Raw genomic sequence first — 144,179 nt, 5'->3', positions numbered from 1 at the left:
AAAAAGCACTGAAGGCCATGACTAGAATATGGTACATTTAGTTATTATTATTTTTATTTGGCTTGCTGTTGCAAAGTGTTAATTTGTAGGTAGAATCCAATCTTCAGGCTATTTTAATTACAATAACTCTACATTTTATTTTTAAAGCAATGGTTTATTGCCAACATTTAAAATGTAATAGGTTACACACAAACAATCCAGAGTTCCAGCTTCTCTTTGAAAACCAAAAAATTTTAACTCTGAGTACCTGTTGCTATCTGGCTATAGTTCATCAGTTCTGAGATCTACCCTGCCCCATTTGAATAGGGCATGACCCAAAATTCCCCGTTGCTTTGCGTCCTGCACTTCCCTCATACGTGGTCCATGCTCTTGAACTGGTGATTCCTTTGTTAAAATATCCTTAGAATATTTTGGACTGTTTTCTAATCCACTATGTGGTTCAGTACATTTAGTTATCAAATTTTTCAGTCCATAAACAATCTTAAGCAGCAAACTAGTTGAGCATTCACGTTAGCCAGCTGATAGATAGGTGTTGGAATAGACATAGCTGATAATCAGAGGAAAGAAAGAAAAACCCAAAAGCAGACATAACACTCCATCACAATGAAATTTCACACTCAAAATCACACTCAAAACGTAGCATTACCATGCACTATGGTGTTACATACTTGCTTGTTTATAAAGATGATCCTACTTTGGCCTGTTCTACCCTTGCTTCCTTTTTTAATATCTCACTCAAATATCATATCTCCAGAACAGCTCTATTCATAACTCTCAATCATACTCACGCTATACCAAATCAGAAGGAATGTCTTATTTTGTTATTTCATAGAGCACTGTTTAAGAAATTCTATTCTAGCCCTTGTCACAGACTTCTCTCCCAGATTGTGAATTCCTGGAGGTCAGGATCACTGTAGAATTTGCTTTTGCTTTACTTGATAATTGTGAATCTGAGTGAATTTTATTAAGAAAATTAAAACCATCCATTTTTCAGTTATTTAAGTGGAAGGTATAAAATACAATTTTTCAGAAGTATTTTAATCAAAAATTATTTTTTAAAGATTTGGGAAGGTAAGAGGGGCAGTTCCAATTGGAAAAATTCATTTTTGCTACTTTGCACTTAAAACAAGGCATGAGGTAGGTTGCTTAAATTCTGTAAGTTGTTTTTCTCTTTTTTTAAATTAGAATTTCTACATCGATCAAGCCTTATCTTGGACCTCACCTCCAGAAGGAAGCCTTCCATACACCTAACACTGGATTTAAGTGCTCTTCTGTGAGCTCCCACAGTCTCCAGTGCATTTACCACATGACCTGGAAATTGCCTGGACTATGAAAGCAGAGATTATTTCTCATTTACTGTAAGAGTCCTGGAACAGGGCAAGTACTCAGAAAATATCTGTTGTCTGAAAAAAGTGTATGAATCAATAAACAACCGAGTAGGTATTCTTTCACGGTGGTTGTAAAAATACAAAATGATAGGTAAACAGTCACATAAATCTAAGTTGTCATTATTATTATCAGCAACATTGACTATGTGGTGTCTGACTCGAGAAAGCTGCTATGCTCAAAATTGCTGCCTGCTGCTCCCATCTGTTGCCGCCCTGGGCCTCAGCCCTTCTCTGCTTACACTCCCACTGAGCTTTCCTGAAGCTGACCCCATGCAGGCAGGGCTGGTGGGGTGTTTTCCAGCCTCACCAACCTAATTGTTCCTCATTTCCTGCCCATAAATGGTACAAGGTGTGGAGTTGCACCTCCCAATGTCCCAATTTCAATCATTTGTCTGTATTAATCGACACTAATGGCTTTTACAAATGTAAGTCTTTAAGCTCCAGTAACTTACATTTGTTTGAGAAGGCCATTGAAGGAGGGTGAATTCACTGTTCCTTTAGCTTCCAAGGATACATACTCTGAATATCCTGAAAACAGGGGCAGAGTCCAGCATTCCAAAGCCCTGTGCCTTTGCATGGAGACCCCTCAAGAGATTGTGTTGTTATTATTAATAGAGTATGACTTTCTGCAAATGAAGGAACAAAACTCTGCATGTTACCAAGTGCGTGGAAAAGATAGAATGAGATTTGAGTCACGTCAGTTTGTTCAACACCAAAAAATTGTGTTTAATTTTTATTTATTATTAAAATTACATTGAGGAATATAACAGCATTATAAGATTTAAAATGTATTTTTGTCCTTCGACTCATGAATAGAATACTGTAATTGTTACCATCTTAAAAGAATCACTCTCAGTCCTTTTTTGTAGTTACTATACTCGGTATAATACAATTTTGTGCCCTCTTTTTTTATTTAATGTTACACCACAAATATATTTTTCTGGTCATAAATATGGTTTTAAGAGCTAGTATTATTTCTTTTAGTGGATATAGTTTAATTTCCTTAACCATACCCCATTATTAAACATTTAAATATAGACCAAGTATTGTTTTAAAACCCACAAATTTAGAAAGCAAGCAGCAGACTAGAAAAAAAATCCATAGCTAATGTGAAATATTATTCCCCCATCTTGGCATTAAGAACTCATTGACAATATTACAATGAGTATTGATGATCTCCCTCCTCCAACATCTCCTTTGGCTTTCCTTTACTCCCAGCTAGGATTTCACTTGGTACAACTTGCTTTCCTGATAGTCTGCCTCAGGACCTCATTCCCCAGGGGTCTGAGCCTAGGACATGTAGAGCACATGGGACATGATTGCGTCAATTGTCTATTTACCATCATCACCAAGTGTGGAATTATCAAGAGTAACCTTAGTGAATCCCCTGAAATTCTCACATACTCTCTCCTGCCTCCACTCGGTGGTTTTTACCTAGCTCTTCTTAGTAATCAGAATCCATGACCCCACTAGGCCAGCAACTCCCATTTTTGCCTTCTGGTCCAGTGATAGAGAAGCCCAACATGACCAAGTGGAATCAAAGGCTGAAGTTTAGTGGAAACCTTACTGTGTCTCCTGGTAAAATTTCCCTCCCAGCAGGGGTTCTGGGGCCTTTAATCCAACAGAGCCCCCAAATCTCCTCCTGAAGGTCTGCATTTTAGGACCTCTCCTGTTACCAACTGTCTAAGCCCAGACCCTTCCAAAAGCAGAACATGAGATAAAGGCTTATATGCAGATAGTTTATTTAGAAAGTGATTCTAGGAGGAGGGATGAGGAACAGAAAGTGAAACAGAGGGAGAAAACGCCAATTCATGGATGGCCTGTTGATTTGGCCACTGCTGTGGGAGGCAGGTGCTTAATAAATGCATCTTGAAACTGTCTACCCAGGAGTTGAAGGGAAAAGAATCTTTACCAGTGTGTGGTTAAATTTTTCCCCTGCATAAAGCACTAAGCATTGCCAAAATCCCTTTTCTTTAAAACACTGCATTCCCAAATTCAGTGCAGACTAATTTTATTTTATTGTCCAGTCAGAGACATTTTCCTGGATCAAATGTCATTTTCTATTTTTTCTTGCCCTGAACTTCTAAATTATTCCACCTTGAAGCTCCAGTATTGGATTTCTCTCAAGTTCCAGGACTTCAACAATCCTCCTTTCTGTTTAATGTAACTTCCAATGGTTCACATCATGTCTGTGTTTCCACAAGGGTTTTGCTTGCCCCTTCCCTCACTCCCCACCCCCATGCATTACAGATGGATGTCACGTGTCACCGTCTTCTTCAATCCAATACACCAGAACATACTGTGACAAACAAATCTTTGCCAAAAATTCCTGGTTAGGATCACATTGAGCCTTGAAGAAACCTATTTTATTTTTCAGATAAAAGTTCAAACAAGTGGTAACTCCAACAAGTGGATTCTGACTTCTTCCCAGAGAAAACGCATACTTGGTGAAAGAAAGCATGGAGCGAGTCAGAAGATATGGGTTTGAGTACAGTCTCTGCCACTTAGCCAGTCTGGACCCTTTAGGAAACTAAAATTTTAAATGTCTAAGATTATTTGTCCATCTGTACAATGAGTGTGATAGTCATAGCCTCATCTCCTGAGTTACTGTGAGGAGTAAATGCACAAATGACTAACGTTTGCATAACTCATTGCTAGTCATAAACTTCTATCACATATATTATTATTAACATGGCTCTTGTTACCTTATCATTAGCTTAGTGTAAACTGGTTAAATTGTTTACCTTTTGGTTTTTCTCTATTTGAGGCAAATTCTAATTAAACCCCATCCTTCCCAAGCTTGTTATATAAGCAATCAAGTAAGGGAAAAAGTTGCCCTCTCCTTTCTTCCAGTCCAATCTTCGGAAATAATCCCTCCAATCCATTGTTAAAAAGGAAAATCCCCCAGGCCTAACTCCACCTTCACTCAAAACCCTTCAACTAGGGAAGCCATTTAGCCACCGCTTTTCTAGGATTTTCTATTCTGGCTCCACTGCCTTCTTCATTTCTGACAGCCCATTGCAGAACTGAAAGTATATGCCTCAATCCATGCATTTAAGTAAGCCTTTCCTTGTCTAAATTTCTGAATTAGCCTCTCTATATTTTATCTCTAGTTTGTGACCTTCCTCTGCCTTTTTCCCCCTCCCCTCCTTTATCCTACCCCCATTTCTTCCCTCTCTCCAGTATGCCAGTATTCTATAAAAGTCTGGAAGCACAATAAAAAATAGTGTGCTTATTATGTATTTTATTTTGTATTATATATTTATATAGTATAAACATATATTTTATATATATTAAATATTATTATATATATTATATATTTTAGTTTAATAACTGGACCCAATGCTTTAAATATAAAGGTACTTCACCTGAAGGGGTACCTAGAAGTTGAAAAAATGTATATTAAACATATTATTTGAAAAAAGAAAAACAATGTAGTGTTTGAAAATAAGCTCATTCTAGGTTTTCTGACTTTGGACACCTTGTATGCATCTCTGACCTCACCTTCTCTTTTGTCTTCCTTGTCTCCTATCATTTTGTTCCCTATCTCTGTTTACCTTCCCATTTCACTTTCTCACCCCACTCCTACATCTAATCTCTCATTGTTTCTTTCATTTTCTCTGTCTTTCTTATTTTTTCATCATTATGTCTATCCTCTTTTCCCAGCCTCCCCTCTTATTTTTTTGTCCTCCATCAGGAGCTCTACTGGTTTTATAATTAGAGCACAACATTTTTGGAGTTGAAAATGTTTCCCATTTCCGGCTGTAATAACAAGGAGGCTTCACTGAGAAGAATATAGTGAAGGGCTTCCTGTGAACGGAGCTGTGAAATGGGCTCTCTCACTGATATGGTTTAAGGAGGTGAGTCTTCTCATGATGCTCTTTTACAGAGTGGTGTGTCTGAGATGATCATGTGGATACAATCTCCAGATTGGAGACACATTTAATGAAGGCATTCTTGGATCCTGCAGAGGACTCTAAACTGAAAGTCAAGAGCTCTGCATGCAAAGCACAGTTCTGGCATTCACAGACAGTCTGATTTCCAAAAAGTCACTTGACTTCTTTGGGCTTTCGTTTGTAAACAATGGAGTTGGACCAATAGTTTCTAGGAACTTTCTGGCTTTGGCTTGATGACAAACTATTTGATGGCTTTGGCAATATGATTCTGCTTCATATATTGTTATCCTTCAAATACATGCATTTATGTGTGTATTTGAGTGAATGCATATGTCAGCATGTATGTATATAGATCACTGTATTTGAAATCATTATGTACTCCAGAAAAGCCATGTTCTTTTAATCCAGTCTGGTGAGTGTAGACCTGTTGTGAGTGGTACCACCTTGTACCCAAAGGCACCAAGTCTCAGGGCCTAATTACCACAGGTGAAAAGAGTATCTTCTCTGTACCTAAGAAAGCCTATTATCTAAGATGTTCAGATATGGTTCTCAATATGATAAAAGAAGTTAGAAAATCCACTCTGTGGAAGGCACTGGTGGTTACTAATCCAATATACATTCCCCCCTTATTCCTTAATTGACAGTGCCCCTCACCTTTTTTTTATCACAATGCACCAAACCCTAGCCAGTGAGCTGTGAGTAGAAGTTGCAGAGTGGGGCTTCCCTTTCTAAAAATGAAAAGATTGGGTTAGTGTTTGTTTTTTGGCGCATGCCCTTTGTCTTTCCCTTTCTCTCTTTGGGAATGCAGACATAATGATTAGCAGTGCAGTAGCCAGCTTGTAAGCACTAAGGTTGGTGACAGAGAAAGGTAGAAGGAATAAGATACTGCCATACTCATCTATACTACAGACTACATACATTTGGATTTCTTATTAGATAAAAAAAATTTCTTCTGGTTGTCTTTTTTTTTTCTTTTTCAAAATAATAAGTTTGATTTATATAGAAGTTTTATTTTTTTTTACAGAAAAATTGCCAAAAAGTACAGCATTCCCATATACCTACTCTCAGACACATAGGTTTCTCTATTATTAACATCTTGAATTATTGTGGTACACTTGTTACAACTTATGAACTGATATTGGTACATATTGTTAACTGAAGTCCATATGTTTTGGTTTGTTAAAGCTGATGAAATGCAATATACCAGAAATGGGTTGGCTTTTACAATGGGGATTTATTAATTTACAATTCACAGTTCTTAGGCCAGGAAAATGTCCAACTCAAGGCATCAACATAATGATACCTGGACTCTGAAGACAGGCTGCCAGAATCCAGGACAACTCTGTCCCATGGGAAGGCAGATGGCTGGTGTCTGTTGGTTCTTCTCTGCTGGTTTTTGTTGCTTTGAGTTTCTGGCTTCAGTGGTTTCCTCTCTTTTCTGTGGATCCTCTATTAGCTTCTCTGGGGCTTTTCTCTTTGAGCCTTTCTTAATTTCCTCTATTTTAGCTTCTTTTTCTCTTTTAAATGACACCAGTGAGAGGATTAAGACTCACCCTGATTGAGGTGGATTACATCTCAATTGAAATAATCTAATCTAAAGGCTCTACCTACATTGGGTCTATACCCACAGGAATGGATTAAAAGAACGTGTCCTTTTCCTGGGGTACATAACAACTTCAAACTACCACACCACAGTTGACATTCAAATTCACTCTTTGTGGTGTACAGTTCTATGGGTTTTGAGAAATGCATAATGCCATGTGTCTACCATTATAGTATCATGCAGAATAGTTTCACTGACTTATTCTTGCATTCTACCGATTCATCCCTTCCCCTCTCCCACCAAACCTGGGGCAAACACCTATCTTTTTACTATCTTTGGAGTTTTACCTTTTCCACTCCTACGGTTGGAGTTATGTGGTGTGTAGACTTTACAGACTGACATCTTTCACTTAGCAATGTGCATTTAAGGTTCCTCCCACGTTTTTTTTCATGGCTTGATGGCTCATTTCCTTTCATCTCAAATAATATTCCATTGTATGGGTGTACTACATTTTATTTATCTATTCATCTGTGGAAGGACATCTTGGTTGCTTCCTGTATTTTTAACTAAAATCTATGACAGGATGTTTTTTAGATTCAAGAAAAAATTTTTGAGGCTAGTGTGGGAAATTAACACATTATGTTTAAGTGTATGACAGTCCTTTCAAATGACTTCTAGGGACTGCTAGAATTATTGTAGTTGCAGAATTTTTAAAAATCTGAATACAGTGCAAGACTAGAGTCAGGCTCATATTGGAAGGCTTTTATTATTCATTAGTGAAGGTATTCTGTCAGAATTTATTCAACAAGTGCTTACTGAGAACCCATGTTCCAGCACTATGTAATGTCCACATCACATGCATGAACTTGCTTATAGAATTGAGCACAAATGTATCCAGAAAAAAACATGACTAGGATTACAAGAAAGCTAGAGATAAAATGAGATGAGAGTTCAGAGAGGGAACAGATTAATTCCAGCTTTTAGGAACAGAAAAAATGGGGCAGAAGGGATCTAACTAGGAATTAAAGGATGAATAAGGTTTGAACATAAAACTATTCTACATGTCACAAATTTGGATATTTTTTCTAAGGAATTATTCTTTGGAAAATAAATTATAAGCAGCTAAGAAGTGCTATGAAAATTCCCCCATCTGGACATATTTTGAAATGTTAGGATTAAAAACATTTCAGATACTACTCTTTTTTTAAAATATTTTTATTGAGAAATTCACATATGTACAGTCCATCTGTAGTATACAATCAATGCCTCACAATATCATCATATAGTTGTATATTCATCACCATGATCATTTCTAGAACATTTTTACCATCCCAGAAAAAGAAATACAAAGAAAAAATCATACATTCCATCACCTTACTCCTCCCTGTCATTGACATTAATCTTACAATCTACCCAATGTTTTACCCTTTATCTCTCTTATTATTTATATTTATCCTTATGTTTTTTATTAATCTGTCTATACCCTGGATAAAAAAGAGTATTAGTCATAAGAGTTTCACAATCACATTGTCACATTGTAAAAGTCATATAGTTATACAACCAACTTCAAGAATCAAGGCTTTGTAATACAGTCCAACAGTTTTAGATACTTCCCTCTAGTCACTCCAATACACCATAAACTAAGAAGGGATATATATATATAATGCATGAAAATAACCTTCAGGATAGCTTCTCGACTCTGTTTGAAATCTCACAGCCACTGAAACTTTATTTTGTCTCATTCTCTCTTTCCCCTTTTTGTCAAGAAGACTTTCTTAATACCTTGATGCTGGGCCCTGGCTCATCCCAGGATTTCTGTCCCACATTCCCAGAAAGATTTACACCCCTGGGACCCAAGTCCCATGTAGGGGGGAATGGCAGTGAGTACACCCGCTGAGTTGGCTTAGAGAAAGAGGCCACATCTCAGTGACAAAAGAGGTTCTCTAAGGGTGACTCTTAAGCGTAATTATAAATAGGCTTAGCTTATCCTTTGCAGGAATAAGTTTCATAGGGGTGAACCCCAAGATCCAGGGCTAAGCCTATTGAATTGGTTGTACTTTTTGCTTGCAAGAATATCAGGAATTCCCCGGATGGGGAAGTTTACTGTTTCTTCCTTTCTCCCCAATCCCCCAAGGGGACTTTAAAAGTACTTTCTTATTCTCTGGCTGTTCTAGTTTGCTAGCTGCCAGAATGCAGCATACCAGAAACAGAATGGCTTTTAAAAAGGGGGAGTTAATAAGTTACTAGTGAACAGTTCTAAGGCTGAGAAAATGTCCCAAATAAAACAAGTCTATAGAAACGTCCAATCTAAGGCATCCAGGGAAAGATACCTTGGTTTAAGAAGGTCAATGAAGTTCAGAGTTCTCTCTCATCTGGAAAGGCATGTGGTGAACAAGGTCAGGGTTCCTCTCTCATCTGGAAGGGCACATGATGAACACAGCATCATCTGCTAGCTTCTTCTCCTGGCTTCTTGTTTCATAAAGCTCCCCGGGAGGCATTTTCCTTCTTCATCTCCAAAGTTCGCTGGCTGGTGGACTCTGCTTCTCGTAACTATGTCATTCTGCTCTGCTCTCCCTGAATCTCCTTCATTCTCCGAAATGTTTCCTCTTTTATAGGACTTCAGAAATTTATCAAGACCCACCCAAATGGGTGAAGACATGTTGTCACCTAATCCAGTTTAACAACCACTCTTGATTGGATTGCATCTCCAGGGAGATGATCTAATTACAAATTCAAACATACAGTATTGAATAGGGATTATTCTGCCTTTACAAAATGGGATTTTGATTAAAACATGGCTTTTCTAGAGGACATATATCCTTTCAAACCAGCACACTGGCCAAATTACTTTGGGATATATCAGGGAATCACACTAACCTGTACAAACCAACAAGATCTCACTCCCTATTCAAGACTCCATGTAATTATGGTGTTCAAATAAATTGACCACACAAGTTAAGTTAGATAATGTGTTACCAAAAATATAAATTTTGCACCAAGTAAACATCTCTCCCTCTGGTCTCACAGAGAAGTTACAGTTTTAAAATATGGAGCATATCATCCTTTACCCTGTATTCTGATTTACCTTAGTCCTATCCAGATCAGCTTCATATGTCTAGTCAATGTCTGATATGACAGTTTAACTCTTTAACAGTTTAACTCTTTAAACTGTTGCTGTATGGGGTACTGCTGACTTTCATAGCTTCAGTGCTCTAACTCAGAGTCTCAGGTGTCACATAAATACTCAAAGTTTCAGGGAGTAGACCTGGTTAAATACCAATAGCTCAGCATCTCAGAATTTGGAAATAACAGTTACAACTCCTGAATATATGTGACTACTATAAAAGCTTACAATCTAGGACCCTTTACAATAGGCATCAACCTGATAACCCATGCTCTCAACTTCAAATCTCCAAGTTTGTGTATTATAGTTAGTCCATGTGAGTGAGGCATGCTAACATTTGTTTTTTTGTTTCTGCCATTTCATTCACAGACAGTGATTAAGATTCATTCACCTAGTTGCAGGCATCATAACTTCATTCATCTTGCAGCTCAGTAGTCTGTTGTATGTATACATCTAGTTTCTCCTTCCATTCCACAGTCATACCCTTAAGCGACCTCCATCCACCACAAATCATGAACACTACTGCCATAAACATCATTGTTCAAATGTCCATTCATATCCCCACTCTCATTTCCTCCATGTATATACCTAACAGCAGGGTTGCAGGATCTTAGGGCAACCCCACCCCCAGCCTCCTGTGGAACCATCACATTGCCCTCTGGAGGGGCTGCACCTCTCAGCATCCCTACCAACATTGAAGAGCATCTCCTTCTCCACATTTTCTCCAGCACTTGTTTCTCTCTGTTCGTTTTTAAACAGTTTTATTTGCACATCATACAATCCGACCTGAGTAAATAGTCATGCCTTCACCACCATAATCTATATGAAGGCATTTCTTTTTCTTCCATAAAGAATCCATGCCCTTCTTCCATATCCCTCACCTGTTGACATTTGGTTTTGACATAATGCCTGTTACATTCAGTAGAAGCATATTACAATGTTACTGTTGACTATAGACACTAGCTTGCAGTGATTGTGCTTTTACCTGTATACCATCCCATCTCTAACACTTTTCAATATTGACTTTCATTCATTCTCCCTCATGAAAAAATGTTTTTATATTTGTACATTTTATCACCATCATTGTCCACTCTAGGTATACCTAAGTTATAATGTCTCAGTCCTTATCTCCATCTTTCCTTCTGGTTTCATATGTGCCCCCAGCCCTTCTCCCTCAATCATACTCACATTCAGCTTCATTTAGTGTATTTCTATTATTGTGCCACCATCAGTATGTGCTGTTCATTTCTGAGTTTTTATAATCTGTCGTGTTGCACATTTTGTATTCCTTCAGCACCAAACCCAATTCCTACCTTCTTTGTATCTCCTGATATCCTATGTTCTTAACTTTAACTCTCAAAGTTCATTCCTTAATGTTAGTTTATTTTATTGATACCATAACAATATTTGTCCTTTCATTTCTGGCTAATTTCACTCAGCATTGTATCCTCAAGGATCATCCATGTTGTTAGATGCTTCATGACTTTATTTGTCTTACAGCTGCATAAAATTTTATTGTATGTATTTACCACAGCTTGTTTAGTCACTCATCCTTTGATGAATATATGTGCGATTTCCATCTTCTGGCAATTTTAAATAATGCTTCTATAAACATTGGTGTACAAATGTCTGTTTCTGGCCTTGCCCTCAGTTCCTTTGAATATGTGCCTAGCAATGGGATAGCTGAATCATATGGAAATTCTTATACTAGCTTCCTGAGGAATCACCAAACTTCCTTTCTACATTCCAACTGACAGTGAATATGTTTACCTATTTCTCCACATGCTCTATAACAATTTTAGTTTTCTGAGTTTTGTTTCTGTTTCTCTTTCTTTCTTTTCTTTTCTTTTTTTTTGATAATTCCCATTTAATAGGTGTGAGATGGTATCTCATTGTGGTTTTAATTTGCATTTCCCTAATGGCTAGTGAAGCTGAGCATCTTTTCATATGCTTTTGAGCTATTTGCATTTCTTTTTTGGAAAAGCTTCTATCCATGTCTTTTGCCCATCTTTTAATCAGGTTGTTTGTCTTTTTGTTATTGAGTTGTAGGATCTCTTTATATATTGTGGGTATTAAACTCTTGTCTAATATTTGGTTTCTAAATATTGTCTCCAGTTTAATAGGATGCTTTTTTTATTTCCTTGACAAACTCCTTTGATGTACAAAAGCATTCAATTTTGAGGAATGTCATTTACCTTTTCTTCTTTCATTGCTTCTACTTTGTGTGTAAAATCTAGAAAACCACCTCCTACCACAACATCTTTCAGATATTACTCTGTATATTTTCTTCAAAGAATTTTATGATCTTTTCTACTGTTTAGGTCTTTGATTCATTTTGAGTTAATTTATGTATAGGGTGTAAGATATGGATCTGCTTTCATTCATTTGCATATAGATATCCAGTTATCCAAACATCATTTGTTGAAGAGACTATTCTGTCCCAAGGGAGTTGGCTTGTCTGCCTTATCAAACATCAATTGTCCAGAGATAAGAGGGTCTATTTCTGAACACTCAATTCTATTCCATTGGTCAGTATATCTATTTTTATGCCAGTAACATGCAGTTTTGACCACTGTAGCTTTGTGATAAGCTTTAAAGTCCGGTAGTATGAGACCTCCCACTTCAATTTTCTTTCTCAAGGTATTTTTAGCTATTCAGTGCAGCTTGCCCTTTCAAATAAATTTTGTTATTGGTTTTTATATTTCTTCAAAATAACTTTTTGGGATTTTAATTGGTACTGCATTGAATCTGTAAATCAATTTGGGTAGAACTGACATCTTAACTACATTTAGTCTTCCAATTCATGAACACATTTATTTAGGCCTTCTATGATTTCTTTGAGCAATTTCTTGTAGTTTTCTGTATGTAGGTCTCTTATATCCTTAGTTAAATTCATTCCTATATGTTTGAGTCTTTTGGTTGCTATTGTAAATGGATTTTTTTTTATTTCCTCCTCAGATTGCTCATACTAGCACATAGAAACATCACAGATGTTTTGGGTGTGCATCCAGTACCCTGCCACTTTGCTGTACTCATTTATTAGCTCTAGGAGCTTTGCTGTAGTTTTGGGGGGGATTTTTGAAATAGAATATCATGTCATCTGCAAACAGTGAAAGTTTTACTTCTTCCTTTCCAATTTGGATGCCTTTTATTTCTTTTTCTTGCCCAATTTCTCTAGCTAGAACTTCCAGCACAATTTGAGTAATAATGGTGTCAGTGTGTGTCTTTGTCATTTTCTGGATCCAAATTGAGTATGGTTAGGTGTGGGCTTTTCATATATTCCTTTTATCATGTTGAGGAAGTTCCCTTCTATTTCTATCCTTCGAAGTGTTTTCAACCAGAAAGGGATTGAGTTTTGTCAAATGCCTTTTCTGTATCAATCGAGATGATCATGTGTTTTTTTTTGCTTTGACTTATTGATATGGTATATTACACTTATTGACTTTTTTGAGTTGAACCAACCTTGCATACCTGGAATAAATCCCACTTGATCATAGTGTATAGTTCTTTTAATGTGCTGCAAGTATTTTGTTGAGGAAATGTGCATCTATTTTCATTAAAGAGATTCATCTATAATTTTCTTTTCTGGTAGTATATCTTTGTCTGGCTTTGGTATTAAGGTCATATTGGCTACACAGAATCAGTTAGGTAACTTTCCCTCTATTCTACTTTACTAGCTGCTGGAATGCAATATAACAGAAATGGGATGGCTTTTAAAAAGGGGAATTTAATAAGTTGCTATTTTACAGTTCTAAGGCTGAGAAAATGTCCCAATTAAAGCAAGTCTATAGAAATGTCCCATCAAAGGCATCCAAGGAAACATACCTTTTTTCAAGAAGGCCGATGATGTTCAGGGTTTCTTTTTATCTGGAAGGGCTCCTGGTGAACATGGCATCATCTGCTAGCTTTCTCTACTGGCTTCCAGGAGAGAAGGAAACATGCCCTGGGAGGTGTTTTCTTTCTTCATCTCCAAAGGTCGTGGCTTGTGGACTCTGCTTCTCATGGCTATGTCATTCTTCTCTGCTCTCTCTGAATCTCTCTCATTCTCCAAAATGTTTCCTCTTTTATAGGACTCCAGAAACTTATCAAGATCCACCCAAATGGGTGGAGAAATCCAGCTTAAAAATCACTCGATTAAATCACATCTCCAGGGAGATGATCTTATTACAGTTTCAAACACGGTATTGAAGAGGGATTATTCTGCCATTATGAAATGGGATTTCGATTAAACATGGCTTTTCTAGAGGACATACATCCTTTCAAACCAGCACATTCCATGCTCTGTACCCAAAAACAGACTAATTTCCCCATATGCAAAATACATTAATTTCATAACAATATCAGAAAACTTTGAAGCATTTCAGTAACGATCAAATGCAATACAGAATAAAACCAGTACAAAGGCTCATGAAAGTTAGGTACAAGCATGTTCTGGGCTCAGCCAAATTCTCCTCTGTCTCTGGACCTTTGAAAATTCATAACAAGTTATTTGCTGCCAACATATAAAGGAGAAACAGTCATGAGATACATATACCCATTCCCATAGGGAGGAAGGAACACAGGGGTCACAGGACTCAAGCAGTTTTGAAAACCTGCAGGGCAAAGTCCCTTAGATATCAAAGTCTGAGAGTCATTCATCTTTGGGGTTTTAGAAAGTAGTAGTTCTACCCTTTCCAAAGGCCTACACAGAGGCCTACCTCTTTCCGAATGCAGCCTTGGGGAACATTGGGGAGACCACTTTTTCTCAGCTCCACTCTCTCCAAGCATTGGAGCTACACCCAGACTCTCTGCCATCTCTGGGGCACACATTCAACTCCTCCATCGGGGTGGTAGCCAGGCTCTCCCCAACCCCCAAGGAATGTGCTTCACCCTCTCCAAGGCCTTAGGTGGCATGACTCTTCCACTGCAATGAGGTGGAAGGCCCATCCTCTGCCTTTGGGGCAAACTCACCCTCACGGGCTTGGGTGGGTCCACTCTCCTGGCCCAAGGCTTCTTAACTTCAGACCTCAGCCTCCATGGTTTTGCCTCTGAAGTTATTTTTCCTCCAATGTGTCCCTTCTCTGAGCCCCCCAGTCCAGAATGGCAGCGGCTCTGTTTATAGAGGTCCCAAAGAACTCTTGTTGGCTTTCTATGCAGTAGCCTTGGATCATGCCCATCAGACATAAGGAATTTCCACAAATCCTTCCTGAATAACTCCTTGTCCAATACTGGCTTTCTCTGAAATGGTTGACTAGTTTCACATTTGGCCAAATCCTCACATGGGGCATGATTCTCTGGGGTCTCCCTTCCTGGGAAGCACAGAATTTTCCAGGATATCAATTTCTGGTTTCTTTGTACTCAAGAGTTCAGTTTTCAGCTTATCTCTCTCCTGTCACATTTCACTATAAACTGTGAGGAGAAACCAGGATGCCCTTTCAACATTTAATTTGGAAATCTCTTCTGCTAAATATCCAAGTTCATGACTTTTAAAACCTACCTTCCAGCCAAAGCCACTAGTCAATTTTGCCAGATTATCTGCTATTTTAAAACAAGGTTCATCTTCCTTCCAGTCTATAATCACACACGCCTCATTTCTGTCTAAGGTTTTATCAGAAGTATCTTTAGAGTCCACATTTCTACCAACAGTCTCTTCAAAGCATTCCAGGCCTTCTCTATCAGGCTTCTCACAACTCTTCCAGCTTCTTCCCCTTATCCATTTCAAAAGCTGTTTCAACAGGTTTGGTATTTGCAAACTGCAGCAGCAGCACCCCACTCTCTGATACCAAAATCTGTTCTAGTTTGCTAGCTGCCAGAATGCAATATACCAGAAATGAAATGGCTTTTAAAAGGGGGAATTTAATAAGTTGCTAGTTTACAGTTCTAAGCAAGGCTATAGAAATGTCCAATCCAAGGCATCAAGGGAAACATATTTGGATCAAGAAGGCCGATGATGTTCAGGGTTACTTTCTTATCTGGAAGGGCTCATGGTGAACATGGCATCATCTGCCAGCTTTCTCTCCTGGCTTCTGGGTTCAAGAAGCTCCCCAGGAGGCATTTTCCTTCTTCATCTCTGAAGGTCACTGGCTTGTGGACTCTCTGCTCCCCATGGTTATGTCATTCTTCTCTGCTCTCTCTGAATCTCATTCTCCGAAATGTTTCCTCTTTTATAGAATTCCAGAAACTTATCAAGACCCACCCAAATGGATGAAGACATGTTGTCACCTAATCAAGCTTAAAAACTATTCTTGATTAAATCACATTTTCCAGGAAGATGCTCTGATTACAGTTTCAAATGTACAGTATTGAATAGGGATTATTCTGCCATTACAAAATAGGATTTTGATTAAAACATGGCTTTTCTAGGGGACATACATCCTTTCAAAGCAGCACACTCTCCTCTTCAATTGTTTTGAAGAGTTTGAGCAGGATTGGTACTAATTCTTTCTTGAATGCTTGGTAGAATTCATATGTGAATCCATCTGCTCCTGGTCTTTTTTCGGGGGGAGCTTCTTGATGACTGATTCATCTTTTTATTTGTGATTGATTTGTTGAGGTCATCTATTTCTTCTCAAGTCAGTGTTGGTTGTTTAAGGCTTTCTGAGAAATTATCCATTTCATCTGCATTGCCTAGTTTATTAGCATATACTTGCTCATAGCATCCTCTCATTACCTCCTTTATTTCTGCAGGGTCAGTCTCTCTTCTATTTCTGATTTTATTTATTTGTATCTTCTGTTTTTTTTTGGTAAGCCTAGCTAAGGGTCCATCGATTTTACTGCATTTCTCAAAGAACCAACTTCTGGTTTTGTTGAGCTTTTCTATCGTTCTCATATTTTCAATTTCATTTATTTCTGCTCTTACCTTCGTTATTTCTTTCCTTTTGTTCACTTTGGGATTGGTTTGCTGTTCTTTCTCTAGTTTTTCCAAGTTAACCATTAATTCCTTGATTTTTGCTCTTTCTTCATTTTTAATATAGGCATTTAAGGCAATAAATTTCCCTCTTGCACTGCCTTTGCTACATCCTATAAATTTTGATATGTTGTCATTTTTATTTTCATTTGCCTCAAGATATTTACTGATTTCTCTTGTAATTTCTTCCTTGACCCACTGGTTACTTAAGAGTATGTTATTTAGCCTCCATATATTTGTGAATTATCTGGTCCTCTGCCTGTTATTGATTTTCAACTTCATTCCATTATGAATGAAGAAAATGTTTTGTAAAATTTTAGTCTTTTTAAATTTATTGAGACTTGCTTTGTGACCTTGCATATCCTTATAGAGAAGGATATTCTCTATTCTTGAGAATGCTCCATGAGCACTTGAGAAAGATGTGTATCCCCTGTGGGGTGTAACTTTCTGTAAATGTCTGCTAAATTAGTTCACTTATCATTTATTCAAAATCTCTGTAGCCTTATTGATCCTCTGTTTAGATGTTTTATCCATTGATGAGAGCAGGGAATTGAAGTCTCTAACTATTGTGGTAGAAGTGTCTACTTCTCCCTTCAGTGTTGTCAGTGTTTGCCTCATGTATTTTGGAGTACTCTGACTCAGTGCATAAATGTTTATGATTGCTATGTCTTCTTGCTGAATTTTTTCTTTTATTAATACATAGTGTCCTTCTTTGTCTCTTTTAATTGTTTTATATTTGAAGTCTAATTTGTTAGATATTCGTATAGCTAATCCTGCTCATTTCTGGTTGCTGTTTGCATAAAGTATCTTTTCCTAACCTTTCACTTTAAACCTATCTTTGTCCTTGGCTTGAAAGTGAGTTTCCTGTACATAGCATCTAGATGGGTCCTGTTTTTTAATTCATTCTGTGAGTCTGTGTCTTTTGATGGGGAGTTTAATCCATTAATATTTAATGTTATTACTCTAAAGGCAGTACTCTCTTCTACCATTTTGCTTTTGAATTTTATATGTCATATCTATTTTTTTCTCTTTTTACCTTTACTGATAGTATTCATTTCTACCCTCTTCTCCAGCTCTCTTTCTTGTGTTTTCCTATCTGACTGTAGCGTTACCTTTAGTATTTGTTGTAGAGGCTGTCTTTTAGTCACAAATATTCTCAGTTACTTTATTAAAATATTTTTAATCTCCCCCTCATTTTTGAAAGACAGTTTTGCTGGGTGTAGAATTCTTTTTTGGCAGTTTTTCTCTTTTAGGGTTTTAAATATATCATACCACTTCTTTTTTGCCTCCATGGTTTCCACTGAGAAAGCCACACATAAACTCATCGAGCTTCCCTTGTATGCGATGTAATGCTTTTCTCTAGTTGCTTTTAAAGTTCTGTCTGACATTTGACAATCTGAAAAGCAGATGTCTTGGAGTAGGCCTATTTGGATGTATTCTCTTTGGGGTATGCTGCACTTCTTGGATCTGTAATTCTATGCCCATCATAAGAGATGGGAAATTTTCAATGATTATTTCCTCCATTAATCCTCTGCTGCTTTTCCCTTCTCTTCTCCTTCTGGGACAGTCATAACATGTATATTCATGTGCTTCATGTTGTCATTCAACTCCCTGAGACCCTGATCATATTTTTCCATTCTTTTCCTTATATGTTCTTTTGTGTGTCAGATTTCAGATATCCTGTCCTTTAGTTCACTAATCCTTTCTTCTGCCTCTTCAAATCTATTGTTGTAGGTCTCCATTGTTTTTATATCTCTTCTATTGTGACTTTCATTTTCATAAGTTCTTCAATTTCTTTTTTCAATCTTTTGAGTTCTTCTATATGTTCACCCAATGTTTTCTTTATATCCTCCCCAAACTTGTTGATTTGACTTTTGTTGAGATTTTGCGTATCTGTTCAACCATTCTGAATTAGGGTTTCAACTCATATATCTCATTTGAAGTGTTGGTTTCTTCCTTTGAAGGGCCATATCTTCAATTTTACTAGCATGACTTGTTTTTTTTGCTGGCATCTAGGCATTTGATTCCCTTAATTAATTTATTTTGGAGGCTGTTTTCACTCTTTCACCTTGGTTTTTCTTTTTGGATGGCTTTATTCTGTTCTTTGGTCTGCACTTCAACTTATTCTAGGCCTCTAACATAGGTTCTGTTTACCTGATGAGAATTTTTCAGTTCTTGTTGTCCTGTTCCTTGCTTTGCCTATATGGAGACTTTTTTTTTTTTGAGGAGGGTCTCCTCAGATATTATTGACCATTTATGAAGGGTCAGATTTTCCCAGCCCCATGTCTCAGAAAGAGAGATTTGCCCTAAGGTTGAGACCCAGCAAATTGTCAGACTTTCCAATGAGGTCTCTAGAGTCTGTGCTTTTCTTATCTTGTCCAGCATGTGACACTTGTCAGTCAGCATAAAATGATGTGATAACCTTAATTTCAGCAGCCTCTTCCTTCCAGTGGCGTGGTTGAAACAGAGGCTGTAGGTGGGCTTTGTTTGCTTCTATTTTCTAGCCACTGGGGCCTGGATTCTCTGAAGGAGGGCCTCCACTTGAGCTGGGCCCCACACTCCTTTTCTTGGAGAAGATATGCCCATTAGGAAATTAACCCCTTTCACCTGACTAGTTATTTTGTCTCTCAGACATGCCTTAATTCCACTCTTGCCTAGGGCAGTGCTGGAGCCTGAAAGTACTTGCCATTTTATCTAATGAGCTGCTAAGAAGTTAAAAAAAAAAAAAAAGGCCTTTCACAGCTGGACCCCAGCTCCCCAGGTTTGCCAATCAAGAGCTTGAGTTGGTATGTGGCTCTAGGGTTCCCCAGGCTCTATATGGACTCCTTTCCTTGGGATCCAGCCCTTTTCCAATATTTTGTACTATCCAACTCAAAAAGCCTCTGTGTTTTTGCTTTTGTTTTGTTCTGTTTTTCCATCAGCCCTATCGCCTCTCTGTTGGTGCAAATCTCCTGGTTCCTTCGGTGCTTACTACAGATTTATCTGTACTTGGGGCCTGTTTTCAGGAGTTGGAATTTGTTTATTAATACCACAATTGGAACTTGGTTAAGTTAAACCTTTGCTACTAGTAAAGTCTGTTTCCTTTCTCCTCAGGGAACCAGCCTGCTGTGCCCATGGGGGAGGAGCACCAGCCTCCACAGCTTGGGAAACTTACAGTTCTATATGGGATCTCAGCCATTCCATCCATTCCAGACTGGTGTATATGGTGTATCTGGCCACTGATTTCTCTCCTGCAGTTGTTCTGTATGGTTTCTGGCTATTTACTAGCTGCTCTGGATGACAAACTAAATTCCACACCTCACTATGCTGCTATCTTGCTTTGCCTCAATCTTGGTTAAGTCTTAGTAGCCAGGTTTGGGCTATGTGTGACCAGATGCAAATTCAATTTTTTTATTCTGTTTGCACACCATTCAGTTTAAGCCTTTTATCTTTCTGGGGACCCAAACAAGTATCTAATCTTAGAGTCTAAAATGAGCAATAATTCTGTCATTCTAGGAGAAGTCATTCTTCTCTCAAAAACACTAAAACCCAGAACTTCAAAGGACGAGAATGTCTGCAGGCAATAAGATTTATAACAAAATGCAACTGAAAAATGTTTCACAGAAAAGTATCTCTGTTATAATACATACATAGAAAATAAGCAATTTGATCAAGAGTGAACTCTAGATCTGCCTGAAGCTAAAATCTATCCACTTTCCACTATGCCAAGACATGAGTAAAAGGCTCTGCTTGGCTGCCTATGGAAAAGAAAATCATTAACAGAGCTATTAGATGAATTTGTTTGAAACTTATATTCACAAGAATTATCATCACATAAGCTGCCAATAAAATGTCACCAAATCAGATTTATTTAATATTCATTTGTTCTCCCCAGCTCTATTGAAATAAAAATGTCAGCCTATATATTCTTCAGAATGACAACCATATTCTAACTTGTGAAAAACAAGCCGAAGAAGATTAAAGCCGATTGTTTCTCCAGGTGATCTGCTCAAAATCACAAAGCTGCACTATGAATACAGGGTGAGGCCAAGGGCAAGTGGGTCAGCCAGTGCTTTGGTATCCATATTTGTTTCTGTCCAATGAGGTGTCAAGATGGGGCTGCTGGTGTGTGTGTCAATTTGATTTTGAGTACATCTGTGCTGTTCTGCTAAATCAGCATGCATTCTTCCCTTTAAAGTCCTCTGATAATAAAGATTGCTTGTATTTTGATGAAATTTTCTCATTCAGTGCCACAAACAACTTTAAGGGGGAAACAGGGTAAAGATTTGATCCCCATTTTATAAATGAAGAAACAGCCTCAGAGACATGAAGTGACTCACTGGAGTTCACATGCCAAACAAACCATACCACCCCCCACAGTCCCTGAGAAAGAGTGTAAAGACAGTATCTTAATACATTTGGGAAAATCTCTTGAAAATTAAATAAAATTGGATAAGTATGCCCTGCTTATGACAAGAGAACAAGGAATGTGGAAAAGCATGAAGCTCTACTTTGAAGTAAGGTTTACAAAATCGACACAGACAAATGCATTTCCCACCACTTCAAATACTGATTTCTAGGGTATCCTTAAGGGGTAGTTTTGGAGAGGCTGGGCTTGTCTGTCTGGTTGACATCCATTATATGCCATTAATTTCATGTCTGAATTGTTCTAAATCTATGTGTATTTTCAGAACCCATCGCTTCTTGGGTCAAGTTTAGGGTGTGGATGTACCAGCTTAGTCACTAATGAGGTCCCCTGGGGCTAGCCATGAATGGTGGGAAGACTCAAATTCACTCTTTTCCACAGGCTAAAATAAGAGAGGACACAAACCATAGAGTTAAAGGCAAAAGCATGTCTGACTGTTCATTCCTTCTGATTAAGGAAGTACTAGAAATAACAAAGATGATAATTATTAACATTTACATGGCATTTTACAGCTTACAGAGTGCTTTCAGAGCCACAGTCTCAATCAGTCTACTTTTTATGTAATAGAGAAGCCAACCTTGTGTCCAGGGTCTATGAAGACTGCTTTGAAGTAGTAATTTTTTACCTTGGACCTGAAGCTAAAACTCACTCCCTTCCTAACATATTAGCAAAAGTTCTGCTTGGCTGCCTATGGGAAGGGAAATCACCAATAGCACTTTTAGGTGGATTTGTTTAGACTCTGTATTAGTAGAATAATTATCATCAAAACTGCCACTAATTTTATTTAAATTTGATTGATTCATTATTTATTCACTTTCCCTATCCCTATTGAAATTGATATCTCAGCCTATATATCTTAGTCAGAATGACAGGTGTAGGCTAATCTATGGTTATATGAAGAACCAGAAAAAGGTAGTAAATGCTAAAATAAGAGAACAAAAAACTATGTGTGCATGGGGGAGGGAGAGGAGGTATTCTGGATGATGAAGGAGATCCAAAGGGAGGCCATCACAATTTTGAGGATGTAGTAGATGCTTTGCAAATATATATTCATAAATACATATGTGTGTGTTTATAAGTTACATTTATGTGTGATATATAAGTTTAAATATCAAAGATAGTATCTATTTCATTTTATCTACTTCTTTGATGCAACTTTTTACTCAATGCCTAACACAGTGCTTGGTGCCATTATACAACTTAGATGTTTGCTAAGATGAATTAAAATGGTTCTCTACTATTTTCTGTTTCACATGATCTATTTCTATTGCCCCCTGCATAACAAGCACAGATGTCAGCACACAGCAGTTCGATAAGAACTTGATCAACTGAACTGAATGACCCCTTTAAATTTCATTTCCTGAGTTCAAAGGACTTCATTGTCAACACCACTTAGACAACCCAGGAGCTCACCTTCCCATTGCCAAAAAGGAGAACGTAACATGAAGCAGAAAGGTCCTCACTCTGACAAGTCTGTGGGAGGGTCTGATTTCACAGTCAGAGACCTAGCAGTCAATTAGAGAAAGGGAAATAGTTGCCATTGGAAACCCTGAGGCCCTGTAGCTGTCAGAGGGAGTGAAAGGCTGGAAGTTAATCAGGCATAATGAGCTTACAGTACCATAGATCATGTCAGCTAGCATTCTTATTAATTTCCTGCCCAACGGCCATGCACAGAGGACCAATTCATCCATCAGTCTTTCTCCAGCCAGGGACACTAAATCACTTGTCAAACCAGGAATGCAGTGATGAAAATTCAGGAGTGACAGAGTAAGAGGAATATCCTCCATCATCTCCATGCACCCCACCCTTGGAAAGCATCTTGCCCATACTCCCTTCAGAATAGGAGACTCTACAGGAGTCTAAGAATGTGAAATTGTCAAGGACCAGCAATAACAGCTAACCCAAGAATGCCCATACATTCACTGGTAATAGGTGCATGCTAGGCTAGGCCATGATAGAAGGATTTTGTAGTTGCACTCAGCAAAGAGTGAGATAAATGATTTGTAATATCTGTCAAGGACACAGCTAAGGGAAGCAGCAGCACATGTTCCATATTTGTGACATCATTGGTCTAATCCAAACTTTTCTATTAGACTGAAAAATCTATCAGATTGAAAAATCTATTAGATTGAAAAATTTAGGCCTAGACAGGGTAAGAGATTTTATTCTTTCATTTTTTTTTTTTACTAACACAGTAAATATTTAGAATGTGTTTGGAATGGAATCAAGTACTCCACAAAAGACATGTTCAAGTCTTAATTCTTGTTCCTGTGGGTATGAACCCATTCATAAATAGGACCGTTGAAGATGTTATTATCAGTTAAGATATGGACTCATTTGTGAATAAGATCTTCAAAGAGCCTATTTAGATGAGGTCAAATTAAGTCAGAATGGGCCTTAAGCAATAGGACTGGAGTTCTTATAAGATAGAGGAAATTTAGACACAATCAGTACAAGTCAGAATTCAGAAAAATCCCAAGAATGAAGGGCATAACCATATGACAGAAACAGTGATATAAGCTGAAGAACCTCAAGTATTGCAACAAATGAACACCAGAACACTGCAGGCTCTGGGAGAAAGCATGGCCTGCCAAGACACTGATTTTGGACCTCCCAAACTGTGAAATGGTACATTCCCATGTTTAAGCCAACCTGTTCTGTGGTATTTGTCATAGCAGCCCTGGAAAACCAAGATATTGGGTATCTACTGTGTGCTAGCTCCTGGGCTAGGTTCAAAGAAGGCAAAGATAAATAAAACATTATCCTAGCTCTTAAGGAAAAAAACATCTAGTTGGGAAGATTGCCAAGTAAGGAGAGAATTATTTGAGATTATATCAATGATACGCTGAGTTCATTACAGGAAGCAGAGGAAAAACATTTTACCCTGACTCGGGGCTCAGAAAACATGTTTTAAAGGAGGCAAAATATTCAAAGTTGTATGGATAATAAATGTAAAACCAGAATGAAAACCTTTGTGTCCTGACATCTAGCCCAGTGAAAAAGAAAATTAAATCGCAAAATTTAACATTTACATTCTGTTCACGACATACTTTCTAAATACAGGAATGATAATATGTATGCTGACAAGTGCATGGTTTTGTGTATACTCTTCTCTTCTTTCTGGATGCATAAACATCAACAAGTTGTTCACCTCTCTGACCCTTAGTGTCCTTAGTTTAAAAGTAAGGATAAGATTTACTACAAATGGTTGCTGTGAAAATTAAGATATATAATAGGCTCAAAGATACTAATCCTATGCTGGGACTATATAAGCATGCACTATTCTACTTTCATTCCTTTAGAAATATTACAGAAATAAAAAAAAAGATAAAAAAACAAAAAGAAAAAAATAAAAACAAAAACAAAAAGAAATATTACAGAGTTACCTATACTGCATTAAGCAATGTTTATATTCCTAGGGACCCAGAGCAGAAAGAAGTACAACTTCTTGACCTGGGCTATTATAGGAGAATGTACAAAGAAGTGAATAACTGCCCTAGGGAAGGATTTAGGGATAGTTTCTCAGAAAAGATAACTCATGAGTAAGGCAAGAATTTTCCAGATAGCTTTAAGGGGTAAGACAGAACATTCTGACAGAGGAAATATCGCAAGATAAGACGTGGTAGTGAGGTAAAAGAGTATCTGGAGAACAGTGAATTGCACCTCAAGTTGCCCATGGAGGAGAGAGAGATGAGACAAGAAACTAGATGAGTCAGTTGTGAAAAAGCTTGTGGCCTGGTGAAGGGGTGTGTGTCCATTTCTATTTAGGTGTGGGCAACCAAAGGAAAGTTTAAATGTACCCTATATGAATCCTTTTATAAATTCCTGATGAAAATATGTTTTATCCTTTTATTTTATTTATTTATTTTTTTAAATGGGCAGGCACCGGGAATTGTACCCGGGTCTCTGGCATGGAGGCAAGAACCCTGCCTGCTAAGCCATGGTAGCCCACCCTTTCCTTTTATTTTAATACACATTTTCTTGCCTATGTAGTCCACCTTTTCTGGTGTAGCAGTTTTCTTCTTCCTAAATATGGGGAAAATTTATCAGGTTAGGGTGAACAGGCATGGATAACTTTAAGAGGGGCAATTCCCAAATATGAGGATTTGGGGTATGGCTTCTCCTGAGCAGGGGAACCTGAGTGAACCTAAGAACAATTTCATAGTAAGTGAGGTGAAATTTTAACTGAAGAATCATTATTATTCAAAGAAATAAATCCACATCCATAGGTAGGTCCTTGAAGAAAAACAAGGTGAGCATCCAGGTGAAGTTAAGGGGGAGCCGCTCAGTTCTTAGCTTGTGAACAGAAGTCTATATCCCAGTACTCCTTTCTGGTTCAGTCCAGACAAAACAGAGATCTGGGGAACACAATATGTCACAAAGGGAGGCCACTTCCAAGGATGCAATACATAAGCAGAATTCTCAGAGATAAGGAAGAATTTGTCAATATAGCAGAGACATGAATGGACAACTCAAATCAATGGAGCACCAGTGTACCAAGTTGTACAGTTTCACAGTGATTTCACCTAGTTTACCTCATTAGAAGTCCATGAGTTCTTTGTCTTACAGGTGCAATAATCTCCATTTCACAGTGAAGGAAATAGAAGCCCAATAGGGATAAATAATTCAAAGTAACATATCTAGAAGCATGAGATAGGAAACTAAACCCAGGTCTCCTGATCAAGAGACTGAGTCCTTTCCAGATTTACCTCCTTTGATGGAAAGATTGAATGGATTGAATCCATTTATTTCATCTTTGAGCAGAAAGGCTCTTAAAATGAAGAGCCAATAGAGAAAACACCATCATATCAAGCTGATAGTAAGGAAATAGTAAGGATGAGATCAGAGTTGGCAGGCAGCATCTGAAATGGGGGGAAATATTTATGTTAAGACCAGACATGTCAACAATTTAATCTGCATTGATTTGGCCTTGCTGTTGCAAAACATTAGGCTGCTATGAATGTTTATGGATAATTTCCTTTTACTAGTGCCTGAGAAATGGATTGTGGGAGATTGGTAGAAACGTAGGCAGTTCCATTCATTCATGTTTTCAATAAGATTGATTAGGATTCCCCCTTGCATCAGTAACTATACTAAGCATTAAGGATAGAGAGGTGAATGAGACATTGTACTTATACATCACAATCTAATATGAATATAGAAACCAACAAGTACAACCCAACTTGAAACATCTAAGGAGAGGAAAGTACATACATCTAGAGGAGCACAAAGGAAGGAACTATGAACTGGGCCTGAGTGGACTGGGCCAGGCTTCTGAAAGAAGTGGTTTTTCAACTGAACTTGAAAAATGACCAGAATTTCCCAGTATTGCTATTTGAGTATCTAATTAAATAAATAAATATTACATTTAGTGAATAAAATAAGAGTGCATAGGCCACACTGATCTAAGGAAATAAATGGTGGAGAAGGGAAAGCTCTACCTTATAGTAGAAAGTCAACTAATAAATGTAGAAAACTCTATCACATGACAATGCACATGGCAGCATATCCTGGCCTCTCTCTTCTCTTCCCACTGAAGAACAAGAGTTCATTTGCCATGTTTGCCCTTTTCCTTCTTTGCCTATTGCACATCTTGCTGTCAATTGGACTGTGACTATAAAGAGTTACCTGTGTGTGGTTAAATTATTATTATAATTCAGATTTATGTCCCAGCGATTCTGGATTTCCACTCAACACCTCCAGAAATTAGATTTGTCAATAACAAGTTAAAATATTACTTAATTTGAGATTTAACAGAAACAATAAAAGTATTTTCTATGAGCTACACACTGTTCTAAGCACTTTATATTAGTTCATTTAACTGTAAGATCAATGCTGTGCAGTAAGTATTATTATAATCATCCTGTTTTTATAGATGAGAAAACTGGAGCACAAAGGAGTGAAGGAATTACTCAAGTTGCATGGCTAGTAAGTGGCAGAGCTAGGATTGGAACCCCAGCAGTCTGGATGTTGGAATCTGTGCTCATAATCATGATGTTGTCATTAACTATAAGATTTGCACAGAGAATTATGGAAGGGAATAGACAAATTCTCCTTAGCTGTTTCCTACCCCTCTTCTTACAATAAAATGAGCCAAAAACAAAACAAAATGAAATAAAGAGCCTAAAATAAAGAATTTTAAAAAGGATCCAAAGGGCTAAACAATATACTACTTGAGGGAAAAGACTATCCAAGCATTTGTGGACCTGGTACCTAACAAAATAACAATGTTCATTGCTAGAATTAAGAGATAGGTTGATCATGTCAGCAGAGGGGAAGCAACATTATCTAAGTGCTGTCTTCTGATCACTCACTGTGTCCCACATATACTCTAGGCACTCCACGTGCTTGAACCCTTTCAATTCCCTCAGCAACTCTAGGAGGTATTATCCGCGTATTATAGACGTGAAATACCTCACACATAGCAAACCTGGAACTTGAATCCAGTAACTTCATCCCAGGACTGAGGCATACAATTATTAGGTTAGAGAAAAATGTAAGGAATGCAACAGGATGAAGAGGGTTGGGGGAGAATATAAAAGCCAGAACTGAGAAAAACCACCTTCCTCTGGCCCATTTTCCCAAGAGAAAATTGAGGCACTGGACTATGTGACCTTTAGGTTCTTTCTAACCTTTTGTTTTTATGCCCCAAGCTGAAGTGAAATGCTCACCATGAGATTAATGTGAAAATCTCAGGATAAAACAAGTCTGTCTTAAATGTCTCGCAAGACAGAAGAGTTACTGAATGACTAAAGGGCCCACCACCGAAGACAGAAGATCCACACTTTCTGATGAAGAAAATCAAAACCATGGAATTATAGATACTTAGCTCCATGGTGATCGTGCAATCAATTGACCTTCAAACAGGATTATTTTTGAGACTGAAAAGGAACTCTATTAATATTTACATAAGAAAAAGTAACATTAACTGAGACCATTCAGAACAAATGGAAGGGGTATAGCTCAGTGGTACAACATTTGACTGCAGAACAAATGTGAACACAATGGCCACCCTACTTGTAGCTTAGAGGTGTCTTACTTCAAGTTGAAAGGCATCTAACACACGCAGGGAGCCAACCACGCATGTGCCATCTTCTCCTTGAAGTGCAGAAGTTAGAATATTTCATTTGATCTTCACAAAAATATTGCATGGCAATACTTGTCATCCCCATTTTATAAGTAAGGAGACTGAGGTTCAAAGAGGTCAAAGAACTGTCTGCTTCCAAAAAAACATGTTCTTTCCACTATGCCGAACTGGAAGGGCATCTAGGATTCATTAGACCAGTGAAATCTGAAATTGGGTACACTGAGTAAAGACAAGAATTGAAGTAGTAATGAGTGTCCAAAAGTTATAGTCAACAGTTTGAAAAACTTAACAGAATTTGTATTCTTACATGGAATAAAGCTGTCTTATTAGTAATATTAATACTAAAATTATCACATTTATTTGGTTTGGGCAGGAATATTATCAGTTAGCGTAGTTATACCACATTGTTTGAGACTCTGAATAGCAACTTCATATTTCTATGGTTACTAAAAATGGGAAAGCCAATTGATCATGTTTTAATTTATTGAATCAGTCAGAACAGACTAAATTACACCAGGTGTGCTGGTTTGAAAGGATGTATGTCCCCTAGAAAAGCTATGTTTTAATCAAAATCCCATTTCATAAAGGTAGAATAATCCCTATCCAATACTATATTTTTGAAATTGTAATCAGATCATCTCCCTGGAGATGTGATTTAATCAAGAGTGGTTGTTAAACTGGATTAGGTGACGACATGTCTCCAACAATTTGGGTGGTTCTTGATAAGTTTCTGGAGTCCTATGAAAGAGGAAACATTTTGGAGAAGGAGATTCAGAGAGAGCAGAGCAGAACGACATAGCCAGGAGAAGCAGAGTCCACCAGCCAGCAACCTTTGGAGTTGAAGAAGGAAAAATGCCTCCCGGGGAGCTTCATGAAATAGGAAGCCAGGAGAAGAAGCTAGCAGATGACACCATGTTTGCCACGTGCCCTTCCAGATGAGAGAGGAACCCTGACCTTGTTCACCATGTGCCTTTCCAGATGAGAGAGAAACTCTGACTGTGTTTACCATGTGCCCTTCCACTTGAGAGAGAAACCCCGAACTTTATCAGCCTTCTTGAACCAAGGTATCTTTCCCTGGATGCCTTTGATTGAACATTTCTATAGACTTATTTCAATTGGGACATTTTCTTGGCCTTAGAACTGTAAACTAGAGACCTATTAAATTCCCCTTTTTAAAAACCATTCCATTTCTGGTACATTGCATTCTGGCAGCTAGCAAACTAGAACACCAGGGTAACAAACAGCTCCAAAATTTCAAGCCTTAAAACAAAGGACTACTTCTTGCTTCCACTACAAGTCTGCTGGGTCAGCTGGGGACTCCACTCTGCATTGTTGGCCTCACTCCAGGACCCAGGCAGACATTGCCCTTCTCCCTGGCAGAGCTAAAAGAGAATTCTTAAGGGCTCAATCACTAGTGATTGAATGTTTGGCCTTTCTCTCACAGTTCATTGGCTAGAACAAGTCCAGAGGCCCCACACAGACATTGGAGGGCCTGGCAGGGTAATCTTTTAATGGGCTTGGAAGGTCATTTGGTCTTTAAAATATTTGGTGAAGAACACTAGTGATGACAAACCTTATATAGTTTTGTAGGCTTTAATTCCTCCAGTAAATATTTAGTAAATACTTGTTATGTGCCAGGCATTGTACTAGGCAATGAAGATATAAAGTTAAGAAATGATTCTCTAGTTTCATAAAAGCTCAGAGGCACTTAAGATCAAAATTATACAAAGTGTGTTTGGTGGTAAAAAAAAAAAAAATTTAAGAGCACTGCTCTAGACTGCTTCTTTTACCCTTGGCTGCTTATAAAGCAAATAACATGAAATGGGTTTTTATTCACTCAAGATTTAAGGAGGGAAAACTGAAATCAAGACATCATCAAGGTGATTCTTTCTTCCCCGAAGACTGTGGCATTCTGGGGCTGGCTGCTGGCAATCTTTGATCCTTAGCTTTTCACATGGCAAGTCATGGTCATGGTAACATCTCTGGGCCACTGTCTTCTCTCCCAGGTTCTGTTGACATTCAGCTTCTGGCTGCTTCTTCTGGCTTTCTATCTTTCTCTCTGAATTTCATTCCACTTATAAAGGAGTCCGGTAATAAGATTTGAGACCTGTCCTGATTGTCTGGGCCACACCTTAACAAAAGTAACTCATAATGGGCTTACACCCATAGGAATGGATTAGATATAAGAACATGTTTTCTGGGGTACATACAACTTCAAACCACCATAGAAGAGGAAACTGAAGCCCAAAGAGGTGCCCAAAATGACTCAGGTAGAAGAAGACTGGCTTTCACACCCCAGCACTCCATCAAAGCAAGTAGAAGAAGGGAGGCTTAAAGGCATCCCTGTGTTTAAAAGCTTTCTTAAAAATTGCATAAATGGTCTAGAGTATCCTGTTTATAAGGAAAGATGAAGGAATGCAGACAAGACAGCCACTTTGAGGGGTATGACAGAGGCCAGAAAGGCCATGAACCCTAAGAAGGAAAGCTGTAGTCAGCTGCTCTGCTCTGGCACCAGGCCACACACTGGGCTCTTCACAGAGTCACCCCTGTTAATACTTAGCTGTATGAGATGGATGATTCCCCATCTGGTGGAGTGGAGACTTCTCATGAAGTAGCTCAAGTGTGTGTCTGACAACAAGACTGACTTATATCAACTATATAATATTTTCTTTATCCACATGAAACATCTATGTAATACAGCAATTAACTGAACATCTCCACATGTACAGTGTTGATATTCATCAGGTTCACCTTTGAATCTCAGCTCTCCCACTTACTTGCTATGAAATTTACACCACCTTTCTGTTTCAGATCCCTCATCTGTTAAACAGGGATCATAATTCCTAACATTGTGGAGTTCGAAGAAGAATCACATGGGAGAAATTCTGTAATGCACCTGCCATTTGCCAAGTATTATTTCTGGCACTTAAGCACAAAAGAAATGTTGGTTCCCTTTACTCTATTCCTCACTTCAGTAGTGCAACTGAATTATTGGTCATATTTTTCTGGACAAAAAGTTCAATTTGTTTATGTGTCCAACATTGCATTGGGTTAGGCTGTGGTGACAAACAGACAAAATTTCATTGGCTTAGCATAATTAAAATGTATTTCTTACTCTTGTAACAGTCCTGGGTCTATGCTGGCAAAGTCACTCTCCTCCATTCCAGCAGGGGCTTGGAAATTTTAATTTGTGGCCTCTAAGGCTGTGCTAAGCATCAACATCTCAATGGACTGTAAGAAGGAAGGAGCGTGGTGAAGCATGTTAGTATGGGCCAAGCTTGGAAGTGGAGCCGTCCACATTGTGCCCACATTCCCTCAGAGAGGGCTTAGTCACATGTCATACCTAATGGAAGGAGGACTGGGAAACTCCATCTAGCTGTGTGATGAGAGATTTTGGGAGAGAATTTCTTTTTGTGGCTAGCAGCAGTCTTGATTATTAATATAGACTAAACTGTGCTTCCTTTATAGCTTTTATCACCATTCGAATGAGATGGGCATGTAGAAAATGGTGAGATCGAGTTCCCTTGGGAGAATCTAATAGGGCCTCTAATAAAGTAAAACTTTAGTAGGTTTGATCTGTGCCTTGAATTAAGAGAAAGTGCTAAACTGTGATTCTAATTATCCTTTCAACCAAAGTTGATTTTCATTTCTATTAGGTATCACATCCTTGAAAATATAGAGATGGAAAAGTAGGCAAGTGACTTAAGCTGGAGGAATCAGAAAAAAAAAGAAAGTAGAATCTAAGTTGGGGTGAGAAGCATGCATAAAGAAAAGGAACTAACTTTACCTCAATAAAATTCTGTGAGGTAGTATTAACCACCATTCATTTTTTAGGTAAACAGTTTAATGATGTTGATTACAATGATAGAAGACTTTCACTTTTTACTATGTAGAGAGCACTGTTCTAAATGAATACACATGCTCACACTCACACAAGCATGCACACACAATATACATATTTATATATTTCTTCTTCCTTCTTTAATCTTTGTAGCAAGCACATATGAGAGGTGCTATTATTTCCATCCTTAGTATGAAGAAACTAAGGCATAGAGAGTTCAGTTGCATGTTTGAGGTCACAGAGTTAATAAGGAGTGGAGCTGGAATTTGAAGCCAGGAGCTCTGGCTGGCTCCACTCTCTGTGCTCATAGCCATCATGCCATACTGTCTCAGAGAGATTCAAAATATTCAAAAAATAACCCAGGCAATGGCAGAAGCAGGACTAAATCTTGATGTGTTTGACTATGAAGATCCCCTCAATGCACCATCTCTACAGGACTGAGGTGAACAGTGAGGAGGGGAGAGGACATTTCAGGTAAGGGGACCAGCATGAGCATATACCAAGGGAGGGCAGGAAAAGCCAAAAAAAGATACACCCTTGCATTTTCCGACCTCCAGTGCCCAAATGCCAGTGGCTAATTTCATAACTCAGTGGAAATCTTCCCGGTTACACAGACTGCTGCTCCTAGTCCAAGATACATACATATCGTCAACGTGTTTATTCACAAGGAAGGAGGCTTCCTTCAAGTTGGCGCCTGGGTTTTCACAGAGACAAGAAAAGACAAGGAAAGCCTTGAGAGGCAGCCAGAGGCTAAAAAAGGGTAGCTGGTTAGTAAAGCAGGAGCCCAGAGCAATTCTGATACCACCTTGAGCCCCAAGAACATCCAAGCCAGAAGGCTTCTATAGCTGGAGATGAAGGGACTGAGCTGCCGAAAAGTACCAGGCACTATGCTAAATGTTTTAAATAGGTTACAGCATGAATTCATAATAAGAACCCAGTAAGATGTGACTGTCACTTATAGATGAGAAAACTGAGACTCAGAGCTAAGAAGCAACTTGCCCAAGTTGAAACTAGAATTCATACCCAGACTGTCTAATTTCAGAGTCTATGTTCTTAGCCGCAAAGCCATATTGTTGTGAGTTGCCCAACAACTACACTGCTAACCAAGTGAGAGAGACAGAACCAGCATGCTGCCCCCTCTGACCTCCAAGGTCTCACATTTCCTGTTTATCAAATAATGAGACCATCACCCACATAGAGATAAGGGATGTGTTTCATCGGTACCTCTTAACATTCTGTCCTATGTTGCCCTGGAGTGGTTCTTGTTCAAACTTCCCTTCCGCAGCTCAACAAATTAGCAAACAAAAATACAAAGCTTAGCTTTCCACAAAAAGGCAGTGTAAACATCTGGTAGGCTTCCTGGGTCTCTGTTCCCCTGCCTGGGTCTAAGTGAACAACATAAGTGTATTTGGGTTTCAACAGAGGAGGTCTTGCTAGACATTACTTACCCCTGCAAAAGCAACCTGGCCCAAAAAGTTAGCTATGGAAACACAAGTGCTCTTTTTTGCTGACCAAAAAGTAAACAAATCGTTTGAGGTTTTGGGTTCAAAAATCTTTCCGAAATGCCCAGTTCCCACATATTCAGTGGGGATGTCTGTAAGTGTATGTGTGCATTTGCTTAAACCCTGTCTGCAATAAGATGGGGTATGAAGATAAAGGACAAATTACTTCAAAATAAATAAATAGATTCAATGATGAAACACTTCTTTTTCTCCCAATTTTATGAAATGAAATGGGCTAAATTGTATCTCAAATATGGACCGAGCTTTGACAAAATTGTTGAATCGGCCAAGTTTTCTAAACCATCTGGGTAATTCTGGGAGCCGCTTATCCTTTCTAGGCTCAAATTTCTCATCCGTGAATGGGGGTAATATTAAGTCAATGTAAAATGTTTTTGTGGTAAAGAATGAGTAAGAAAATTATGCAAAAACCTTAAAAGTCTAGAGTCCTCTACACAGATGGAAGGTCGCACTTATTGCTATTTTCTCTGGCAGGCCATTGCGTCATCATGACCCACCACACAGCAGGTTCTGCCCAGGGACCCCAGGAAGACCTTCTGTCAATGGGCAGTACCCACCTCTCCCCCCACAAAGACTAGAACTATTGCAAGGTAAGGTGTCAAGGTAGATTTGGTTATGAAAGGGTGGAAAGAATTGAGATAGCCAGATTCCAAAAAGCATAATTTAATTAGCCTCTTGTGAAACTAACCAGATTAATTCCTACCCCCAAGAGAGAAGAGGAAGGAAAGAAATCCTTTCTAGGTAGCAGAGCAGAACATTCCCCATTTTGAAGAACTTGGTAAAAGGAAGCGTCTAACAGAGTTGAGTTACAAGTAGCACAAGTAACATAGATAAGAGGGAGGTATGAGGAGACCAAGCCCAAGGGAGGCTTAATCAGGGCTGGATTTTCTAATAACAGCCTGTTATAACTATACCTAAGATACTAGCAAAGGATGAATATCTAATAAATAATTAAATTCATTAACGAATGAATTAATGAATAATTTTTAAGGGAAAAACTGATTTTAGTTTCAGCTTCCCTATCAGCTTTATGTTTTATTGTTGAATTTGATGTCATTTAAAATCATATTTGGGAAGAGGCACCATAATCCTGTAAGTGCTTTGGGTATCTAAAGGCCCTAATACAGATCCAGGAGGCACTTTAATTTGGGGGGACCCAGTTCAATCCTTAACTGTAACTATTATTATTCCCATTTTATGGACAAGGAAATAGGATCAGAGCGGCTGGCCTTTTTCCAGTGTAAAAGGCAATGCTCACCATGTAAGGTGACAGTCAAACGTTCAGCTATTGGTGAGAAGAGGAACGTGGGGGCAAAGGAGTCAGCAGGTAGCCACACATAACTCTTCTTTTGTAGATGAAATTATGAGGATTCCTATCGTGCTAGTAGAGCTTGAAAGGAAAGAAAAATCCTAGAAGAGATTTTATGATTATGAGTCATGTGATGTCCTATAACCCCAAAGACTTTACAGATACAAAACAGATAAAGTCTGATCCCTTTGGCCTGAATGAAGAAAGCATACTAGAATTAAGCATAAATCCCATCCTCCACATATCTGTACAGCTTTCTCATTCACTATATCTCCATAGCCAGAAAAGGAAAAAACATCTGGGGCAGGGTAGGGAACTAACATTTAATAAATGCAGTTCTGTGCCACATCTTATGATCAACATATAAAATATGCCTACTGGAAAAGATTATATAAGGACCTCAATAGCAAGACTCTTTTATTGACCAGTAGAGGAAAGAAGAAGGTTCAAGTCCCAAGAAAACTAGATATTCAATGTTTTACTCCCTTGGACAAACACTTTGACCCTATTTAGATCTTAAATATCTCACTGGATATTTAAGTGAGATATTTAACTGTTTTGTGACCACTTTCAAATTTATGTTTTAGCACTCCCTTTCATAGACCTTTCTTGATAACTATTCTTGATAATTCAGAAAAAAAATGCCTTCCATTCTCTTCCCCTAATAACTATCTGAGTTCACCTCTCCCCTCCTGTGTGTCACTAGTCTCCTACTCCCAGATGGAGCACAAAGTATTTTCGACATGTCAAGGCACTGGGGTGAGGGTGGCTGGGCTACTGACTGGTGAATAGCCCCCCTGCTTCCTTCCTGCAATGCACATTTTGAAATCACAAAGTCATGTTAAATAGTGAATCTATATCAGAATTTCTACTACACTGGCACTTTGACAGGCAGAAAATAGGTGCTCTTAGTTTCCTTCTTTCATTATTCCTGTATGTTCTCCATTCATTTATTGTTGATTTGACAAATGTAACAGAAGCAACAAATGAGATAAAACATATGAAAGCAAAGAGCTCATGAGAGAGTCCCAACTGAATTATTGTTTAATCTCACTACCCCAAATCAGCTTGCAAACAGACCACAATATAAGACATTTGATTTATTCAAGTTTGTTTGTTTGTATCTTTGTTTTCCTACCAAGAATGGATCCATTTTTTTCCTAAGAAGATCCATCTTCTTAAAGTCTGAATTCCACGCTGCCCTAAATTGCCCTTTGCTTTACCTCTCAACTTCATGTTTAAGAGGAAAGGCTCCAGCAACTCCACAGGGCTTTGACACTTCGCAATGGATTTGAGGGTGGACGGATCCATGGGCTGAGACTGCGTTTTTGAAGCAGGATGGAGGATGGTGAAGGGATTGGGTAATGGAAGCTATTTATTTACCACCAGCTGCCTCCAGCTGTGATACCCTGCTAGGTTATGGAATAAAGCACAGTAAATAAACACCCTGAGGAGACACACTGAAGCACAGCACACATGGAAAACCATCTCCTCACAAATCCTGGAAAAATATGTACTCAATGGTGAGCATGTCCAAAATAAACCATCCCAAGCCAACAATTTAGAATGATTTCCATGTTGCTGCCCCAGGAGCAGTTCAGACCCAAGCCAGGACTGCTTGGGTCATTGCTCTGAGCTGGTACACTGTCCTTCACTTCTCCTTACAGAGCTAACTACTATTCATCCTTCGAGAGTTGGCACAAGCATTGTCTTCTTGGGGATGTCTTTCTTAACATCTGCCACCAAGTTGCTTTCTCAGGGCTCCCAGGGCCCCCTTTGCTTTTCCATCACAGCACTCATCACATTATATTGAAATTGTCATTGCAGTCTCTCTCTCTCCCACAAAAGTATAAGACTTACTGGAATCATGGAACATGTTCTATTCATCTTCATATTCCCAGTACAATAACTGCTTGGAGTTGCTCGGTAAATGTCCACTTAGTTAAGCTCTATCTGACCATGTCCATTCTCCTTGGAAGTTTTATTATTTATTGGTTCTTAACAACAACCACAACAACAAAATGAAAGGAAAGAAAAGTGCTGGTAGGTTCATTAGGCAATCCCCCTGTCGTTCATCCTGCTCCTTCTTGCTCCTCAGCAACAGCAGTTGTGTTCAGTTTCTATCTTCTCTATCTTTTCCTTTTATCTTCTCTCTTCTTGGATGCCAGGAAGAGAATATAAACATTTCAGCAATCCACAGTGCAATCTGAGTGAGGAACCACTAGTCTCATCCCATTTCTTCATTTTACAAGTGAAGAAACTGAGTCTCAGGACATATTGCCCCATTTTCACCTAATTTATTACTCATTGTCTCTGTCCATCTAAGCCTTGTCTCTGTGGAGAGCTCACTTTCACCCCTCACTTCCCCTCTACAAGCCGTCCCATCCCCAGTGAGGAATGGCAATCTTGACATTCTAAGACGTTACACTGAATCACACGCATAATGTATGAAGCTTTCAGAGGGTTAAACTGTAAAGCAAAAATGGTTCTAGTATTTTGGGGATGATCTCCCTTGTGGCTTGTAAGTCAGGTCTGAAGAGAATTGCCCCTAGCACCTTATTCTGAAAGTAATCAAAGTCAATTTACAGGAAATGAATACTTTACAATAATGACAAAATTCTGGCAGTAGAGTCATGTTTTATGATCATCTACTAAGTACTCTGTAGTCTGTATATTTTGCATCTGTGATCTCATTAAATTACCATAGAAACTCTGCAAGGCAGATATTATTGCCCCCATTTTATAGAGGAGAAAACTGATACTCAAATAGACTTTGAGTAGCATGATCAAAATCATATAGTCTACGGGTAAATGAGCCAAGATTCAAATGCAGTTCTCTGGTTCCAAAGCAGACATTTTCCCCATCACTCAACAATGTGTTAAGTGAATTAAAGGACAAACTTTTGCTTAGATGCAGCATCCAATTTCTGTATCCCTTCCTGGAAACTATCTCCTTCCTTTCCTCTGTCTTTTCAAGGTTATCTCTAGAAAAAGCTGATTGCTGAACAGGAAAGTTTGCCTCAAACCACAGGAGACACAAACAGAAGCCAGGGATCAGAAACCAAAGTTTTAATCAAGAATAGAACCCATGAATTTAGGAAGGCATTTCAAGAACAATCTGCCCAGGCCATTCTGTAAACTCAAAGCACATGATTGTCTCACTATTTGGAAAAGTTATTGATGTTTTTCAACCCAGCTCATGCCCAACAGCATCTCAAAGGAATCACTAAACACTTGCCATGGTGCACTCATCAGGCCTTAAAGGATTGCTCTGTGGGCTCTACAATTGTTATTGAAGCTGTAGAAACTGAGTTACTTCCTGGAAATTACAGGTTCAGTCATAACGAAGTGACTGCTTTAGCCAAACCAAATAACTTCCAGAGCAGATCCTCCTACTACTTGACTCTCCAGACTTTAAAGCAGAGAATAGAGATTGAGTGAGGCCACTTTATTTCTACTCAGATATTTTTCTTTTCCTAAAGTCCAAAATCTATGCTCAATTTTATTCTTTGATTTTTTACCTTTTCAAAGTAATCATTTAGAATGGTGGTTAATTCTGAGACAAGAAGGCGAGTTCAAAAATGATTCAGTTTACAGGATTATTCCAAGGACACTGCACAAGGACTACTGTGTCAGGTGACTTCTTATCCATTCTCTCATATTTTCTCACAACAACCCTGTTGGGTACAATTTTACCCCAAAATTTTAGATGACTGGTAAAGTATACTGCCCAATCTCACACAACTGACAAGATGGACGCTGAGCAGAATTCACAGCCAGAGTTTTCTGACTCTAAGTCATACTCATTTCATTATTTCATAGCAACCTCCCAATCTAAAGAAGCAAAACTACCCAACAATGGGCACTTTCAGGAAGTGGTGAGATAGCCACCACAGGCAGGGAGACTTGAAACAACAAAGGGCATGTGATTCAGTGCACTTTAATTAAAATTCAGGGTGAGTAACAAGAGAGGAGTCTGTACAGGAAGTCAGGGCCAAATCATTGTAAGTCATACTAAGGAGCTGGGGCAGTAGGCAATGGGTATTGTTTGAATAGATTTAAGTAATTAATTCATCATTCTTTCAACAAATGTTTTATGTAATCCCAACTCTGTGTTAGGCTATGGAGACAAAACTGTGAACAGAACAGATGTTTCCTGCTCTCAATAGACCCCCAAGTCCAAGAGAGATGATGGGTCATTTCCATATAGGACAGAAAGTGCTCTGATAGGGGATGATCTGGGTGCTGGAGAAGAAATTATAGGTAGGACGGACTAAGAGAAAGTTTCCCCAGAGGAAATGGTGCTTCAGTCAAGATATCATGGAAGGTAAATGCAGGGAAGGAGGAAGTAAAGGAAATTGTTACAGGCAATGGAAAGAGCATAAGTCAGGATCAGAGGTGAGAAAAATCATGGCACATTGGGAGAACGGTAAGATGTCAAGAGTGGCAAACATGACTGGAGATGAGGCTGGAAGGGTTTTAAGGGCTAGATTAATAAGCCAGGAAATGTTACAGTAATTTTGCTGTAGAGAATCACTCTGGATATGGTGGGTGCCATTCAACATAGATTCAATATTTTTTTCTTTTTCTGTATACTGAATGGTGGGGGTCACATTTCATTCTGGTTTTTTTTTTTGCATGCTGAGTGGTGGGGGTCACATTTCATTCTTTTTTCATGTGAGTATTCCATTTTGTAACACCGTTTGTTGATTTTTTTTTTATTTTTGGAAGTACATGGGCTGGGGATTGAACCTGGTCTCCCACACAGCAGGCAAGAATTCTACCACTGAACTACCCTTGCACCCCACCAATATCTTTTTAAAGCACCATGATAATGTGATATGAGAAACTGATGGGACCTCAGGAAGCAAATTCTGTCACACACACCCCGTACTTCACATAACAGTTTGGATGCTTTCAGCTGCAAGCAACAGAAACTCAAACCAGCTTAAGCAATAAAGAAATGTATCACCTACATAAAGGGATAGGGAAGGCATAGCACACTCAGAGGCTCAGTGATGTAATCAAGCACTTTTGTTCTTTCCATCTTTCCATTTAGTCGTCTTCAATGTTGGCTGCACCTTCAATCTAGTTTCCCTTAAGATTATAAAATGGATGTTGATAGCAATTGGGGTAACGTGTTTCTTTGTTGTCATCTGCCAAAAGAGAGAGGAAAACACTTCTCCTCAAAGCAAGAAACTTAAGTACTTTCCTTTGTCTGATTAAACTCATAGGTTACTCGAATCAGTAGTAATGGGAGAAATGCCATGTGCTTGTTGGCTTAGATTAAGCAAGATCTGCCTTTAGAACTGGAAATGGTATAAACTGTCTTGTGTCTCATGGTAGGAGAACATATGTATACCTAAGGAAAATCGTCAGGAAGGAAGAAGTTGCATTAGTTATATTAGGAAGGAAGAACTTGAGGAATGGATAGAGTCTACTGCATTCCACCTTTACAAACCGGGCACCTTTGCTTTTGAACAAGTGACCACATCCCTTATGTGTCCTGTTGTTTAAGAGCAGACAAGCCTCCAGTCAACCCCCCACCAGTTATCCATTCAATAAGAAGAACAAAAAAAAAAATGGTAACTTTTATCCCCTAATTTGGCAAATTCAATTTACGGAAGTAACTGTGTGGCTAAACAACCCACACATTGGTTAATAGGAAACCCTGGATAAAATAGAAATTTATTAAACTAGCTTTCATATTCACATAAATAAAAAAGATATCATCTAGGCCAAGACCTTTTTTTCTTTTTTTCTTCACAGAATAATGTTGAGGATCAATTTCTCCAGCTTAACATCACCAGCTTTGGCAGCAGCTCATATTTGGAATATAAATGATGTCATCTGGTTGGCCTTTTCCCATCACAAACAGTAAATCTTTGAATCTGGAGAGATCTTTTATTTGGTTACACATATTGTACGGCATCAAGGGGTTAGAACACATGTGCTGGAGATTATTAAAATCATCTGGAGGAGAACAGCTTATTATTGGAAAGCCCAGAACTTATGACCCTTTCATGCCTGGTATCTCCATCAACTGTTCTTTTGCTGCTGCTTTTTCAAAGCAACATTTGTGGCCTCTTGGCCTGTGATCCTTTGCATACAAGATTTTCTGATACATCATGTACCTTCTCCAGAAAAAAAGATACCCCTAGTGGTCTGTAGAGAAAGGGGGACAGGATTAATAGTTCAGAAAATCTGTCTCAGCTCAGCAACATGCCAAATATATGGTTTTGGGAAAATCACTTAAACTCTCATAAGTTTCAGTTTTCCTTAAGTAAACTGGAGATGATGATAAACACCTTCATAGGGTTGTTTGAGAGGAATAGTACAAAATCAATGAATATCTACTTATCGCTTATAATTTGCCAGAATCTTTCAAATATTGTAGCATTAGACTGATGACATTATCCCTCATCTGAACATGGAAGACACTCAGTGGACCATTGCTGAATGACATGTACATAGGCGTAATATAGTTTGATAAACTCTAAGTCAACAATTTATCTCACATCTCTGAATTAAATTTTCTCCAATTATAATATACATTCAATTTTACCTTCCTTTCAAAGTTGTGCAGAGTAAGCAAAATAAACATTGGCACGGTGTCTGGCGCATTGGTGTGCTCAAGCAATGGAAGTTTTTTCCCTTACAATCTCTTCCTATTACAGAGCCTCATTTTTCTCATCAGACAGAATTAGTAATAACGACAATTCTACCTGTTGAAAGATAAAGCTGTGGCACAGAGCAGGGAGACAGTGAGCCCAAACTCTTGTCCTAGCTTTCCAACCCCAGTTGTGTGAACTTTGACAATTTGCTGGGATTCTCTGTTTTCCTAACTGAAAACTAAAAAGCTAGTCTACAGCTGAAGTTTCCAAACTTTTGGAATCATATATAATACACGCAAGCAAACCAAATGATTGTAAACCAGGAGCCTAGCATAGTGTGTCCAATTTTTAAATTTGATAAGTGGAAAATTTGAAAATAACTTCTACTTAACCAATATAATAATTTTTTTTAAAGGAAGGGTTGGCAATGAACACCATAAAAAAAGAAGGAAGATCAGAATTTCAGAATAGACGACATTTCCTTTAATTGAATAAATTAACTTTATGGGGAAAAAAAGCTGAATTGCCCTATAGTCCTCATGTTTTTCTCATTTTTCCACAGACTGGTGAAAATTTGTCATCCACCAACATGGCTCTTCAGAGTAGCAGTTGGTAACCACTGGGGGGTATGACCCAAAAGGTTTCTTCTAACATCAATATCCTATGATTCTATCATGATTCCACCATGGTGAGAAACTAAAAAGCAGCAGTTCCTTTAAGTAAAATTCAGGAAAAACAGTGAGCTGATTCAGAGAAGAAATCAACCCAACAACTAATTTTACTGAACTGGATGACTCTAGGTCTAAATAGAGAGTTTAGTCAAAGCCGACTAAGATTTTATGTGCAGATTTACACACACGCACATTGCCGCAAAGGTCCTCAAGGCACTTCCTTTCGCCTCATGTTAATCCTTCTGACTCAGGCTTTATTTCCCTCTGACTGTAAAATGATGGAGATTACACTTGACCTCCACCTACATCATAATGGGAGAGATATGTGAGCCAACCCCTTATATCCAAAATAGTCCTAATTCAGGCTTCACACACTCATCTTGAGGCCAGTTTTTCCTAAAAGCTTCCACTTACTAGTAATTTTAAACCAACCAAGGTCTCTGACCTCTTCGTGCTCTCAAAGCCCCTGCAAGAATACTGCATATTTTATTTCAAAAACTCTAAATATATACTCACTGACTCGTGATTACAACTCACTTCTAGCAAGCATAGCTATATATTTTTCACAAAATTAGAAATAGTCAAGCAGAATATAAAGGTAGGAGAAGCCAAAAGACAGGTCAGTAGTTATAGAGATGACATCTGTCCTCATAGAAAGAGAAAAAAAAAAGTGAAAACAAACAACTGACTCTATCACCACGGACAACAACAATGGATGTTCATTATTTTGACTCTAAGACATCATTGAAAGTTTAAACTATATTTAATAACTTTCTCAGGGAAGTGGATGATTATAGACCGTTGTCATTGTAGCTAAGACAGACATCCAGAGGAGCACATCTCGGCTATCAGGAGATTCACTTAAAGCAGGTGGACTCTAATTCTTCTATGATCTTAAAGGAAATACTAGCTTCAATATTTAAATTAATCATGATTATGACTGGCCATTGTATTACACTTTACCTCCTATGAAGTGCTCTTATTTAATAATACATTTTCTTATTTAATATTCAGAGAGGGAGAGATAATAATTATTATTATCCATTCATTTCTCCAAATGAGGAAATAGAAGCTCAGCATGATTAAGTAGTCTTGCCCAAGATAGCAAAGTTAGTTAAGTGGCAGAGTAAGAACACAAGCCTGAGTCTTTTGACTTTAAGCCCAGAGCTTTTCCCATCCTCTGCTCCACTCTCATCCTTATAAATAGCTGTAAGACTAAAGGTTCAAAAGAACTTCCTTCGGGTTCTCAGGCCCATTATAAATACCACTTGGGCTGGGGAGGAAAATAAAGTCCATGCTCTTTGCTCGCCTTTATGCTAACTCATTGGCGCCCAGGAATAACCTCCTGGTGACTTTGGGCCTTGTATTTACCGCAAAGCAGTGGGTAAATAACTAGTTGGTGTTTTAGTGTTTTGTGGTCACTTAATCTGTTGTGTTCCTTCCCAAGACTCTGAAGGTTTCCTTTTTCAGTTCATTTTTGTTTATATTTCTGAGGTCTGCGTTGTTTGGGGTTTGGTTCATTGGATGTTGTTCTTGGATTGTGTCACCATTGGCTTCGGGATGTCCCTGCTTCACTATTTCATGGAATTTTTCCCCAATGTGGATAGCTGTGTATTTCTTCAGGGCAGTGAGCCAAGGCAGAGCTGGTATGTAATCTGTTCCTTTGGCCAAAGGACTTCTTGTCACCCATCCATATGGTGCTTGATTGTATTTCTCCACTGATAATTCCCCTCCTGTCTGCTAATGTGCAGCGACCTTGGAGTTCAGCCATCTTGTGTGTTGTGCGTTATTGGCTCTGGATAAGACAAGCCCAGTTGCTTCTGATAGAGATTGTGTCAACTGTTTCTACTAGTTTGTTCTATCAGCCCAGGGTCAGGGAAGGAGACACACACCAAGTGTCATGGAAAGGGTGGTGTGGGCTCATAGGGTTAATGCTACAGACAAAGTGGGAGTGTGTGATTGAAAGTGTTCAGCCCTCTACAAAGCTCCTTACCACAGTAAGAAACAGATCCAGCAAAGCCAGGTGCAAGCACCACAAGCTCCCATGACCCTCAGCAAACCTTTCTTACTTTGTCTTTGACAAGCCCATAAAAAAGATGTGCTGGAGAAAAATAATAATTCGTTTCAACTCAAAAAGTTGCGTCCTTTGGATATTTTCTTTGTGGGTAGGAAAAAAATGAGAAAGGTCAAGTAGTGTTTGGTCATTAAAATGGTATGTTTCTCCCAGGGCTTTCAGCCTAATTGAGATGCAAAACACACATTAAGGCAGAAAGCTGCCCTGGATAAATCTTTTATTTGGCTGTTTCATTTATTGTATTTCATTTCATTGTTTTGTTTTTTATGTTCTATACCCCTGTTCTTTCCAGAGAATTTGGGATAGCTTATAAAAATATGTCAGTACAAAAGTTATTTAAAAAAAACTAAACTATTGGAAAAGCAGTGTGAAAGGATAATATTAAAGGCATAGATAAGACTGGTGTTTCGATTTTCATAACAAATACCCCTGAAAATTTCTTAAAAGCAATTCACAAAGTTGACTCAAGAAGCCTACTATTTATCATTTAAAGTGAGCTATGGCTCTCTAATCTGCAGAAGATAGTCTGAATTGAGTGCATTTAAAAATCTGCACATTTTCATTTTAATTTGGAGGTACAGGAGACAGACTCCAATCTTCAAGCCAACTTAGGTGCTCTAGCATGCCTCCAAAGGCCAATAGTTTTCTTATTTGCAAGTAGATGAAACTAATACTTACTAAGTACTTAATACATACTAGACATTGTATCAATTACTTCATATTTAATAATTCTAACCTCATACAGTGATTGAGAGAATTAGATGAATTATTAAAATATTAAGTAACAGATAACATATTCATAGCTGAGTAATTTGCACAAGTTCACCCAACTAGTGGGAAAAAAACAGCATTAATGTAGATGGGCTTGACCTCAGAGTCAATGCTTTTCTCAGTTCATTTAATTCCTGAGACACAGAGAAGAGAATGTACTGATATGCTTCCGCCACTTCATGAGTATTAAACCTCTCAAACAAAGGTGGATAACTTAAAGATGGCCCCAAAGCTGTGGATTGACCATGAACTAACCCTAAATTAAGAGGATTAAGGTATCTGAAGGTTAAGGTCAGCAAGAAGGGATATTTGCTATCTATGGTTTTGAAACAGGGCACTACCATACTCTGCCCAGTCCAGGGAGACACCCAGTTTCTCTAAATTAGAACCTATAAGAGAAAGAACAAGAAGCTATAGCCATGACAGGAGGGAACAATCCTCCTAATCAGAGAGTGTTGACTGATATTTGTAGGATTGGCAAAGTCCGTTTCAAAAGCTGCAAAACTGATTTTAAAAAAATCTACCAGCGTCATTTGCAATAATAGCTGCTGCTTATTGGGAGCCTCCTAGGTCCCAGGTGCTCTCTATGTCTTATTGCTCAGCCTCATAATGGCACTTTCAGCACAGTGTTCTATTCTTATTCCCTTTCCTCAAATGAAGAAACAGAGGCTTAGAGAAGTTTTGTAGATGGTAACAACAAGACTAATAAGCTAAGTTCTCAGACATAAGCCTGTCTGATTCTGAGGAGTACGCACTCTCTACTGGGCTTTGCAGCTGCTCTCAAACCAGCCAAGTCAGCCTCAAAGGCTCAGGCAAGTTCGGTACCCTGATAGCAAAGATCAAATTCTGAAGGAGCAGGTGGGCCACGGTGGTTCAGCAGGCAGAGTTCTTGCCTGCCTTGCCGGAGACCTGGGTTCAATTCCCGGTGCCTGCCCATGCAACAAAAAAAAAATACATAAAAATTCTGAAGGAGCAACAGCATCCACTGCTGGACTCTTCTAGGCATCAGAGAAGTGTTTGCATTGATGGCCCTGGAGAGGACATGACCTTTAGCCCACTGCTAGAGAAAGGGAAGAGGCTTAGAGGAAGATGTGCTGTGACGTTTGGGATCCTCATGAAGTTGAGGCGTAGGAGTTTTCCACTCCCTAATTTAGTGGTCCTTTCTTAGACTGTAGCACTTGAGAAAACAAATATTGAAATGTTTTATTGAGTTATATCAAGTTATGTATAATGTAAAAGGAAGAATGATGTACACAATTCACAGTGAGTCTTCGTCCCACTCCAGACCATCAGTTGGCCTGTTACCCCTTCCCAAAGGCAATCACTTTTACCATTTTTGAGGTTTCTACCAAAAATATTCCATGAATAGTATGTATTTATACAAATGAAAAGATACTCTATACTATATTCTACATCTTCCTTTTCATTCTGTATAAGTGGAGACTGTTTCACATCAGCACATATACCTGTCTCCTTTATCATTTCTCAAGGTCACATACTATTCCATTAAATAGATTTACCATAATTCAATTTAATTAACCCCATACCTATGGACATTAAGCTTATTTTTAGTATTTGGTTATTACAAACAATGCTATAGAGACTATCCTTGCTCAAAAATGTGTGTCCATGTGTTCATTTATACAAAAGGAATTGAAAGACCAAAGTGTATGTACTTTTAAAAATTAACAAATAATGACAAATAACCCTCCAAAAAGCTGCTACGATTTAGCTTTTTAACCCTAAAGCATAAATAACAATGTGATTGAGAGCTCCAAAATTACTTTATTGATATTGGTTCAATAAGTCATTATTACTAATCATTTAAAGAAGAGAAGGTTCACAAATGTCCTTCCCCGCCTCCCGACTCTTCCACCTTTAATTCATTTTCACAGATATGCCAGAATAAGAACCTGGGGTTGTCACTTCCTCTCTTTAGCATCCACAGGATGAAATCTTAACTGATATACAGAATCCAGCAGACCTGGTTGCTTTCTGCCCACTTCATATCATCTCTGATCACCCTCTCTCTCCAGCAGATTTTACTTTTCAGTCAGAGCAAATGAGTAACTTTAGAAAGTCTCACGGTTTCCAGAACTCTTGCACTCTACACCTTCACATATGCTTCTCAGTCTTTCCCTATTTGTCTTCCCTCACAATCTCCTACCTAATTCTACACTCTTTTGAATGTTACTGCTGCAAAGACTTCACTCTCTTTCCAATGCATACTTAGGAACTCTATCTTCTGTGCAACTACTAGAGTTATATGCATCCACATCATAAAACCTCATTACTGTAATTTTTGTGTGCTTCTCTGACTTCCCATTCATTAGGGAAATAATGTATGGAAAAACCATATTTTTCATCTGCTAATTTCTCCCTTGTTCCATCACATCTTTAATGCAAGAGGTGTTCTATAAATACATAAATAAAGCATTTTTCACCTTTCCCAAAATTGGAATTACTTCTCTTAATTTGATGTGACTAAAAACGAATAATGGAGAGAACTTAGTTAATGTTATTAAAAGTTTAGATCATGTCCTGTTCTTTGTGTGGTAATACATTTAATCTTCAGAACAACACCGTGAAGTTGTTATTATTTACAGATGAAGAGAATGAGGCTTAGAGATGATAAGCGATTTGCTTAGTTATATAGCAAGTAAGTGGCAGAACTGGGATTTGTACTCAAGCAGGGTAGCTCCAGAATCCTTAGTATATGCAGATCTTCACTGGACATGTCTGAACTCCCAAGTCTCCTTTTCCTTATGCATCTTCCAGAGGAGATTCATCTTGTCCCCTTCTCCAGCCTCTCTGCTTCTTCTCTCATCACAACTGAATTCCTTCCTCCTCACAAACTATACTAATTCCCTCCTATTCAGAGTCTTCCCTGTCTCCAACCTCAAGCCCTCCTCTTATCAAGGTACTCAATAAATAATGAATTCCAGTCTACTAGGGCCCATCCATGGGAAGGGAGTGGAGGGTTATTATAAAAATAATATTAATGAAACATCTGTTTTAGTTTTCATTCACTATAAACTATACTTGAATGGAAGATTGACATACAGGACTTTAAAAGAGAGTATAATTGGGGTTGGCACTTGTGGAAAGGGAGGAGAGAAGCTCAGTACCAGCTGCAGTGAAAGCTAAACTGTAGTACAGTCCCAACAAGGCCTCAGCTGACCCCATGGACAGTTCCTGAGTTGGGATGGTCTTTCAGAGCTGTCCCAAGTTTGGAAAGGGCAGCTGAACTATTGATCAGTAGTTAGAGGCAGGCTGTCCCTTGAAAAGAGGGGTGGCATTGCAGATTTTTTTCAGTTGTGATAATCACCAAAGAGAAATGACACTGAGGAGAAACGACTGTCTTCAGCAGCACTCTCAGTAGCTGGGGAAGTAAACCCTTTATTCCTGAAGGGGATCTATGTGACCCATTACAGCATCCATTCAATGTCCCATCCTTTAAGTGTCTACCGTTGCAATATTCTAAGCACTGCAGCTTCATTTTCCATATGGTGCAATTAAGGCTCAGAAAGGAGAAATAACTTGGTAGAGAGTAAATAGATAGTAGCAACTGAGCTGGTACTGGAACCCAATTCTGGTTGACTGCAAAGGCCATGTCCCTTCTCTACATTAAGCTATATCCCCCAGGCACATTATAAATTATATGACAACATGTATGTGGTAATCTTTTGAAGACCAGAAATACTCATAGAATTGAACTCTCTCCAGAACTGCACTCTCCCATAATCCCCCAAACAAGCAATTCCCTCCAAATCCACACGCCCTCTTGCTCTTATTTTCCACGTTTACTTGGATGTAGTCACCAATTACATACTAGGCAGATGTCATCTGGAAAAGAAGCCATAGTCATCGTCAAAGAAAAATGAGAGTTGCTCTCAAATTGGGCTTGTTGTCTCGTCCAAAGCTGAGGCTAGCTCACCTTTTAAAGTAAAAGCCATTATTAACAGTAGCCTGTAGACCCAGGGGATTCCTAAAACCCTTTCAGGGGACTTGTGAGGTAAAACCTATTTTCATAATAATAGAAGTTATTTTGCTTTTCCATTGTGTTGACTGATGGTACAAAAGCAATGGTGGGTAAAACTGCTCATGCCTCAGCATGAATCAAGGCAGTGGCACCAAGCTATAGATTGGAAATCAATCTATTCTTTACCACTATACACTTGCATTAAAAAAAAGTCAATTTCACTTTAAAGAGTCCTTGATGAAACAGTAATAAATGTTCATTTAATTACTTGAAAGAGCAACTATCTGGCAAACAAACTCTGCTTATTCAGATTTGAATATTTGTCATATATTTTCTCAAAAATGAATGAAATGAGCCTGTCACGTCAAGGAAAATGACTCATGGTATTTGTTGCCAATGATTAAATTTGAGCTTTCATGCAAAAAAATGGGATTTTGGAAAACTTGTATCTGCCAACATGAGCTTGACAGCATCTTAATACTCAAAGATTTTCTGTTGAGATTCTTGGTGATAAGAAGAAATGTGATTTTTTTTTTGATATTGTGTAATGAAATGAGTCAACATTTGGAAGATCTGCATAAATCAGTGAAATGATATTTTCCATAATGCCCAAAGCATGCTATTACAAAATTATACATGGGTAAAAAAATCCATTCAAGGTGATTAGACCAATGGATTTCAATATAGAATATAGAAAGATTATTTGTACTACTACAGTTTTCACATTGCAGTTAATCTTTAGGAAATTATTAGTTATCAAATTCTAGTGCAGTCAAAGAAATATGTCCATAATTATCTGAAAAGGGCATTAAAATTTTAAACTTGTTTCTAACTACGTATGTGTGTGAGACTGAGTTTTCTTCATAGATGTCAACCAAAACATATTGCACAGACTCTGAATGCAAAGCAGTTATGAGAACCCAGCTGTCTTCTATAAAGCCAGACATTAAAGCAATTTACAAAAACTGTAAAATAATTTCACACTACTCACTAATTTTTTTGTTTTATAAAATATGGTTATTTTCCATAAAATTCTGCTGTTTCTATAAACATGTAATGGGCCTGCTACTGTTTTTTAATAAATACATAGTTTAAAAATTATTGTTTTCATTTCTGATATCAGTAAATATAGTCCAATGATTTTGAGGTCCTCAATGATTTTTCCAAAGTAATGGGTTCTTGAGACAGAAAAACTTAAGGACCTCTAGTCTAAGATCACCTTAGCCAACATTGAAAGAGCAGAAGAAGGATTTTTCAAAATGAATTATTTAGCTTAAAATCTTAAATGAATAAATAGAATAGATATTCTTTAAATTAATGAAAGAGGGAAAGGAAAAGGGATGAACTACAAGACTAAATATATGGGGAAATCAAAGAGAAGTTTGACTGAGATTGATTATGTGGAGATACAAATCTAGAATATGAAAATGTGAGAAGAGAAGATTTTGAATGACATGGTTTATTCAGCATCTACCATGTGACAGGCACTATTTATGCCTCATATACGTTTTCACAATGGCTTGAAGACCAGGTATTATCATTTCCTGTTCACACCAAAGGCACTGAGGCTGGGGGAGTTTACTTAGCATTCACATGACATAGCTAAGATCCAATCCCAGGTATATCTGAGCCCACATTGTTCCTTTTTATTTTTCTATACTGTGTTGCTTCCATCTGATCTCCAACTCTTGCTCACTCCTTACTTTACAGAGAATGAGGTAAAACCCAGAAGGGGCAAATATGTGTAGGCACCACAGACTGGTGGCAGAGGTCCAAGAAGCACCTCTTGGGATACCATGGCTGGAGCTTGCTCCACTGCCCTATGTGGCATCAGCTTAAGCAACCCTGAGGTGGAAACTCTTTGGCAGGGTGGGTGTTGAGGTCCACAGATTCTGAGAGCTGAGGGTCTCAAGAGAAATATAAGGAGAAATCCCTTCTGGGGAAGGAAGTTTGGACATCCATATAAGAAGGTGACTAATTCTTCCACAGCAGCTGAAAGAAAAAGAATAGATGGTGAAAAAGCAGAAACAGAGGAGAAGTAAAATTTACCCCTTCATTGAACAAACCATTATAATGTACCTTCTGTGGACTGAGCATTGTGTTAGGTGGAGCTTCAGGCTAGATGCTGAAGGTTCCGATTCTGGATGGAAGTATTCCGGTTTTGCAGGGGGCATCTTTGGAAACAGAGCTCCAGTGCAGTTATTGATCAAAACTTTGATGGAGTGGAAATCCACACAGAAATTGATGGCATGGCACCTGAGTCAGGTTGAAAATTAATCATTAGAATTAACCAATAGAGGAAAGAGAGAAAGTAGAAGGAATATTGTGAGTCATGCACCAAGAGTGTGACTTCTTGGGGAAATAAAGTACTTTATTATGATCAGAAGGTGGAATGACTTCTTGCAAGTTTAACAATAGCCTCCCACATCCTGATCATACTAAAATTCTTATGATTTAAGTTGTAAATATTTAAAACAACCCATGAATTCATCATTACTATCTTCTAGAATTAGTAATGATGATCCAGGGACCCCTGCCTCAGGATCAATGGACCAGTCATACACTGTGTGACTCTCTGTGTTTACATAAGGATTGCATCTCAAACAGTTAAAGTTCTTTCCACCCTGCACCCAGCCAGTATTAGATGCCATATAAATGTTTGATGAAGGAATTAATGGTATTTCTCCTTTATTTATGCTTTTTCTTTCTTGCATTATTTTACTTTTATCTGCCATAGAAGAAACAGCAACCTTACTCTATGTATACTCAAACTTCATTCCCCAGAACAGATTTCTCTTCTAATTTGTCTCAAGACCCTCAGTTCATAGGGCCTGGGAGCCAGATAACCCACTTGCAAAATGAATTCCACTCCATGATGACCCTTGTCATTATGTTTGTCACATCTCTACCCAACTATGCCAACAATCCTTTAGGACAGGGACCATGACTTTTTCATCTCTGCATTCCCATCTTAGACCAAAGATGAATTTATTTAGTGAATAAAGAAGACATAGAGAAAAGAAGTGAAGTTTTTAGTCATAATAAAGACCTCTGATCAGATGAATAAAGAAACTGACCAGACACTTCACTAATACTGCAATGACATCTTTTCTTTCCCACATGGATAATTTGTTTGTGACTGCTGTGTTTATATTTCCCAACCCACTGTGATTCAGAATGAAAAATAAAGAGGATTCCATAAGAAAGTGCAAAACCTATGCATGAGAATGCTGGGTCTGAGGACTATCTTGAGTGTGTGACTCAGGTATTGGATCCCTCTCATGAAATTCTTCTTTGATTTTCTCTCCTCCCCACTGCCGCTAAAATCCATTCTGGAATCTGGAAGCTGAGGGTAATTGGGCACAGAACTATGGAAAAGTCTGCAGAGACAGGATGAGTCTTGAGCCAGGTCTTTCCAAAATCCAAAATGAAGTTGATGATGAGGGGGCTTCCAGCTGCAGCTAAAATGATAAAGTTACAACCATTTTTTCAAGTGTCTGGTTAATCTTCTCTGAAATCTTTCTCTATCAATCATCTCCTCTTTGAGATGTAAACTTTCCTTTTCTCCTGGTGCATTTAAACCTGATCAAAGCGCTTTCATCCAAAAATAATAATATAGTTTTAAAAATACCAGGGCAACAACAAAAGCAATGAGAAATTAAAATCTGCTCCTGTGTCTTCCTTTATTTTTTACCTAATTTCTTTTCTTTCTTTCTCATCTAATTTTCTTTAAAGAGTTGTCTACAGTCTCTGGCTCTATTTCCTCATTTTCCCTTCACTTTGTTGGTAGTTTAACATATTTTAATAGTAAAATTACAGGAACAGCACAGAAGACAGACAACATTAAAACTATGTACTTGCATGTAGGACAATTCAATTTGAAAATTATGTGAATAGATGAAAACTACTTTATGATAAAAATACTGCAAACATCATTTAGTTGCTGTCAATAAAAAATATACTTGTTTTAAAAAAAAATCCAAATGCTGGCATTATCCAGAAAAATATAACAAGTTTATTTACAATTGATATAAAGTTGAACTATTGAAACTTGCTCACTGGAACATTCTGACTTAAATTAATGCTTTTTGTCCCCATATTTAGATTAAAAATGCATACACAAATGAAAATGGTAAAACTACCAATACCTGATTTCTGTCCCCTATTTTCCATTCACAATCATATACTTAGATAACTTTTGACCCCATGGAAAAGAAATAGCATTCAGAACTTCCAATAACAGGAAGAAAAGAAAAAAAAATTTTTGAGGATTTAATGTTTGCCATCATAGTGGATTCTTAACCACATTTTCTATACATGTGGTGTGCTAGCTGGTTTTCTTTTGACATAATTGTTACATGTTTGGCATGGATATCACACAGCTCACTATCCTTCAAAAAGGCCAATTATATAGTCCTCACTTGCCTCTTGCAAAGCACCAATAGCTGCATATTGGAAGTACAGATCTATTAATAAGTCTTGAGCAATTTCTCGCACCAGATGCTGGAAGGCAAGTTCCCAGACCAGAAGTTTGGTGAACTTCTGATAAAGTCAAATTTTATTGAATGCCACAGTACCAAGACTGTAATGATGAGATTTATTCATCCCTTTGTTAGAAAGCACATTCGTGCAAATGGCTTTTGTAGCCAGTTGCTTCCTGGGTGCTTTATGACTGATTGATTGGCTATCAGTCTGTTTAGTACATGTCAGGGTATAAAGTTCTCTTTACTCATCCACCTTCTCCTATGGCTGAAGTGCATGAGCTAGAGGTGGTATTGGTGTTAAAGAGGGGTGACTGCAAATACCCTCTGTGATAATTAGGTTCAGGTCGGCCAGGTGATGGTGCCCACTTCTTCTGTTGCTGTGGATTTAAGTCATCAGCACATATATTTTATCTATGACTGGTTACATGTGCAGTCTGCTAGAGGAAGTAATGAGTGACATGCCTATGATTGACTTTAATTTAATCAGTTGGAGGCTTAAAAGGAGAAGTCAGAAGAGAAAGTGCTCAAAGCCGGCATAGACCAAGGCATTTGGAAATGCAGAGAGGAAATGCCCCAGGGAAAGTGGTTTGAAACCAGAACCCAAGAGAGAAGGTCAGCAGACACTACCTCTCCTGGTTTGAATCTGTGGTGGACTCCAAAAAAGCCATGCCTTTTAATCTTCATTCAATATTGCTGGCTGGGAGCTTTCTGATTGTTCCCATGGAGATGTGACTCACCCAGTTGTGGGTGGTAACTTTAGATTAGATGGCTTCCATGGAGTTGTGACTTCACCAACTTCTTGGTTAGTTTACTGGAATCTTTTGAAAGAGGAAGCAATTTGGATATGAAAGAGAAAGAAAGAAAGATGAGAACCATAGAGCCCATGCGGCCAGAGATCTTTGGAGATGGAGAAGGAAAATGCCCCTAGGATTGCTTCTTGAAACAAGAAGACTGGAGATACAGCTAGCAGACATCTCCATGTTCACCATGTGTCTTTCCAGTTGAGAGAGAAACCCTGAACTTCATCTGCCTTTCTCCAGTGAAGGTAACCTGTTTTTGGTGCCTTAATTTGGACATTTTTATAAACTTGATTTAGTTGGGACATTTTCATGGCCTTAGAAATATAAACTTGTAACTTAATAAATTCCTCCCTTTTAAAAACTATTCAATTTCTGGTGTATTGCACTCTGGCAGTTAGCAAATGAAAACAGATTTTGGTATCAGAGAAGTGGGGTGCTGCTGTGGTTTGCAAATACGAAACATGTTGAAACAGCTTTTTAAATGGATAAAGGGAAGATTCTGGAGGAGTTGTGAGAAGCTTGATAGAGAAGGCCTAGAATGCTTTGAAGAGATTGTTGGTAGAAAGTGGACTCTAAAGATACTGCTGATGAGGCTCTAGACAGAAATGAGACATGTGTTTGCAAACTGGAAGGAAGGTGATCCTTGTTTTAAAATGTCAGATAATCTGGCAAAAATTGACTAGTGGCTTTGGCTGGAAGGCAGATTTTAAAAGCCATGAACTTGGATATTTAGCAGAAGAAATTTCCAAATTAAATGTGGAAAGTGCCGCCTGATTTTTCCTTGTAGTTTATAGAGAAATGCGACAGGAAAGAGATAAGCTGAGAACTGAACTCTTGAGTAAAAAAGAAACCAGAAATAGATGTTCTAGAAAATTCTGGACATCCAGGAAAGGAGACCCCAGAGAATAGAGCTCCATGTGGGTGTTTAACCAAATGTGGAGCCAGTCAGTCATTTCAGATAAAGCCAAGATAGGAGATGGAGTTATCCAGGAGATATTTGTGGAAATCCTCTGTCTTGTGGGTATAAACCAATGCTACTGCATAGAAAGCCAACAAGAGTATTGCAAAATCTGTATAAAGAAAGCCACTGCCAGTCAGGACTGAGAGCAACAGAGAAGGGACACATTGGAGGAGAAACAACTTCAGAAGCAGAACAATGGAAGCTAAAATCTAAAGTCAAGAAACCTTGGGCCAGGAGAGTGGACCCACCCAAGCACTTGGAGAAGGTGAGTTTTCTCCAAAGGCAGAAAATGGGACTTTCACCTCTTTGCATTGGAAGAGTGGTGCCACTTCAGGCCTTGGAGAGGGTAGAGCACATTCCTTGGGGATAGGGGAGAGCCTGGTTGCCACCCCATGGAGGGGTTGAGCATGTGTCCTGGAGATGGAAAAGAGCCTGGGTGCAGTCCTGATGCTTGGAAAGGGGGAAGCATAGAAAAAGGTGGTCTCCCCAATGTTCCCCAAGGTTGCATTCAGAGAGAGGCAGGCCGCTGTGTAGGCCCTTGGAAAGGGTGGGACTGCTGCCTTCTAAAGTCCCAAAGATAAATGACTCTCAGACTTTGAAATCTAATGGAATTTGCCCTGCAGGTTTTTGAAACTACTTGGGTTCTGTGACCCCTGTGTTCCTTCTAATTTCTCCCTATGGAAAAGGGAATATGTATTCTATAACTATCCCTCATTTGCATGTTGGCAGCAAATAACTTGTTCTGAGTTTTACAGGCCCAGAGCCAGAGGAGAATTTTGCCTTAGATAGATCATGCCTTAACTGACTCTGATGAGATTTTGTACAGTTTCTGACTTTGTATTGCATCTGTATTGTTACTGAGATGGTTTAAGGTTTTCTGATATTGTGATGGAATGAATATATTTTGTATTTAAAAAGACCATGTCTTTGGGGGGTTCAAAGGATGGAATGTGCTGGTTTGAATCTGTGATGGACTCCAGAAAAACTATGTCCTTTAATCTTCATTCAGTATTGCTAGCTGGGACCTTTTTGATTGTTCCCATGGAGATGTGACTCACCTTATTGTGGGTGGTAACTTTAGATTAGTTGGCTTCCATGAAGTTGCGATTCCACCCATTCCAGATGGGTCTTGATTAGTTTTATGGGATCCTTTAAAAGAGGAAGCATTTTAGAGAGATAGAGAGAGAAAGAGACAGAGAGACTAGAAACACAGAGCCCATGCAGCCAGAGACATTTAGAGATGAGGAAGAAAAATGCACCCAGGAGAACTTCTTGAAACAAGATGCTTGGAGAGAAAGCTATCAGACATTGTTATGCTTGCCATGTGCCTTTACAGATGAGAGAGAAACCCTGAACTTCATCTGCCTTTCTTGAGTGAAGGTAACCTGTTTTTGGTGCCTTAATTTGGACATTTTTATAAACTTGATTTAGTTGGGACATTTTTATGGCCTTAGAAATGTAAACTTGCAACCTAATAAATTCCCCATTTTTAAAAGCTGTTCAATTTCTGATATATTGCATTTCAACAACTAGCAAACTAGAGCATCACCATATACCTTCCTATATGACAGAGGAACCGAGATGAAAGCTAACTGCCTTTCCTCCAAGAACTGCAAATTTGTAACTGAATAAATCCCTTTTATAAAAGCCAATCGAGGATGGGTCATGTGCCTCAGGAGGCAGAGTTCTCATCTGCCATGCTGGAGACCTGGATTCAATTCCCAGTACCTGCCCATGCAAAAAATAAATAAATAAATAGCCAATCAATTTATGATGTATGGCATTCTCACAGTGTTAGCAAAGTAAAACAGATTCTGATTCCAGAAGACTGGGGTGCTGCTGCATTTGAAAATACTAAACATGTTGGAATGGCTTTTTAAATGGATAAGGAGAAGATTCTAGAAGAATTTTGAAGTGATAGAGAAAGCCTAGATTTCTTTGAAGAGACTGTTGGTAGAATCTGGTCCATCCAGATGCTTGAGGAGGGTGGGGCTGATAAAAAGTTGGTCTCCTCCTTATCCCAGTGTTTGGAGATAGCAGGTCTGTAACATAACCCTTGGAACGGGTGGAATTGCCACTTTCTAAAGCCCCAAAGAGACTCTCAGACTTTGAAATATAATAAAGTTTACCCTGCATAATTCATAATTGTTTAAGTCTGGTGACCCCTGTTTTCCTATTGTTATAGGCGACAAAGGATTAGTAGATAAGTTTGTTGCCCCATTGAGCTTAGGGTACCGAGGGGGGCGCAAAGATTTTTTTTTATGCACATTGTCACTGCAATGTATCATCCTCATCCATCATTTTACTTGGCATTGATATGCTCACATTTTATAATCTAAAGCTGCAATTTTTAACTTGACCCCATGTTCCAGCCCCAATCTCTAAATGAATGTCCTTTAAAAGATACAAACCCAAATTTTCCAAAACATTTCTATCCCACACAGGAACTGAATCACTTATGTTTATTTGAATTAAATTAACTTATTTCTTCCAGAAAGCCTATTTGTTTACTTTTACTTTATATTTTCATAAATGGTATCAGCACCCAATGAGCCATTTGCTGTACCTAGGAGGCACTTAAAAGTCTGTATTTTTTACTCATCCTTCATCCAATAAAGTCCCAAATCACTGGGCTATCATCACTTAAATATCTCTTGTTTCTATCCTTTCCCTTTTCAACACCACTCCTGTCCTTTGGTTTAAACCCTTAACTACTAGTCCTAAATACATATCACCCCACTACAGAATGAACTTTCTACTAATCATTTCTACTAATCAGATGATGATATGGACGAGCTGATGCCAACACCGCAGCCCTACAAGCAGTCCTGTACAATCGAATTGGAGACATTGGTCTCATAGCCCTAGCATGATTTATACTCAACTCTAAGTCATGGGACATACAACAAATCTTCATACTCAACCTCGACATAACCCCCATTCCACTAATAGGACTACTCCTAGCGGCCATGGGAACTTTCTAACACACAATGTTGATAATTAACCACCATGTTGAAAACATTTCAATGAAGCTGCACCTTAAACCTGATGGTAGAGTGAGATATTTAAGGGTTCCATCCTCCCACAGAGCTTTGAACAACCAGCAAGAACTGGCAGACATCTTTTATTAGATTATTTCAATTGAAACCCTCACTGGTATCCTTTATGAAAGACAGACAGAAGCTAGAAAAGATTAAATCCAAAGAAATACTCAGAGAAGGTCACAGAGTAAATCTCCAAAGAAGCTAAGAGAGAACCCAGAAAAGATCAGAGAGAAAGCCATTAGAACCACAAGCTGAAAGCAATGAAATGCAAGAGTGAAGGACCAGCAGAGGCTGGTCATGTTCCTCCCATGTGAAAGAGGTGTCATGGATGCTAGCAGCCTGTCTTCAGAGTCCAGGTGTTGTCCCATTGATGCCTTAAGTTAGACATTTTCATGGTCTAACAACTGAAAATTGTAAGTTAATAAAATCCCCATTGTAAAAGCCAACCCGTTTCAGGTAAATTGCATTTCATCAGCTTTAGGAAATCAAAATAGATATGCAATATACAAATATATAATCTATAATCAGTAAACTAAAATATTGGGGGACCAAGAGATATAAGAACAGGAAATATTCAATATGCTATTGAAGACAGTATCAAATAACACATGATTTTATAGCTTCAACATGTTAAATTGTAATTCCATGTTAGCTAAAGAAATATGAAAACTATATTCAGAAAGAAATGAGAAAGGTCTTAAAGGTTACAATAAAAAACAAAGTAAATATGAAAGTACTCATTAATGGAAGAATTTAGGAGCAAAAAGTTATAATACTTACAAAGACAAAATATGAAATGGCAGAATGTACTGCACTATCATTAGTAACTTTAAATGCAAACTCTGCAGTCCAAAGTCGTAGATTAGCAGAAGGATAGAAAAGCATGACTAAACTACATGCTGTTTAAAAGAGATTCACTTAAGCTCAAAGCCAAAAGGAGGTTGAAAGTGAAAGGATGGAAACAAATATTCCATAAAAGTATTAACCAAAAAGAGTTAGGGTAACTATGGTAGTATCATACGAAATAGATTTTGATTCCAAAACTATTATGAGGGGGGAAGAAGGTCATTATACACTAATAAATGGGTCAGTTCAACAAGAAGACATAACAAATATAAATATATGTGTTCCTAAAAGCAGAACACCAAAATATAAGGGGCAAATATTGATAGATTTGAATGGAGAGTTAGATGGTTACAAATTAATGCTAGAAAACCTCAAAATACCACTTTAAATAATGAATAAAACATCTGGACAGAAGACAAACAAGGAAAAAGAAGACTTGGACATTTTTATGAACCAACTAGATATAACACGTTTATTGAACACTTTACCCAGCAGCAGCAGAATATACATTCTTCTCTACTGCACACGGATCATTCATAGAGAGACTATTATAACTATGTTAATCCTTTCAAAACTGATCTGTAGATTTAATATAATATAATATAATTCCAATTAAAATTCCTTTAAGCTGTCTGAGGAAACTCACTGCCTGATTCTAAAATGTAGATGGAAGAGTAAAGATCAACTAATGGCCAAGACACTTCCAAAGTGGTAAGATATCCTCTACCTAAGACATATCAAGACCTATTATAAAACTATGTTTATTAGGAAAGTATTGCATTAGGTGCAGATAGAGATAAATCAACCATAGGATCAGACTATAGATTTCAGAAAAAGACCTCCACACATATGAGAACTTAATGTATGACAGTGTGGCATTAGAGATTGAGAAATGAAGATTTATTTAATAAACGGTTCTAGGACAATTGGATATCCAAATGGACAAAAATGAAATAGGAACTGTCCTACTTACCATGCACAAAAATTAGGTCCAAATGAATTAAAAATATAAGTGATGGGTCCTTCAGGGAGCACCAAAATAGCTCAGGGAGTACTTAGCCCATGTCCATGATAGAGTGGTTTGAGATTAGCCCTGCTCCATGGAAAAATTAGAGAAGGGACAGGAGAGAGACTGAGGTGGCAATTTGGGAGTGCAGCTGACCTTGGAGAGCCTTCTGCAACACATGGGGCAGCCCTGGTTGCAGAGGCCAAGGAACTGAGAGGCAGAAAGCTGGATACTAGCATGGAACCACAGAGCCCATGGGAGTGCATGGACAGGAGTCCAGGACCAGGAAGTAAGCCAGGCTGTGTTCCTTGGGCACGCTACACTCACCAGCACAGCCCCATGCTTGGCAGCTCACCCCACACCCCACATACCTGAACTCTATCACCTGCTCCCATTCCCCGTTCTCCAGCACCCCCACCCTACCAACCCCCAGTGCACATACCTGGCCCACATCCCCACCCCAAGTACAGTCCAACTCACCTCTCCTGTACCCCTCCTGAACACTACCTCCCCCTCCCTGTTCCCTGCAGGCTGTTGCCACCACATAAAGGCTGAGGGCACTAACCTCCATACCTAGACTACCCCTGCCACCCTCCCATAGTGTCATACAGCCTCACTCCACCCCACCTGAGCTCTGCACATCCATTTTCAGCACTCCAACGCATGTGCATAGACCCCCAATCATGTCATTCACCTTTGGGGACCGCCTTTTACAGCAGTCTTAGATCTGCACATGCACACAGCCCTCAGCCACACTTTCCAGCTCTGAGAAAGTTCTGACATGTGCAGCTGGGTCACATATGCCCCCAATCCATGAAGGAATAACAATGACCTGCTGCCACAGCTCTACTCATATGCACAAAGGGCCCCTTGCCTTAGACCAGCACACAACAGGGTTACAGCCCCAGACCATTGCACCCACATACCTACCTCCTCCCTGGCTGTTAGACACCCACATTCCACAAGCATCATCATAACATCCCCAACCTGCACCTATACCTGCCCTGAAGCAAATCACCACACTGAGTGCCCCACCCCATGCCGTGCTACATGCTGTACAACCATTCTGCAAACACAAGGCCTTAGATAACTGAAGGAAATCAACTCCAAGGTAAATCAATCAAGATATTTACAAGCCAAAAGACAGCAAAAGATCATTAAGCATATCACAATGCAGACAGATATAGCCCTGCCTAATCACCAAATTAAAACACCAGAGGAGACACAAACATTGGAACAACTAATCAAAGATGTTCATGCAATTCTACTTAATAAAATAAGTGAAATAGCAAATGACATACAGGAGATCAAGAGGACAATAGAAGAGCATAAATAGGATTTGAAAGAATAAGTAGAAAAATAGTAGATATCACAGAGATTAAAGACTTTTTTGACCTAATTAAAACCAGGCACATAACACCAGATTTGAAGAGACAGAAGAAAGAATAAGGGATACAGAGAACAGGATAATTTACTTGGAAGACTCAAAACAGCAAATGGCAAAAAAGATGGAAAAAATTGAATGGGAACTCAGGGAAATGATAGACAAAGCAAAGCACACAAATATAAGAATCATTGGTGTCCCAGAAGAAGAAGAGAAAAGTAAAAGGGTAGGAAGATGAGTTGAGGATATAATGGGGGAAAACTTCCCAACCCTCATAAAGGACATAAATATACAAGTCAAAGAAGCCCAATGAATTGCAAACAGAATAAATTCAAATAGGCCTTCCCCAAGGCACATAGTAATCAGTCTGTCAAATGTTGAAGAGAAGCAGAAAATCCTCAAAGCAGCAGGAGAAAAACAATCTACCACATATAAGGGAAATTAAATAAGACTGAGTTCAGACTACTCAACCAGCACCCTGGAGGTGAGAAGGCATTGGCATGATATACTTAAGAATACACTCTTCAGAAAAATGCCTATTCATACCTTTAGCCCATTTTATAATTGGGTTGTTTGTTCTTTTGTTGTTGAGTTGTATGATTTATTTGTATATACAGGAAATAAACCTTTGTTCGATATGTGATTTCCAAATATTTTTGGAAAGAGAAAGACTTCCAGCCAAGAATTCTGTATCCAGCCAAATTGTCCTTCAAAATTGAGGGAGAGGTTAAAGTTTTCACAGACAAAGGAGTCCTGAAAGAGTTTGTCAATAAGAGGCTGGCTCAACAAGAAATACTAAAAAGAGTTTTGCTGGCTGAAAAAAAAAAAAGACAGGAGAAGGAGGTCTGGATGGGGGCACAGAATTGAAGAGTACCCATAAAGGTAATTAAAAGAATACAAAGAGAAAGAGGGAAAAGAATATATAAATCTGACAAAATAAAAAAAAAATAAGATGGTGGAATCAAGAAATACATTTTCAGTAATAACTTTGAATGTGAATGGACTAAACTTACCAATTAAAAGATACAGATTGGCAGAATGGATTAAGAAACATAATCCAGCTATATGCTGCTTACAAAAGACTACCAATCAAAATTCCAACAAGCTACTTTGAAGATTTGGAAAAGTCAAATACCAAATTCATCTGGAAGGGAAAGAGACTCTGAATAGCTAATAGCATGCTAAAAATGAAGAACAAAGTGGGAGGATTAACACTCCCTGACTTTAAAACCTATTATAAAGCAACAGTGGTCAAAATAGCATGGTACTAGCACAAAAACAGAAGCATTGACCAATGGAATCAAAAGGAAAGTGCAGATATAGACCACCAGATCTATGGTTGACTGATTTTTGACAAGGCCCCCCAAATCCTCTGAACTGGGACAAAATAGTCTTTTCAATAATTGGACATGGAAGAACTGGTATCAATATCTAAGAAAATGAAAGAGGACCCCTATCATACACCCTACACAGAAATTTACTCAAAGTGGATCAAATACCTAAATATAAGAACTAACAACATAAAGCATCTAGAAGAAAATGTAGGGAAAGATTTTAAAGACCTATTGATAGGAGGTAACTTCTTAAACTTTACACCCAAAGCACAAGCAAAAAAAGAAAAAAAAATAGATAAATGGGAACTCCTCAAAATCAAATGCTTCTGCACCTCAACAGACTTTTGTCAAAAAGGTGAAGAGGCAACGAATTCAATGGGAGAAATATTGGAAAATATTTGGAAATCACATATGGACCAAAGGTTTGATTTCCTGTATATCAAAGAAATCATACAACTCAACAACAAAAGAACACACAATCCAATTATAAAATGGGCTAAAGATATGAATAAACATTTTTCTGAAGAGCAAATAAATACAGATGGCTCAAAAGCACATGAAGAGATGCTCATTTTCATTGACTGTAAGGGAAATGCAGATCATGACTACAATGACATACCAACTCACACTATAAGAATGGCTGCTATTAAACAAGGAAACTATAAATGTTGGAGTTTTTGGTCTCCTGTATTTTAGAGTAACTAGAATTAAAAACCTAAAACTGTGAAATTGTAACCCATGTCAAACTCTGAAATATGTTTTACGACTAATTGTGGTGCTGTGCTTTGAAATTTATACCGTTTTTGTATATATGTTATTTTTCACCAAAAAAAGAAGGAAAAAAGTCAATTGTGATGGTAAAAAAAAATGTTTAAGCCCTCTAGCTTCCTATATTCTGGAGCAGCTAGAAGGAAAAATATGAGAGGATCGTATGGCAGCCCACGAGAAACTCTTGGATCTGTCCTGTAACTGCTTGTTAAAGAGTGCTTTAAAAACTATTGTGTTTTTATTTCTTTGCCTTGTATAAATGTTATACTATACAATAAAAAAAGTTAAAAAATGTAAGTGATGGGCAAAATTTTAAATTTATAAACAACTATTTGGGAGACAATCTTTAAGATGATGAAATAAAAATGATTTCTTAAGTTAGACAAAAAAATGCTAACATTAAAGAAAAAAGTGATGCATTCAACTATGTTACTATTAAGGAATTCCATTTATCCAGACTCCACACACACACACACACACACACACACACACACACACACACACATAAAACCACAAACTGAGAGACTATGTTTGTAGCACTTTTAAATGACAAAGGATTAGTGCACAGAATGTATAAAGAAATTATATAAATCAATGAGAAAAGTCAAATAACCCAATAGAAAAATGGGCAAAAAATATAAATTGATTGTTTTGAAATAATGTTCAATTGATTAGTAGTCTGGGAAGTGCAAATTGTACTATGGATTTTATTCATCAAACTGACAAACTGATATTTGTTGATGAAGTTGTGAAAAAAAAGGAATGCTATTAGGTATAATAATAATTTGACATGATCTTATAAAATTAAATATTCCTATACATATGACTGGAAAGAAATTCTGTTCCTAGGTAAATGCTCTAGAGAATGTTTACAAATGGATCCCAGGAGGCAAGCAAAATAACAATAAAAAGACACATTTTTCCCTCACATAACAATACTCAACTGTCCTGCATATAATGGAAAGCACAATAAATCTCCCCAGAATAGGGTGCAAGTCCTTGGGTAATATTCATTCTTAAACTTGATATCTTACAACTTAAATAGTATAACATGAACAAAACAGCATTACTGTCCTTGTTTCCATAACTGATCATGTGGTCATAGTTTATATTTGTCACTACTTTCTTCCATTACCCGTTCCATTTTCTCTTTAACCTCAGCAAACACATCAGCTGACCGTGGTTCTTTGTCAGGTGGGGTGACCCAAACCTTCATTCCTGAAGTTTCAGAGCCATTGTCAATTCTGCCTGGATTGGGTTGCTGCAGTTTTCTCTTGATTTTAATCACTGGGCATGGTAGTACTAAAAGACGCCCTAGGGGATCTCCTATATTCCAGGAAAACTGTTCTTTTCCTCCATTGTGTAGTTGCAGTCCCATTTCCCCCTGATAGTCAGGATTAATCACTTCATCCAGTAATGTAACCTCTTCTTGGCTTGTTGATCCAGGGACATGAGTAGACTGAAGTGGCCAGGTGGCAGTCTTAGATTCCAGTTCAATGGGACATTATTGTTTCTTCTGGTGGAATCACTCCCCCTTTTGGAACTAAAACCTGTAGACCAAGGTCACAGGGACAGGAAGCAAAATTTTCCTAGCGGATCACTAGGGGTAGTACTGAGTGGTGCCACTCCCATTTCCACCCCCTTGTTTCCTGGACCCATGGATCCTGGCTATGGGAGAAACAGTACCATACAGTGGACACTGATTCAGAGCATACACAGCTCCCTGGAGAACATTACCCAAGCCCTTCAAAGTATTGCCGCCTAGATGGCACCATAATTGAGTTTTCAAAAGGTCATTCCATCGTTCTATCAATCCAGCTGCTTCTGGATGATGGAGAACATCATAAGACCAGAGAATTCCATGAACATGTGCCCATTCCCACATTTCATTTACTGTGAAGTGTGTTCTTTGATTAGAAACTATGCTGTGTGGAATACCATGGTGATGGAAAAGGCATTCTGTAAGCCAACAGATGGTAGTTTTGACAGAAGTATTGCATGCAGGAAAAGCAAACCCATATCCAGAGTATATGTCTATTCCAGTTAGAACAAATTGCTGCCCCTTCCATGAAGGGAGTGGTCCAATGTAATCAACTTGCCACCATGTAGCCAACTGGTCACCTCAGGGAATGGTGCCATATCGGGGGTTGAGTGTGGGTCTCTGCTGCTGGCAGATTGGGCACTCAGCAGTGGCTGTAGTCAAGTCAGCTTTGGTGAGTGGAAGTCCATGTTGCTGAACCCATTCACAATCTCCATCCCTACCACCATGACCACTTTGTTCATGAGCCCATTGTTCAATGACAGGACTAGTTGGGGAAAGAGACTGACTGGTATCCACAGAACGGGTCATCTTATCCATTTGATTATTGAAACCTTCCTCTGCTGAAGTCACCCTCTGGTGTGCATTCACATGGGACACAAATGTCTTCATGTTTTTTACCCACTAAGAGAGGTCTATCCACATACCTCTTCTCCAGACCTCTTTGTCACCAATTTTCCAGTTATGGACTTTCCAAGTCCTTGACCATCCAGCCAAACCATTAGCAACAGCCCATGAGTCATCATACATATGCATCTCTTGTTAGTTCTCCTCCCAAGCAAAATGAACAACCAGTTGCACTTCTCAAAGTTCTGTCCACTGGGGGCATTTCTCCTCACCACTGTCCTTCAAGTACACCTCAGAAAGGGGTTGTAGAGCTGCAGCTGTCCACTTTTGGGTGGTACCTGCATTTCATGCTGACCCATCTGTAAACCAGGCCAGAGTTTTTGTCCTCCTCAGTCAATTCACTGTAAGGAACTCCCCAAGAGGCCATAGCTCTGGTCTGGGAAAGAGAAGGTAATGTGGCAAGAGGGAAGACCATGGGCATTTGGGCCACTTCTTCATGCAATTTACTTGTGCCTTCAGGTCCTGCTCTAGTCTTATCTCACATCTACCATTTCCATTTTATGATAGAGTGCTGCTGCACATGCCCAACTTTATGGCTTGGTGGGTCAGACAACACCCAGCTCATGATAGGTACCTCAGGTCTCACGGTAACTTGATGGCCCATGATTAAGCATTCAGTCTCTACCAAGGCCCAGTAGCAGGCCAAAAGCTGTTTCTCAAAAGGAGAGTAGTTATTTGCAGTAGATGATGAAGCTTTGCTCCAAAATCCTGAGGGTCTGCATTGTGATTCTCCTAAAAGGGCCTGCCAAAGGCTCCAAACAGCAACTCTACTTGCCACTGACACTTCCAGCACCACTGGATCTGCTGGATCATATAGTCCAAATGGCAGAGAAGCTTGTATAGCAGCCTGGACCTGTTGCAGAGCCTTCTCTTGTTCAGGTCCCCACTCAAAATTAGCAGCTTTTCTGGTCACTCGATAAATGGGCTGGAGTAGCACACCCAAATGAGGAACATGTTGTCACCAAAATCCAAAGAGACAAACTAAGCATGTGTCTCTTTTTTGGTTGTAGGAGGGGCTAGATGAAGCAACTTATCCTTCACCTTAGAGGGGATATCTTGATATGCCCCACACCTAGATACCAAGAAATTTCACTGAGGTGGAAGCCACCGTATTTCTGTTGGACTTATCTCCCATCCTCTGACATGCAAATGCCTTACCAGTAAGTCTAGAATAGTTGCTACTTCTAGCTCACTAGGTCCAATTAACATGATATCATCAATATAATGAACCAGCGTTATGTCTTGTGGGAGGGAGTAACAATCAAGTTCCCTGAGGACAAGATTATGATATAGGGCTAGAGAGTTGATACACCCCTGAGGTAGGACAGTGAAAGTATATTGCTGACCTTGTAAGCTGAAAGCAAACTGTTTCTGGTGGTCCTTACTACAGCTATTGAGACAAAAGCATTTGTCAGATCAATAGCTGCATGCCAGGTACCAGAGGATGCATTGATTTGCTCAAGCAATGATACATATCTGGAACAGCAGTGGCTTTGGAGTTACCACCTGGTTGAGCTTATGATAATCCAATTTCATTCTCCAAGACCCATCTGTTTTCTGCACAGGCCAAATAGGAGATTAGAATGGGGATGTGGTGGGAATCACCACCCCTGCATCCTTCAAGTCCTTAAGAGTGACAGTAATCTCTACAATCTCTCCAGGAATCTGGTATTGCTTCTGATTTACTATTTTGCTAAGTAGGGGCAGTTCTAGTGGCTTCTACTTAGCCTTTCCCACCATAATAGCCCTCACTGCACAAGTTGGAGAGCCAATGTGGGGATTCTACCAGTTGCTCAGTATGTCTACTCCAATTATGCATTCTGGAACTGGGAAAATCACAACAGAATGGGTCTGAGAGCCCACTGGACCCATTGTGAGATGGACCTGAGCTAAAACTCCATCAATCAACTGACCTCCATAAGCCCCCACTGTCACTGGTGGACCAGATTAATGTTTTGGGTCCCCTGGAATTAATGTCATTTCTGAACCAGTGTCTAATACCCCCCAAATTTCTGATCATTTTGTTTTCCCCAGTGCATAGTTACCCTGTCTATATAAATTGGAAAACTCACACAGTTCTTTTGGAGTGTAATGTACCTCCTCATGGGTAATACATTGTACTTCACCTTTAGGGGCCTGTTGGAACTTTAGTCTAGTTTTAGGTCTGGAATAAATGTGGGGTGGTGGGGTTGGGTCATGAAAAGAATTAGAAGTATCTTCCAAGCCATTTGCTTCAGGGCATTCATTGGCAGTTTCATCTGGTGAAACAGAATTAATTACTCTAGGGCTAATCCATTCAGGTGGAGGTTGGGTGGCCAACTTCTCAAGGTAGGCTGGAGGTGGGGTGGCTATGTCCTCAGGGCAGACTCAGCATGACCTAAGGTTTCAACTTCACCACTGACATCATCATCATCAATCCATATGTCACCATCCCATTTTTCCAATCAATGCCATCACTTTAACGGCAGACACCATGCAAGATCGAGATTTCTATTTATGTTATAAAGTTGCTACTTTAATAATAAGTTTCTGAGGCTGATTTTTGGAAATCTCAAGTCTATGGCTACACAAAATAAGATTTTCCTTCAGGACACTCATAGAAGCATTTGCATTTGTCAGATGGCACATGAGCTACTCATTTGAAGTTTAAGCCCATCCATTTCAGTCATTAATGTATATAGTGTCTCTAATAACAACCAGTGAGCATCTCTATACCTCTGGTTTCCACAAAACTCTGTAAAGGTGTCAGAAAACCTTATCCCACAGAGCCTGGCTTTATACAAGTGAAGCATTAGAAGAATCCAATAGTGATATTTTGATTATCTTTTCTTGCCAACTCATCCCATGGATTGGCAGCATCATTCTGATTATAGGAATCAGAGTCCTTAGTGCCTTTGAGTACAGTCAGAGTAGAAAACCAATTGTAAAAACCCATTTTTAAAATTCTGTTTCTTAAGACCCGCCCCTGGTACCAAGCTGTATTAGTTAGGGTTCTCTAGAGAAACTGAATCAACAGAAAATATCCATAAATATAAAATTTATAAAAGTTTCTCATGTACCCATGGAAACATAGGCTCCAAAATCCACAGGGCAGGCTGTGAAGCTGATGACTCCAATGGAGGGTCTGGACAAACTCCACAGGAGAGAGTCAGTAGCCAAAGCAGAAGCTGTCTCTTCTGAATTCTCATTAAAAGACTTCCAGTGAGTGGCAGTGGAGGCCAGGAAAAAAAGACTTCCAGTGATTAGATTAAGCATCACTCATTGCAGAAGACACTCCCCTTGGTTGATTACAAATGGAATCAGCTGTGGATGCAGCCAACATGATCATGATTTAATTCTATGAAATGTTCTCATAGCAACAGATAAGCCAGCACTTGTGCAACCAGACAAATAGGTACCACCACCTGGCCAAATTGACACATGAACCTGACTATGACAACATGTATGAACCTTACACATTATGTTGTAAAATAACTCTCAGAATATCGTATTCAGTTAACAAAATAATTTTTAAATATATTATTTATATATACACAATATACATATGTGACAGAATTATGGGAAAGGGAAATAATAAATGCAAAAATCAGGAGAGAGATTGCCCTGGAAAAGTAGGCATGACAATGGGATATAGGAAGAACAGAGGTGGCTCTACTTCCTGAGTTTGGTAATGAGTCCCAGAGCTTATATTAATCAGGGTTCTCTAGAGAAATGGAACCAGCAGGAGATATCTGTAAATATGAGATTTATATGTGTCTCATGCAAATGTGGGAATGCAAGAGTCCAAAATCTGTAGGGCAGTCTACAAGCTGGCAGCTCTGAAGAAGGTCCTCAATGAGCTCCCCAGGCTGAAGTGGCAAGATTTTCTCTTCTGAATTCTCCTTAATAGCCTTCAGATGATTAGATTAAATATCACTTATCACACCCCTTAGCTGACTGCAAATGTAAACAGCCATAGAGGCAACCAATATGCTGATGATTTAAGTTCACAAAATGTCTTCACAGCAACAGTTAGACCAGTGCTTGCTTAAACAGAGAACTGAGCACCATCATGTGACCAAGTTGACACATGAACTTAACCATCACAATGCTCAGTTTATTATTTTGCTTTATAGTGATATTATACATTTTTTATCCCACTGCTTCCTGAAGCTCTTTTTAAATTTTAGTCTTTTTTCTATCTGTTGTTCTGATCAGATAATTTCTATTGACCTATCTTCAAATTCACTAATTCACTCCATTCTCACATTGAACCCATGCGGTCAATTTTTTATTTCAGTTAGTACATATTTCAGTTCTAAAATTTCAATTTGATTATTTTTTAATCATTTCTACTTTTTGGCTGAAGCCTACTATCTTTACATTATTTCAAGAGTGTTCTCTTTTACCTCATAGATGTTTTCAATGTCAAGTAAAGTTTCAAAGACTTTGTTATGCTGTTACGTATTCCCCATGCATATATTACTCATTGTTTCATCTGGGATGAGAGGTGGTTTGTATCATAGTACAGTTTTCAAAACCTTAGTTATATTCCTTAAAATCTATTCCATGCAAGTGTATTTCACGGTGAAATGGGAGTTGTGTAAATTCTTATATAGTCTAGAGTATTTCCTTTTCCAGAACTCTCCCCTCCAAGATTTTCTTCATATTCTTTAAGTCCCATAAGCTCCTTTTTCTTGTCCTCTGGTTAGAAAGTTCTGGTTTCCTCTTAGAGTTTTATCTCCCTGTGCTGTTGAGTAATTCTGATGAAATGTGTCTACTTTGAGACACAGTAGCATGAGACAAGAAGAGATTCTTCAGGCCAGAGGGGCTGCTTTTCCAGATCATTTGGCCAGAAAGACAGGCTGTCTCATCATGTCTTAGATGCCCACCCCAAGACCACCGCCACTGACATGTAGCTTCTCAAATGGGGCCAGCCTCAGGGAAGGGCCAGGAGAGAAAAAAACGTTTTAAAGAAAAGAGAAACAAAAGGACAGGGATTTCTCTTTCCATACTCTCTAGCTCATGGGTGTCCCTTTTCCCAGTTCTCTGCTACAAAGGAGTGATTTCTTTTGTAGTTCGTGTTCTATACACCCTCTTCACAGTTTTAGGACTATCTCTGGCCTTATACCAAAGCCGCAACAGAAAGATAGGAAAAGACAAAACAAAACTGTGAACTTCACCCCTATTGTGAGTCATTGTTCAAGAGTTGAGTTCCCTCCTCAATCCCTCCCAGTTATTAATTTTCAGATTTCTTAAGTAGTTGCTTTTTTATCGTCAACAGTTTATAGTTGTAATCAGTGGGAGAGATAGGGTGGAGGGTGCTTACTCCATCTTAGCTGTTGTCAAAGTTCATGTATTCTTTTTTTATATATCAAATATTATATAATAAAATTATTTCCTTTAAGTTCTATCCCCAAGAGATTTCATAATCTTCTAAGGGATACTTTTTTTAGTAAATTTGTCTCTGACATGCAGAAAAGAAATAGGGTCAGAGATAAAGAGAGACAAAGGATAAAGTTGAATGAGATTTGTTTTTTATCAACTAGCGTAAGCTAATTGGGGTTCATAGCTTCTTCTATTCAGCACTTAGCTCATTTTAATTCTTTTGTATTTATTTTGAGTAACTTAATTCTGCTCTCCTCCCTGGATAAAAAGCTACATGAAAAATAGGTCACTATCTGTGTGGTCATTCATATTTCAGTCAGTAGATAGTCAATATATGTTCATTGACTGATTACATAATATTTGGCACTTAATTGCTGTAGTACATGCTGTTGGCAACTTTTATTCAGAAGTTTTCTTGTAGCTGACAGAATGAGCAGAGCCACTTTGAGTCAGGAGACCCTAGTTCATCTATTTACCTTCCAGGAAACCCACTGGATTTTGCTAAAGCTCATATTTCCTCATCTGAAACAAACCTACCTCATAATGTTGCTGTGAAGTTTAAATAAAATAAAATGAAAAGAAATGAAATAGTGAAAGCACCTACCATAGATGGAAGGACATAGAAAGTACTTAGTGAATTTAGTGAATGCTGGTTAACTATATATATAAAAAATTCTTTCTTGTGCTGTAAACCATCATTACTGCTTTTTTTTTTTTCCTGATGGAGAGTGGGGATTGTATTGACAAGGGAAATTGAAGAATTATACTGTTTCACCTGGAGGAGAATGCTTCTAATTAGTGATAGCCTGTTCTATTTCAGCATAAATGTGCAGTGGTTCAGCAGATGGTACCCCTGTTCCCGAGTCCCAAAGAGCTCCAGAAGAAATGTATGACAAATACTTCAGAGTGAACACATTCTCTTTTAATTCGTATGAGTTTCTCTTTTACTTGAGTAGTAGGTACTGCCAAAATGGGTTGTACCAATTTTATACTCTAACTCCAATTTCTCTGTAGTCTCACCAATAATTTGTATTTTTTAACTATTTCTTTTTCTGGGGGGGGGGGGGGGGGGGGGAAGGTACATGGTCCAGAAATCGAACCCTGGTCTCCCACATGAAATGTGAACATTCTATCACTGAACCACTATCTCATTTTAACATTGTGGTGAATGTTTGGTAACACGAGAATCTGGTTTTGTAATGATAATTACAGCAACTTTTTTTAAGCTATGCTAAACACTGTGTAATAGTTTCACTTACATTAACATTTTACAGCAGGTTCTTTTTTGCAAATATGGAAATAGCATTTAGCAAGGCTAAGGAATTTTGATATCTTATTGCTATTAAGTGGTAGAACCAAGAATCAAACCCAGATCTTACTGACATCATCGCTCAGAGGCCTTCTACTACCCCAAATCTCCTGCTCACATGACAATTTAACAAGATACAACACATTTGGAAAATATCAGCAAAAGGAGCTTCTTGAAATAGCATTCAAACTTTTTTTTATGAAAAGGAGTGGGGTGGGGTAATGAAAAGTAAGTCTGGGGGAGCTATAGGAAAATACATCCTCCTTTCTGCTGTCCCTGACAGTGGTTAACTGTATGCTCTCTGCCTGCCTCCAGCCTTCTGCCTGGTTATGTTTATTACGTGTTCTGACAGTTGAGGCCCATGGTGAAAAATGATAACAGATTTGTATGCTCAAGATCATCTCCAGATGCTGGCCAGAAGCACCTCTGGATTCATGAAATATTTGTCTTTAGTATTTCTTGAAGATGGATGATGGAAGAAAAAAATAAAAGTCCTAGGAGCATTTCTATATAAATCATGGGAAATTCCTTTCTTTGGCAATCTGGAATGCATTTCTCTATTTCTTTAAGAAGAATAATGTATGTATTAATAACTTGGTTGGAATGGGGTCTGGACCAAGAAGAGATAATCACATAAATCGTTATTGATGGTTTCTTGCAGCCAAACAATCTGTTTCCCCGAACCTGGAGTTTGTCATCTGTAGGTGAATGACTGCCGAAAGGCCACATCTGTGTCCTTGCACAAATTCCCTCCTTCCCATCTCAGCTGCCACTTCCCCTACCCAGCTATTTTTTTGGTATGAATTACAAAACCCACAAGCCAGGTTTACTAACTTCCTCTTCTTTGTCCTCACAAACAAACATTCAGTTGACACTAGGATTGTCCTGCTAATATGATTACATCATTGCCTTCATCAAATACCTCAAGAACTCATTACTCCCTTCAGAAGGACTCTCCAAACTCTTTTGACTTATGCATATATACATATATGCATAATATATATATTGCATTTATGGATATGAAGTTTATTTATGAATTTATATATATATTTATAGATAAATTGTGAAAATATACATTTTTTAAGGATGGTATGATATATACCAGGTGTCAGCAAACTTTTTCTGTAAAAGGCTAGATAGCAAATATTTAGCTGTCGTAGTTTGAAAGCAGCCACAGCCAATATTAAACAAAATGGGTACAATTGTGAATGGGTTCCAATAAAATTTTGTTTACAAAAATAGGCAACAGGCCAGATTTAGCCTGTGAGCCATTGTTTGGCTAATTTAGATGTGGATAAGATAAAACTGGACCCAAGAACTCAAATGTTTCTGATTTTCTCCCACCTCTGATGTGCTTTCACTTTGTTCTCCGTATAGTTGAAACTGGCATCAGGTGTCTTCTATAATGTGGAGTGGTACAAAGAAGGAAATAACCAACACAGTAGGTAGAATTGTTTATGCAAAACATAGCAGTTTCAGTTACCAAAAGACCATAAGAAATAGTCTTTTATATAAATTACTAAGCATTTACTGTGCACAAAACATTGAAGTAAGTTTGTCTTAAGCAGTGATTTTCAAGCTGCTTTTAGCAGTTATGTCAAATGAATGAGTTAGGTCAGGCTATAGTAATAAACAACTTACAAATCTCCGTGGCTTAAGAAAAAGAAAGACTAATTTCTTGCTTAAACAGCATGTCTATCATGAGTGGCCAAGGGCTCTGCTCAATATTTTCCATCAGGGATACAGGGCATTCTGAGAATCTTCCAACTTTCTCCCATAGCAGGGAGAAAGGAAAGTGGTTAATCCTGCAATGATCATTAAAGGTTTCTTCCTGGGAGTGACACACATAACATTCACTCACGTGTAGTTTGTCTTTACCCCTTTGAAGTTAGTATAAAGACGTACAATCAAACCATGTGCTTGGACGGTATTATCAGTACTGATTATAAGCTGCCCTCCTTAAAGAGGATTATTCATACTCACCCACTGACATATGACTGTGGGACAAGTATACTTTTCCACTTCACAGACATCAGAATTGGCCATATAACTTACTTTGTCCAATTACATGTGAGCAGAAGGAATTGCACACATATGACAGAAAATTTAGTCATAACGTGATTCTTTCATTGTTTTCCTTCCATCACAAAAATGATATGCCCCAAATAAGGGCTGTTGTTGCAACCTGAATTCTAGAATGGAGACAAGCTATATCCTACCCACAACCTACAGCTACCTATAACATGAATGAGAAATGCACTTTTATCGTTGTAAACCATAGATCGTTTGAGATCATTTGTTAACAACTGTATGACCTAGAAGAGAACGACTAATACAGAGAAGAACCAGAAATACCATCCTTCACACACCCAACATACAGCAATGGAACCGTATTTTAAAAACAAGGATAAATAAAACCATTCAGAAAGGGGACTACAGGAGACACATAGCAAGCCCTTTTCCAGAGTAAGACTGAAATTCTGCACGGTAGAAATCTTGACATTCCCCTACTTAGGAGAAAGGATGCTCCTAAATCAAGTCCTGACTCCATACTCTGGGAATAGCATCTTTGTACTTTGTTCTCCATTGCCCTTGACTGACCTCTGAAGTAGATATTGGGAAATATGTCCCAAAAGAGGGTAAAATAAGCATAGAATTTAGTGGCCTTGGGAATTATTTTAAATCTCAAATAATCAAGATGTCTTTTAATACAGGTTGATGGCTTTTTGGTCAATCAAGTCTCCCAAAAGCTTTGTCACTGTCATCTATTTCATAGCTGTCAGGTTTATGTGCAAATACTCACTCTCATCACACTTTAGAAAATTTAATTATCATATTAGCGATATTCCTGTACTTAATCACCCCCAAGTTAGCCCTCCTCTCAAATTATATCAGATTACCTTGAGGCAACTAAGCTTCAGATGGAGAATCCTAATGAAATCTGTTATTTTGTCCAAATGAAAAGACTGGTTGGTGCCTTACTCTTTGTTGGATCTTCACCTTAGACACCTTAGTCCATTTAGAATATTTAACAGATATAAAGGTCCTTCCTTAATTTACTCCCCTAATTTAACTGTTTCTATGAGTCTGAGTTTAATCAATTTTTGTTGTTGTTTCTCTAAGACTTTCTCAATTTTGTGTTTTATTGTTTAGCAATAGAAAGTGGATTGTCTATGCCTACAGGTCCCCACAATTATGGACAATGATCCTTTTCAAAACAGCTTGCAGACTTAAGAAACAGCAAGACACAGAACATTTACATCACCCCAAAAAGTTGCCTCATTGCCTTTTGCAGTTCATCTGTCCCTCTAACTTCAACTCCCAGGCAACACTGATGTTCTTTCTGTCACTATAGGTTGATTTTAATTTTATATAAATGTAATCATATACTGTATATTCTATTGTGTCTAGTCTCTTTCACTCAGCATATTGATATCCAGATTCTCTCTGTCCTATGTATCGGTAATCCATTCCTTTTTTTTAGTTGAGTAAATACTTAGGAGTGGAATGGTTGAGTCTTATGCTAGGTATCAAACATTTTAAGAAACTGCCAGGACATTGTCCAAAATGTATGAACCATTTTATATTTCCACTAAGAATATTAGAGAGTTACACTTGCTCCCTATCCTGACCAATGCTTGGTATCATGAGTCTAGTTTTAATTTTAGACCTTCTAATGGGTGTGTAGTGACAGTTCATTTAAGTTTCCCTATTAACTAAAAATGAATATCTTTCCCTTTGAAATATATGTTCAAATCTTTTACTGAACTTTTATTCAGTTATTTATAAATGTTTATTTTCGAATTATAAGTATGCTTTATATATACTGAGAACAAGTCTTTTTCCCATCCTGCCTTTGCATTTTTTGTTTTCTTAACAGTGTTGTTTTTGAAGAGCAAAAGTTTCAAATTTTTATAAATGAAATTTATAATCATTTTTTCTGGAATCCATCTTTTGAATCCTCTATAAGAAATCGTTGCCTATTCAAAGAATGCTAAAATTTTCTTCTAGAAATTTATTAGTGTTAGCTTTTACAGTCAGATATACGAACAATATCAGGTTACTTTTTGCACATGTGTGAGGTAAGAATAATTTTTCCACATGTATACCCAGCGTTACAGCACTATTTTTTTAAAAAACTTTCCTATATTCATTGAATTACCTTGGCACCTTTCTCAAAAATCAATCAACCATATATGAATAGGTCTAGTTCTGAACTCTCTAATCTCATTTATCAATCTATCATCTATCTATTCTATCTGTTCTTTCACCAATATCAAAATCTCGATATTACTATAGCTTTATAATAAGTCTGGAAATTAGGTAGTGTAATTCTTTCAACCATGTTATTCTAAATTTAAGTTGCTTTGGTTCTTCTAGGTTATTTGCACTTCCTATATATGTTAGAATCAGCTTGTGAATTTCTATAAGAACGAAATCTTGTGAGATTTCGCAGTTCTTTCACCTGGTTTAGTTGCCAAAAAAATTGCAGAGTTTTCTATCAGAATTTGTCACCCAATGCTATCTCTACCATGATGTGACTGCCTTCAAAGTAAAGCCACAAAACAAGTATTGTCACTCTTCCTTTCTTTGCCTCAAGTTTTAACTCCCCCCCACTCAATGTCATTTTGTTCATTTTTTACATCCTCAAAGTAATCCTTTCTTTATTTTTTTTTTTCGAGAGTTCTGTTATTTGCAGGAGTAATTCACTATTCCATACTGGAAATGAAATTTTAATTCCAATGGAAAAAAAACAATTTTTATGTTTTTTTGTTTAAATGTATAACTTTAAACTATTATAATGTCAGTGTCTGAAAACAGTAGGGACATTTTGCTAAACACACAAAATCTGAAATTGAAGTTTGTGATTCCCATGTTTCTATCTTACTTCAGCTTCGGCATCCAATTTAATTTCCTATTTTGCTTTGCAAAATTCTGTTTAGTTGCAAAATAGTTTCAAAAGATAAATAAGTTTTTTTAAAAAAACAATGTATCTTTGGACATCAATCAATAAAATAGGAGCTTTAATTTGAGGTCTGCATAAAAAGGAATCAAACTGACAATATGATTTTCTAATCCATTTTTGTTTTACAAACATTTGATGAGAGAAGACATCTGTTGCCAAATATATTTAGAAAATCTTGCTGGCATATTCCACTAACGATTCATAACATCTCAAAAATTCTGAGGCAAAATCTTTTAAAGGTAATTTAACCTGATGGGTTTCCCAAAGATATTTACTATGGAAGCCTTATTTCAAGGAATATCCATTTACAGTTGTAGAATCAGTGCTTCAAATTTTGGTAAACAGCACTATAGTTAAGTGCAAAGAAAGGAGAAAAGTAACTGGCATCCAGTGGCTACCTACTATATGGTAGGCACTGAGTTGGATGCTTATATGAATTATTTTCTTCTTACAACATTCAGTTGTGGAAGATATTTTCATACACAGATTAGGAAACAGAGACTAAGGAAGGTTTTTTAATATGTAAAACATAGCCTCACCTTTCAAAGGGCTTGCAGTACTCTTGCTGAGATTTAGTCTCTTTCTTCTATCTCAACCCAGTGCCAAAGTGGGCTTGGTGGAAATTCATGTAAACAGGGGTTAGGGGAACTCAGTTTAGTGGCCAAGAAAGGCAACTGGTATTGTTTTGGAGAACAGCCAAGGTAGTGGCTAGGAAAATAGTGCTGAGCATCAGAAACAAAAGAGTTGATAGAATAAAGGGGGAAATTTAACAATAAGTGAATACTTGCTGGCAAATTGGAAGTAAGATGGACTTAAGAAGGGGGGAAATGGTCCAAAACTGAGGTCATTTTATAAGATTAGAATCATGTATAGCAACCAGTGTCACTATTTTAAAGGTGATTGGAACATACATATGTACTAATATAAAATTTCCAGGATAATAATTTATAAATTACACATTTTATTAAGGGCCAATTCATAAAAATTTTCAAAAAAATATAATTGGTGCTGTTGGATTTTTTTAAATCATAATGGTTAATTTTACTTTTGTAATCAAGTAATTTTAGCAAACTTAATTTTCCTTGTTCAGTTCCTACGGCTTGTATATATAAAGTAGGCTTTATAAGCTGAAGGAGAAATCAGATACTTGATATAATCCAGTGTACCAGTTCCTGGCTTCAGAACCAATTTTCCACTCAAATTATTTTTGCACGACAAGTGACGATTTATTACACTGTAATTTTTTTTAAGTGGAAACTTGATTTTTTTTTCCATCCTATTTTGACGCCTAGTAAATGTTTTCTCAGTCCTGACTTCTATAACCCATGATCTATTTTCAGTAATCAATTGTGTGCTACGAATCTTTGCACAATTCTCAAGGGCAAGGACTATGTCCAATATATACTTATTTTCCTTTCAAATAAAGATTGTTTTCCATTATGAAAGTGGAGACAATAATATCAAGTAGTCCTAATACCCACAGATACTCTCAGTTAAGAATTTGATATATTTACTTTCAGTATGTTTTCAGTGCAAATACCTTTTACCTCGTTGTGATCAGAAATTATACATGTGTATTTTAATATACTATTATATATTTAATATTATAACGTAAAGATTTAATATATAAAATATAATATGCAGAGTTTAAAAATTATATCCAAATTTTGGGGTAAAATGCTACTATAGGCCAATTTTAAGGAATTTAGAGTTTTAGAAAAGTATAAAACAGAAAGCATAAAAGATACAGAATTCTTTCTCAGAAAGACAAATGTATGCTTTTATATATTTCTTTATAATCTTTTTTCTTTTCTTTTCTGTTTTAACCTAATTAAGACTATACTGTACATAGAAATTTTTAAGCATGGTTAATGCAAAGATGTTTTAGAACCAGGATGTTTGATTACATTAAAAAAGGGGTTTAGGGACTGATGATACCGGTGCCTAACTGGTTTCTCAGTCTTTTCTAATTAAAAAAAATCCTTGAGTCATTTAATATGAAAAGTGTCATCAATGCTATTAGTGTTCCTAAGGATGAAAAGATTTATATGGTGGCATTAAACAATCTAGACAGTGTTCTTCTTACTTTCATAGAAGAGGAAAACAAGTTTCTTCTTTAGTTATTTGCTCATCTCAAGCTACTTAACATACAATAAGTTGATCATGTATTAGCAAATGCGAGTTGTACATCACTAGTTGCTTTAGTGTGCAAAGCTTATAGGAGACTCCACTGAATTATAGCATGAAGGTGAAGGGAGTAATATGAAAAATGCATTTCTAGTACTAGAGAATTAAAAACAACAACAAAAAAATAACAACGAATACAGTTATATAAGAAATACCCACCATTTTAGAGTGTTTAGTATTTTCCAGGTAATCTGTTAACCACTTTATATAGTTTATCATTCAATCATTCACATAGTCAGTATATTCTGGACTTTCCTGCTAGTTGTGGGAATGCAATAATGAAGAAAAAAATAGCAATCTAACATGGACCTTAATTTGCTCTTATAGAGCTTAGAGATTAGTGAGGAAGACAGCCTTGATCAAGGATGATTCTAACAACTGAATATTTATGAGCTAGGTTGAGGACTCTAAAAGAAAGACCTACTGTCTAAGGATGCCTATAGCAGACAAACCTTCCTAAGATTAGAAATCTACAGAAGATTCCCTGAGGAATAAACTTTGACCAATCTCAGTAGGCTGAGTGGTAGTTAATGCAACAAAAGAGGGAAAGGACTTTGATTGGAAGACAAATATGAATGTGTGTGTGAAATCAAGCTATAGTGGTAGATTTCAAGGATTTCTAACTCTACCATAAGATCAATGGAACTTCATTGAGGACCTCTCAAAAATGGAGCTAATATGTATATATCTAAATAAGTAAAGAGCTTTGTCAGCAGTGTGGTGAAAACACCAAAACAGGGCAAGAATTTATTTGGGATTGCTTGGACTAGAGTGCTAACAGTGGGTATGATAAAAAGTTCATGACTCCAGGAGAAATTCAGGGAGTAAATTTGAGAGTTTTTGGGGTTCTGTTATTAATCGGATCCTGGAGGTATGGGCAAACAGGTGAAGGAGAAATAGCAGCAGAGTGGAATCCAAAACAGATGTGGAGGGATTGACCTTAGATAGGAGATAGGACATATACTCCAATTTCCTTTGGAGGTGTTCACCCATTTTACATCTTTGGCTCCAGGTTAGAGCTCTTATTGGCTTAAGCCCATCAATATATCCCATTTGCAGGCTATGGTGATTGGCTTCAAAATTAAGATGTAAATCACTCAGAGTCAGTGAGACTCAGGAGAAATTCATAGGTTCTTTGGGGAAAAATAAGCTTCCTTAGGAACTCTTCTATTTCCCAATTGGGTGGTATGAGAGTATGAAGATGGACACTACTATGGCTAGTCATGATTGAGGGGAGCAGCTGGAGAGGTCAAAAGTCACTTGCAAATCCGAGGATGGAGGTGTCACTCACAAAGTCTGAGGCAAGAGAGGATGAAGAAAACAGGTCCTTGGTGACACCATTTGAGCCTTTAGATCATATATTTTTGGAAGCCAGTCCCACTTCTAGGAAGAGATATTTTGAATAATGACAGTGTCACGAATAGGATTGCTAGAGTAGATAACTACCATGGAGTGAAAAAGATAGAAGTTGAGCTGTTGGGAGGCTAGGATTTTGGCTCTTCGCCAGATGAGATACAGTTTAGGGTAAACAAGAAAGACTCTGATCCAGGCTTCCATCTTCAATGAGTAAGTGGAAGGAACTGAGAGACCAAGAGATACTAGAGATTAGGGGAGGTGGTATAGCAAAATGGGAACAGGTCTAATAGTAACAGGATGCTCACAAGATGGCAGAAGTTGAAATTTGGAATCAGAAATGTGACAGAATGATTCCACAACCCAAGATACTCGAGGTTCATGGGAGAGAATAAAGTGCCCCTGCTTAAGAGGACTACCTGGGAAGTAAAATGCATCAGGGGAAAGCCAGATCTCAGTTAAGGAAGGAATGAATTGATCATGCTAAGAACAGACTGGAAGTGGAGAAGATTTTGCTGATGTGGAAGTGGCAATTCCACAAGGCAGAGAAGAAGGATTTGGAAGGTTTCAGAGAAGTAGAAAGCTGGGTCTGGGACAAGAGCTTCATTTAGCTTAATGGTGATGCTGGTATATTCGAAGACTCTATAGCAGTGGGGAGAAGTTTGACTTTGGGTGCTAACTGTTAATAAAAAGGAAGTGAGATTTAGTATGAAGTGTTAGAAGGGGTGGGCTCTGGGCTTCGTGCAGAAGGTCAGTGGCTACCCTAGCAGCTTCAGTATCTGAACCCATCTGCCTGGCATAATTACCTTGATGGAAATAAACTATTCACACAGGAGGGCTGGGCTTTATACCACCCCTGAGACTGAGGAAGAGTGAGACCAGGAACCACATATCCAACTAGGCTGCTGTGCTCCACACTCTATACAATTGCACTAGCACAGGACTCCAAAAATGTGGACTGCTGCTGCTGCTCTTTTTCACTGATATTGTTATCTTTGATCCACAATCCATTATCTCCAACTGTGAAATTCAAAAAGCTCGTAAAATTAAAAGGATTTGTTTTGTTTTGTTATGTTTTGTTTCTAAGTCTGACGAACTCACTTTGTAGCAAAACCCACACTGAATTTATGTGAGTGATCTATTGTCTTTATTAACATCACTTAAAGTGAAAATGCAAACAATTTTCCTAAAATATATATATATATATTTTTTATTATGGTTATAGGGTGTGTCTAGAGCCTGTTGGAATTTGCCAACTATCTCAAATTCCAAAATTTTTCTCAATTTTTTTTTAACCCTAAGCCATATAAAAGATAGTGGGTGTATATTATACATTTTGGCCTCACATTTAATGTTCCTAACCCACAAAAGAGGTTAGTACTATTAGTATTATTCCAATATTACAAATGAGGAAACTGCAGTTTCTAAGATTAAGAAAGGTAAAGGACCAATCAAAATACAGTTACACGCTTGTCTGTTTCCAAAGCCCAAGCATAATTTGGTATTTGCCAATGAGTAGATTGAACCTGAAGCCTTTCTCTGTCCTCTTAGGTGTTATGAAATTAACTTCTCAACACTATTATCTAAGGGCAAATAGACACTTCGTGGTTCCCGGGCTAGGCAGAGCGTATAGAAAGCTTTCACCCAGTATAGCTCTGCTAAACTGAATAGGAACCAGCTCCTACTCCAATAGTCTGATTCCGGTACATTAAACATAGGGAGAACATGATAAAATATAGCCCTTCTAGATGTAATGCTACTGGTTCCCATTCTTCCTAACGATTCCTGGGAGGTCACAATATGCCACCATTAGCAACCATCGCTTTACTCCCACCCCAAGAAAAATTCTAGGATATGGGATCTCAAACATGGATAGAAGATATCTATTCCTGGGATCATACATTGATTGGTTTTCTGAATTTCAGACCATAAGTTAACATAAATCTGAAATTTTAGTATTGAGAGTTTTCACCCTTTTACATGCCTTCCTATTTATTTTATAGAGGGATATTGAGAAAAGCCATATTAGAAGCCAACCAGATGGTGTTTTAAAACAGTGATCTTGTTCTATGCTTTTTTTTTTATCCCCACCTTCTATCTTGGGTTTTAGCATTAAGACTGATAAAACAGACACATATCATGAGTTATTACTAGTTAATCAATTACTTAATTAATTAAGGAGCCACTCTTCTGAAAGAAAAATGTTTTATCTGCCCTAGTCCCAGTTTGTAATCATTCTCAAACTCTATGTTCATAGATTCTAAGTAAAAGTAAAACAAGAAAATGAAATAAAACAACACTGAAAGTCTGCCTAGAGAGCTTTCTTTTCATTATTGAAACAATACATCCATACCATGGCTGCAGTCTGGGAAATCGGGAATGCACAGGGTCTGTTAACAGACCTGAGTTGAAATGGGAGGACCATGGTAGAGGGGCTAAGAGTATTGACAAAAGTGTTGACTCTGGAGTCAACCCCAGTAGTTCAGTCCCTGCTATCCACTAGCCCTTGGACAGGTCCTTTGGACTCTCTGTACCCTGATATCCTCAGTAATAATATGTGGGTAATAATAATAATATTAACTATCTCATGGAATTTTGGATAAATTGAGCAAGTGTACATAGAGCCCTTTATGTGCAATGCAATTTTCATTTATAATATAGGTTTTATCATTTATACTAAACTTTATGTGCTTTGACAAATTAATTAAACTTTTCTGAGCCCCAATTTCCTAACACAGGAATAATAATGATTCCTCACCGAGAAGATGTGTGGAGAAATAGACATGACATCATAAGTGGAAATGTTTTATAAACTGTTGTGACCAAGGATAGATCCATGGAAGAAGTCTGTGCTGGGTGCAGGCATCAAGGGGTGTATTGCCTGTACAGAATTTAAAAATAATAATCAGATCTACCAAAGTCAGTCTGCAGTTTATTATCACCACATGCCAGTAATTCTAATCAGTCAGTGATAAAATATTCTTTTCCAAAAGAAAACTTTTCTTAGTCTAAATTCTAAACAATTGCCCCTATCACTAGTAGAATTTAATAATGCGTATGTAAATTTAAAATCAGCACAGTTTTTCTTCCTCAGCCTTTAATAAGTATCATGTTTACATGGAAGTTAATTCAGAGAACTTCTAGTTATGCAGTTAGCACCCAATCTATGCACACTGAGCCACATGTGTAAGTGATATTTCTTAGCAATGTCATTCAAGGTCAACTAGGGTGCCATTCCAACTCCAGTGGCATTAAATATCCCCTAGTTTAAACTACAGATTTACCTAAGCAATGATAACACAGTAGTTGTAAAGATGAAGGAACTAAATTTGAGTTAATTCTATTCTGTCATTTGAAGTGACTACTTAGGATTTTTATTTGTATTTGAAATTTTAAGAAGTAAGACAGAGTGCCAACTGAGAGGTGTAATATTTTTGTTTTTACTGTGATATTAATTTTTATATTTTTACTGGCATGATTATATATACTTAAGTTAATAAAAGAAAATTGTCATTGTCTGTATTTTTTTTCTCATCATGTGGTGGTTTGGAATTATATGTACCCAGAAAATTGTTTTCTTAAAACTAATCCATTCCTGTGGGTGTAAAACCTATTGCAAGTAGGATCTTTTGATAAGGTTACTTCAGTTAAGTCTTGACCCACAGTGGGTCTTAATCCTCTTATTAGAGTCCTTTATAACAGAATGAATTCAGAGAGAACGAGAAAGCCAGGGAAGCAAGAAGTTGAAAGCAAGGAAACCCAAAGAGAAGGGAGAGCCCAGCAGATGCCACCATGTGCCTTGCCATGTGATAAAGGAGCCCAGAATCACAACAAGCAGCCAGTCTTCGGGAAGAAAGCATTATCTTAATGGAGCCTTGATTTAGACATTTTCACAGTGTCAAAACTGTGAGCTTGTAAGCTAATAAACACCCATACTTAAAGACAATACACTTCATGATATCTGCTTTGAGCACCTTAGCAAAGTAAAACACATCATTATTATCATTTGCACGGTTTTGTGCCAGCTTGCAAGAATTATGTAGCCCAGAAATGCCATGTTTTATTCCTGACCCAATCTTGTGGATGCAGCCATTTCTTTTCATCCTAATTAAATCCTGTAGGATGGAACCTTTGATTAGATTATCTCCACAGTGATGTGATGTGCCCAATTGTGGGTGTGATCTTTGGATTAGATGGAGATGTGACTCCACCCATTCGAGGTGGGTCTTGATTAGTTTCCAGGAGTTCTTTAAAAGGAAACATTTTGCAGAGAGTCAGAGCCTACAGAAACAACAGAAACAACAGAGAGAGAGCTGACACGGATGCTTGGCCCAGCAGATGCTGCCATGCGATGTTAAGCAAGCCAAGAAGAAGTGAAGACACAGAGTGAATGTAATGTGAAGGCAGAAGTTAGAGTGATGTTGCTACAAGCTAAGGAAACCCAGGGATGCCACGAGCCACCAGAAGCTGGAAGACGCAAAGACTCTGTCAGCACCAAGATTTTAGACTCTGACCTCAAGAACTGTGAGGGAATACATTTCTGTTGTTTAAAGCCACCTAGTTTGTGGTAAGTTACACAGTCAGCAGAAACAAATGTAGATTTTGATACTGGGAAATGGAGAGCTGCTAAATAATGCCTAAAAATGTTGAAGTGGTTTTGGAATTAGATATTAGAGAGAGGCTGGGAGAATTTTGAGACATGATAGAAAAAGCTTAGATTTTGGAGAACACTCAGAAGGAAGTGAAAAACATGGTAAAGAACGTTTCTGTTATTTTAGAAAATACACATATCACCATGAACAGAATGTCGGTAGAAATGTGAATGTTAAACGCACTACTTGCTAAGGGTTAGAATTTGAGGAACATGTTTTTGGAGACTGGGAAAAAAGAAATACTTGTTATATGTGGTACTGAACTTAACTGAGTTGAACCCCACTATTGTGTGGAAAGAATTTACAAGTGATGAACTTGGGTATTTAGCTGAAGAGATGTCCAAGCAAAGTACTTAAGGTATGGCCTAGTTTCTCTTTGTTGTTTATAGTAATAGGTGAGAGCAAAGAGATAAATTATGAAAGGGACTGTTCAAAGAAAAGGAACCAGTGATGACTTAAGATGTTCTAATCTTATCCAAAACCAAAATTACTAAAATTAGAACATTCTCTGTTGGGAAAACATACACAGGTGAGATAGTTAATTTTGGGTGTCAGCATGGCTAAGTGATGGTGTGGCTGTTTGGTCCACAAACACTGGCCTGACTGTTACTGTATTTCATTGATGAATCTATCAATGGACCTGTAGTCAGTTGATTGCATCTATGGCTAATAGCCTTTCCAATCAACAAAGGAGACCACCCTCAATAATGGAATCTCTTCATCCAATCAGTTGGTGGTGTTAAAGCCAGATCTGAGGATTTCAGGTGTTAAGAAGAATTCCTGCCTCTACTTCAGCCAGCCACTGTCTCCTGGGAACTTCAACTCCACCTTCATCGAAGTTTCCAAATTACAATCTGCCCCACAGAATTTGAACTTGCCAAACCCCCTTGTTGTGTGAGCCAATTCCTATAATAAAGCACTCTCTCTCCAAATGGTATGGATCCTTGTGGCATGTACAGGAGATCCACATGGTTTTCAAGAATTATATACCAGTGATAATGTCATCTTAGACTGAAAAGGACAGAGGTGGGATGAAATAAAAGAAGGTGGTCAGACTTCTGGAACTTTATAGGCAGGAAATGGGCTGATAGAGCTACTCATATGCAGAAATGTCCTGTCCTTTTGGAAAAGAGACCCAGCAATAGAGTCTTCTCTGAAGTCTCCAGAGGGAGTGTAGCCATGCCAGCATATTGATTTTTTACATATGTCCTCCAGAAGTGTGAGAATAAATTTCTGTTTTAAGCCAAGAAAAAAAAAAAGCAAACCAAAACATGGAGAGAGCCAAGGGAAGTCAAGGATGAAAGCCTGCCCTGAAGAAACAAAGTGAGGAACCCCCACAGGAACAGAGGCTGAAAGCAATGGAGCCCAGGAACAAGGGACCAGCAGATGCCAGCCACGTGACTGCTTAGCTGAAAGAGGTGTTCCCGACCCATCGACCTTCCTTGAGTTAAAGTATCTTTACCTGGATGCCTTAATTTGAACATTTTTATAGGCTTAGAACTATAAACTTGTAATTTATTAAATTCCCCTTTTTAGAAGCCATTCCTTTTCTGTTATATCACATTCTGGCAGCTTCCAAGATAAGACAGGGTTCATGTTTACTCTTGAATATAATTTTGTCATTTCAGTGGAGGTGTAATAAATGATCTGTTTTAGATGTTACATATGCTAGGTTTGCCACTCTTAGTAACTTCTGAAGTGCTTTTAGGTCATTATTATGATCCACCAAACCCACCCCATCTTTTGGTTCCTTTGGAATCTTAACTCTTCACAGGGACAGAAGTGTGACTCTGACCAAGTGGCTTTCATTTTCATTTCCAGGTGGCCATCATAGTTTATCATCTGGAAAATATAGAGGCAGCAATATCTACCTCACAGGACTATGTTGAGAATTCAGTTAGCACACTTCTTTCACCGCCTTCCTCCCCTATCTCTATAAGAATGGCTTGGGTATGTTGTTCCCTAAGGCCCCTCCCAGCTCAGAATGCCTCTGATCTTATGATCAGAATACGTAAGCATCTCGTGATAAATCTCCTTTCCTAAGTAGCCACTTCCCCACCTGGGAAAAAAACCTGAGCCCTGAAGCTCAGATGTGTTCAGCAGATACTGAAGTCTTGTTCCTGGTTCCACAGTGACAATAAATGTGGATTAAAAAAAAACTGTATAAACACATTTATGTATATATGAAAAATGGATATACAAAGGTTCAATACCAAATTTGCTTGACTAAATATATTACTGTTGCATTTTAATTATACAACTCACGTAAAACAGGATAGACTTCCTTTGTAATTACAAAAAATATGCATTAGCAGAGTATGGTCCAGATTTATTTATTTTTTTTTTTGAGACTCTGCATGCAGTGAAGCATCTGTTATATTGCCAAGTTGATAACACTATATTCCCCACTCCTCGTATTAAGTTCCCTATTTCAAGGGCCTCCCGGGTCCTTCATATAACTTCAGATCCTCTTTCTAGTCCTTAGTCTTTCAAAATTAAAGCAAAAAAATCACTTAAGTACTTGTCTTTTAAAAGCTAAGTTCCCTTTACTTTCTTTAAGTTTTGATTAAAGAACATTGTTTCCTTTTTCCAACTATAAGATGACTGTGGCTCCATGAAGGAAAGAATAAATATATTTCATCATAATTAATATTCTAATTCTAATTACCTATTTATTAGTGCAAAATGTTTTTACTTATATTTCATTTAAACTTCATGCACACGTGCATGCACACACATACCTGTTATTAAAAAGCTGGAATTATTTCATTACAAATGAGTCTACAGAGGCTCTGAGAGTTGAAGCAACATGACCAACATAACCAGGACCTTATATCATGCTTGATTTCCCACAGTTCTCTGGGCTTCTCTCTAAGGATCATTTTATGAGTCAGCACCCCCACAGGACTGTAAGTAAGGTGAGGATACAACCAGTATTGTATTCTTCTTCATTTCACCAGAACTTTAGCATGCACGGTAAGCTCTTAAAAAATATTTGTCCAACAATTGGACAAGTTTTGCTTTTTATCAATAACTTTCACAACTAACATTTCTTTTGATCAGTACAACAGCTGCCCAGTACTATACAATTCCCTTCACAAAGAGGAAACAGAGAAGTCCAGGGAGTCAAGTCAAGTCAAGTCCCACAACTTCTCAGAGGTAGTGAAAGGACTTGAGCACAGGTTTTCTGGAACTTAATTCTGATTTCTTTCCAATAAATCATACTGAATTTTTAGAGCACAGATGTACCTTAGAGATTATCAAGTACCCTGCCCTCATGGCAGATGAGACATCCAGAAATTCCACTTATTTAGGTGAAAAGACACTTAGGTGTTGAAAGGGCTAGGAGACATAGTGGATAATGGTGTAAGCCCAAAGAAACCTCAGTAAGCTTGGATTTGCCACCCAGAAGCAAATGGCCAAGATGAGAGACTCCTGCAGTGGTGTCCAAATGATGACCCAAAGAGCCAGATGAAACAAGTTTCACCTTAGAGCAATTATTCCAGCAGCAACACCAGACTAACCACTAAACCACAGGGACCAGTAAGGTGTCCTCTCTCTGGCCACTATGGAATCATATAAACCCACATCTTTACTAGCGTGCCATCTAAAGTGTGTGTATGCTGGGGGAGGGGGGACAGACAGAATTCAAAAAGACTAAATATTTATGAGAAGAGACCAAATCACTCAAATGAACTAAACCAAGAGAACTTTTAAGTTCTTCCCTCTGGCTCCCGGCCAACAAGCCGAAGGGTTCTAAGCAGGATTAGAGTCATTAAAGAAAATAAAGAAGGAAATTGTTTTATCAGAGCTTTGTTATAATGCAAAATTTAATCTTCCTACATACTTAAAGATGACAGTTTCTAAAGCTCATTTCAAATTTACTGGTTAATTCCAAGGCACTAAAAGGACGCAAAAGGAGAAAATCATTTCTGTAGAAGGTCTGTTGACTTGTCTATTACAAATCACTGCATATTCATTCAAAGAATGTTTTTGACTACCTATTCTAAGCTAGATGTTGAGCATAGAAGCATGAGTTAAACAGAAAAGGTAATGAATTCACTTGTGTAAATCAAGGCTGAAGGATTTGGTAGCTGGTACAGGATCAAATAGTTAATAAATTATAGAGCCAGGATTTGAACTTGGGTGAATCTGATTCCAAAGCCTGTGCTCTTTCTGTCTTACCATGCTAGTTAAATGTGAACTACAATATGGAATTCTATGCTATTCTTTAAAAAAAAGGGGAGGGGACAGATGTACTACTTATTCCATTTAATGAATTTCTAACCTCCATTGACAGAAATATCTCTGGCTAGAAGCTTAGACTCCTATATCTGTGCATTTAGGTCAGCTAGCTAGTGCTACCAGCTGAGACTTGCACTATTTCAAGAAAACCAAACCAAGCCATGAGGAATTAAATGCTACAGCACTGGCTCTCAAAATGTGGTCATGGACCAATAGTATCAGCATCCCCTCAGGATTCACTAGAAGTGCAAATATTTAGGTCTCGCTCAAGACCCACTGAATCAGAAACACTGGAGATGGGCCCCAGAAATCTGTCTTTTAAAAAACTCTAGGTAATTTTAATGCATGCTAAAGTTTGAGAAACACTGTACTACACGCAAGGACGAGTGCTAATTCTCTGACCCTCAGCACCCCTCAGAAACTTTCTCAACACAGAGAAACTCCTGCCAATGGTTCTGAATTGGTGCTTATAATTAGCCCTATTTGCCATTTTGGATAGTTCAACCAACTGATTCCATTGATGAAAAACCAAGATCTAGAGAGAGAAAATAACACGTACAAGATTACATTGCAGAATAGTGCGGAAAATAAAGTAGAATCCAGTTCAGTCTTCCAAACCCCACAGTGGTTTGGCTGAAGCAGTATTTCCTGATGCATAGAACCAGTGAGGAAGGAGGGTGTGGTAATAACTTTTATAGGCCAAGACATAGAATCTGGTTGAGGAACCAGAGCACAGCTGGGGTTAAGATGGAATCTGACACCCAGGTTAGGGCCAAAATAGGCCATCATGAAGCATGAGAGGCGAAGGAGAAATCTGAGCTGCAAATGGAAGGGCATATACCCCTCGACCCTGTCTGGGGGGCCTCCAGCTCCCCCAGATCACATCTCTGTTTTGCCATTTGGATGAATTACCTCATTCTGTGCCTGCTTCCTGGACCCTCCCCCATCTACAGCGACTGGGTCTGATCTCCATCCATCTTCACCCAGGCCGACGGCCCCAGAAAGCTCTGGGGAGGCTCCAGTCCACAGTAGTAATGAGAAGCAGGATATCCTGGAGCAATGTTGCTGCTGAGTAGAATCAGGGAACATGATCACCTAAATGTAATGAAATCACCTGGGGTGACTGAGAAGGTAAAGAAGGTTTTATTTGGAAGAACTTTAAAAAACTTCTGTGGCTCTGAGTCTATCAACTTTTCCAAAGGAGCACTTGTTGCTATGTCATTTTTGTTAAACCAATCCTATCTGGAATGTTCAATCAATCTGTGTCTATATAGCACTTAAGTAACTGAATTGGTGGAAATAGCTGGATTTTTTTCACCTTTTTTGCCAGATGTTAGTGATTTCATTCCAGTTGGAATTTCCATTACTTATCCAGTCTGGTAAGACACTTAATATCAAGCCTCAGTTGCTTCATATGCAAAACCAAGATAATCGAATAATAATTCCCATTTTATCCTTCTCACAGAATAAAACCAAATGAGATAATGGCTATGAAAGTGCTTTGTAATCTGTAATATATCACACAGATGTGAACTCTGTTATTATTATCCCTTCAGTGTCTTTGACCATCTTCTATAGCCCAACTTACTAATGCATTTTATGGCTATATCCTGAAGCTTATCATTAAAATGAAATGTCCCACCCCTGATACATCAAACTCATATACAAATCTCTGACTCTAACTTCTTGTCAGTCGAGTTTTCCCTTCCCACTCCTACCACACATATTCTTTGACCTCTCCAAGACCCTCTAGCTCTTTTCACTATCAGCCTCCTGAGCTTTCCCTTACTTCCTACCTACTGGAGCTTCATGGTCCATCACTTTGCTCATTTTGTTGGTAATGTCGTGATACTCCCAATCTCTCATCTTTCACTGTATCCACGTTCAAATCCTCAGCCTTCTATCAATGTAACCATAATCCTTCTCTCCTTCTCTTTCCCTACTTGCCACACACTGTTGGAAGAAATGACACAATTGGATGGATTAGTGCCAATCCAAGTTTATGGTCTTCAGCTTCAGTTGGATCCTGCTGCCAGAACATATATTCCAAATCTTACTCTGTTCAAGCTACTCTCCCTATTACTGCTCCCCTTCTCTAGGCAGATGAGCAATGCTCTGGGTGACCCTTCAGAGAAAAATAAATAAGGCTATCAAGTCAGCAGTTGATAATTTTCCTCCCAAAACTACAAACTTAAACATCTACATCTAAATTCAGCTTTACCTCTTTGGCTGCTGTGCCAGATTAGTAGACACTCTCTCTATCCAAAGTAAATCCTTCCATCTCTTCTCACAATCAATCTGCTCCTGACTTCTCTGGAGATTTTAGTCTCTAAAAGGTCCTTTTTTAAAAAAGAAGAAAGAAAAACTACTCTATGTTCTCCTCTACCTGTGCTCATTTTTCTTTTCTCACAATCAAATTATTTCAAAGAATAATATTCGATCACTGTCTTCATTTCCCAATTTCTCATTCATTCCTCGATTGATGACAATCCAGTGTGCCCACCACTCCACTGAATTTGTCTTATTAAAAATTACCAATTTTCACAAATACTGTATGGTCTCACTGATATGAACTGACATTAGTGAATAAACTTAGATAATTTCATTGGTAACAGAGACCATCAGGAGATAGAAACAGGGTAAGATATTGGGTAATTGGAGCTGAAGGGATACAGATTGTGCAACAGCACTGATTGTAAAACCTCAGAAATGGATGGCACAATACTACTTAACTGTAATACAATTACGTTAGAACACTAAATGAAACTGAATGTGAGACTGATAGAGGGAGGAGGGCTGGGGACACAAATGAAATCAGAAAGAATGATAGACAATAAAGACTAAAAAAAAAAATTACCAATCACTTCCTAATTTTTAGTTGCCTGATTGCCAGTGATTTTCAGTTATCAATTCAATTGACTACCTCACAGCGTCTCACTGATTCTCTTGCTGCTTCTTTTTATAACCCTCTCTTTCATTGGCTTCCAAAGTGCAAATCCTTCCTGAGCCCCCTGGACTTCTCTGACATTTCATTCTTGGTCTTGTTCTTTTACTAGATTCTTCATATTTGCTTTTCCCTAAAGTCCTTCTCCCGTGGAAGAAATGCCTGTTCACTCCTCCCTACCTCTCTGACCTCTGTAGAGACTGCTGTCAGAGCACTAGTACAGTCTCATCATATTATACAATTTCTCCCCCCACAAGACTCTGTCAGCTTCTTGAGATCAGCTTTTTCATCTGTAGGATCATCTTTGGCAGAGAGTACAGGGTTTGACATTTATAAAGTACTTTGTCATGTATAAAGTTCTTAGAAAACATAAAGCCTTGAGAATGTTTCAGAGATGACAGAACTTTCCTATCTTGCTCATTTCACCATTCCAACAACTTATAAGATAGGAATTCTCATCCCTCATTTTATCAAGGAAGAAGTAAATAATTAGATATTCCATCAAGCTATAACTGATGTGTTCACACTGAAAATGAGGTGACCGGGAATAGTGAAAAGAACAAGGATTTTCGAGCTGGAGAGATCAGAGCTTGAATGCCACCTTAACCTCTCTGAGTTTAACTATGTGTTTTTAGGACTTTCTATATGTCCCTTTATTGTCTGCTATCCTGACAGCACAATGTTATAAACAGGCAGGTTTCACCATGCACTTTTGACCAGCCTGGATTCTTATATTGACCCGTGCAGACCTCCCAGGGACAAATGTTGAATGTGTTTTTCAAGCATTCGCAATGGCCTATGCTCGCCAGTCTATTTGGATAAGGGGTGTGGAGGCTTTCCTAGCTGCATCACATCCACCTAGATAAGGGAGACAGGATGCTACATGACCTTCTGACATTTGCCAAAGAACAGACTAGTAGGGGAATCAAGAGAGTGAGGGTGCACCTAGTTAATCGAGCAAAGCAGACTAAACAAGCTTACACATTTCCTTCCTCTAGGGTTTTAATGAAAGTTCTTTCTACCCAAAAGCAAGCAAAACAGTTATTTGTTCATTCATTTAACATGCATTGAACATATACCCCAGGAGGTCTTGGGCTGGATGAATATGTAAATGAAATACAATCCATCCCCTCAAGGAGCTCATAGTCTGATAGGTAAGACAAACAAGTAAATAGACCATAAAAATACAGAGTGGCGCACCCTAAAAGAACTTTGGACAAAGCTCTAAGAAACAAGATGCTCCTCTGCCTGGGACTTGAGAGCTGGGTTCAAAAGGATGCAAGGAGTTTACAGAAGGAGGATAATAATGACAATACCTTCAGCAATCTGTTAATTACCCAACAAGATCCAGAAACTTCATCTTACTGCAATCACATTTTAGAAACAAGGAAAGTGAAACTCAGGCGGGGCATACAGCATGACCAAATTCACAAGGTAGTAGATGGCAGAGCTAGATCTCAGACCCAAGCTTTCCTGATTCAAAAACCTGTGTTTTTTCTATGATCCTACTTTAATGAAAAGTCAAAGATGAAAATTTCAAGGCAGGAAGACACATCAGGGAAATGTGAGGTGTTTAGGAAAGCTGAAACATTGAGCCATCGAGAGGGAAAGGAATGGATGCTGAGGCTAGAGAATGGTCAAAAGCTCGGAAATTGAAAGGCCTTATATCTATCACTTACTTAGATGTTTTTTCTTATAATCACTAAAGAGCCATATTCAGATTTCTGATTTAGAAATGTCCATCTGGCAGAAGCTAAGAGAAAAATTGGAGGCAGATGAAGTCAGGGAGACCAGAGAAAAATCTGTTGCCTTCGTCCAGGCCAGAGACCTTCAAGACCTGAATGAAGGATATAGCTAATGAGAATAGAGAGTGGAAAATCAACATGAGCTGAGATGACATTCTGGGATGGATCCCCCAGTAAAATGTGTCTGTGCTTTCACTGAAGGGCCCTTGAGATCATCTGCACTTTGTAGATGGAAAGTTGAGGCCCGGAGAGGAGAATGAGGAAAAGCAAAGTGTACTGCAGCCCCAGAGGCAGACTCAGAGCCCTGTCTCCTGATCTAAAAGAGCCTGATGCCTTTTCCTCTTTTCCTGACAGCTAGTCACAGATGCTGTAACTTAGGCCCTCACCATCACATCACTGGACGTTTCCTGCTGTGTTTTGCAGGCATTTATACTCTAGCTTCCAACCCCACCCCAAGTCATCCTGGAATATCTCCCAGTACATGGACAAGATCCAGCCCATCTAGGAAGGATGATGGGAGGAAGCCCCCTAACAATGAGCAAATGTTCAGGGAAACCCCCCAGTGGTTCCCCAGATGAACTGAGGCAAAGCAAATCTCCCCAGAGTCCATGCTTCACTGAGCAGGCAAACTGTCTGAAAAGGTCCAGGTGATGAGGAAAAACTGGAGAGTGGGGCCTGCAGTTCCTGTGGCAGGCTTTGAAGTGGAAGTCCAAGTGCAGTCATTATTAGTAATATCACTTACCTTTCTCTGCATGCCAATAGCAGGCAAGGGGAAAGAAGGAACACGGTGCAGAGGTACTCACTTAACTGGAGACCTGTGACTCATTAAGTTTCCACTCCATGTTAAACAATGACCACACCAATTCCAACATCCTGCACAGACTCATACTGACCTCCTCTGGCCACCTGTCCAACCTCCCAGGAGGTTCAGTTGGCTAACTTGCATTTCCTCCTAGCCAACCCATTAACACTCTGCTTCTCAACAGAAGAAGGATTGATATCATCCTAAACTCCTGCTTAAACCCCCTCCACCAAGGGGTAAGCCCTTTCCCCATCCCCACTTCAGCTAGCAAAGATCCCAAGAGCCTTGTCTGACCCAAGAAGGAGAGTGAGTCTTCCCTAGGTGGCCAAGTTGAGTGAGCTTGACAAAGGATAGAAGAAAAAGTCTGATCTACAATAATAAATGGACGAGCAATTTTGAAAATAGACAACTGGAGGCCTAGAGGATTTGCAGACAATTGGAGCACCTGTGGTGGCTTTATAAGTGTTCTCAGCACCGGCTTTCTTGGATGAACCAGTTTCTGCTCAAGAGGTCAAGAAAGGGAACAAGGCTCCTTTTTTGATGTTCTCCTTCACAGCTTACCCGCAAGAAACTTCCATGAGAACCAGACTATTGCAGCAGCTCTTGAAAATATTCTAGCCAATTCCACCTTCCTGTCTATGGCTATTTCCTTTTCCCTGCTTGGCATCCTTGCCATGCTTTCCCTAACTCCACCTATAATTAATGTTGCAGCTCATTTCACTCCTCCTCTCTCATAAAGCTTTTTGAAACAAGAGCCTGAGTCAAATGCTTGGGTGCTGGTGGTTTATTTAAGAGGTGATCCCAGGAAACAGATGTGAGGAAGTAGGCAGAGTGAGCCTCCAGGTAAAACCAATATAAAGTGCATTGTCAAGAGATCCACTGCCAGACCTCCTGAGAATGGACAGAATGCCTCCCAGAATTGTCCTTCTGTTGGATGGGGAGCTGGAGTGTTTACCCACTGGCTTCCTTCCACAGCCCTCTACCTCCAGCTGAGGGTTACCTCTTGAGCATTGCCTTAATTTAGGTTCCCATAGAAGCAGACCCTGAGAAAAGAATTGCACTTGGTAGGAGATAATGAGGGAATGAATTCAATAAAGGGTGTGTTAATGAAGCAAGTTAGCACTATGGGAAACTGGAGTTTAATCCTGCTGGGGAGCCCTGGGAGACACTGTAAAAACATGGCTTAAAGTTAAACCTTCAGAGAGAAGGTGCTGTGAAAGGGGGTGGAGGTATCTTCATCCACAGCTTCCATCAGTCATTGAGGTTTGAAGTCTGCCCTTGGAGTGGGCATGGGGAACTAATTCCTGGGCACTTCCAGTATTCCCAGCCTACAGAGTGGAGTCTAGCTGTCAGAGAAAGCCTGCAGGCAAAGAATTACAGATAATGACAGTTGAAAGTTAGGTCTGTAAGGCTAGGAGACATGGACAAGGGTGTTGCATTACCCCCAGGCTGTGCTTGCCAGTGGGCTGAGAAAGCTCACAGACTCCAGAGGGTCTTCAGGTAGGAAACAAAGAGACCCTGACCAGGGAAGTTGAGTCTGACACAACAGCAAGGTGGGCCAAGGGAGAGTGGAACTTCCATGCTGTGTTCAACATAGTCAATATACCAAACCACACTGACTTTTTCTTTTCTTCCTGTGAACACCTACGGTTAATAATCATTGGACATCAATAAGCTACCCTATATATTTAAGTGTAAATTGACTATACGAAAGTAGATTACAAACTTTCAGGGTCAGAGTGCTTCGCATGTAGCTTTGTACTTAATTATGGTCTTGACTAGTTTTACCAAAAAAGAAATTGAAGCATGATTCCCTTCCTTTCCTACCTATAAAGTTATCTTCATGAATTTATATCAAATCTTATATCTTTCAGTCCCATCTTGGAATGATATTTCTCCTTTCCCTGATAAAGGTAAATCTATATGCCCATGCCCTTTGAAGTTGTTGACTTCACTTCTCTTCTAGAAGTTTACAGTAATCCCTACCCTCAAATTGTCTGGCAAAGCAGGCCACTTGGGTAGGTGGAGACCTTGCAATCTGCACCTTTCTACGCCACCTCTGCCTTGCTTGAAGGTTCAGAGGAGCTTCTTAAGGAACCCTTGGGACAAAGTACAAAATCTGGGTCAGCCATTGAGCCATCAATTCTGGCTGACGCTGGGCAGACAGAAGGCCTGCATCCCATCTGGCTTGGCAGAGACTTCATTCTGCATAATCAATGTGTAGCATTAGACTAGAAAAGGGGGCACCTGAATCCTCCTTCCCTTCAGACCTGGAGGGTGAGGACAAACAGGAGCAGCTTGCTGGACTGAAATGAGGTATGGAAATACCCTAGTCATACCAACACACACTCCATACTCAGCTTCTCCTTCCAATTCCAAGATCTACCACTTTCCAACACCCAACTTAGGCTTCAGAAAATGAATTGTTTCTCATCAAAATATTTTTTAAAACAGTTTTATTCACACACTATAGAATCTATCCAAAGCATTCAAACAATGGCTCTTGGTATAATCGCAGAGTTGTGCATTTTTCACCTCAATCAATTTTAGAACACTTCAGTTAGAAATGTTCTAAATTTGCTCCAAAATGAAAAACTCCTTACCCCTTATATCCCTATTATTGACACTTCACATTAATGTGGTACCTTCATTACAATTGATGAAAGAATATTAAAATATTACTGTTAACTATATCCCATAGTTTGCATTAGGTATATTTTTCCCATATCCCAGCCTATTATTAGCACCTTGTATATTTGCACATATACAAGGTGCTTGCACATATACAAATGATGTATATTTGCACATATACAAATGATGCACATTTGATCTAATTCATGGAAGAACATTCTTATATTTGTACTGTTACAAATGTTAACCACATTCATAGTCCCCAACAGGGTTCATTATGTTATACAGTCCCTGTTTCACCCTCCAGCTTTCCTTCTTGTATTCCCTTTAAAAAAAAAACATTTTTTATTATGAAATATAGCATATACAAAAAAAGCAATAATTTTCAAAGTACATTTTTACAAGTAGTAACAGAGCAGATTTCAAAGTTTGGTACGGGTCGAGCTTCTTAGAATCTAGAAAATCAGTGGTTCAAAGATGTAGACTATAGATCTGAGACGTACAATCGTCTTTCTACCATGTTTTATTTGCCTCCTCAAATCCTTATGGCACCAAAGTTGGAAGTGAATGAATAACTCTACATAACCTTAACATAATTCAGTCATGCAAGGTATTTTTTTTTGCCCTTCAACACTTTTATACTTCAATACTAATTGCTATCTTCTTGCTGTAGGGTTCCAAGTTAACAACGTTGAAGTATGTCCTTAAATGTTTGTGTATATTTGTAAAATATGTAATGTTAGCTAGGGTGTGTGCATGTCTTGAATTTTTATAAATCATGTGACATAAACTTCATTGATTCTTAGTTTTGTCACTGAACACTAGCTAGGGGCTTTATTTAGAACACAGCAATTCTTTTATCTTCTTTTACTTTGGAAGCATATCATATATTCAAAAGAGGGCATTGATTTTACTTCTTTTTTTTTTTTTTTTTTTTTTTTTGTCATGGACAGGCACCAGGAATTGAGCCCAGGTTCTGGCATGGCAGGTGAGACCTCTGCCACTGAGCCACCATGGGCCTCCCCAAAAGATGGCATTGACTTTAAAAACCCTCTCTGATAGCCTTCTTTCTCCTCACTAAAAGACTCCTCTAAACTAAACTGTATGTTAATTACTGCCTTACTTTTTGAGTTGTTTCATCTCCACACAACATTCCATTTAGTATTGTCTGATTTTACCTATTATGTAAATGACCCTAGAGAATTTATTCCTCTATAACTTGCTTTATTTTTAGCTCACCATTATTCTTTTTATTATTATTTTTCTACATTTATCTATTTGATGGTGAGTCCACTTCTTTCATTTGTATTGCTGTAGAATATACTACTGCATGGCTACACCATGATTTACCCATCTACCATAGGTGGAATTTTGGATTTGTTGTCAGTGTAGCTTTTCTGAATAATGCTGCTCTGTACATCTTTTACCATACATCCAAGAGCAATTGGGCAGGAGTTACTCTATAGAATATACATAGGACTGGATTTGCTGAATCACAAGATACAGATACTCTCCTGTTTTAAGCAATGCCTGATGCTTTCTCCATCTTCTTGGCAACACTTAAATTGCCAACCTTTTTATCATCGCCTATCTCATAGACATGAAATGGTATTCATTGTGGTTTTAATGTACATCTTCCTAATTGCCAATGAGTTTGAGCATCTTTTCATAACTTCATCAGGCATTCATGTTTTCTCTTCTGTGAAATCCCTGCTTGTATTTTTTCATTTCCCCTTAAGTTTTTTGTCTTTTCATTACAAGATTTATAGGTGTTTTTAAAATATATATATTCTGGATACTAATTCTTTGTCAGGTGTTATTCCAAATATCTTCTCCCAGCTCTTGGCTTCAATTTGAACTCTGTTTAAGTATCTTTTGGAAAAGAGAAGTACCCAATTCTAATAAGGTAGAATTTATCAGTTGTATATGTGGTGTCTTGCATTAAAAATGCTTCTTTTCTTTGTGACCATTATGATATTCTTCTATGTAAATCAAAGTTTAAAATGTCGTGTCATCACGACCTTAATCATATTATTATCCTCTCTGATCACTGATCTGTAAAATACTTGTGTCCTGAAACTTTATGAGGGCTATTGGTGATAAATGTATAGAAAGAGCCTAGTAAAATGATTCACACCTAATTAGCACTCAATGGACATTGGTTCCTTCATCCATTGGAGTGCCATCCTCATTCTATACTTTGAGGCTATTCAATTTTAGCAAGTAAATTCATTTTTATAATTTACATGGTATACAATGTGTATTTATTATATGCTGAACATTTTGTTAAATATTTTATTGTTCACAATAACACTGTAAGGTAAATAATATCATCATCTTAATTATACATAAGAGGCAGTTGAGGCTCAGAAAAAAATAAGTGCATTACACAATCATTAAATGGCAATACCTTATTGTAATTTCTATCTGCCTCTCTACCTTGCAGGTTCTGTGTTTAGAGAATAGCAAACACACTGGTGTGTTGGAAAATAAATTGCATCCATAGATGTATGTTTGGGGATGTGGCACAGAAGAGATAGTGAAGGTGATCTATATGCCTTATTGCTTTCTAGTTGCAGAACGGGTGAGATGATTTACCCTGGTCTATAACCTCCATTCCCCAAGACCTGACTCCAAACATCTTAAAACCACCCGCTCCCCTAAGTGACTGCCTTAAGCCTACAGACCTCCTAGTTTACATTCTAAAAACTGTGCCCATAATGTAAAAAACCACATTGCTTCTCTCTGAAGAATTCCAGATCAGGTGGAACATTGCTCCAGATACCCAGGACACATGAGTCAACAGCATTAATGCCTATTTGTTTACCTCTCCAAACAGATGTTAAAACAGGATCTCCTACTACACAACTATTCAGACAATCAAGCAACTCAGGAACTACTTGCTAAAGCTAACACTTTTTTTGAAATCTGTTTCTCACCAGATGAATTACAGCAAAGCATACAGTGGGTTCATTCAAATCACTTAATGTTAGATCTGGAAAGACCTTAGCAATCCTCACACATAACAGTGGGAAGGGAACAAGAGTCCAAGAGTGTGCATAAGAGTAAATCCCTCTACACAGGATTTGCATCCTTGTTTGAAGGACATTATAGGACTGGGTTTTCTTCATCTATAAAATAAAGATTAAAAATTAGTGTCTGCCCTTCCTACATCAGAGGATTGTTTCAAAAATCAAATCAAATAACAAATATGCTTCTGTGATGTTCTACCTTATTCCAAGTATAAAGTTGCATGTGTGAGAGGACAGCAAATACAAACTTTTGTTGCATTAGTCAAGGATTTTTACAAATTCAACCTTAAGTAGATTGTCCCATAGAAAGCATAACTAAATATGAGAAATTTGAAAATTTTTGCTTTGTGCCCAGATGAACACTATGGAACAAGTACACAAGGAATACAGCTGATTTCAAAAAGAAAAGACCAGTTGCTCTCAGTTTTAAGTTATGACAACACAGAGCATAAGTGCCATTATTATCCTCTATTCATGCCTATGTAAGACACTAGGAACCAATAACAGTTCTGTTTCTAAATGAACATCCACATGTGGCTTTAGAATCTTTCTCACCACAATATTTCAGGAAGTCAGCATCAATAATTTCTTGAAATTAAAAAGAAATTCTACAATAAATTCCTGAAATAAAGTTTGTTTCAGCTACCCTTTGTTTCTTAATCTAAACCCTAAAATTTAGTGGCTTAAAACAGCAAAATGGATTATAAGTTGGCTTGGGAGGAGTTCTCTGGTGGATTTGCCTCGGCTTACTTGTACAGTTGCACTCAGCTGGAGATCTGGCAGGGCAGGAAGATCCAAGATGGCCTCACTCCCAAGTCTGGCAGTTGGTGTTGGCCATTGAGAGATCAGCTCTCCTCCAAGAGGCCTTTCATCCTCTAGGAGACTAGACTGACTTCCCTTATATGACATCTCAAGACAGCATTCCAAGAGAACAAAATTAAAAGCAGCAAGACTTCATAAACCTTAGCTTCATAAGTCACATAACTTCACTTCTGCCATATCCTATTAGTAAAGAAAGTCACTAGAACAGCCCAGATTAAAGAACATTAAAAACAACAACCCCACCTTTGAATGGTGGAAGCCACATTGCAAAGGGTCATAAAGAATTGAATGGGAGGAATTCGTGGCCATTAAACAATTTATTAGATCCTTCCCCATTGACACAAATTATTCATATTCCTTCCACATGGAAATTGTGTTCACCTGCATTCTAGGACCTCCCAAATCTCATTCTAATTGTATTAGTTATCTATAGCTGCAAAACAAATTTTAGGTACTTAAAGCAACAATAAGCATTTATAATCTCATGGAGTTCTATGGGTCAGAAATTTAGGGTATGGCTTACTGGACGTTTCTGCCTTAGGTTCTCTCAAGAGGCTGCAGTCAAACTGCGGGCCAGAGCTGCAGTTATTGAAGGCTTGAATGGGGCAGAAGGATCCACTACCAAGATGGGTGTCTCACCTGACTGTGGGCTGAAGGTCTCAGTTCCTCAAATGGAAGCTGGCTATCCCATAGTGAGTGATCTAAGAGGGAATGAGGCAAAAATTAAAGTGTCTTTTGTGACCTCACTTCGGAATGCATAACAGTTATTCTGCAATGTCTTATTACCCAGGTCAGCTTCATCCAGTGTGCCAAGGAACTATATGAAAGTCCATGGGGGTTACCTTGGAGGCTGGCTAATGCATCAATTGTGACCTCAAGCTCAAAGTCCGGGATTTCATGATTTGTATCAGGTCTGGATTTGAATGAGGATCCTTAATGTGACTTTATGATAGATGTGGCAATTGTTGATCTAGAGACATATGAAGTAAAATTCAATAGATCTACCCCCAAGATAGTCCACATACAAAATTGAGATAGGAACAAGTGATCTACAATAGATATTCCCATTCATAAAAATGAAAAATGGGAGATACATGAAAGTCACTAATCAATAGCAATTCTGAAATCCAGATGTTGCATGTTATCAGGCTTCCTATCCTGGGCACAGGGAACGCTTCCTCCCCAGGGAGAATGGTTTCATTGTTCTCCTAGGCTCTTTGCTTCACCTTCTGAGTTTTTGGCCTCGCTTTCTGAATGGCCCTCCTTTTCCCACTGATGTGTTTCAGTCTTGTAATTGGGTAGTTTTCTCTATGGACATGTGCTTTCTGCTTTCCAGAAACCTCTTCATTTTGAACTATCTCTGTCTTTTTAGCTCAAGTTTCCAAGACTCCTGGAAATAACCTTCTCTGGAAAACTCTACAGGTTTCCCATGAATCTTATCAGAGTTCTCTCCATGCCCCACAAAGAAAAATTTGTGGTTCTTTTTGAGACAGACATCACTTTACTTTGGGAAAGGAAGGCTCCTTTGCGACAATTCCATTGTAGTTATTAGAAGTTTCTTTGTCTAGCTGAAAGGACCATCTTAGCACTTTATATCTTGTGATGTCTTAAAAAAGAGTACTAAAGCCACACTCTTGATTTGCTCTTTACCTGAGAATCTTTTTTCCAGCTAGAGAGACTGAAAATATACAGCAGTTTTATTTCCCCCACAGGGGACATTTTGTAATGTATGGAGACATTTTTGATTGTCATGACTGGGTGGGGGCTACTTGCATCTAGTTGATAGAGGCAAGAGATGTTGCTGGGTCTCTTACAATGCACAGAACAGCCCCCCACATCAATAAAGTATCTGGCTCAAAATATCAATAGTGTAGAGGTTGATAAACCCTGTGATAATTGTTTTTATAGGCATTATCTTCATTAATCTTCATAATAATCCTATTAGGTGGGTAAGGTCCTCATTAATTATAGATGAAAGACTGAGGCTCAGAGGAGGTAACACGAACAAGTCCACATGGTAAAAGGCCAAGACCAAGCTCTTAACTAGTATATTATTGTGCGCATTCTACCAGGGTTTTAGAACTTTGTAATTGTTGATCTTCAAAGAGGATCAGATTTTTTAAATGTTGAAATACACCCAAGCAATAGCCTAAATGCACCATCATTTATTTCTTCTTCAGCCCTTTCCCTTTTTTCTTAATTACTTTTCCTAAAGATAGAACCTGAGGCAAGGACTAAGAGCTAATGCTTTGCTTATGAGATATACTCCTACAGTATTTGCAATAGTGAGCAGACAGGGAAGTGAGGCCAGAAGTCTGGGAAGCAACACAAAGTGATGCAATCTGACAGGGACATCTGCCCAGTCATATGAGATATCTCCAAATGGGCTGTATTGAAGAGGAACGGGGAATGCTTTTTAGTTCAGTCTATTGGAGGGAAGAAGAGAAGGAAAATTTATGTGCCAGATCTCTCATATCTCCTGAATTCTATTGTTCAGTGTTTACCTTCTAGGGATTTAACTCCCCGACACTCACATCTTCCTTTATCCAGGCCCTGCATCAATTCTCAGGAAACCAATTCCCATGCCTGCAATTGGTCTTTATCGAGTTCAGAAGTGCTGTGAGATATGAGTGATTTTGGACATGTTGTTGGTCATCCTCAGGAGGTTTCAGCTCCACTGCCTACAGTTCTCTTGATTCTGCCTTCCTCCAGGTGTCAACTTATATTCAGACTAGTTCTGAAATGGCTATAGCAATTCTAAGTCTCTCATCTACACATAACCACATCAAATATCCAGAGAAAGAAATGAAGTGCATCTCCATTTGATTCTTTCTTATGAAAGAATAAATTTTTTCTAAATGACCCTCAACAAACAACCCCTTGCAGGTTATACTGGCCCAACTTGGGTCATGTGTCCAGTCTCAGGTGTATTACATGCATGGATTGGTTGAAGCTCAGGTCCTTGAATCCATCACAGTCACAGTGGGATCACCTGACTGTTTAAACCAACCAGGACCCACCTCTGGGATTAGAATAATCCTCAAACTGCATGGCTACCACAAACCCAGGTTAGGGGAAGAGACTTGTTGTGAAAGAGAAAAAAAAACAGTGTCAACAATAGTCTGTCCTCAAACGTTCCTAAAGAAACCAGGTTGCCAGATGAATTTCTTAATAGCCAGCTGTTGTGAAGGTCATGCTGACTCACTTCAAAACTTGCTTCAGTCAATTTGCACTGCTCTCCATGCTCTTGCTGTTCCTTCTATTGGAACATCTCTCCCCATCTCTGCCTTTGATAACCCATCTTATCTGCCCACTTGTCTCAAAAACCTTCCCCAATGTTTCATAGCAGGAAGATATAGGCTACAAGAAATGAAGCCTTTAGGTTTAGTTCGGATCTTAGAATTTAGATCATAGTTTTCCAAGTTGTGCTCCATGGAGTCCCAGAGGTTCTCTAGAGCCTTCTCGGAGGGGACCTTAAAAGGTTAAAGGGAAGAGTTAAACATTGGGGCTCTGTGGACACCCTGCACCCACTCCTACTAGAGTAGCTCTTGATTCATTCATTTTACACAGTTTACATCAAAATTGGTTTTCCTTCATAGGAAGTATTTGGTGGGGGACAGGGGAGGGAGGTTAGTTAAGAATAAAAGCCTCTTATTACGAAAGGGAGAGAAATTGAAGCTCAGAGACCATGCGAGGTAGTGCTGATCTAAGCCTCCTCTGCAGGATCACCAAGCCAATAATGGAAAAGAGCCATCAGGTACCTCCCGAGTCCTTGCTTCTCCAGAATAAATGCCGCACAATCCTTCAAATCGTCCTCACAGGAAGAAATTCCAAGTCATATCACTAGTTCACCGCTCAACACCTTGCTAAAATCGCTCTTAAAATGTAGTGCAGAGAACTGAGCGGGATAATTCCGACGCATCTGAACAGCAGGGAGACGAGCAGGAGTGCCCCGACCCCCGTCTGAACGCTGCACTCCTAATAATGCAGCCAGGGATGACATTAGCTTTTTGGCAGCCACAAAACACTATTGCCTCATGGTGTCAGTTAAAACTCTTGACTTTTTCTTTTTTTTTTTTTTAAACATGCTGCTGCAAAGGCTCTTTTCCACACCCTGTTCTCATCCATTTGTTTGCTTGGACCCAATTGCAGAACTTAACATTTATTTCATTTATTCTATGAATTCCCAATTCTAAGTGGTCAACTCTGTACATTTCAGGGCATTCCATGAGTAGATTGAGAATTCTAGGGCAGGGGTAGTCACCTGGAACCCCTTCAGGACTTAAGCACGTAGAAAAGGAGATAAAATAAATGAAGGTGGCCAGGTATAATTCAAACCTATGAGATGAAAACTCTGATGAACTGGAGAGCTTTGCTTCATCTAAAGGGACAGCTTCTACTGAGCTTCAGCTAATTGTCGAGCCAATCCACTGTTGCTAGGTCTTTCTGATTTTTCAAGAAAAGCTGGATGTGGATGTTTATTGGAAAGATCCAGTCTTTTAACTGTTGGCCACTGATTCAAAAATTTGTAACACACTCTATAGGCCAAACAAAACACATCTGCAGGCTGGCTTCAGCCCATGGACTGCAAGTTTGCAACCTCTGCCCTGTGGGGATGAGGGACTTGGGCAGCACTGATTACTGAGACAAAAATATAAAATAATTTGTGTTATTTCGGATTAAATAGCATAACATTTATTTTTAATATTCCCCTGTTAACCGTAGGCCTGAACATTTTAAAACTGGAAAGAATCTCTGCAATTATATGGTTTAATCCTCTTGTTTTACAAAAGAGGAATCTGTGGTCCAGAGAGAAGTGACTTAGATTTTAATTACGCATATTCCTGTGAAACGAATAATAAAACAGAGTCTCAGAAGTGGAAGGAGCAGTATTGTTTGAGGGTTTCACCACTCTGGCACTATTGGTGTTTTTTTTAATTAATTTATTTATTTTTTATTAATTTTTAAATTTTTTAAAAATATAACAACAAACCAAACATTCTTAACATATGATCACTGCATTCTACATATACAATTAGCAATTCACAATATCATCACATAGTTGCATACTCATTATCATGATCATTTCTTAGAACATTTGCATCAATTCCGAAAAAGAAATGAAAAGAGAACAGAAAAAAATCATACATACCATACCCCTCACCCCTCCCTTTCATTTATCACTAGCATTTCAATCTACTAAATTTATTTTATCATTTGTTCCCCCTATTATTTCTTTTTATTCTGTATGTTTTACTCATCTGTTGATAAGGTAGATAAAAGGAGCATCAGACACAAGGTTTTCACAATCACACAGTTACACTGTGAAAGCTATATTGTTATACAATCATCTTCAAGACACATGGCTACTGGAACACAGCTCCACATTTTCAGGCAGTTTCCTCCAGCCTCTCCATTACATCTTGACTAACAAGGTGATCCCTATTTAATGCGTAAGAATAACCTCCAGGATGACCTCTTGACTCTGTTTGGAATCTCTAAGCCATTGACACTTTCGTTTGTCTCATTTCGCTCTTCCTCTTTTTGGTCAAGAAGGTTTTCTCAATCCCTTGATGCTGAGTCTCAGCTCATCCTAGGATTTCTGTCCCACGTTGCCAGGAAAGTCCACACCCCTAGGAGTCATGTCCCACGTTGACAGGGGATGGGCAGTGAGTTTGTTTGTTGTGTTGGCTGGAGAGAGAGGCCACATATGAGCAACAAAAGAGGTTCTCTTGGAGGTGACTCAGGCCTAATTTTAAGTAGACTTGACCTATCCTTTGTGGGGTTAAATTTCATACGAACAAACCCCAAGATTGGGAGTTCAGTTTATTGCTTTGGTTGTCCCCACTGATTGTGAGAATATCAAGAATTCTCCACTTGTGGAAGTTGAATTTTCCCCCTTTCTCCCCCTTCCCCCAAGGGGACTTTGCAAATACATTTTTACTCACTTATCAAATTACTCTGGGACTTATTGGGGCATCACTCCGGACAAACCTACAAAATCTTATGCCCTACTCAAGGGTCCATGTACTAATGGTGTTCAATTAAGCTGTCCACACACGTTATATTAGAAACTGCACTAGTCAAAATATAAATTTTGTACCAAATAAACATTGTTTGCTTTAGTCTCACATATAAGTTAAAATTTTTAAATATTAATTACCATCTATTTTCAACACCCTGCAGTATTGACATTCCTTTGTTCTTCCTCATTCAAAACATTTTTAAATTTGTACATTTAGTCACTATCATTATACACTCTAGGCATTCCTAGATTATACCATCTCAGTCTTTATCATCTCTGTTTCCTTCTGATTTCATTTGTGCCCCCAGGCCTCCTCCCTCTATCATTCTCACATTCAGCTTCATTCAGTGTTCTAACATTGTTGTATTACAGTTAGGTAGTATTGGGCTATTCATTTCTGAATTTTTACAATCAGTCCCATTACACAATCTATATCCCTTCAGTTCCAATTACCCAATACCTATACTCACTATTGGCATTTTGAACTGGATAATTCTTTATTGTCGGGGCCTGTCCTGGGTGCTGTAGGACATTTAGCAGCATCTCCAGCTTCTACCCACTAGATGCCAGTAGCACCCACCTTCCAGTGGTGACAACCAAAAAAGTCTCCAGATATTGCCAAATATCCTGGGGACCCAAACTCTCCCGGTTGAAAACCACTGACCTTATCCAAATCCTTTGTCTTACAGAGGAGGATAGTAAGAGTTTCAAAATTTAAGAGAGTTTTGCCCAATGTCACATGGGAGCTATTATCAGGGCTGGTACCAAGACTTGGGTCTCAATTCCCAGGAGAGTGTTCTCTCCACCAAAACCTGTAGAACCCGAGCCACAGATTATCAGTAAAGCAGCTGTTTAGGGGGTACAATGGCGGTTCAGTGGTAAATTCTCACCTGCCATAGGGGAGATGCGGGTTTGATTCCCAGTCCATACACTGCCCCCACCTCCAAAAAACAAACAAACAAACAAAATTCAAGAAATGGTGCTGCAATAATGGGTACTCATATGGGAAAAGAGTGAAATGTGACCCTGCCATACAGCATACAAAAAAAAGAAAAAAGAAAGAAAGAAAAGAGCTGTCTAAAACCACAAGCAGATCTTCTACTTGCTGACTTTGTGACACTCACCAAATTAATCTCTCTGAGTGTTTGTTTCCTCATGGACAGATTAGTGGTAAAATATGCACAGCATTTACCAAATGATAAAGCGTTTCAGTAAATGGACATTGATGTTGTTGCTGCTGCTGGTTGTTGTTGTTGTTATTATTATTATTAACTGGACCTGGGGTCAGAAAACTACAATCCACAAGCCAGATTCAGGCCACCACCTGTTTTTGCATGGGCAGGCACCGGGAAACGAACCCGGGTCCTCTGGCATGGCAGACAAGCATTCTTGCCTGCTGAGCCATCGTGGCCCACCCCACCACCTGTTTTTGTATATAGCCTGTGAACTGAGGGTGTGAGGGTAGTTCAGTGGTAGAATTCTCGCCTGCCGTGCTGGTGTTCGATTCCCAGCCTATGCACTTCCCAAACAAAGAAACCAATAAAAACCAACCAACCAACAAAAAATTCAACAAATACTGCTGCCTTAATGGGATACTCACATGAAAAAATAATGAAATGTGACTCCGCCATACAACATACATGCATACATGCATACATACATACATACATACATACAAATATAGCCTGTGAGCTAAGAATAATTTTTACACTTTTAAATGATTTTTTTAAAAATCAGAAGAAGAATACTATTTTGAGACACATGGAAATCATGTGAAATCATGTGAAATTCAAGTGTCAGTGTCTAGTGCTCATAATAAAGTTTTATTGGAATGTACTCATGCATATTCATTTACTTATAGTCTGTGTCTGCTTTTGCTCTACAATGGCAGAGTTCAGTATTTGTGACAGAGATCATATGGCTCACAAAGCCTTAAATATTTACTAACTAACAAAGCCTTTACAGAAAAAGATAGCCAATCTTTTAACTTGACCTTTGATCTCCCTGTTGAAAATCAGGCAGTCGGGGTTTGCATAGAGCCCTCTGGTGTGCAGGAGATAATGTAACAAAAGAATTAATTCTTCTTTTGATATCCCTTGCAGTGCCAGCACTATCTTCACTGGAACCTTGCTCACCTGAGACATCTCTCATCATCTGGGTACATCCAGTATTTTCAGAAAATACATGTTCTCAAATCATCTGGGGGATGTGAAAAACCTTTAACTTTTCACATCTCACTGTAGAGATGGCACTTAGAGGTGATTTTCAAACTCTGGAATATTTCTCAAAAAGAAAGGAAATGGTTTGCTCAGTGTTAAGTCAACCACATATTTTAAATGTTGCACACTTTGGACAGGACAATAAAGAGGGATATCCGGTAAAAAGGAAAAATAGATAAAAACTATCTGCCAAGGCTGAAATTTAAGAGATGTTGTCATGTCATTTTTTTTTTCAATACCATGAGCACCTTGGTTATGAGTTAGTTTAACCACAGGCTGTGGTTTTATAAGTCAGGATATCTGTCTACAGTCCTAACCCCGCTGCTAATTTAAGATCTGTAGCCTCAAAATTTCCTTTTCAACTCAATAAAGTACATATATTGTTTATCTAATACACACCCAGCACCATACTGGGCATCAGAAACACAAAGATAAATCAGATGTGGTCTTTGCCCTAAAAGATTTCACTAAAGGTCTCGTTAAGTCATTCAATATCTTGAAGTGTTTTCTCATCTGTAAGGAGATGGCGTTGGACTAAATGTTCCATCCATTCAATAAACTTTTATTGAGCACTTTTGCTTTGCAGTGCACTCTGGTAGATAACAAGAACTAAAAATAGGAATATATCACAAAATCATACAGTAACAAAATATGCCTACAGGTAATTGTAATACACTATAATAAATGCAAAATAGAACATGAAACCAGTGAAGCATGTAAAAGGAAGCTACTGATTCTTCAAGAAAGAGGAAGTACAGTCTTGTTAAAAGTATTGTAAGGGTAAGTTTTAAAGGATGAGTTCACTAGTGACATGGTATGTTGGGAACTCCCAACATTGGGAGGGAGAAAATCAGTCCAAAATGAATTAGGAACTTGGGAAGAGAACTGTGGCTAATAGAGCCAGCTCTTCCCCTTACTGAGCTGGCAATTCAAACCCACGTCCAAGGGATTCAGTGTCATCTAGTCTAAGGCCATTAACCAAAAAGAATCTGACCCAAAGGAATGAGGCAAGGCATGATATTCAGACCTCAGGATGTTTACTGTTACTGGCCTCACAAGTAAACAAAGAAGACTCATTCCAAATCAGCTGATGGAATTCAAGCACAAGACATCTTAGATTTCCCCAGAGGAGAGAGCTGAAGAATAAGAGGATGGAGTCAGGCCAACAGTCAACTATTCAGTTTCAAGATTTCATCTTGGACCTGTTGGAACCAGTAGGACAGAAACAGGCTCCGAAGTTTCGTACCTTCGGTGGAATCAGAATCAAGAGGCAACACTGCTATGCTCATAGGTGTGTGCACTGGAATAAGGGATGAATGTATAAGGCACAGATTATTCCAAGACCTCATACACAGGTGTCTTCTGGCCTGTCAGTCCCACAGAATCATGGTCTTGCAAGTTTGGAAATCATTGCAAGAAGTTCATCAGGGAAGAGGAGGTCAGGGCTGTAAAGAGAAGAATGAGAGGCTTTTGTAAATGGAAGACACAGCATGTACAAAAGCACAGGGAAGCCTTTTAAGGACTCTTCCATGGTTACTTTCAAAAATCCAAAACCTTCCCTTTCTTGCCCCCCCAAAGATCATCTGCAAATGTACCTGCAGTGCCAATGAGAGAGATCCCATAATTCTACTTGATGAGTCCTGAATAATTTGGCAGGAGAAATGGGATTCTTACACATTTTGAATGTATTCTGATTAAACTTAATTACACTCCAAACTTTCAATCCCCTTGCACAAGGCTGAGGACAGAGCCAGACCTGCCTTCCTCAGGAAGGATCCCTCAAAGACTCTTAAGAACTCTCCAGAAATTCTGGATGCCTCTGCTTGACTCAATGACTGCTGTTTCCCATTACAACATCACTCTACTCACTCCTCCACTTCCATATGTCCTCTGCAAAGGCCTGTCCCACTGCAGCCAGTTCAGCTCTGGTGCACCTGGCCACAGCTATTTATTGACCCCACCCCCCACCCCCATCCCACCACTTCTCCTGGGACCCAGGTTTCACTGTGATCCCCGGTGTGCTGTGCCAAAGCCTTCTCTCTAGCCCCCACACACTCACCCTCCCCAATACACTCCTAGGCCACAGTGCATTTGGGGGGAAATTCAATCCATATGTTTCCTTCTTTTTGTATAAAAAGCATCCAGCCATTGTTTAAAGAGGGAGGCAACAGCCAAGAAGAACCATGCATGGCCTCTCTTGGCCTTCCAATCCTTCATTAGAGAGCAGGGAAAGAAGGGCTTTGCCAAGTGTAAACCTGAAATATTCCTTTGGGTTCAGTTCAATGGCTGCAAGTCACGTTTCCACACAAACATGCCCCTGGAACCAATGATGAAAGGTACTGTCCAAGGAGCCTCTTGGATGAAGAAAGGGCAGCAGCAACCACCACAACAAACCCAGCTCTGTGAGGTGCATGCAGGGAGTTGTTCCGCAGGAGGTTGTTTTAAATTATTACCCTTCAAAACCAACATATGTCCCCTCCAGAGGTACAAACTATTCTTAAGTGTAAGCACGCACTATCGGATAATCAAGGACGTCAGAGCTTGAAGGGACCTGAGATATCAGTCAGGGGTCTCAATCATCTCATTTAAAATGAGATAATGCACAGGCTGAAAAAGGGCAAGAAACCTGCCCAAGGTCAAACAGCTGACCAGTGTTTAAGGTATAAATTCCGGGTTCTAATTTCAAGGGCTTCTAATTTCAAGTTCAGGGCTTTGACCTCTGTTGCTTCATGCCTGACCTCACACAGATGCTGAGGACCTGGTGTGTGTATATAACATATTCTGCACTTTAGCCTTCCTGGCTTCTGCACCAATCTTTTGTAAAAATTTTCTTTTTTACCTTATCTACATTTCTCATATTTTGTGCTTTTAATAAACATTGTAGCAGTTCAGGACCCCAGATTCTGTTATGAAAATGCAACTGAGAAATCTTCAAGTTCTCTTAAATATACCATGCTGGGATCAGAGAAAACACTAAAATTTAATCACTGCAATAATTGATTAAATAAAATAGAAAATCAAGTTCTTTATATGGTTTATGTATTTATTTATTTAACACATTTATTTCCACCTTCTAAAATACACTAAGTGCTAGGGATTTTACAAAAACCAACAAGGCTCATTTGTTTCTGCCTATGGAAGGTCTTTTCTGCTGACCCCTTTAAGCCTTAAACTTTCTTGGCTTTGAGAAAGAATCTCAGATGACAAGGGAGGCCACTGCAGAGATAGGCAAATATCAAGGATAAGAGAATGGGGCTATTGGAGCAGGAGAGTGGAGAGGGGGAGACTGGAAGTTCAGAAAGTAGGTAGGAGTTGGGAATGAGGGGAAAATGTGGGAGGTGGAACCTTACAAACCCCAGAGCATTATGTCACGGAAAGACCAAGGTCATCAGAGTAAAACAGTGGAAATCCAAATCCCAAATTCTCCATGTTTAGTTGAGGAAGTTGTTTAACATCTTACATTGAACCATTCTAAGCCCCCATCTTCTCATCTACAAAATGGGGATATTCACACATACTTCCAAGGATAAAATAAGATCAGAACAAATTGAATGTGTCTCACAAACACACACATAGTACTTGTCAAACAAACATAAAATTCCCTCTCCCTATACATTAAGAGGAAGCCTAGAAAGGCAGACAGAGTTGTGTGCCTTGCTAAGTCTATTCTCATGTTATGGCCCTTTTCTTCTTGACAAGGGAGTCCTCAGAACTGAGCCCCTTTGTGATTTTGGAATTATAAAAGAATCAAATCCCAAGGGCTCAAGCTCCAGTTTGTTACAAAAGGACATAATCCCTTCCCCTCTGCAACCAGGGAGCCTGGTTTCATTCTTCTTGCACACACCTTGCCTTGGGCAAAAATGAGACAAACCCAGATATCAAGATGTTCGAGGGATCTGGGGAAAACACCAGCCTCGCTGAGTGCTAGTCTTATTTGCACAGCTGCAGTCAATTAGGCGAAACCGTAATTGTTTTGTACTTTTGCTCAGTGCTTAATCCTAGAGAAAGAAGAATAGATTGTTGGTTTTCCTTTTTCATCTCTCAGTATTTCTGTTTTTTTTTTTTTATTATTCCTCATCATAATATTTAGACAGCATTTGTGTAATGGAGGGCGATCATAATGAAACGGATAATCAGGCAGAGTGCTCTAAGGCACATTTACAAAAGCCTTCACCTCAGAAATGCTTCATTTACCCAGACAGCAGGCAGCGGAGGGCATGGGAAAATCCACTTCTATGGACAGGGAAGTGATTAATGCCAATCAGCTAGTTAGCTGCTTTTCCCAAATTCTCCTTACGTAAGACATAACACAATAAATCATTACAACAGGTCAATAGTTGGGATGTGCCATACACCTTCCAGGTGCTGAACCCATGTTAAAGACTGCAGGTGCAAAAATGAATTCAGCATCAGCCTCAGAGCTTGAATTAGGGTGAGGCAAGTGAGGCACTTGCCTTGGTGCTAATTTTAAGGGGGTGCCAAACAACTCATTAGTCAAGATAAAAACTATTTGAATGTAATACATTAAAAAAATCAAAATTCCTGGAGCCTGACTGTGCAAAAAAAAATCAAAATTAATGCAAAACAGTCTACATAGTACAAAATATCAAAATTTTAAGTAAAGATGTTATCGGTATTGCTGCTTTTTCTTTTGTGTCAGGCTCCAGTGGCATTAATAAGCTTCTGCATCTCATGGAGGCCACAATCATTCCTACCATTCGATTGTTTGTCATAAATGTATGTAGCATGTATTTACTTACAACAAGCTCATTTAGGAAATGTTATACAAATATAGATTCCTGGGTCCCAAACTGATTTTACTGAGACAGAATCTGAGGGTGTGATGCAAAAGCCGTATTTTTAGGAAGCTCCCCAAATGATTCTTAGTCAACCAAATCAGCACTGCTTCAGAAAACTAGTGTATTAAAGTCCAGCCAAACTTGAATTAATCACTTTTCTCTACACTTACTTGCCACAATTTCCTATACTTACTTCCTTGATATATATACAGATGCCCTGAGAAATATCTGCTACTTTCAGGCTCCCACAAACACTATGGATTTTTCACAGTCAGTTCAAATATCATTTGTCTATATGGCATCTTCCTGATTCCCCTAGGTAGAAATGATCTTTTTTTATTTGCAACTTTTGAGGTACTCATCACTCTCTTCTTTTGTACTCCTGATATGTCTCTACTATGTCATCTTTTTTGTTTAAGTATGAATAGAGGGAAGAAGACCACAAACTATACATAGTTTATTCAAATAAATGTTGAAAGGAGAAAAAAGCAGAACAAGATCAACAGTTTTGAGAAAGAATGCTTAAAGAATAACCAAGAAGGCATGTGGGTTTGGGATCAACAGAAATACACACTCAGTCTTTTAAATACTCAGAGGAGATATCACACAAGAACCTTACTGCAAGTGTTGCTGTGCTGGTTTGAAACTGTTATGTACCCCAGAAAACTCATGCTCTTTTAATCCAGTCTTGTGGGTGCAGACTTGTTATGGGCAGAAACTTTTGATTGGATTATTTCCATGGAAATGTGACCCACCCATTCAAGGTGGGTCTTAATTAGTTTACTGGGGTCCATAAAAGAGCCGACACAGAGAACAGAAAGGTGAAACCAGGACACAAATGTCTGGAAGTTCAGGAGTAGATGAGAGAGCTGTTAGAACCCAGGAGCCTGAAGAGAAGGACAGTAGACATTACTATGGGCTTCCCATGTGACAGAGAAACCGAGAAGCAATCAGTCTTTCTTGAGTGAAGGGATCCTCTTGTTGGTGCCTTAATTTGTTCATTTTCAGAGCCTTAGAACTGTAAATTTGTAACCTAATAAATCCCCTTTGCAAAAGCCCATCCATTTCTGGTATATTGCATTCTGGCAGCTTTAATAAACCAAAACAGTTGCTCAAAGACATATCACATAATTTCAAGGGCTTTAACTAAAATAAGGACTCAGAATAAGGCTGGGAGCAAATACAGAAATTAGATACAAATAATTTCTGAATATAGAAACTGGCAATAAATATAAAAATTAGTTTAGAAAAGGGGAAGGTGGCAAAGAAGAGTACTTGTTACTGATAAGAAAAAAGTAGTATCTGATAAATTAAATAACTGGTAACTTTTTTTTAAAGTTAAAGGCATAAAAACCCTTAAAAGGAATAGCTATTTAAATCATAAGCCTTAATGATTCTAGATCAAAACAAGACTCTTCTTTAAAGAGAATCAGAAGTTGTATGTTTGCTTTTACCATTGATTATTAGTTAAATACGTCTTTGGACTATAAACAACTTTAAGAAATACACTAGTAGAGTAAAAAATAAGAATGTTTACCATACAAATCATAAAAGCAAGCAAATCACAGAATCTAGAAATAAAAGACAGAGAAAATAGCAAGAAAAAATAAATAGATACCAGAAATCATATAGAACAAAACAATCATAAAAATAACTATAAATGTTTTAAATCTCCCTCACTTAAAATAAAGGCCTATATTAACTAGAAAAAAAAAATAAGGAGAGAGAGAGAGCCATGATTTGAAATTTGGGAATAAGACTGAGTCAAAAATGTTGATTTCCTTTGACTCAAAAAATCATACTTTAGTGACTCCATCATAAACACAAGCAGAATAAGGAAAAACTGTACTGTAATTTTAAAAAATTAAGAGCACTCAACAGCATATTATTCAGTCATTAAAATTAATGGTTAGGAAGACCAAGCAATGTTACAAAATGATTGGATGATTTAATAAAGTGAAAATGGTAGGAAACATAAATACATGTATACCATAGTCACAACTGCACAAAAGTTGTGTAGAATAAAAACTGAAAATAAATATACTAAAATTATAATAATTATACTATTTTGGTGGTAGAAATCTCGGATTTCTCTTCCTTTCTTTTCTTTTCCTTCTTCGATTTGCTTTCCTTCTCCCTCTTTCTTTCTCATTCATTCCCCTTCCCTCCCTCCCTCTCTCTTTTGCTCCCTCCTTCCTTCCTTTCCTCCCTCCGTCCCTTCCTTCTTTTTTTCCTAATTTCAGTATTGCATTCATCAGGGTCCAGGCAAGAAATAGATGGCACACTCTAAAGTATATTTGAAAAATATTTTATTTCAAGTTGGAATAAATTATTCCAGACTCTTTAGGACCAATGGTCTTTTGTTTTCCAAGAAAGCTCTCTCCTGGGTCACCTACAAGAGTCAACACACAAAAATGGGGGGACAGAGGGCACATGCCTTGCCATATGTGACACTGTTTTTGCCATGAGTCCTCCAGTGAGCTCAGCAATGGTACAGCGGCATCCCCGGCAAGAAGCAGGAGGGACAGCAGATGACAGCCATGTCCTATGTGTGGGAGGCAGTGTTTGGTGTGGGCAAAGGAAGACTGCAACAAGAAGCGAGGAAGTTCCAAGAAGGGAGCAGAGTCTCAAGCCCAGGAGAATGCAGGTAGAAAAACCAGAGGCCTGGCTAAGTTTCATGGGAGAACATGGCAGGGCTCCAGCAAAGGGCAACTCTGGGAACTTGCTCTCCAGTTTCCTGTTTTCCAGCTGCATTTTATTAGTCCAGCCCACCTGCCCCAACTCTCCCCTATCCTCCAGCACCTAAAAGGCACAGCACCACCTCTGATTGTTTTTGCTACATTAAAACTGGCTGGGAGATGTGAAAATTCACTTGACCTCAGGTCTGGAAGATAAGTGAGTAAAGGGAAATTATTTTAAAACCTCTTCCAGTTAAAAACTACAATATCAGGGGTGTTCAGAAAGAAAAAAGAAAAAACAAATATCACAGGCAGGGAAATGCATAGGAAGAAAACTCGGTGTGTTGTTTTCCTTTGTCTGTTTCTTTCAAATAAAAATATTATTTGGGAAAATATTCTGAGAATTTCTTTTTGGCATCAAGTTGGCTGCACTCAGGCTCGCCTCTCAGAAAATTCAGGCACATGGAACCATGAAAGTATGGTTACCTGTATTAAGACTTCTTGCCGGTCTGGGCCAGGCATGTGATTTGAATTCCTCACCAACTTTCCTGACTGTATATCCATCATCCTTGAACAGCTGGCCCTGGTACCCCATTCTAGTTCAGTGAAATCACTTCACTTCTTGCTTACCCCCAATTTCTGCGTGCATTAAATGGTGCTAAAATGGTTTACTGCACAGCTTTCTCCAAAGAGACCAGTCTTCATTCTGGGGTAGATGGAAAGAAGTGTAACAATAAGGTATCTGTAGCAGAAAGAGTTCAAAAAGAGTCGAAAGGCTACTCTGGAGGTCACTCTTACGCAAACTTTAGTTAGACATTGCCAAACCTCATCCAAAACCATTCCAGCCAATCCTAAAGAACACCTAGGGCAATATATAAGAATCTACAAAGGTCCCATAAACTACATAACTTTCCAGAAACCTACAACCTACAGATGGATCCCTGGGCCAGGTAAGTCCTGAAATGCAGAGGGGCCAGCCTCTCCAGAACATCAATTAGTTCCATCTCCTTACCCCATACTACTGACAGCATCTTCCAACATGAAAAACTTAGAATGGTCATAGCCCAAATACCACTAAAGAGTGGGACATAAAGATCAAAGGTGATGGTGGAGTTATTCAGAAAAGGCAGGGTTTAACAAATGAATATGGATCATTAAATCGATATTTCTTTTAGTCTCCAATATCTTAGAACAGCTAGAAGTAAAAACATATTATGAAATTGTAACCCATACCAAACTCTGAAATCTATTCTACAGTTGTGCTGTACTTCGAAATGTATTGCTTTTTTTGTGTATATGTTATTTTACATAAAAAGAAAAAAAAGTGATTGTGATGATAAAAAAAAAAAGAAATTTATTCCTTCTAGTCTCCTATATTCTGGAGGAACTAGAAGAAAAAACCTGAGATGATGGTATGGTTGCCCATGACAAACTATGGGATCTGTCCTGTAACTATTTGTTGAAGAGTGCTTTGAAAACTGTTGCTTTTCTCTTTCTTTGCTTTGTATATATATTATATTATACAATAAAAAAAATTTTTTTTAATGGAGCTAGAGAGGTGGACAGAAGCCAGATCATGCAGGGTCCTGAAGGTGATGCTAAGGTCCTTGGACTTTATTATAGCTGCAGTGGGAACTTATTAAAGCATTTTGAGGAGGGGAACAACATAAGCCATGAGGGGGAGGAAGTAAAGCCAGTCAAAAAGCTATTGTCATAGTCCACAGAGACATGTGGTTGACATCAACTAACGTTATGGCAATGGAGATAAGAAAAGTTGAAGGGTCCGAGTGTCATTTCAGGATAAAATGGAAAGGACTGGGTGATTCATTGGATGTGCAGTGAAAAAGTAGAAAAAGGTGGCAAGAAAATCTTTGGTTTCCCATTTGAGCAACTAGAAAAATGGAAGTGCTAATTATTGTGGTTGGGAATCAGCTTTGAGGCTCTCACAGTCGAACATGCAAAACAGGGTTATTTTCAATATAAGTGTTTAAGTGCCATGCTTGAGGAATAAACAAAGTACTGTGGAAGAAGAAAAGGACGGAGTTCATAAATATGGCTGAAAATAGGGGAAACGGCATCAGAGAAGAGTTGGTATCCAAGCTGTTCCTGAAAGCTGAGGCTTATTTAACACTGAAAATGAAAAAAAGGTCTTCTAAAAAAGGTCTAAAAGACCTTCTAAAGGTCTATAGTATTTTCAAAATATAAATAATAATGCCAGAGCAGGCCACAGTGGCTCAGCAGGCAGAGTTCTCGCCTATCATGCCAGAGACCTGGGTTCGATTCCTGATGCCTGCCCAGGAAATAATAATAATAATAATAATAACACCAGTCCTATAGAACTGTTAGGAGGATTGAATGAGACAATTTATGTGACAGTACCTAAAACCACGTCTTGGGATTTGTTCGTGGTGATTGCATCATCATCATCAACTCACCCAACAGCCAGGATTGTACATGTATTACTCTCTATATACTACTCTTCTCTCACCAGATGGAAGGAGAATAAAACCCAGGTAATTTTCCCTCGCTCTGCCTAATATGCGTGAGATATTATGTGAAATGTTCACACTTCTAGATCTGCAGGGCTAGTTACTGAAAGTTACAAAACAGTAATTAATTTGTAACATTGGCTGTTTTTATGCTTTGCATTTTTTTATTAATTAATGGAAAAAAAGAAATTAAACCCAACATTTAGAAATCATACCATTCTACATATGCAATCAGTAATTCTTAACATTATCACATAGATGCATGATCATCGTTTCTTAGTACATTTGCATCGGTTTAGAAGAACTAGCAACACAACAGAAAAAGATATAGAATGTTAATATAGAGAAAAGAAATAAAAGTAATAATAACAGTAAAAAAAAAAACCTATAGCTCAGATGCAGCTTCATTCGGTGTTTTGACATGATTACTTTACAATTAGGTATTATTGTGCTGTCCATTTTTGAGTTTTTGTATCTAGTCCTATTGCACAGTCTGTATCCCTTCAGCTCCAATTACCCATTATCTTACCCTGTTTCTAACTCCTGCTGGACTCTGTTACCTCTGTTATCTTTGATGCACAAAAGTGTTTAATTTTGAGGAGCTCCCATTTATTTATTTCCTTCTTCAGTGCTCTTGCTTTAGGTTTAAGGTCCATAAAACCGCCTGCAATTGAAAGTTTCATAAGATATCTCCCTACATTTTCCTCTAACTGTTTTATGGTCTTAGACCTAATGTTTAGATCTTTGATCCATTTTGAGTTAACTTTTGTATAGGGTGTGAGATATGGGTCTTCTTTCATTCTTTTGCATATGGATATCCAGTTCTCTAGGCACCATTTATTGAAGAGACTGTTCTGTCCCAGGTGAGTTGGCTTGACTGCCTTATCAAAGATCAAATGTCCATAGATGAGAGGGTCTATATCTGAGCACTCTATTCGATTCCATTGGTCGATATATCTATCTTTATGCCAATACCATGCTGTTTTGACCACTGTGGCTTCATAATATGCCTTAAAGTCAGGCAGTGCAAGACCTCCAGCTTCGTTTTTTTCCTCAAGATGTTTTTAGCAATTCGGGGCACCCTGCCCTTCCAGACAAATTTGCTTATTGGTTTTTCTATTTCTGCAAAATAAGTTGTTGGGATTTTGATTGGTATTGCATTGAATCTGTAAATCAATTTAGGTAGGATTGACATCTTAACTATATTTAGTCTTCCAATCCATGAACACGGTATGCCCTTCCATCTATTTAGGTCTTCTGTGATTTCTTTTAACAGTTTTTTGTAGTTTTCTTTATATAGGTTTTTTTGTCTCTTTAGTTAAATTTATTCCTAGTTATTTTATTCTTTTAGTTGCAATTGTAAATGGGATTCGTTTCTTGATTTCCCCCTCAGCTTGTTCATTACTAGTGTATAGAAATGCTACAGATTTTTGAACGTTGATCTTGTAACCTGCTACTTTGCTGTACTCATTTATTAGCTCTAGTAGTTTTGTTGTGGATTTTTCCGGGTTTTTGATGTATAGTATCATATCGTCTGCAAACAGTGATAGTTTTACTTCTTCCTTTCCAATTTTGATGCCTTGTATTTCTTTTTCTTGTCTAATTGCTCTGGCTAGAACCTCCAAATCAATGTTAAATAATAGTGGTGATAGTGGACATCCTTGTCTTGTTCCTGATCTTAGGGGGAAAGTTTTCAATTTTTCCCCATTGAGGATGATATTAGCTGTGGGTTTTTCATATATTCCCTCTATCATTTTAAGGAAGTTCCCTTGTATTCCTATCCTTTGAAGTGTTTTCAACAGGAAAGGATGTTGAATCTTGTCAAATGCCTTCTCTGCATCAATTGAGATGATCATGTGATTTTTCTGCTTTGATTTGTTGATATGGTGTATTACATTAATTGATTTTCTTAAGTTGAACCATCCTTGCATACCTGGGATGAATCCTACTTGGTCATGATGTATAATTCTTTTAATGTGTTGTTGGATACGATTTGCTAGAATTTTATTGAGGATTTTTGCATCTATATTCATTAGAGAGATTGGTCTGTAGTTTTCTTTTTTTGTAATATCTTTGCCTGGTTTTGGTATGAAGGTGATGTTGGCTTCATAGAATGAATTAGGTAGTTTTCCCTCCACTTCGATTTTTTTGAAGAGTTTGAGCAGAGTTGGTACTAATTCTTTCTGGAATGTTTGATAGAATTCACATGTGAAGCCGTCTGGACCTGGGCTTTTCTTTTTAGGAAGCTTTTGAATGACTAATTCAATTTCTTTACTTGTGATTGGTTTGTTGAGGTCATCTATCTCTTCTTGAGTCAAAGTTGGTTGTTCATGTCTTTCCAGGAACCCATCCATTTCATCTAAATTGTTGTGTTTATTAGCGTAAAGTTGTTCATAGTATCCTGTTATTACCTCCTTTATTTCTGTGAGGTCAGTAGTCATGTCTCCTCTTCCATTTCTGATCTTATTTATTTGCATCCTCTCTCTTCTTCTTTTTGTCAATCTTGCTAAGGGCCCATCAATCTTATTGATTTTCTCTATTGTTTTCATGTTTTCAATTTCATTTATTTCTGCTCTAATCTTTGTTATTTCTTTCCTTTTGCTTGCTTTGGGATTAGTTTGCTGTTCTTTCTCCAGTTCTTCCAAGTGGACAGTTAATTCCTGCATTTTTGCCTTTTCTTCTTTTCTGATATAGGCATTTAGGGCAATAAATTTCCCTCTTAGCACTGCCTTTGCTGCATCCCATAAGTTTTGATATGTTGTGTTTTCATTTTCATTCGCCTCGAGGTATTTACTAATTTCTCTTGCAATTACTTCTTTGACCCACTTGTTGTTTAAGAGTGTGTTGTTGAGCCTCCACGTATTTGTGAATTTCCTGGCACTCCGCCTATTACTGATTTCCAACTTCATTACTTTATGATCCGAGAAAGTGTTGTGTATGATTTCAATCTTTTTAAATTTGTTAAGACTTGCTTTGTGACCCAGCATATGGTCTGTCTTTGAGAATGATCCATGAGCACTTGAGAAAAAGGTGTATCCTGCTGTTGTGGGATGTAATGTCCTAAATGTCTGTTAAGTCTAGCTCATTTATAGTAATATTCAGATTCTCTATTTCTTTACTGATCCTCTGTCTAGATGTTCTGTTCATTGATGAGAGTGGTGAATTGAAGTCTCCAACTATTATGGTATATGTGTCTATTTCCCTTTTCAGTGTTTGCAGTGTATTCCTCACGTATTTTGGGGCATTCTGGTTCAATGCGTAAATATTTATGATTGTTATGTCTTCTTGTTTAATTGTTCCTTTTATTAGTAGATAGTGTCCTTCTTTGTCTCTTTTAACTGTTTTACATTTGAAGTCTAATTTGTTGGATATTAGTATAGCCACTCCTGCTCTTTTCTGGTTGTTATTTGCATGAAATATCTTTTCCCAACCTTTCACTTTCAACCTATGTTTATCTTTGGGTCTAAGATGTGTTTCCTGTAGACAGCATATAGAAGGATCCTGTTTTTTAATCCATTCTGCTAATCTATGTCTTTTGATTGGGGAATTCAGTCCATTAACATTTACTGTTACTACTCTTTGGATAATATTTTCCTCTACCATTTTGCCTTTTGTATTATATATATCATATCTGACTTTCTTTCTTTCTACACTCTTTTCCATACCTCTCTCTTCTGTCTTTTCATATTCTGACTCTAGTGCTCCCTTTAGTATTTCTTGCAGAGCTGGTCTCTTGGTCACAAATTCTCTCAGTGACCTTTTGTCTGAGAATGTTTTAATTTCTCCTTCATTTTTGAAGGACAATTTTGCTGGATATAGGAGTCTTGGTTAGCAGTTTTTCTCTTTTAGTAATTTAAATATATCATCCCACTGTCTTCTAGCTTCCATGGTTTCTGCTGAGAAATCTACACATAGTCTTATTGGGTTTCCCTTGTATGTGATAGATTGTTTTTCTCTTGCTGCTTTCAAGATCCTCTCTTTCTCTTTGACCTCTGACATTCTAATTAGTAAGTGTCTTGGAGAACGCCTATTTGGGTCTAATCCCTTTGGGGTGTGCTGCACTTCTTGGATCTGTAATTTTAGGTCTTTCATAAGAGTTGGGAAATTTTCAGTGATAATTTCTTCCATTAGTTTTTCTCCTCCTTTTCCTTTCTCTTCTCCTTTTGGGACACCCACAACATGTATATTTGTGCGGTTCATATTATCCTTGAGTTCCCTGATGCCCTGTTCAAATTTTTCCATTCTTTTCCCGATAGTTTCTGTTTCTTTTTGGAATTCAGATGTTTCATCCTCCAAATCACTAATTCTATCTTCTGTCTCTTTAAATCTATCATTGTAGGTATCCATTGTTTTTTCCATCTTTTCTACCCCATCCTTCACTTCCACAAGCTCTGTGATTTGTTTTCTCAGTTTCTCCATCTCTTCTCCTTGTTCAGCCATGTCCTCCCCATGTCCTCCCTCAATTCATTGACCTCATCTTTGAAGAGGTTCTCCACCTCTGTTCGCATACTCAGCATTAGTTGTCTCAGCTCCTGCATCTCACCTGAACCATCGGTTTGTTCCCTTGACTGGGCCATATCCAACTCTCTGAGCGTGATCTGCCATCCTCTGCTGGCGTCTGGGCATCCAGTCAGACTTCCCTGGGTGTTGGACACAACAGGCGGAAAGTTTTTTCTGTGAAATCTCCGGGCTCCGCTCCTCTCATCCTGCCCAGTAGGTGGCGCTAGCGGCACAAGTCTGTCTGCAGGTCCCACCAGCAAAAGGTGCTGTGGGTCCTTCAACCCTGGAAAACTCTCGCCGTGGGGGAGGCTCGCCAGCCGAAGCGGCCTGGAAGAGTGCCAGCCGGCCCGCGGGTCCAAACGCGGGGAGGGTCGCTGGCCGCCGCAGCCCGGGAGAGCACCCATCCGAATTTCCCAGTTGGCCCGGGGTGCCAAGCGTGGCGGGAGGGCGCCAGCCGCCACGGCCCGGGAGAGTGCACCACCCCCAGCCGGACCTGGGAGTCACGCGCCTGGAAGGGACCCCCCCCCCGGTCACCGCCCTCCGCGGTCCGGGGACCCCCGATCCAATTCCCACAGTTGGTCCGGGGGGGCCTCACACGGTGGGAGCGCCAGCCGCCGCAGCCCGAGGGGACTGCCTGCCCAACTCTGCCAGCCGGCCCGGGAAGGAGGAAGGGAGGGACTCCGGCCGCCCGCTGCCCCGCCTGGGAGAGCCCGCGCCCCTCGGCAACCCCACCGGAGCAGGCTCTCCCAGACAGTCAGCTGCTCCAGGATGGGGCACGCCATTCCCTCGATCCCCGTCGTGGCTCTGGGAGCTGCCCTGCACTGCCTCCACTCCCCTAGCAGCTTCCCTGGAGGAGGAAAGGTGAGGGTGGCAAGGCCATCGAGGACGGCGGCAGAGGAGCCGGCGAAGGTGGAAGAGGGCACGGTGGTGGCCAGAGAGCCGCCGGAGTACGAGGAGAAAGGGAAGGATAAGATGGCGGATGGAGAGCCGCCGGAGCAGAAGGGGAAAGAGAAGGGCAAGATGGCGGTGGGAGCGCCGCTGGCGGAGAAAGAGGAAGAGGAGGGCTAGATGGCGGCAGGAGCGCCGGCAGTGAAAGAGGAAGAGGAGGGCTAGATGGCGGCGGGAGCGCCAGCAGAGAAGGGGGAAGAGGAGGGCTAGATGGCGGCGGGGGCGCCAGCAGAGAAGGGGGAAGAGGAGGGCTAGATGGCAGTGGAAGCGCCACTGGCGGAGAAAGAGGGAGAGAAGGGCTAGATGGCGGCGGGATCGCTGCCGGCGGAGAAAGAGGGAGAGGAGGGCTGGATGGCAGCGGGAGCGGCGGCGGGAGCGCCGCCGGGGGAGAAAGAAGAAGAGGAGGGCCGGACGGCGGCGGGAATGCCGGGGAGAAGGGGGAAGAGGAGGGCAAGACGGCGGTGGGAGTGCCGCCGGCGGAGAAAGAGGGAGAGGAGGGCCGGATGGCGGCGGGAGCACCGGCGGAGCTATGCTTTGCATTTTTAATTGCATTCTTGAAAATTTTAAAGTGAAGTTCATTTTGAAAATTCCCACTCTCTCCCTTTGTCTCTGTATCTCTTTCCACACCTAATATAGGGCCTGGCACAAAGAGGTCCTTAGCAAAACTTGAATAAATTTAATATGAATTAGTAGAACATTTCTTGAGTGTTTCTTATTTTCCAACAACTACGTTAGGTCTGGGGACATAGACATAGTACCCATCCTCAAGAAAGTCCCAGGCACGAACATAAATGAATAAAAAATATGCATATATATTTACATATGGTATGATAAATGTGTCAAAATAAATATATATGATCTCTCAGCCCCCCAAATTCAGAAGTTAACAGGATATAGCCAAACCAAAATATTTTTCAATCCATAAGCATTTGCAGACTTGAAATCTCCAAAGCAGAAACTTGAGGGTACAAAAGCAGACTAAAAGTACAGTGAGTAGAATTCCTTGAAGTTACCCATAAATATTCACCAAGCCTTTCCCCAGTCCTGTACCTAGTCATAAATCCCTCTTGTTTCTTTTCAAGAACTTTTACATTTGATCAACGATGCAGGGTGATGTTTAAACCAGGCCATTTGGAATATTCAATATTCATACATAGTTTTAAGATTTTAATTTCCACTCTGCAAGCTGGCTCAGATTTTCCCTATCCTGAAATAAATCAGGATTTCCAAGACATGAAAGCAGGCTCCAGCACAGAGGGCCTTCTGAACATTCAACCTGGTTGCATCGCCCAGTCAAGTCATACTTACAAACAACTTCTCACTTCATCTCAGCCCCTGGGGTTGGCCTGGAAAACTGGCAGCTAACGTGGTGAGAGAAAAATGCCCCAGCACTCAAGATCAATGTGTCAAAAAGAATAAGGACCATTCATCAAAGAAGAGAGGAACAAACCTAAACATGTTGTGAAACATTTACCCAACCAATCTGAAACTAATTGGCCCCTTTATTTAATATCCTTCTCCCCTCCATATCAGGCTAGTGGTCACAGAAGTATAAGGGGATAGCTAGGTCTTAGCAGTATAATGGATGAAGCATACAGACTATCCCTAATATATCACAGAATCATAGCATGTTAGAGATGACAAAGCTTTGGAGTTCAGTTAACCCAATTACCTGTTTTAGAGAGGCAAGTCCAGGGAAGCAGCCCTGGATTGGGGGTCAGAATGGAACAGGTTTCTGGACTCCACTTTGTCATTCTCAAGCCATGTGGCCTAAAGGCAGTCATGTCACCTGTCTGAAAATTATAGTTCTCATCTGTCAAAAAGGGAAAATTGTCTCATTCATAGGGATTCTATAAGGGTTTGATAAGATAAGCAAATACACCTTAGAAACTCCACTGACCATATAAATGGGTTAGAGATGATGATGATGATGATGATAATGGCAGATAAAAATAAATACTACCTAAACCCAATCAATGGTGCAGGAGACACCCTCTTAATTGAACTTTCATCTAACTGACCTGATGAAATAACCAGTAGCTTCGTTTCTATTTTTAAAATACATAGAGAAATGTCCATGGAACAGATGTCCAATGCTAATATACTATTCTCTAGTGTGCCAGGAACTTAATCTCCCATCAGTTTGGTGGAATGCTGATCAAAAGTCAGTCATATTTGTTCCCACAGTCTTTGGTCTAGTGTATTTTAAAGGTGATAAAATTTAATTAACTGTCATGTAAACTAATAAAATATGATTTTTAATGTCTTTATTTATATGAAAATAGAGTTGACTGGTCTGTAACAACCAGATGAAGTCAACTTGGTAAAAGAAACTATTGTCAATTTAGCCATAAGCAAGACCATTGGAAAAGACTGGTGGAGAATCATAAAAATCTGAGACCTAGATGTTCCAATTTCTTCCAAATGTCTTTTATATATTGCTTCTCTGTAAAGAAACCAGAAGTATAGACTATATGAGCACAAACAATCTAGAGAATCAACAGAGGATTCCAATGAGTGGATCCATGGGCAAAGCAAAGTTGCCTTAGCCCTGCACTGAAATTCTTCTATGGGTTTTGCATTAATATGATTCTCCTCCTATCTAATCCTGAACAACTAACCAGCTACAAGTCTTAATTGGATTCTAGGCAAAAATTTGTAGCTTATGTACATCTGTTTATGAACTAATGTGTAGGACCACTGTATTTAATTATTTTATATCCATTCCTTGACCTTAAAGAAGACTTAATTTAGTTAGACACCTATAAAATGTGAAATAAGTGTAGTCCAATTATCAGCATACAATCTCACTTGCAATTATCCTCCACGTGCAATGGTACCAAAGAGAATATAGTAGTTATTTTCAAATAGTTGGAGTACAGTTGCTGTTGTTTTCGCCTCTACCATAAACTACCTGGCTTTGTCTGTTATCTCATCAACTGTTCAGGTTCCTTATTAACAATCCACCTTCAGTGCTTAGCAAAGTAGATTCTCAATAAATGTTATTGCTTGATTGAGCAATTGCATGGAAGAAGCAAAACCCATGCTGGACTTTGTAAGTGGGTTTTAAATATGAAAGGAAAATCCAGAAAGCAGGAAAGTCTAGAAGGTGAGTGAATCCCGGATTTATTTGTTCCCATAAACATTTCTTGAACACATCTTAAACACCTGAACCTCTCTGTCCATATTCCAAATCTGAGCAGACTTCAAATTTTAAATTAGTAGCCATCATATAAATATCAGTGGATTTCACATTTAAATTAACAATTTATCCTAAGATATGGGGAGATCTGGCAACACCAGGTGGGCATTCCCACATGGAAGCGGTGTTTAGGTTATGGTCAGCCTTGCTCCCAGCTGTTCTTTTACTTACTTGACTTCACTCTTTTATGTTCCTGTGTGACCCTGTAGGCATTTAGGGTTTTGACCCCTTACTGACTATATGCTTTGCAGGTCCCTGCCCTGGAGAGACTACAGAATAGTAAGAAGTAACCCAGGTAGCAGGTGATGTGAACCTCAACAAACAGGCAGCTGTGGGAAAAGAAACAGAAATATTTACATCCCGGACATAGGTCAAAGACCAAAATCTTGGGAATCAGTAGCAGCTCATGTCTAGAGGAAGAGGAGACAGAGCTAAATGTGATTTCAGGAATTACGTTATAGTCCAGAACACCAGGAGAAAGGTGACTGATATGGGATAATTAGGAAGGAGAGCAGAAAAGAAGAGCCAGGGGGCAGGGGTGGGGAGTCAAGGAGGGAGAAAGAGGAAGAAAGTATTGAAGTAGCTTCTCTGTCAGGCATTTTCACATAAACTGGTTTTAGAGGAAATACCGTAAGACCAATTTTGTACATACCAATGCTTGGAACTCATAGAACTTCCAGAGATAATGTCTGATAAGCAATAGATAAGACAATAAGAGATTCCTCTCTTTGATAATCCTGAACATGTCCTGCTTGCCAGTCACTGTTCTAATCACTTCCCATGTGTGTAGTTTTTCCAGCCATCACAAGAGGTAGCCATAAGAATAATGATAAGTAATAATAACAGCCAATGCTTATGGAGTACAGAATCACTGTGCCAGGCACTGTTCTAAAAGCTTTACTTATATTAAGTCATTTAATTTTCACAACGTCCTTATGAGTTACATATTTTTGTTATCATCTGCATTTCAAAGACAAGAAAACCAATCAAGAGGAATTAGATGATCTTCCCAAGATTACACAACTAGAAAGGAACAACATTGGGCTTCCCACTCTGGTCTGTTTAAATCCAGAGTTTAAATGTTGAGGCTGTACAGTCCGCTCCCACTCTGTGCCAGGCACTATCTTAGCACTAATGAAACAAATAAGAGCGGCAGTCTCTACACTAAGGAGCTCTCAGTCTAGGAGGAGAGTCAGACTTGAGCAAACACTGCAGAGTAATACTCAATTTCTACCTTAGAGACATGCACACACCAGGTGCTACAAAAGTGCACAGGAAAATAAGTGCTCCCAAAGAATACAGCATCAGACTAAGGATGGTGGCTGTTTTCTTTTTAGTGATGAAAAGTTGTAGAGGTGTTCAAGCAGTGCAGTGACCTGGTAGGTTGTTGTTTTCTGAAAATCATTAACTTGGTAAGACAAATTGAAATTTTGCACAAAGTTATGGGAAGCATAAAGGAGGATATTAATTTTGTGAGTCCCAATTTGGAAGTTTCTGAGAATCATTAGATTGATCTTCAGACCCAATTTCTGAAAATCATCAACTTAGTAGGAAGAATTTGAAATTTTTGTAGGCAGTTATGGGAACCATAAAGGAGAATATTAATTTTGTAAGACCCCATTGGGAAAAAAATACAGGATCATAAAACCTTTTAATTCTGGCATAAGATGAATATGAATTAACAATAAAAGAGAAGTAAGTCTTCACAAAGAATACAGAACAAGGGTACTGATTCTGAAAAGGTGAATAAATGTTTGCCATCAGGGAGGGGAGAAAAAATGGAAAAAAGACATGGAGATATGCAAGTTTATACCGTCTTTGGGGAACAGCAAGCCATTAATGATGGCTGGGAATTTGTAAAGGGGTAAGAGAGTGGAGGAAGATGAAAATGTGAGAGCAGGGCCAGAGCTAGACTGTGATGACTTTACGCTCTATGCTAAGAAAGCTAATATTTCTTTGAGCACTATTGTGCAAAGGGGTGCATTTTTTGTCCTGTAGGTAATGCGGATAAACTGATAGTGACCCGTTCAGATCTACATCTGAGAAATGTCATTCTCGCAACAAAATGGACAATGGAAAATAAATTAGCCAGGCTACTTGAGAGAGTCCATTTAGGAGGCTATGGCAATAGCCTAGTTAAGAAATTATCAGGGCCTGAACCCCAAAGGGAATATAGGGTAGAGAAAAAAGGATAAATTTCAGAATTCTAACATTCTTAACAGACCATGCACACATACATTTGCAAGGAGTATGTATTTTCTGGCTTGATAGCAATCATTTAAAAGAATATAGTGGATCACTTCTATAAATTAAGTTCATTTTAGCTTTGCAGAATAAATTGTTATACAAATCGGAAGACAAGTTGTTCTTTTCATCTTTATATTTATAACCATGATCTACCTCTTTCCATAAAGGATTTGAGGTGCCTGGAAAATCACTAAATGAAATGCAGCACCTGACTACAAACGGTCTCTTACTAAAAGAACTGAGTTGGCAGCATAAATCAGCCTCTCCTGTCAAAGGAGACAAGTTCAAGTTGAAGATGCCAAGAAACATCCTCTGCGTCAGCCCACGACTCAACTGGCCATCCCTTCCTTTCTCTGAAGAAACAAATGGTGAGAAAGTGTCCAGTTTGCTCAACTGCTAAATCAAGCATTTCTATGGGAAAAGGAGGAAATATTGAAACCGGCAATGTGTTTCAAACAGACCTTGCACACCCTTTCCTGGAGACACTTAAATTATATAATAAGATGTATAAATAAATCAAAACTATAAATGAGGAAACATCTTAATCTTAAAAACAGATGAACTCTAGGGAAGTGAAGGTGAAGCTCTCAAAATATATACATACTCATGAAACTCACATTTTGCCCTTTTAATGTGACGTAATTATTTTATAAAAACTTGTAAAAGGAGCTGGGAAATAATTATGGTCTTCATTTTACAGCTCAAAGAACAGGAAGTGCAGAGATTTAAAGTGACTTTCTGAAATTTGCACAACTTATTCGTGATAAAATTAGATCTAAACATCAATTTTATTAATTCCCATTTCAAAGAAAATGGGGTTTTATAAAATAATAATTGCTAATGTTTAAAAGGGTTACTATGTGTCAGATAGTATATTATGTACATATTGTATAATATCACATTATAACTGAGAGTACACATGATGATTATACCAAGATCACAGATATAATGATTGGTGGAGCTACATTTAGGAATTCTGTGTCAATTCTGTTTATTAACCAAACAAATGTCTATTTAAATCCTGCCTCTGCTAGCTATTAACTGTGTGGTCCTGACAAATTTATTCCATATTTGGGTGCTTTGTTAATTAAAATTTTAAATCTATGCATGCATGTGTATAAACACATATTTATATTTTTATATTTATATACAACCTGGCTCAGCATCTTCCAAATAGTAGGCCATCACAAGCATTAGTTTCCCTTCTTTCAACTACAATGCATTGTCATTAGTCATTTTTATGACAGCAGTAACCACGCTAGTTAATCTGACATCATAAAACTATAATACTTTTATTGACAGTTGAAAGAAAATGAGGGACTCTCTCTTAAGCTCATCTTGAAGTCATATTTTGCTGTTATTCTCAAATTTTTCTCTCTGAGTTCTTAGGATAGAAGTAAAATTTCCTTTGGGGAAAGAAACAAAAATTGCACTTGTTCACAAAATTTATTTATCTTGCCAACAAAAGCCCATTTGTTATGGAACTCCCAAATGACCTAAGCATATTAAATCTGAGTACTTAGTAATACTATAGTTTAAATAAGGAAAATCTCGTTAATCAAAGACTGATCCCAGAAAAATTATCCTCCAAACACTGAAGACTTAAAAACTTTGAAATTGAGGCACTTGAATTTGAAACGTGGCCACATTTGAAAGTCAGAGTTCTAGAATAGTGGTTTTCAACCCTTTCAGGTAAAACTATTCCTTTTGAAATATAAAAAAATTTATGACTCTATCCCCCTGACATGACAAAACATGGTTTTATTAGTTTATGTTGATTTTCTAAATTGCAGTTACCAAAAGAAACCATGTATTCATTATTATATAAATTAATTTGTATATTACTAATCCTAAGAGTATCTATATACATTTGAAAATGATAATACTGTGAGATGTTAGATTTTCTTTTTTCAGTCTACAAATTCTGGTGCCTATATAGATTTATAGATCATTTCTAAAAACTCTAGCCTCTTATAGTGAATCTACAGAGTGGAAATCAATGTTCTAAGATATTAAGATTAGATGAGACATTTAAGGTTCCATAAATCATCTCTATAATTAATGAATGCACCTGAGCACTAACATTTTGAATACTGGCCATTTGTTAACTGTTGGAATAAATACAAAAACCTTTGAATGGAGGGTAGCTGGAAAAGGGTGACCAAAAAGATGAATATGCTGAATATCTCACAGGTTGATCTATCCTGCTATGGAAGTATTAGGAAACTCTAGATGAAGCTTAAATCTGCCTCCTTCTCATGCCCTCTAGTCAGGAAAATCAAAGCCATGTTAGCTATCTCAAACAGAGGGCATTTAATACAGGCACCTGGTTTCCAAAGCTTTTGAAAGCAAAGAAAGATAAATGAGGTTGGTGAATAATCCTAGAGAATAGTAACAGCAGGAAGCCAGTAGTACTCATGAGGCTGGAGGTGTAAAGGGAAAGAGATAGTATTAGCAGAGCCTAAAAGCACATTCGCTGCTGACATTGCTCCTACTGAGTGAAATAGTGGCTCCTGTTTCTGCTGTTGCAACCAAGAATGCCCGATCTACAGATGCCACTGAAACTCATAACCTCCAAAATCACAAGCAATCACACACTACTATGACTGCTAGATCTACCGAAGGTGGCTGATGTACACAAGCATCCATTTTTGTCAAAGTCAATACTGGAAGTAGAAAGAGAAGAAAAATGACCTTCCACTCTCCCTATCTCCCCAACCCATTTCTACTCCTATTTTACAACCTCCTAATACCTCCCACTGGACATGTAAAGAGTGAAGCTAGCTGTGCTGGTTTGAAAGGAAGTATGCCCCCTAAGAAAAGCCATGTTTTAATATAAATCCCATTTCATAAAGGTAGAATAATCTCTATTCAATATTGTATTTTGAAACTGTAATGAGATCATCTCCCTGGATGATGTGATTTAGTCAAGAATGGTTGTTAAACTGGATTAGGGGACGGCATGTCTCCACCCATTTGGGTGGGTCTTGATTGGTTTATTGGAGTCCTATAAAAGAGGAAATATTTTGGAGAATGAGAGATTCAGAGAGAGCAACACTATGAAGCAGAGAGTCCACCAGCCAGCAACCTTTGAAGATGAAGAAGGAAAATGCCTCCCAGGGAGCTTCATGAAACCAGAAGCCAGTAGAGAAAGCTACCAGATGACACCATATTCGCCATATGCCCTTCCAGCTGAGAGAGAAGCCCTGACTATGTTTGCCATGTGCCTTCTCACTTGAGAGAGACCCTGAACTTCATTGGCCTTCTTGAAGTATCTTTTCCTGGCTGCCTTTGATTGGACATTTCTATAGACTTGTTTTAATGGGGACATTTTCTCGGCCTTAGAACTGTAAACTAGCAACTTACTAAATTCCCCTTTTTAAAAGCCATTCCGTTTCTGGCATGTTGCATTCTGACAGCTAGCAAACAGAACACTAGCCGTCAAGGGAGTTTGAGAAGTGTAGTTTGCATGAATTTAGCTCAGTCCTAATTTTACCTATCCAGATTCATACTAAACATTTTAGCCATATTTAACTTACCTTGAATCATGATTTTACAGGATATGATCTTCCTAATACAAAGAGTGTCTCATCCTTTCCCAAAACTAGGTTGCTAGCTGCCAGATTGTGATATACCTGAAACAGAATAGCTTTTAAAAAGGGGAACTTATTAAACTGCTAGTTTACAAAAAAGCTTCAAGGCTGTGACAATGTCCAAATAAAAACAAGCCTATAAAAATGTCCAATCTAAGGCTTCCAGGGAAAGATACCCTGGTTCAAAAAGGCTGATGACATTCAGGATTTCTCTCTCAGCTGGAAAGGCACATGGCAAAATCTGCTAGTTTTCTCTTCAACAACTTCCCGGGGGCTCTGCTGTTCTGGTGGCTCTCATGGCTCTCATGGCTATGGTGGCTCTAAGGCTTTTTCCAAAATTGCACCCTCTTAAAGGGCTCCAGGAAGCAGCCCTACCTTGAATGGGTGGAATCACATTTCCATGGGAACCATCTAATCAAAAGTTATCACCCTGGATTGGGTGGGTCACATCTCCATGGAAACAATCAAATAGCTCCCACCAAGCCATACTGAATAAGGATTAAAGACCTTGGCTTTTTTGGGCTACACAACAGATTCAAACCAGCACAGTACATGAAGCCCTATCTCTGTATGTTTCTTTGCATGTCTAGTAGTTTTAGTGCATGCTTGACCTTGTGTATTTTATATAATTGAGGGTCTGTATTTTGTTATCTTTCTTTGAAGAATGTAAATATTTGTTTTTTCAGGCACCTAAGTTACCTATAAATCAAGGATTGTTTTTAACTTTTATTAAGACAGGTCTGGGGTATTCTTTTTTCTACTACTATGGCATGAAACTCTGGGCCTCTATGAAATGTCTAAGATGTTCAACAAGGTCTCTGTACCCTGCCTGGTCAGAAGTCCTCACCCTTTGTATGTTAAGTAATTTTTTTTTAATTTTTTTATTAATCAAAAAAAAGAAAAGAAATTAACACAGCATTTAGAAATCATTCCATTCTACACATGCACTCAGTAATTCTTAGTATCATCACAGATGTATGATCATCATTTCTTAGTACATTTGCATCGATTTAGGAAAAGAACTAGCAAAACAGCAGAAAAAGATATAGAATGTTATATAGAGAAGAGAATTAAAATAATAATACTAATAAAAAATATATATATATAAAAAGGAAAAAGAAAAAAACAAAAACAAAAGATACAAACACACAAACAAACAAACAAAAAACCATATTTCAGGTGCAGCTTCATTCAGTGTTCCAACCTAGTTACATTACACTTAGGTATTATTGTGCTGTCCATTTTTGAGTTTTGTATCTAGTCCTGTTGCACAGTCTGTATCCCTTCAGCTCCAATTACCCATTATCTTACCCTGTTTCTAACTCCTGCTGGTCTCTGTTACCAATGATATATTCCAAGCTGATTCTCGAATGTCGGTTCACATCAGTGGGACCATACAGTATTTGTCCTTCAGTTCCGGGCTAGACTAACTCAGCATAATGTTCTCTAGGTCCATCCATGTTATTACATGCTTCATAAGTTTAGTCTGTCTTAAAGCTGCATAATATTCCATCGTAGGTATATGCCACAGTTTGTTTAGCCACTCTTCTGTTGATGGACATTTTGGCTGTTTCCATCTCTTTGCAATTGTAGATAATGCTGCTATAAACACTGGTGTGCAAATGTCCGTCTGTGTCTTTGCCCTTAAGTCCTTCGAGTAGATACCTAGCAGTGGTATTGCTGGGTCGTAATCCATTCTGCCATTCTATGTCTTTTGATTGGGAAATTCAGTCCATTAACTTTTAGTGTTATTACTGTTTGGATAATATTTTCCTCTACCATTTTGGCTTTTGTATTATATATATCATATCTGATTTTCCTTCTTTCTACACTTTACTCCATACCTCTCTCTTCTGTCCCCTCGCATCTGACTCCAGTGCTCCCTTTAGTATTTCTTGCAGAGCTGGTCTCTTGGTCACAAACTCTCTCAGTGACTTTTTGTCTATAAATGTTTTAATTTCTCCTTCATTTTTGAAGGACAACTTTGCTGGATATAGGAGTCTTGGTTGGCAGTTTCCCTCTTTTAGCAATTTAAATATATCATCCCACTGTCTTCTAGCTTCCATGGTTTCTGCTGAGAAATCTACACACAGTCTTATTGGGTTTCCCTTGTATGTGACAGATTGTTTTTCTCTTGCTGCTTTCAAGATCCTCTCTTTCTCTTTGACCTCTGACATTCTAACTAGTAAATGTCTTGGAAAACGCCTATTTGGGTCTATTTTCTTTGGGGTGCGCTGCACTTCTGTATATTTAGGTCTTTCATAAGAGTTGGGAAATTTTCAGCGATAATTTCTTCCATTAGTTTTTCTCCTCCTTTTCCCTTCTCTTCTCCTTCTGGGATACCCACAACACGTATATTTGTGCGCTTCATATTGTCATTCAGTTCCCTGATTCCCTGCTCAAGTTTTTCCATTCTTTTCCCTATAGTTTCTGTTTCTTTTTGGAATTCAGATGTTCCATCCTCCAGTTCACTAATTGTAGCTTCTGTCTCTTTAGATCTACCATTGTAGGTATCCATTGTTTTTTCCATTTTTTCTTCTTTGTCCTTCACTCCCATAAGTTCTGTGATTTGTTTTTTCAGATTTTCTATTTCTTCTTTTTATTCAGCCCATGTCTTCTTCATGTCCTCCCTCAATTTATTGATTTGGTTTTTGAAGAGTTTTTCCATTTCTGTTCGTATATTCAGCATTAGTTGTCTCAGCTCCCATATCTCATCTGAACCATTGGTTTGTTCCTTTGACTGGGCCACATCCCCAATTTTCTGAGCATCATCCATTATTTTCTGCTGGTGTCTGGGCATTTAATCAGATTTCCCTGGGTGTGGGACCCAGCTGGTTGAAAGGTTTTTCTGTGGAATCTCTGGGCTCTGTTTTTCTTTTCCTGCCCAGTAGGTGGCGCTTGTGGCAGTCGTCTGTCGGCCCGGGAAACCGCGCGTGGAGGCGGGGGTCGCTGGCCGCCGCGGCTTGGGTGAGTGCTGGTCCAAATTGCCCAGCTGGCCTTAGATGCCAAGCGTGACGGGAGGGCCCCGCTATCCAACGTTCCCAGTCAGACCGGGGAGCCACGTGCGTGGAGGGGACCCCAGTCGCCAGCCGCCCCGGCCAGGAAAATGTGCGCCCCTCGGGTATCTCACCGCAGCGGATTCTCCCTGCCCTTTCAGCCGTTCCAGAATGGGGTACACTGTCTTTTTGGTCTCTGTCGTGACTCCGGGAGCTGTTTTGTATTGTTTCTGTTTCTTTAGTTGCTTTTCTGGAGGAGGAACTAAGACCCGCGCGTCTTACTAAGCTGCCATCTTCTCCAGAAGTCTGTATGTTAAGTAATTTTTAATCTTATATCTCTTCAGTAGATATTCTTTGCCGGATACTTGTTCTTTGACTGGCCTCAGAGAGTCCCACCTTACACATGCACTGGATGTTATTCAGTCCAAGGCTCAGTGGGACCCCATGCAGATTTCTGGCTCTTCTTCTGTGCTTAGCTCCCTCCTCTCTGGTACTCTATCTTGTAATTCAAATTACTCAAATGCCTATTTTTATTTATTCCACTCAGTGAGATTATTTATTCCATGCTCTGCTTGGGCTCCCCTGCCTTGTCCCACATTCCAGGGAGTATATCCAGGCTGAAAGCTGAGTTCATTATAGGAGTCACCTCATTTTTCACCTTCTCTCATGGAGCACAGGTCTGTGTTCTCGATGTATTAAAATACATGTATCATTTTTAGTCATTTGTTTATTTTTCTAGTTGTTTATGGCCAGTGAGGGGAAAATACCAGTTGGTATTTAATGATAATAAAAAACATATAGCAGACTCCTCATATTCATTTATACATCAATCTAACAAATTGTTATTAAATATAGAACATGTTCTGGCACTGTGTCTCAACAAAAATCAAAATGGTATACTGAAGAAACTCTAATCTTTGGAATCAAGAGATGTGTATCTCAATCTTGGTTCTCTATTTTCTTGCTCTGTGGCTCATTACTCTGAGCCTCAGTTACTTTACTGCTAGACCAGGATCATAATATACCTACTGTGCAGAATTATTGTTAGGATGAAATATAATGTATGTAAAATAGCTAGTCAATTCCTGGCATGTAGCCTGAGCCTAATTGATTGCAATTATTATTTTTATCAAATGTGCTGTGGAAAGAATTGAAGGAATAATAAATCAGCATATTGGGCGGGTGGAGGGGAGCCTCTATGGGAGACTAGTAATAACCCTCTGCCTGGCAATAGATGGATAAACTGGGAGACATCCAAAAGGGAGAAAGAACAATGAAAACTGAGAGCTTAAAGAAATAAATTTTCTTCCCCTGGTTAAATAAAGGCGTCTCAGTGTGAAATCTGAGAATTTCAGAATAAGTAAACCAGGCACACTCAGGCACTGAAAGGTAGGCCAGAGGCTACTGATACAGCAATCAAATTCCTTAAATACAGAATAGAGAGCATCCAGGAATGATTGAATCACTGTGACAGGTATGTTACCATGGCATAGATGAAACTGATGAATCAATGTCCACCACATCATTCTTCTTAAATTAAGTAGAGAATTATGGATAAATCTGTGAGTTCATGACATTCAGAAAGAAGATTTTGGTAATAGGTCAAACATGAAAATAGTAGTATTTCATGTAATTAAATTTAATGGCAAAACCTTTTGATTTTAGAGTGTATTTCGTTTTCAGAAATACTCAAAGCTACCAGAAAATGAAATTGAGGTTAAATAAGGACAGGTAAATGCTAACTCATAAGTAATCCATGTTACTAACTAACTGGGGATTGAAATAAAAGATTGAGTGTTGTAGGTGTTAAACTTTATATTCTGGCCATTTTCTTAATATCCGCCCAAATTTAGATTTCATGATTTTTGTTCCAATATCATGTTTTAAAGAGCACTTAATAGAAATGTGTTTCAATAAATTAACATTTTCATGTACAGATCTTTCCTTTAATAGAATATAACCTCCTTGAATTCAATTGATGATGACATTTTTCTTTATAGCGCATCGGCACCAAATACCATATGTAGCCCATAAATATTTTAACCAGAAATGTTTGAATGAATACATGAATGAGAAAAAATTAACATTCTGATGACATTTAGAAAGAAAAAAAGTTAATGTCAAAGTAACTTTTTTGAATAAAACTGACCACTGACCAATCAGAACTGAGATGTATATTACACTGAGGGCACCTTTTTGTATAAAGTTGTTAGGTGAATTATCCCATGCCCCAACACCCAGTTGAACCATAGAAAGTACAAACATCCATGATTATTTTGAGTAGAACTTATAATTACAGGCACTAACAGCAGCAAATAAGCCAGGACAATTTGTGGCATGAAAACTTGAAGAAATTTAGGAAGTTTTATATGATTCTCATTTGGACTGCTTTCCATTCTATTAAATTAAACTTCTTTAAACTGCAAAGCAATACAAATAATAAATTCAGGCAGAAGTAAGTCTTTTTAACTATGTTCTGTAATGGAAGTTTCCTGTGTGATTTTGTTCTTCATCTTTATTAAAATAATCAAATAGGGCTTATTTATCAGTGACCTTCCTGGGAATATTCCCTAAATTGGATTCTTTGACAGTGACCAAACCACACTATGGGATTAGACTATAGATTGTTTTCTATATGGTTAATTGAAGAAAAATTATATATGACATAGTTCAATTGATAGCAATAGTTGCATTGGGTTGAAAAATTGTCTGATTTAAGGGCACAAAGAATCTGTATGGTCTAGTCTATTCTGGATTCCTTTATATGCATTATCAGAGTTCTATGGTATAGAACCACCCCCATGTGTCACTAGGTATCAAGGCCTTTATTATTATTTAAGTATTCTTCCAAATTCCATGTTCATCTAGAGCTGCGCAAAATTTAAGTAACAAATTTGTATCAATTGTACTTTCAGAGTTTAGGTGCCATTTAGACCACCTCTAAAATATCTGCTGCCATTATTATCCTGGGAATTGTATCTTTCTCTTTTCCTTGATCCTGCAGTTCCTGCCTCTTTTTACTCTTCATGCCCTATGCTTTCCCCAGCCAACTTTTTTTATTCTGAAGCCAGTAGCCTCTTTGTGACACTCATGTTCTAATAGTGTGAGAAATGTTTGAAAATCCCTTACCTGTGAACATTAACCTCACAACCCATCTAAGCTTTAAAATTTTGCATTTTCCCAACTATAAAAAAATCAATAAGTTAGGTTTATTTAGGTTAAATTTATATTTAATAAAATGTACAATCTTAGTGTGTAATTAAATGAGTTTTAACGAATGTATACACCTGTGAAACTGACACTTCTATCAAAAATAGAACATTCCTATCACCCAGAAACTTCCCTCATGCCCTTTACCAAGCAGTCCCCCAATGGCAGAGATAACCACTCTTAAGTTCATTTTTATCCATACATTAATTTTACCTGTTTTAGAACTTCATAGAAATTGAGTCATATAGGAGACACTATTTTGTTTACCCAGCTTCTTTGGCTTAGCATTGTCTTTAAGAATTCTGTCCTTGAAACTGATCCATCGACGAGTACTATTGAAATGTATGAACATACCATAATTTGCTTCTCCATTCACGTGTTGGTAGAAAAAAAAAGTTTGTTTTCAGTTTGGAGCTACTACGGATACTCTTGAATGAGTATCTTTTGTGGACATTTGCTTTCATTCACCTAACATATACCTAAAAGTGAACTTACAGGGTCATAGGGAAGACACATTTTAACTTGGTAAGATACTGCCAAAACTTTTCCATAGTGGTTTCGTGCAAGTTGGAGTTGTGCTGCCTGGATTTTCCTCTTCCAAGGCTGAGGCAAACATTCCCTTATCTGCTAGAATTGTTGACAGTTCTTAGTTAACTCCCTTTCTGGGACTTGCCCTCAGCTGGAGAGAGCTACCTTGCCCAAGGTAACACTCAGGGCTAGAAATAGGATGAGACAAGTGAAGTATTTGGTTATAAAATTTAAGAAAGTCCTCATTCTCAGATTCATACAAGAGCAGTTCCCCTTTTCAGCTGCCAATATATTTTTACACTCAACTTCAGAATCCTCTCTTCTCTACCACCCTGAAGAGCTAGAACTTTCAAATGAAAGGTTGCAGCTTTCAATTTTTACCATCGTTTGTAACCTATAGAACATTATACAATTTAGAAAGCATTTCCATATGTATAATCTCTTTTTATCTTGCTTGAAATTTGGCAGGTAGGGGATTCAGTGATAATGAGACAAATTCAAAGGCATTAAGTGACATTGCCAATAGCAAAACCAGAATTTAAACCCATGTCCTAGCACATCCCAAGTACTAACCTTATCCATAATTACCTTCCCATTGTCTTTCCTTAATGCTATAAGGTCTTTCTTGGAAATATAGTAGCTGCTTTTCCACACCCTCCCCCCAAATGGGGGGCAAATGGAAGATATATGGCAATGATGGGATAATCTATACTTCAGCCATAGTACAAGACGATAACAAAGTACATTGGCTATGCATTAGCAAAATATATCTGAACCTGGGAATTCTCTAATGTGAAAATACTTTCCTCATTACATGTGATAGTGTTTCCTCACCTGACACTTGGCAATTAAAAATTAATCAGTAGATCCAGCACTGACTCCTGAATTTTAAATAATGGACTCTGTCATATTAGGAAAATCATAACGCCTCTTTGAGTTTGTTTCCCTACTGGAAAAACTGTTTCCTAGAACTTGTGATTTCAGAGAATAGATGGATAGGTATTTTCTGTATGTATGTATTTTTTTTTTAAATGGGGAGTTAATTTAGGGTCGCCAATTTCTTCATTTTCCAAATAATAACGAGGGGGAAACTATTATACTATCACTCTGTCACGTCACAAAAGGAGAGAATAAAGTATAATCCTTTAAAGTCAATATAATCTGCTGAAGCAGATTAAAGAAAATGCCATCATGACCAAGCCTGGGCTGAGACCCGGCCTTTGGGAACCACAGTCTTGAGTGATCGTTAAGCTCCTTTTAACTTCTGACATAATTTTGAAGGTAATAAGATATTTATTTTAAAAGCATGATCCCTCGGTGGTAACAGTTTACAATGTTTCTGGTTTGGGGAGGGATTTCATTAAGTGGATTTCCACTGGGAGCTGGACACCAGAGGAGAGGCCTGGTCCATAGAATATTGGAGATTAAAGATGATTTCCAGCTTGTTTTGTTTGTGGACTGTCCCTCAGGACTGTTCCTGAGGTTTTAAGAGCCTCACAACCACACACTGCCCTACACCACTGCTAGCCCAGCAAGGCCGATTGCTCCGCACTTGGCTGAAGCTGGAAGCAGTCCTCTCATTCAGGACAATCACTCTAACAGCCGATGAACCTGAAAAAGCCCCTCTGGAAGAGGAAAAGTGACAACCAAAAGTTTTCAAACTTGGTTTGGCAGCAAAAAGAAATCAACTTTACCACTTAACATTTGTTATTTTTCCAATTTACTTTAAAAATATGGAATGTATACTACTGCAGTAACAAGTACTAAGACCTAGGCTGTGCTTCATAGTTTGTAAAAATATTTTGATTTAATTTTCTCATTTATTCCTCATAGTAATTCACTGATTGGTTTTCTCGTCCTATATACAGAGACACTGAGGCACAGACCAAAGGAGTTATTTGCACAAAACCAAAAGCTAAGGGTCACTGGCACCTAATTGAGCAGATTATAATCTATCAATAGAAAAAGGTTTGCAACCTCAGCACAGCACCAATGTCTTGCATTTAAAGGTACTCAGTAAGTACTTTTTGAGTGAGTGAGTGAATGGATGAATAAATATACCAGAGAATAAGATATCTCCTTCCTTCCAGGCATCTGGGGTTAGACATCATAGACTTCCTGAGAGCTTCTGGAATTGCAAACAAGGAGATGTCTATGGACATGCTCAGTTCTTATTCAACAATTTGCAATATTCATTGAATAACTACCATAAGAAAGGCAAAATGATAAATACTAAGGAGGTTTTACAAGGATTCATACAGACCCTATCTTTCTATGTCTGGGAAATGGTGTTAAGCAATGAAGAAAATCAGTTTCCCTACACCCATCCACCTCTTCCTTCCACCTCGTCTGCTGCCTGCTTCCCATATCAATAAGGCTGGAAAATGTAAGTCTTAGTCTATAGAGACAATGTTAAGATTTCCTGTTATTCATCCCAGATTTCCATGACAATAAAATAAACAGGGAAATAATAGAGGTAGATCAGCTTTTCTATCATGACCATGTT

At 38.5% G+C, this 144,179-nt stretch overlaps 1 protein-coding gene across 1 annotated transcript; it reads right to left on the bottom strand.

Moving 5' to 3' along the window:
- Positions 1-50,735: 50,735 nt before the first annotated feature.
- Positions 50,736-102,872, bottom strand: LOC143662961 (uncharacterized). The gene is made up of 5 exons (XM_077136258.1): positions 102,763-102,872; positions 56,415-56,505; positions 52,327-52,572; positions 51,191-51,367; positions 50,736-51,103 (listed from the first exon to the last, which is right to left on the bottom strand). The coding sequence occupies exons 2-5, from the start codon at positions 56,471-56,473 to the stop codon at positions 50,947-50,949; spliced, it is 639 nt and encodes a 212-aa protein (XP_076992373.1). The 5' UTR covers positions 56,474-56,505; positions 102,763-102,872; the 3' UTR covers positions 50,736-50,946.
- Between the last annotated feature and the right edge of the window lie 41,307 nt (positions 102,873-144,179).

This window comes from Tamandua tetradactyla, chromosome 2 (assembly GCF_023851605.1).
Source record: "Tamandua tetradactyla isolate mTamTet1 chromosome 2, mTamTet1.pri, whole genome shotgun sequence".
NCBI classification, from domain to species: Eukaryota; Metazoa; Chordata; class Mammalia; order Pilosa; family Myrmecophagidae; genus Tamandua; species Tamandua tetradactyla.
The sequence above is the reverse complement of the archived record's forward strand: the minus strand, read 5'-3'. Positions and strand labels throughout refer to the sequence as shown.

What these genes read in the sequence shown, in the direction of transcription:
- LOC143662961 (XM_077136258.1), bottom strand. Translation starts at nt 56,473, where the DNA reads ATGGGTGGAATCGCAACTTCATGGAAGCCAACTAATCTAAAGTTACCA. An exon ending in CCCAGCATTCTCATGCATAG is followed by an intron (nt 51,368 to 52,326) that starts GTTTTGCACTTT and finishes AACCTGACTCAG; the next exon opens with GTGCCATGCCATCAATTTCT. An exon ending in CAATGCTCAGTCCACAGAAG is followed by an intron (nt 51,104 to 51,190) that starts GTACATTATAAT and finishes TTTTTCTTTCAG; the next exon opens with CTGCTGTGGAAGAATTAGTC.